The sequence below is a fragment of the Phaenicophaeus curvirostris genome, chromosome 2 (assembly GCF_032191515.1).
Source record: "Phaenicophaeus curvirostris isolate KB17595 chromosome 2, BPBGC_Pcur_1.0, whole genome shotgun sequence".
NCBI classification, from domain to species: Eukaryota; Metazoa; Chordata; class Aves; order Cuculiformes; family Cuculidae; genus Phaenicophaeus; species Phaenicophaeus curvirostris.
Window position 1 is genome coordinate 64,072,181 of NC_091393.1, and position 137,095 is coordinate 64,209,275.

Below are 137,095 nucleotides of genomic sequence, written 5' to 3' on the forward strand. Positions count from 1 at the left end.
ATCACAATCATCTTTTCTGCTGCTCTCTCCAGTTTTCCATAAAGTCTACATCTGCTTTGACCATTGCTGCAGTCCTGCAGGTGAAAGACTGGAACGTGTGTCTGCAAGCACATTTTAAACTCTGTCACTCTCCTTTCTTACAGCTACGAGCCGGAATTGTTTCCTGGCTTAATCTACAGAATGATCAAGCCAAGAATTGTTCTGCTTATTTTTGTTTCAGGAAAAGTGGTTTTAACTGGTAAGTCAAGCCAGTATCTTCTTCCAGTAGTTTAGATCTAGATTATGTTACAGAGAGCACACCGTGATGCCAGAAGTATGTAAGCTGCTAGGTACTTTGCTTTAGAGAAGACAGTACTGAGAAAAAAACCACTTAGTAGAGTCTTCTGTGGATGAGAACATGTGAAGTAAACCATGCATTTGGCTAAATCCATGTAGGCAATGATGGTGAATCCAGCTTAAGCATGCAGGTGCCCAGAAAGCAGTAAGAGTGCAGATAATGTTTCTGGCAAAACCTGCAAGTCTGTTTCTGTGTGTTGTGTGCGTGACAGAGTAAACTGTTCTTTGACAGGTTGGCTGGAGGTTGCTGCCATTCTCCTTTGATACAGCAGCCAAAGAAGGGGAGATACCTCAGCTCTAGGACCTCCTCCACCTCAGACACCCTACCTACACCTTTCCTTTCCCCCTTGTGCCAAGTCTCGCTATGGAGACTTTTTTTTGCCCGCAGGGAAAAGAAGGAGCGTGTCTCTGCAGTATGGCAAGTGGTGGGCTTTGCAGCGGGTTCCGTTGCCAGGCCTTGCTCCCCTGTCATTCATACTGTCAAAAAAAAGCTCCTGCAGTTAGGCCTTTGTGCAGAAACACCCCACAGGTCTGTGCTTTGTAGTTAGGTCTCCTGCAGAAATTATGCATAGAGAAATCCCACTTACAAGTATAGTATATACACAAAGATACTACTGGAAGTTTTATCAGAATAAATGGTAATGTGTGCTCTATAGGAAATGTGTATTTAAAAAAAGATTGTAAAAAATTGGTATTTATGGAAATGCACAGGTTTTATACAGTCACATTCAACTAGATGCTCTAAAAGCTAAAATTAAGTATTTGGCAAAAGGTAAAACATGTTTCTTTTTCTAGGTGCTAAAGTACGAGCAGAAATCTATGAAGCGTTTGAAAACATCTATCCTATTTTAAAGGGATTCAGAAAGACAACGTAACAGTTTCTACATCTCTCAGAAACTGGGGGGAGGGGGGATATTTTAAAAGGTATTGCGTATGGCACAGCAGTAACAAGAGATGGACTTCGGCAAACTGCAACACCAGGACTTGGACAATTTCCCAGTTAGTGCCTACTTCCCTGATGCTCAAGGGGAGCTGTAATATTGGTTATGTCTACTGAGTTACTGTGAGTTGCTTTACTGGGCTGTTCCCAGAGCAGTCCCTCCAAGTTTTATTTATATTCTAGCTTTTAAATAGTTTTAATGCCAGTTCTATTAATAGAAAACGTGTAAGTTGGTTTAAAAGACAAATGCAACTGTGTCACTCAGTGTATAAACCACTTAAATTGGCATGTATATATGTTTTAACTTCCTTCCATAAGACCATGATTTTTATAATTTTCAGAACTAAAGCTTTCAAATTTTTTCAATTTTAGATTTCTTTGGTGCCAGACACATTCCCTCTTTCCAGTATTAAGCAAGACAGAATAAATTTATTAATGAAAATGGCTCATTGTACATATATATAATATATACCTGCCTTCTCTTTCCTCCTTTAGCTCCGTGTGTACAATAAACCCTCTTTATACAAATATGGGAACTGTTTTAATGAATTTTGAAATGACCCAGCTGGTAGAGTGAACTACATTGAAAATTAAAAAAAAAAAAAATTAATCTGGTTTTTTTCATTAGAATAGGCATTACTGTAAGCCACTTATTTTGGGAGAACCCTAACAATGCTCTGGTTTGCTTACCAGAAGTCATATCCTTGGCAATGTCTAGCTTGACTATTTCTAGTATGTTAAAGCAAAAGAGGACTTGTTAAAGAAGTTTGTGTTAGAGTGTGTCTTGCCTTATGTTCAACAGGTGGGATTTATGCAAGTCTTAAACAACTACATTTGACTGAATTGGAACGAGAGTTCCCTGCTTAGCATCTAGAATTTCTTTACATTACTACTTTTGTACTTTACAAACTATTGACAGTCTCACTATATTAGTGTTCCTGTAAAATGTCAAAGCCCTTCCGATGAGAGTCAGTATGTACATAAATCTTCCTTCTGAACTGTGCTTGAAGCTTAATGGGCTGAGAACTAAAAATAAACTTTTTTTTTTCCCATCCAGTTATTTTCCAGTAATCGTAACCTCCTTTCTATGACTTGCACATTCTTTCAAACAGCTTTTATCTAAAACTAACCCAAATGTAACTGTAGCCTCTTTATTTGCTAAGTTGATGTTTTATACCAGACAAAATGAAGTTCGAGCTGGCTTTGGTACTGCTAATCATGGGTGACCTTAATCCTTGGTCTTCTCTACTCGCCTTATAGTGGTGTACACTGGTGTTCCTATAACTGGTTTCATGGATCCTAGCAGAAAGCTGCAGTTCATGAATGTAGCTTTGCCAGGTCAAGTTCAAGATACCCTAAAACTACATTACCCTCAGTGCCGCACCACTCTGCTGTGAGGGACTGACCATTTCTGAGTGCTCTTGAACATAACTGTGTGACTCTCCACACTTCTGGGGGATCCTGAGCCATTACCACCTTTCCTGCAAAACTCTTAACTTTGCAGGAAAGCTTTAAGTAAATGTGGGATGGTTATCAATAAAATCAGTGAAGCTGTGCTGTACTGACTTAAGATGCTGTTTGCTGTTCTGTGACTTTACCAAGGCTTCAAACTACCTTTTTAGAGATAAAGTTCCATGATGACAAGACAGCTTGTATGTAAAGCATTCCCTGCCTGCTCATTAGAGTATTTCCAACAATTTCCTAAATTAATATGCTAAAAAAAGCCAACAGTGAGCCATTTCATAAAATCACCTTCAGAATTGCTGGTAAGCAGCCATGAGGAGTCTGAGCAGGATGAGGGAATAGGTAACTAGGGTAAATCCTGTACTAAGATACAGACACACACACACACAGTGTCTTTTCTGCAAGTGTAGCTACAGCCACAAGCATGGTTAAGCAACTACCACAGTGAATTCAGCATTATGGTTTCACTTTTCTCTTGCCTCAGCTATATGACAGTCATATCAGAAGAATCCCTGCAGACAGCACTTATTTTTAAACTTTACCAGAGATGGCTTAAGGTACAACTCGGCTTGAAAATCTGCTGCTACAGGCAGTAAATAACAAGACAAACATGTTCTTGTACAGCTGGCTTTGTTTGAACTTCTGCATGGGACTGTCTAGAGCAGCAGAGACTACCTCAGTTCTAAGGCAGATAGAACACTTAATATTTGTGCATTTTATCTTAAATAACCCCTCAACAGAATGTGCAGCAACTGCCAAGTTAAGATTCAATGTACCTTTTGAGAAAGAGAAGCAGATTTAAGTTCCACAGTGAAAGACTAAGCAGCTTTATCTTCTGTACACCTGCTAAGCATAAGCACTTAAATGTTTTCATAGTAGTCTGCTTTTCTCTGTGAAATAATAGTAATTTTGAGTAGCACAAAAAAAATCCTGTCAGACAACAATATAGGATTTTGAAGTTCAGTCACCAATGAGATAATACCACCAGTCCAAAAATATTTCATTTTTATTTAAACATTCAGAATTGAGATTTAAAGTTAAATTCACTGAACAAATGCCTCTGACTTCATTACCAGGTTGAAGTAAAAGCTTCTGTGAAGCACAAGAGGCTGTAGTTCTGTCACTGTTACAAGATACCCAGATACTGGTGACTTCAGTTCAATTATCTGTTTGCCAAGTGCAGAGATGCACTGAAACAGCTCAAATATTCTATTTTGACAATTCAGCTTAGTAACTTGATGGAAGTTATAGAGAGCCTGCAGAGAAGTCTTGTTTCCATATGAACTCTTCCAGGTATTCAGTTCCATCACCACAGTTTTCAGCGCAAGTGTACACCACCAGTGTTCCCCAGTCAATGCTCTCTCCAAGGCTGTCAGCCTTTAGGTGGTTGAGGAGCTGCGGCATTATCTTCAAGGAAAAACAAAGGTTCAGAGGCAGGCCACAGCTCTCTACCCTCTCCCTGCATCCCTTCCCCAAGAAAGATCCTGCCTTAATTTGTGTTCTCTTACACCAAAATCCCAATCAAAATTACTAAGTAATACAGCAGCTCGCATAAAATAAATCTGGAATTCCCAACACAGAGTAGTAGATGCACAGGGAATCAAAGGCATGGCCTTACTTAATTTTACCTACATTATTTGACTAAGTGTTGCTTGATTTGTAAGCCTCCTTCTATTTGAAATTACCTTCATAATAATATTTTGCCTTTGCATGACACTTAAGTGTATTTACCATACACGTGCTTCTGGCATTCAAAATTCTACAGCTGAATACTTCCAGCCAGACACATTTAAATTTGCATACTGAAGGCTTTTTTAAAAAACATACAATAGTCCTACTATTTAAGAGATGGTTCCATGTTCACAAGTGCACCATTTTCTGGATGCTGCAAATTAACAGATGGGAACCTACCTTCTGTATGTCAAATTCTTATAGGGAAAAAGCAGTTACAAAAATAAATAAGGGCTCTTCACAATTTAACATAGTTTGTAGCAACTTCAACGGGCTTGCCCTAATTGCAAGCCAACACCTGTAAAATCAGATCCTGGTAAGTCTGAACTACATTACCTATATTAGCTTTAAATTAATTTACATACCTGGAACTCAAAAATCCTTTTGGCACCACATAAACAATTCGGGATATCTTTTTCTTCAGGAGTATTTTCACCTGATACCCAGACTGGGCCTTCTCCTCCTCTGCAGTATCTAATAATCTGAAACAGAGGAAAAGTTATAAGGTCTTAAGACTCTTTTCATCATGCGGGTTGGAACTAGATGATCTTTAAGGTCCCTTCCAACCCAAACTATTCTATGATCTCGGTATAAAATTGGTATTTACTGACATAGACAAAGCTGTTAGATGGTGCAGAAAAAGGTCAGTTCCTTTAAGTAATACCCATGGCAAAGCCTTGTCAGTTGCAAATGCAGTATTCTACAGCCTCTTTGTAGGTTTTCTTAACTGTTTGAATCACGCAAGTATTCATACAGCATTTTTTCAGTGACCTAGGGATAAATTGCAATGATCTCTATGTATTTGTCCAAGTAAGGGACCCAAAAATGCTAGGTCAGGTATTTTATAGTCTTGAGATGGAGGAAGAGCAGACTGATAGTTAGCACATAGAAACATACAGAAAAGTCAGGATGCAAACCAGCTTATTCTGTTTGCAGTGTTGCACCTAAATGCAAACGGACTGTCCTAATGTCCAAGGACGGGGTATTTTCAGGCACGTCCTTTGTTGTTCTGTGACTTCCCAAACACTTACTTAGCAAATCAGGCATTCTCAACAAGAGGACACTTACACAGATCAGTCATTTTGGGGGGTGGTCAGAGAGGGAGGTGATGAAGCTTTCCCAAGCAGAGAAGGGAACAGGCTCAGAGCCTCCTGCTTTCTGGGTGTGCACTTTAAGACTTTAGCTACCAGGTAAAACATGGAAAGAATTTCTTTTTCCTCCAACACTGCCATGGATTTAGGCTTGTGTTTCCTCTGAATTAAACCAGGAACCATGATTTTGTTTGACAATGTGTCTTTTTTTAGGCTCTTCTGTTTCAAATACTTGACATTTGAAAGCCACCACTAAACCTTAAAAAGCCAAACCAACTTCCCCCAAGCAGCTGGTAACTATGACAGAGCTCCTCTGCAGTTTTGGTTGTGCTAAAAAGGAAAGCCAACAGGGCCGGAGTCTGGGGAACAGAGTGATGAGTAACCACCTCCTTCGACTAGAACCACTTCACAGGATAGCAGGTCCTTCCCCCCACCATGCTGGCTTCAGTTCCCTGTGCCTTCTCATCCTAATTTCTATTCGAGATAGAGTAGCAGGTGCTAAACTCTTACTTCATCATGAATCAAGTTCTGCATGTAAGGAAGATGAGGGCATGTTGGTGAAGTTGCGTGGAGGATGAGGAGGCATCCCCATTACCATTTCTAACTGTAGGTACCAAAGGCAGTGAAATGTTTTGCAAGTGCAGCAGGATGCTGTGCCAGAGCCCAGAAGTTCTATGGCTGCCCCATCTTCTGACCTGCTCTGGTTCAGCAGCTACTCGCTCTTTAAACTTTTGGAAGACCTTGTCTTCTTCAGTTTCATGTTTAGCCATTGCTTCCAATGTCTCTTCGTCTAAGGACTGAAATGCTTCACCTAAGCAAGAGAAAAAAACAACCCAAAGATTACAGGCTAATGCAAGACAGACAAAAATTAAAAAACATAACTGCACCTGTAAGTGGAATTCCCAGTGTAAATCCCTCTAAGACTTTTTTTTTTCTTTTAGTGACATATAAAGACTCAAGTTACATGCAGATCTTTTTATTAGTTTTAGCTACATTTAAAACAGACACCAGTACTGGCATACTGGAAAGGGAAGGAATTAAGCTACCAAAGTTTACAGCTCCCAGAGGGCATCGCTGGGGCTGCTGAACCTTCAGAATGGGACATCTGGAAAAGGCCACCCATGCCATGGGCGTGTCAGACTTCAGATTCTAGCACTGAAGAGTATCTGTTACACTTCCATGTTCACACCAACGTGGGGCACTCTGGAGACAGCATTTGACCACAGGAAGGGACAGCTGGGAACCCAGCAGCCTTCCCTTCTAACACCACAATCTCTCCCCCTGGACTGTGCGAGGCTGGTGTGCCAAACTGCAAACAAGCCACAAATCTGGGGTGGAAAGGAGGGGAAGGGGCCTGTACTTGACCTGCTTAATTAAAGGTCAATTAAGATAGCCTCAGGATGGTTTTTTTGCTAGTAATAGACAAGGAAATTTTGTTAACTATTTTCTATACGTTAAGACAAACTGAACCACATCAAGCCGAGACCAACTCAATCTCCTGATTCCAACAGTATCTGGCAGCAAATACTCAAGGCCCCCTTTTTCTCACTGGAGTTGTTCTTTACCTGCAGGAAGCACACAGAGATACAGTGTAACACGTCCCCTTCCACAGCTCATAGGGCTGGGGCTTAGCAAGTCTCTCCCCTGAAAGCAATTTATATTACAGGATGCATACAAAAAACCTCGTATCACAAATGACTGTAGATTTAGCCTCTGGTCACCAGTAAACAGTTAGAAAATCACAGTATTTTGTATTTTAACGACGTAACACAGGCTTCATTAAGAATAAGTACATATAGCACCTTACTACTTACCTGCGCTGTTTGAAACTTTAAGTTCTTGTTCTTTCAGGTCCTTTGATGCATCTACACCTCCTTGTTCGTCATTGGGATCAATGCTGCTGTCAGCAGGAGACTCTGGTTCCTCGGGTTCTATCAAAATTTCATATTCTGGAAAAAGGAATTCGTTATGCTCCGGAATTGCACCTGCTGAGTCATCTACAAAACAGAAAACAGGTATCACTTCACAACGTCATCTAATATGTCACATTCTTCTCCCCCAAAGCCACACAGCGAACCATGTAACAAAAAATACAGCACAAACATTGCACGAACAAGAAGGATTTAGACCACAGCCAGACCTGATTGAAAGATAAGATTTTCTATTAAAGACACTAGAAAACTGCAACAGGTGATGCATTGCCCTGAACCTTTGTAAATCTAGGAGACACAGAAGACGGACTAAATAGTGTCAGCAGCTGCATTTTAAAAATGCAGTTTGACAGCTCTGTACATACCTCATTCTGACCAGGGTATGCACACAAGTCAGGCGTGCATTGGGTGCACACCTGAGGCTATACAAGTTTTTCTTATTTTTCCTTTTCATACTGTAAGAGGGCAGTTTCCCCAAATGCATCAAGTATACCTTCGGTACGATGGTATTAACTATGTGTTTGCATGTTTCAGGCTTCCACTGTTTCAATTAAGCATTTCAAATGTCTGACCCGTAATCTCATTCACACAAATCCACTTCTTATCACAGAATGGTTTGGGCTGGAAGGAACCCTTACAGGTCATCCAGTCCAACTCCCAGGGATGGGGGACTGGACTGAGGACACCTTCAATTCTATCAGGTGGCCCAGAGCCCCATCCAACCTGACCTTGAATGTTTCCAGTGATGGGGCCTCCACTACCTCCCTGGTAAACCTATTCCACTGTTTCACCACCCCCACTGTAAAAAATTTCTTCCTCATATCCAGTCTACGTCTATCCTCCCCTAGTTTAAAACCACTACTAAAACCCATTTGTGTTCTGTTTATTTCCACTTTCTACAATGTTTTGGGGACCAGCGTCCCACAACACACAATGGGAGACAGATCACACACACCAAGTTTTGTTGCCCCATTATTAACGCACTTCGTCTGAAGACTGAAAAAATACTTCAAATACTCTGTGCTTATCCTTTTAACAACAAGCAAACGAACAAACGAGACATTGGGAAAGGGGATGGATTCAGAAAAGGGTCTCTAAAAAAGCACTCTTCTGGCTTATTGACCATCACAGGATATCCCGAGTAGGCATCACCTTGTATGCGCCTTTAAACCTTACGAATAAGCTATCTTAAAACTATCCTGCAGAGGGGAAAAAATGGTCTACATCCTTCCAGCTTTTTATGACAGAAGGCTAATTTGTTAGCTTTTCAGGAGCGACAAAGCCACTGCAGTAAGCATCTAACGGGGAAAAGAGCATCCGAGAGAACGACTGATGTTCCCTTACGAACCGCCGACATCGCCAGCCACCAGCTTCTCCTCTCCCAGCCCCGCAGGCCCACCCGGTGCGATCCCCGCTGCCCACAGCGCCGAACCCACCTGCACCAGGTGCCTGCCCGCAGGCCCGCCGGTGCCCGCCGCCGCGCCAGTCCAGCGCCTGGTGCTCGGGGCCGCAGTAGGCGGCGCGGCGGCAGCGGCCGCAGACGCGGGGCCCCAGGCAGCCGCAGACGCGGCAGAGCGCGGCGCCGCCGCGGAGCCGGGCGGGTGGGGGCGCGGCGAGGCCCGGCGGCGGCTCCTCCGGAGGCGGCTCCGCGGGGTAGGTGCCGTTCCGCCGCGGCAGCTGGTTCCGAAACGCTGCGGGCGAGAGGCGGTGGTCAGCGGCGGCCCCGGCCCGCCTCCCCCACCCCCCCTCCGGCCCCAGCGCCTCACCGCGCAGCGGCCCCCGCGGGCCCGGCAAGCGGTAGCAGGCGGCGCCGCGGCAGGCGAAGACGAAGAGGGTGCGGTGGAAGGCATCGGGGCGGGCGGGCAGCGGCGCGTACAGCTGCAGCAGGAAGGCGAGGGGCTGCCGGCAGCGCTCGCAGCGCAGGGCGGCGGGGTCCGGCAGCCCGGCCTCGCCCAGCCACGCCGGCCGCCCCCCGACCTTGCTGGGGAAGTAGGCGCTGCGCAGCCGCCAGGCCCCCGCGGGCCCCGCCGACTCCGCGAAGCCCAGCTCCACGCCGGACGCCATACTTAGTGCTTCCGCCGGAAGTACCCGCCCCTGCGCCTCACCTCCCCACGCCCCGCCCACCATGGCCACCGCCGGAAGCGCCCGCCCCCACTGGCCAGGGCGGAAGTGGCCGCCCCCAACGGCCGCCTCTGCGCCTCAGGGCGGCAGCGCGGGGAAAGGAGTAACAGACACGTTAAGGACGCTGTTTTAATTCCATTTTTATAGATAACATCCACGGATTAATGAAAACAAAGCCAGTCGCCTTAAAAAGAACCAGGCCCTCGCTGTCAGCATTTCTGGTTGTTGCCCAAGATGCGGTTTGTGCTCTTGGTTCAGAAGGTCCCTACCCTATGCTTTGCCAGCCACCAACGCGCTTCCCCAAGGGTCAACTTGAACAGCAAGTCTTTTCATTCCCTGCTACATCTTCACATCCATGGAATCCTGAAACCAGTCACATTCCTTGTTCCGAGGCTAGAAAAATGTATTCAAGCAGCCATTACTGTGCACGTGTCTTTAAATATTTAGCAACAACCAAAAAAAAAAATATATATACAATGTTTAATCTGTTTTAAAAAACAAAATGCGGTGGGGATACAAATACAGCACTGACTCTGGGTGGCAGCAGTTTCTGAGTGGCAATGGAGAGCTGCCCTGCTGAAGTACACCTCTCCCTCTGTGACTCAGGGCAACCCTGGCTGCTCCTGCCCCTATGGCACCAGCTGCGTGGGGGTCAGTGTCCTCAGCAGGTGCTGACATCCAGGCACAGCATCAGGAACCACTCAGAGTCGTGCAGCCATGGGTTTCTGTACAGGTATCCTGGCATCTAAAAGAAAAAGTAAACACCATCACTGTGCTGTTAACACCACTCCGTGGAACCGCTTTTTGCTTTATTTTCCTTGACTAGGCCACTGGGTTGTACAGTATTTCAGATAAAGAACAGATTCAAACCTGCAGTCAATCACATGGGCAAAAGTATTGTTAAAAAAAAAAAAAGAAACCATTAAGATTTTTATACAGATAAATCTGAAGAACTGTTAGAGAAAAAACACTATGTTTAATGTATGTTCATTCTCCAAATTTATTAGCAACTTGAGAAGCTCTCTTCAAATTAGAGATCACTTAAACACTTACCAAACATGTCCAGGATTTTATTAACAGCCTCTTGATTTACACTGTAACTGAATCCACTGGACCTACAGTTTAAAGAAAAAAAACTTGTTTTTTCAATGCATATTTCTTATTCCAGTAATTTCTATACAAATAATCCAAGTTAAACATTTCCATAATTTCATCGTATTTTTCATCCTACTAGCATGCGTATTGATTTTAAGGGCACAGCAGACTTAAGCAGATCGTGCTCAAGGACAGTAGTTATGGTTTCTTTATCCGTCCTCTTGTTCACAGTCCCCATCTCTCTCTTCCCTTGAGTTTTTATTACAGACAACTGCAGGAAGAGAAAATTTGTCTGTTTTCAGTTATATGATTTTCAATACTATCTTCCTGAAACTGAGTCAAATCTTCAGCTGATGTCAAATTCTGCAGCACTCAATCGATTTATTCCATTTACCTGAAAGGGAAATTTAGCTGTGGACACCGATTTAGCTAAGTAAATAGGCGTCCAGACCTATCTGGCAGGGGGAATAACACAGTATTTTGTGGGCTTTCCAAGAGCACTACAAACCTTAACCAATTCATTTCCTTAACAAAAGACATAAAATAGCTCAGGGTCATCAGTTGCCAACTATGTTCTGTGAACAACATGGGGACTTGTTAAAAATGAGCAGGAATGTTCTATTTGCATATCAAAGCCTTGGGAGAAACTTTTAAAAACCAAATGGTATTGGAACTCAGAAGCAGCCCACTAGTGGATTAATGAATTCTCTTGCTGGGTCCCACAGGAGCATCTGAACCATAAAGGTGTTGCAACCCAAACTGGGTCTCCATTGTAGAATTAGTCTCTTACTGAGCAGGTGCTTCTACAAGGTGTACAGAAAGGAACTACCTGGGTCCTTACCACGACTCAGGTAAAGCCAACCAACCAGCCAACTGGTGCTTGGGCAGCTGGGGTTCTGCCCGCTTCACACTAATAGCTCAGTCATTAAGAATTGCCAGTAAGACCACACACTGACTTCTACACACCAAAAAGCCAACATTAACTTACATTTTCTTCTTCTTCACTGCACCTAGTTGCACAAGAGCTGCTAAGGCATTTTTCTGCATGTCAGAAGACAGCGCTTCATAACACTGCGTACTCCCTACAGAGAAAGCAGAAACACAATTAAAAGTTTTACCGCTGTCCATTAACAGACTACACTCGTAAAATCACATTGAATAACAGCTGTACACACCCTTCTCAAGAAGCTGAAAAACAAAGTTGCGGACTCCAGGTATAAACTGCTTCTCAGTAAAGGCTTCTTTTGTTTCCTTTGAGAGGTATCTGAAAATTAACTAACATATATAAACAAAATTAGCACTTCTTTCCATTTGATTATCAGCTTGTTCTGAATTACAAACAGACATGTCCTTATACGGAAGTAACATTGTTACACCTTGATAAGTGTAGGAGAACTCCTCAAAAGGTATAATTACATAGAGCATCTTAAAATCTTATTACTTTCTAATGGGCATGAGACACCTAATATTAAAATAAGATTCAGTATTGCTGTAATAGTTACCTTAGACATTAATTTAACATTCCTGTTCTCACAATCAACAACAGGATACATTTTTTTAAAGCAAAACCTGTTTTACAGATGGGAAAGACTGGGTGAATCAGTCCAGTTCAGCCCAAGCCATACACCAGATCGTTAACAGATTCCACTAGGCTTGAAACCTCTACAATCCCAGCAATGTTACGCTGACAAACCTGAGATCTTAGCCTTCTGGTTTTGTATACATTGCTTATTACAGAGACATGTGTTAGTCTCATTAAAAGCTTGGATACCCAAAGAATTTGAAGAGATAAGAATGCAATTAACAACTCCCCCAAAAAGCTATCAGTTATGAGACACAAACTCATTTCCACATCTGTCAGGACAGCCCACATAAAATGAATTAAGCAAGAGTTTCTCATAAGGAACAGCAATGAACCTGGTAGCAGCACACTCCCAGTTAAGCCTGTAAACCCACAAGAGACCATCACATTACAGGGTGGTTACTGCTTTAGCCAATTGGAAAAGTCTGAGCCAAAGGCTGAAATCGAGATCCTGGGTGGTAGTTAAGATATTCATTACTGTTATTTCTCAACTCTTGCACTCCCCAGCTATGAAAACATTATTTATACTGCAGAAGTATCCCAGCTCCCCTTATCTAAAACACAGAAGTAAAAAGATAATTTTCTGAAAAGCCACATACCCGATAGCCTTCCACAAAGGGTTTGAACATAGCTGACAGGAAAGATACTATAACACTTCCTTTGTCAGTAGGGTAGACTTCCTGTTGACTTGTTTGAATGGCATCACATTTTGTAAGTAGAAAGCATCCTTCCTCAAAATCCTGGGAGAGGGAAGCATAACTGAAATTTGAACATCTACAGTAAGTGCAGCTACCTTTCGCCACAAAATCAACAACAAAAAATATGAAACAGGACACCACTTCCATTTCTGAACTCAGTTCTCAAGAGACTCAAACCAAAATTTTCCTATATACCAGAAATACCCTTATAAAAAAGCAGTGGGAACATGATCTTAAATACAGCAGTATCTTGATGCACAACAGGCCTAGGAGCAAAGAAAGCATCCGTGGCTGCTATTTTAACAACCACCTGAGTTCCCTCAGGACTTTGTCAGAATACGGTCAGGTTGTCTGGTTTAGGGTTATTTATTTATTTGGTTTTTTAAGTCAAGGTTTGCCTTTATCTCTCATTCACTGTTTACAAAAATTGATAACATAGTTCACTGACATGTCCTCCTACAAAAGAGGCAACACAATGGCCCAGAGTTACAAATTATGGAAATGTCAATGGCAAAACCATTTTACTACCAATTATCTGCAGGAATGGGGGGGAAGACACAGGACACACAGACGCAGAACACAAGGGAATAGGACACAAATGAGATATGAACAACTAGAGGGGTGAGTTGCTAGGAGATCCCTTAATATTATAGCAACTCTTTCATTTGACTAAAGTAAAGTCAATCACAGCCAGCCACCTTACTATTCCATGCTTGGTTTGGGTACTTAAAAAAAAGCTGCAAGAGGCAACAATTGCTAACAATGAAAACTAAACATAACGGAGCCAATTGGTCTTTAAAAAAGGCCTAATTCTCTTCTATATAAAAATCTATGAGACTTTAAAATAGTCATAAGTCTTGAATATTCTTATGAAAATTATATTTTTTTTAATACAGGAAAGATCACAAATATCACCATCAGATATTTGGCCTTAGCATTGATAAAAATCAAACTAAATCAGTTTTAAATCCAAACAGAAACTACACGTGGACTTACCAGTTTATATTACCAGGTATGACGCTGAACCAGTTGTTTTACTAATAAACTCATGCACACCTGCATTTCAAGCTGGCTGGAGTTCAGCCAGCTCCAGCCCAGCAGGATGTGTACAAACTGACACAGCGAGTCCTGCAGAAAGCAAAGTGCTGCCTGCAGTTTTTACAGCTTGCCTGCATCCAGCTGTGTTAGGAGAGCAAGCAGACACACTGAGCCCTGCGATGAGGCAGTATGCAGGAACAATAGTGCCTCTGAGTAATGGTTGTATGGGGTGGGGGTGCAAAACGAAGGGAAGCTCTTTTCAAGCAAATAGGATGCAACTACAGTTTCCGTAAGACTCTTGGGAGGGACACTGTCATGCCATTAGGAAAGTTCTCACTTCAAAAATCTTCACAGGCTGCACCACCTCAATTCTGTGGAAGATTTTGGCTGCAGAAGCTTAAATTAATTTAACCTGATCGCCTTCTATCTAACCTGATCGCCTTCTATTAACCTGATCGCCTTCTATGACAAAGTGACCCGGCTACTGGATGAGGGAAAGGCTGTGGACGTGGTCTTCCTGGACTTCAGCAAAGCCTTTGACACAGTTTCTCACAGCGTTCTGCTTGAGAAACTGTCAGCCTCTGGGCTGGACAGGCGCACACTCTCCTGGGTGGAAAACTGGTTGGATGGCCGGGCCCAGAGTGGTGGTAAATGGTGTGAAATCCAGCTGGAGGCCAGTGACAAGTGGGGTTCCCCAGGGCTCAGTGCTGGGTCCAGCCCTGTTCAATGTCTTCATCAATGACCTGGATGAAGGCATCGAATGCACCCTTAGCAAGTTTGCGGATGACACTAAGCTGGGTGGAAGTGTCGATCTGCTGGAGGGTCGGGAGGCTCTGCAAAGGGATCTGAACAGGCTGGACCGCTGGGCAGAGTCCAATGGCATGAGGTTTAACAAGGCCAAATGCCGGGTCCTGCACTTGGGGCACAACAACCCTGTGCAGTGCTACAGACTGGGAGAAGTCTGTCTAGAAAGCTGCCTGGAGGAGAGGGACCTGGGGGTGTTGGTTGACAGCCGACTGAATATGAGCCAGCAGTGTGCCCAGGTGGCCAAGAAGGCCAATGGCATCTTGGCTTGTATCAGAAACGGCGTGACCAGCAGGTCCAGGGAGGTTATCCTCCCTCTGTACTCGGCACTGGTGAGACCGCTCCTCGAATACTGTGTTCAGTTCTGGGCCCCTCACCACAAGAAGGATGTTGAGGCTCTGGAGAGAGTACAGAGAAGAGCAACAAAGCTGGTGAAAGGGCTGGAGAACAGGCCTTATGAGGAGCGGCTGAGAGAGCTGGGGTTGTTTAGCCTGGAGAAGAGGAGGCTGAGGGGTGACCTCATTGCTCTCTACAACTACCTGAAAGGACGTTGTAGAGAGGAGGGTGCTGGCCTCTTCTCCCAAGTGACAGGGGACAGGACAAGAGGGAATGGCCTCAAGCTCCGCCAGGGGAGGTTTAGGCTAGACGTTAGGAAAAAATTCTTTACAGAAAGGGTCATTGGGCACTGGAACAGGCTGCCCAGGGAGGTGGTTGAGTCACCTTCCCTGGAGGTGTTTAAGGCACGGGTGGACGAGGTGCTGAGGGATATGGTTTAGTGTTTGGTAGGAACGGTTGGACTCGGTGATCCGGTGGGTCTCTTCCAACCTGGTTATTCTGTGATTCTGTGATTCTGTGAAATCAGGCCTTACTATAAGCACTTCCCTCATAGTGCTCATGCACAGCTGCACTCGGAGAAGCATAATCAATCAGAGGACAATAGGTACCCTAAATATAGAATGGCATATTCTATTTGCCAAAGATAACAAAGACATACAATGGTTGACCATTACTTGGGATAACACCTACAGTTTAACCTTCTGAAAGAGCAGCAGTGCCCCACTGCTACACAATCTGCAAGAGCTCTTAGGAAAAATATTCTGGTGCATCCTCAATGTGAATTCCTGGTTTGTTTCTGTGCTGACAGAATATACCCACCCTGTGACAGAATTCAACTAAATCTAAGTTATCACATTTTTCTTCACAGCCTAAGGTCTGTTTCTTAACTACACACAAAGACGACAGTATTTACACTTCATTTGAAAGACTGCTTTACACCTATTTTTATATTCATGCTGGAAGACCAGTAGGCTTTATGCTAAAAAAGCCAAACTTCTGCTACAGTTAATTTTAATAGTTCAGAATTGGGAAATGTCAGGATTTTTAGTTTTTTACTGGAGGGAGATGGAGGGAAAGATTGCATATGCAGCCCTGTGGATTCAAACAATCTTGTGCGACTACTCAAATAACTACTACCACTCTGACCCCATTTGGAATTCTCCCTCACACTACAGATTAAGTTGATATCACTGTATGTGTTTATCACAAAACACTTGTTTGGCAAAGCCCTGAACTTAGATGCTATTTTATAGTTGGCTGTGTTATTGACTGCCAGCATTTTGGTATAAAGGACATTTTTACCTTCAATGAAATGCCAGGAAAGAAGATGAACTCATCAGAAAAAACATCTCTCAAGAAGGTGAAGCAACTATAGACTTCCTCTGAAAAAAACATTGTAAAGTACTGTTGTTTAAACACATAATATAAAACATGTAAGTGAAAAGTCATTTATTCCTTATTTTAGAGGGAGTACCTACTTCGAATAATTTGGACTTCACGTTAAAAGCATGCATACACATACAGCAGAAACCACCACAACAGAACAGCAAGTACAGCACTTGATTCAAGTGTAACCAAAAGGAAAGAGCAGGGGAGTCAGCTTCTCTGAACATGCACTGAATACATCATCAGATGCTGCACAAATCTAACGTATGTATTCTGAAAAGTTTCTTTAATAGCCTAGCACTGGAAAACACTGAAATACTTCAGGAACAGTAGCGGGAAGAGAAGAAACACTGAGAAATGGATGCACCATGTGCAAGTGTGTTCTGCTAAAGGCCAACAAAATAAGACACTTAGGAATTGGGATCATATCATCTTAACCCTGCCCTCTCAGCAGAATATATCTACTTTCAAAAGTATCAAAGGGTAAACAAAAATGGCAAGCAAAGTACCCCTGTCCCATCCCAACATATCCGCCTCGTGCTGTGGGACCTTATCCAGAGTATAATGTTCTCAAGTAGCTCCCACTGGCAACCACAGGAACTTCGTGCTTCTCTCACAGCTGACAACGCAATGGAGAAAGGCAGTGGACTCTCAGAGCTACCCAAACATACCTTTTCTAAAGCTGCGTGTCATCTGCAAGGCAACTGCCACCAGAGATGGACGCACAAACACATTCAGCAGCTGGTTTCTGTAGGTGGCGCACAGGAGGATGGCCAGAGCACGCTTAAAGACGATTTCCCCTACCGCTCCATCTTCCGCTCCTTTGTCATTTAGGACCACGTGGCCATCGATAAGGCGAGCAACGTTGGAATGCAGGGTGAGGCCAGCCATGACTGCTTTTTTGGCACACAAGTTATCTAGCAAAAAACCACAACACTCAGGAGGATGCAAAAGGAAACACAACTCTAGTGAAACAGCCTAAAAGGCACTAGTATTTCATTACGTTTTACCACTGAAGACCAGTTATTACACCAAACATTCAGTTAGAAAGTTGATCTAAAAATAACTCCTACCAGGAACTGGCAAGCCTGGGCATAGTTTGAGATGGAAAGAACAAACGTCAAACATTTCTGTAATTAAAGCACTTTAAATTCTTCCACTTGCTAACAATGACAAATACTTCCTTTGTCTCTGGAAGAAGTAGTCTGAGTCTTCAAATAAAAGAGGCTAGATCTGTTTGATGGATGCACTCATAAATCAGGAAACAGAGACCACATTTTTGCTCAGGTATTTCTGACACCAGAAGTATTGAATCAGATGTACAAGTCACAGTGTTTTTTTTCTCTCAACTCTTACATACATGTATAAGGAAGGCCACATCCCAAATTAAGTTTAAAGAAATCCTAACGGAAGTATCATTACATAATACACCTGCTCAAAGAGAAATCAGACTGTACTTAAACCCAAATCCCTTCCTGTTTTGTAAGACAATCCTTTTAAAATGCCTAAAGCAACAAGTGTGTGGTTTTGTTTTCTCTTTTAAGCAATAAAGTTCTTAGAAGGCAGGCATGGATTTCACAAACCTGTGGGCTGTGGTCAAGCTCTTCTGTCAGTGTGACACACTGCAAACTTTACTCAGATAAAGACCAGTATCTCGAGTCTTAAAAATACACTCACTTTTTTAGAATACCTTACAGTTTAAACATTACCAAAAACATTCCTTGCATCAAATGTGAACTCTGGCAAGCAAGGAAAGAAGCAATAAAAACTTCTTACTGAACACTAAAATACACTTAACATGTTCACAAGCATATCAAATCAATATAGCCCCTGACAGAAAAAAATTAAATAAATTTCATATTCTTTCCCCCTAATATAGATCTTGCATAGCACCTCCTTGAATCTTACTTGCTCCTTCAGCCTATTTTGTTCCACTTCTGCTAAAGCTCCCAAGTTTCTCAATGCAATAAGAAGCAGAAGTCTGAGCAAGTAATTGTGCAGTTCCCATTTCTAATATAAGATTTCAAACAGCCAAAAGCAATGTTCTGCCTGTAACAACAATACAGCATAACAAATGCAGAAACAACTAGCTGTTTGGAGACAGAAGAATGGACAGGCTACACTAGTTGCTGACTTGGTACTGTTGCCAAATTAGTCTTTAAAATATATTTACTCTTTAAAATTATTGAACTCAAAACAACACAACAAACCCTGTTTCTATGCAACTGATGCCCACAGCGGGGCCAGCACACTCCCAAAAGAATCTGTTCAGCTGTTGTCTTCCTCTGTTTCATTGCCATGCTTATTTGCTGTTCTCTGACTACATCACAATTCTACTAAAGCACAAGCTTATTAATTTCTCCAAAGAAAATAAACAAATAAGCAAACTTGAATGCAGTATTTTTCAGTTTACTGTGCAGTAAGATTATCTAAACTATGCTTAAATATCACCAAGAACTTCTTTGGTTTAGCAGTCTGGCAGGAGCAGACCTTGTCTGCATTCACTGCAGGCTTCTGAAAGGAAACGTGGTTTTGTTGCATAAATGGTAGAGTCCTGTTGTAACTGTAGCCTGTTCCTATGTCCTTATTGCAGTACTGAAAACAATTCTTGATTATACATGACTACTAAAGCAAAGATTCATAGTTTAATCTATGTACAGTGAAAGGTAAATACACTTGCATTACACATTATTTTTCTTTGCTAGCTTCAGCATTTATGTCCTGAGGCTCCAAAATTAATTACCAGTGTCACCTTGGCTCACTGAGAGAAGTTTAAAATAATGTGCAGAAAGACTGGAAGGAGAATCAACATTTCAGCAGCTAATATATACATATACATTATATATAAGAGCGTGTGTGTGTGTGTATATAAATATATTAAAAAAAAAACACCAAAGAAGCCTTTGCCCCAAAAGCCATCACTGGTTTTGGGGATAAAGTGAAATTTAAAAATAAATAGCTATATAAAAACCTATAGCTTTGATGTTCTTTCATGCATTTGTTTCTGCCAGTTCTTTGCCAGAGTAACAACTTATAGTATAATCAATATCAAGCAATATACATAGCATTACACCAAGTTACGTGCTGCAGATCAGGTAACTGCCTATGACTTACACAGGGTTCAGAAAGACAGATGCTAAGCAAATCTCAGTACTCCAATACAAGTGCCTTACACTTCCCCCCGCATTCCACATTTCAGGAAATACCAGTAAAGTATCAGTTCTACCTCCACCTAACTGTTTTTCAGAGTAGCGTCTTCTACAGCCTAAGCCAAAACCTGCGACGTTTTAGTCCATTTTTAGTATATTCTAAAATTAATTTAGGTCTCTGAGGAAAACATGCTGTAAAGTTGTCACCATACGCTGCTTCCACAGAAACATAATTTATTCTTTATAAGCAACAAAAGGAATTCTCTGCATACCAGGCCATTCAATGAATCCTCCAAAAGTCTGTGTTAAGCCTTTAAGCCACAGGGTCTTTTCTATTAGAAGTTCAAATTCCATGGCTGGCAAATTCTGGAGCAGGACAGCAGCAACTAGCACCCACGGGCTCAAAACCATGTTTTCTATTTGCAGGAGCTCCATTTTATAAGCTACGTCACTGACAAATTCTTGCATATCCTCAGATGGCTTTTGGGGAAGATGCCTGAAAAGAACAACGCAGTTCAAGGTAAAGAGCTCCAAAACCTGCAATATATATCACACCCTTCCTTATTTCTCCTGTAATGCTCCCAGATCCATAACTACTTTATAGGACCTAACATGTGGAAGGCAATTCTATCTACGGCCTATGTGGAACAGAAGTATAAAGCAAGACATTAGTAGTTTCACGATAGTATTTGAAACACAGAACTCTGTATTGATGCTGTACACTTGCTATCTTCAAAAAAATTCAAAAGCATTATGTTTTATATAACAAAATGCAAGTTACCCAATGCAGTCATAGCTACAGATTCCTGGTACACTACCATACAGCAATTTGGAGTAATAAAGCAAGAAAGGAGCGGAAGGTGGAACTTTTAAGCAGCAAAACCAGCAAATTCTCAGGAAAAAGAGCTTTGCCTGGCTCATATGTCATCATTACCTTTTAAAATGGCATATTCTCAACACAGTACAAAGCTATGTAAGTAACAACCTGTTTCAGAAACACCCAATCACAAGTATAATAACCTTATTGTTCAGACAAAATAGTCTAAGCTAAGTAGGCAGATGGAGGGAAGGTGAGAGAAGTTGAAAACTAAGTACAAGGGAACATCTTAATTACTTTATGGAAGTGAGGACTAAATAAACGCTCCTTCTGCACATAAGCCACAGAAAGATCAGATACCTGGGCACCAAATTGTATGGGCACCGATTGATCCTCCCAGATGCCAAGCTTCTAAGTGATACTGGCTGGCCAATGTAGATGTGTATTGTACCAAAATTGTCACTGAGGATTCTTCTGGCTTTTAACAACCCCTAAGAAAATGGGAAGAGCAAAACCAAATTTTGGTGCTACAGGATGTATATATATCCACCTGTGTTCTGTTTGTAAGGAATTTACATACAGATGTAGACTCTTTGGGCTTTGGGACTCCTAGGAGTTCATATGCATAGAGAGATTCTTCTAATATCCTCTCATAGCTGATGCTGATGGGAACAAGGTAGGTGTCAAAGACTTCACGTTTGAAAAATGGTTCCATCACAATGCTGAGAAGACCTATACATTGGAGAAAGACAGAAGGCAAAAAAAAAAGTTAAACACTTCTCTTTTTCAGGGAGGGAAAAGCAACTGCAATTTAACTTTGAAAAAGCTATCTTTAAATTTTAAAAACTGTTAGTAGGCATGCACTGTGCTTGTTCTCACTTCAAGCAAGCAGAAGCACATGACAATGACCAAGCTTTAAAACAGAAAGTAAATACATTTGGATAGCTATTTGTGCTCTTTTTGGCAGCACTGCTCTGTACTCGCATAGCATTCCTTCTAAAGATTCCCCATTACTTTTACATTTAGCTTATAATATTCCTCTGATGGTCAAGGGATGTCTATTTTCTAGAAAGAAAAGGGTGAAGAGTGATGCAGTTAATTTTGCAACGGGGCCAAGGAAGAGAAAGCAGTACAGTGCAAGAGACATCTACTACCGATCTTTGTATGGTCTTGGCCAACCATGGTGTTTTCTGCTACTCTGACAGACTTCATCAATTTCCCACCACTTTAACACTCCTTCCTGTACGAAGAACTTACAAAGCACATAGATGCTATCGTGAACGCTAATAATCTTAAAAAGTTTTAAGTTTTCAACAAACCTACCAAACTTCGGAGTCAGAGTCTTGGCGGTGCGGCTTCTAGTCCCTTCAAGAAAAAATTCAACTGGGGCATAGCCACTCTTCAAAAGTAAAATAAAAAATAAAGCTGGTCAGAATAAATACTTAAATTTTAAGGTTTTGTTTGTTTTTTAATGGAAGCTATGCATGTCTAACTTCAGTCATCTCTAAGCTTGTATTCACTCATCGTATTTGCCACATCATATAGTTAAATTAATGAAAATATTGCATCTGGCATGAGATATGGCACATGATCCAAGGTGACTAATGTGCAGCAATTTGTTTACCACCTACTGCTGAACTACAATAGCAAGAGAGTGCATGCATGCTCTTCAGCTACAGCAGTTCTGCGGCAAAACATTTAATCAGATCACAGTGAAGATTTTCAATCACATAGCTATAATATTGTACAATCATTGCGACAAAGTATTTCTTAAGCACACATTTTGAGAGTTCAGTAATTTATTTACCCTTAACATTGTTTTTACATATTCAGCAAACACTGCCCAGTAGAGTCTGTTCCCACCGAAGGAACGTCGCATAAAAAAGGCACCTCCCCTTCGTAACAGCTCACCAACTATCTTCATTCCTAGGAAATCTGAAAAATAATCAAACAAGAAACAAAACCACACACACAAAACTTACTGTTATCAGCCAGCAGAATTAGCTACTTTCTCTAGTATAGTGATTCAATTACCAGAGTAAAGAAGATTTCTTTCAGAGAATTCTATTGTTGCAAATACCTTTATTTGCTTTTATGCTGTCTAGCAAGACTTAATGTAGACACATGTGGCACATTACGATATGATTTTGATCTTTGTTTTGTAAGCAGCATTCACTTAGAGCAATTTATTTCCATAATTCAGATGGCCAGATTTCACCCATAATAAAGACTAAGTTTTTGAAGTACATCTTCTCACTTATCTTCAGAAAGATCAGTTACCACTGCATGTATCCTAAAAGACATAAAAATTAACTGACCGGTTTCACCATATTATACCTTTTATGATCCTGACTCAAAACTTTGGGAGAGGTACACCAAACCAGCTAAATTTTTTCTGTTGTTTTCTAGTTTTATGCAATCACACTTAACTTGTCAAAACCAGGAAACACAATGTTAACAGATTTATTGGGGAAGCATTTAAAATGAGTCTATGCAGCAGGTGGCCGTGTGCCACTTCAACCTTCTTGCCACCTCAAACCATGAAATACTTGAGAACAGACATTCACTCTGTAAAATAAATTCACATTTACAGCCGCAGCACTGACAACAACTGCCTTGAAGATAGAATCACAGAATCATTTAGATTGGAAAAGAATTTAAGATCATCGAGTCCAACTGAGCACTGCCAACTCCATCACTAGACCATGTTCCTAAGCACCACATCTACAAGGATGGTAACTCAACTACTTCCCTGGGCAGCCTGTTCCCATGCTAGACAACCTTTTTGGTGAAGAAACTTTTCCTAATATCTAGTCTAAACCTCCCTTGATGCAACTTGAGGCCACTCCCTCTCGTTCAATCGCCTGTCACTTGGGAGAAGAGACCAACACCCACCTCACTACAACCTCCTTTCAGGCAGTTGTAGACAGGGATAAGGTCTCCCCTCAAGCTCCTTTTCTCTAGGCAAAACAACCCCAGTTCCCTCAGCCACTCCTCACAAGACTTGTGCTCCAGACCCTTCAACAGCTTCACTATACTTCCTCACCCACACTCCAGGACCTCAATGTCTTTCTTGTAATGAGGGACTCAAAACTGAACACAGTATTCGAGGTTTGCCTCACCAGCACAGGGGAGCAACTTCCCTGTTCCTGCTAGCCACACTGTTTCTGGTACAAGCCAGGATGTCACTAGCCCTCTCGGCTCCCTGGGCCTACTGACGATTCACATTCAGCCAGCTGTAGACCAGCATCCCCACGTCCTTTTCCACTGGGCAGCTTTCCAGCCACTCACAGTCATCATCTGATATGTCACACACACGCATATATGTGGGGTCGATAGAGATATAGAAGCACACACATATATATTAGAAGAAAAGAGATAAAAAGAAATTGGCTAAAGGATGCTAGGCAGCAATAGCAGCTGTCAGTTTCCTATGTGCAGTGGTCCATCTTTTTCCCTTACTCTCCTACTACCTTCCCTCTTTCACCACAATAGACTCTTTCCCGTCTCTTACTTCCACTCTCCTCCCAGGTACTCAATTCCCTAACCAGGATTCTGGCTGCATGCCCAGCAACTCTCTCTACCACACACTGCTGGTCCACAAACTTGGACCGAAACGTATCCTCTCACCTACCTCAAGCCCACACCACCTCACCAGCTCTATGCCTCTAATACAACTTACTCCCAGGACCTGAGACAGAAGCACACTTCCAACACCAGCCAGATTCTTACTTATGCCCAGTGCATGTACTATGGTGTTACTGACAACAGTTTTTCTCCAGAGGAATGTAAAATAACACACACGTGCAGCAGTATAATCAAGTCGCAAGCCCCTAATTCTGAAGAACTTTAACCCCTAAATACTCTAAGCACTTTAAAAGTGTTAATCACTAAAACAAAATCCCTCTAAGCTAAACTAATGGTATCTTAAGATAATATTTTGAGGTCCAAAATTCAAAAAGGCTCTAATCCAGAAGTCAGCAAAGGTTTACACCAATATCTACGACAGCATGTGAGGAGGTTCTGAACAATACATGACAGGTAAGCAGCTGCGATGCCAAGGTAGCTATAAGACATCAACTTCTGAATTCACCAGAAGCTAGTCTGCATCCCCCAGAGGCAAGATACCACTAACTCAAAGGCCAACAGAATCTCATCTTCCCTAGTTTCACCTGGATTCTGCTCCTTTTCTACTTGTCTTTCTATCCTCTTGACCAGAAAAGTAGTCTACAGTAGAGCAGTAGGCTCCCAGATCTTTGCTAGCTTGTGCACACAGGTTCAGCACTGCACCAGATCAGAGATCTGCCTGCTTAAAAGATCTTGTTGATATACAAGAATTCCAAGATCATGTTTCTCGGTTAAACGCTGCTAGAGTCAGGATTTTCAAACAGGACATAAACTCAGAAGATATTTCTTTTTAAAGTCTTCAAGAATGGTTTCCTGCAAATAAAATTGGCTTCAACTGCTTTTGAATCAAGTACGTCCAAAATCTTGACAATTAGCCCTCTGATGCGAAATTTCGTTTCCCAGTCAGCTCTGCTCTCAGCACTTCACATAAGGGAACTCTGATAACACTTCAAGGGAATCAGTAGCATCAACATCTACCACAAGGTAACTGGTGTTTCATATCTGGCCGTTATGACTGCACTTCAAACTGTATAAAGTATCACAAAAGGTTTTGCGTACACAGTAGCTCTCTGGCAAGTTTTCATCTGTTCCTGAGCAAAAAACCCAAATAATATAGAAGTCTTCTTCACAACACCTATCTTTGCCCAGCCTTGGGTCTGTGGATGGGGTACTTCTGGGCAAACACGCTCTGAGAAAATTCACCTTTGATTGGACTCAGCACTGATGAGAAACTTTCAGGTGCTGCAAACATCTCTTCCAAGGAGGTTTTAACAGGACACATTCGGAACAGACGCTAAACACAACTACTTATAGCAGCAGCTACCAGAACCCTTACTATCGATTGTCTGAATCCTAAAAAGATTGTTGAAATAACATACTTGCCTATTCCTGCAGCAATGACAGGCAAAGCCAAGTCATACGTATATAGCAAATAAGACAGCATCAAGAAGTCTACGTAGCTTCGGTGACTGGGAAGCAGCACAACTGGATGCTCTTGAATGGCATGTTGCAACTAAAAAAAAAATGGCACAAACAATACAATATTGTTTGAATATTTACAGACTTTTTTCTTTTTTATAAATATGGGTCTTCACAGGGCATAAGACAAACAGAACCTAATTTGTTCAAGGGTGTTTTTCCTGCTCACATACTCCACGCTTTTTTAACATGGAGCCATAAGAAATTGTGAGCAACAGTTTCCAGACTAGCAACCTGTGGTTCCACAAGTATCACAAGACTCAAAACCAGGGCCACCTCGTTACATGACAGTCTTAATTCAAATCCCTTTTGATGGACATGGGAAGCCCAACAGGGGTGGGTCAGGGCTGATATCAGTGTCTTCCAGGACAGGTGTCTTCCACTGCATACTCCAGAACAGTGACATCCTGTAATGAAACAGGGGACAGCAACTCTGCAGGGAACCGGGGCAAACTTAAAAGCATCTCCTGCCTCAGAGTTGCACTCACCACTCTTACCTGTACAAAGTTTATCCAAAAAGACAACCCACTCAGCTACATTACATGAGTTTTTCATCTCCAATCCAGCTAAATGCATTACTAAAATTATAAGATAGAAAAACTCTGTCAGTGGCCGATCTATCAGAATCACTGACACATGACTGCAAGTATTCCTTACAATGGAAAGCACTTGGAAAATGTACCAAAAGCTCTGCTGACCGTTTGCCTCTAAAATACTTGCATATCATCTCTCTTTGCCCTCACTTATTAAGAAATAAACACAAGTGGTCTTTTTTTTTTTCCCCCAAGGTTATTTGACATATTTATTACTTGGAGTGAAGATTAGAGTCTTTGTTCAAATGACTGGTATGAAATTATAACCTTTTTTTTTTTCCCCACCAGTACTTACTCTCTGCATTCCTTCTTCATTTACACAAACTCTCTGGAAAAGCCTTTTAAATATTTTGCTCAGAGTAAAAGCAAAAAATCTGACAGTTCCTAATTGCATACTGTGGCCCATCTCATCGAGGATTTCCGTGGCTTCTTCTTGAATTATATCAGGTGATTCTCCCATCTCTTTTGCTAACTAGAGAGAAGCAAAACAAAAGAGCAGTCAGATGTTTTTCCCTTCTCCCTGCCCATGCGCTCCATTCTATGTGCCACAACAATTACAGCAGAACCACTGCAGGAGTCAGCAAGATTTTGTTTCACGTGACTGGCATGCATCTAACCATACAGAATCTGTTCCGTACCAGTCAACAAGAGAAAGCCAAGTTAAAGCTGTTCAAAATCAAGAATGAACTTAAATGTCAACAGTGAGGGAGGGAGAGGGTGTATAACTGTTTCGCTCCGCCAAACGCACCATCTGAATGTTTTAACCTGTAGTATCTTCAGAGATTTAAGTTTGAAGAACATTTCCTTATTACCGGACTGAAGAAGGCTGTATGCAATTTTCTTTGACAAATAAAATTAAACCTGTGTTGGCAGAGATATTGACAATTTAAATCTTTGTAAGTTGCATTTGTGTTAGATTTCGAGACTTGGCTGAAGAACTTCAGTCCCATCATGCTTGAATTTTTTGTAGTGTATTACTTTGGCAATGGCTAGCTGAAATGCATACAAAGCACTGTCTCTACCAGCTTTGCATATCAATGATCTTTTTTTCTGTTGCTATGCACATTCTCTTTTGAAGTTTTCCTAATCCCTTCTATTTGATACTTTGAATTTAGAAATATTTAATTGAAAAGTTAGTCTTTCACTGTTATGGAATGAGGAATGTGCCTTTTACCAAGCATGGAACAGGAAAAAGGAGGAATGGCAGAAGAAAAAACTTCTAAAAAAGCATGGCTCTTAGGAGGCCAGCACTGCTGACCTACTATTTCTATTTTGGGACATATGAGAAAAATCCATCTCCTTCAATCTACCTCCATATAACACTTTACTATTATACCTACGGGTTCATTTGTGTTTTAATAAACGCATTATCTGTCATCCTGCATATTTCCACATGTAGCTATAATTAATTATTTCAACCACTTAAAGAAGCCAAAAACTGCTTCCACTTGAGCCTGAGAAAACCAATCCCCTTTAGGAAGCCAAAAATTATTCTTGTTATTCACTAGGGGAAGAGATACTGCTCTCATTCACCAGTAAAACGTTTATCACACAACTGAACCTAAGCTAAAACAAACAAGCGCACTCAATTTCACACACTGAACATTAGCAACCTCAGCAATTTGTCACGCAAACAAATCCTAGTGTGCCTGTGCGAAGCTGCGCAAACTCTGCCCAGACAGGAGGCACACCAGATGTAGATGGTAGGACATGCTGCCCAAGATAGTCTGTTAGACACTTTCAGTAATCTCTGGTGCAGAGCTGAGAACCAGCTTGCAATGGCAGGACTGCAAACCCTCTTCAATCACTTGACACTAGCCAGGAAAATAGCCATCAAAATAATATCCATCAAAAAAGCAGCACTTCAGAGGAAAGCATCACACAGTTGTCTTTCAGTCAAATCCTCTGCAAAATACTTACTTTCAGTAAATCTTTTAGTGTTTCTAAAGTTGAAAGATTCTTTTTTTTTTCCATTTCATACTACTTAATAGTTCATGCCTGTAATAGGACTATTTCACGGTAGCCACTCACTCAGGACTAACCAAAACATCTTAAATACTTCTATTGGCCTGGAATTATTTTTCACAAATATTGAAAATAGTTACTCTGCTAACTACCACACGCTTTCATTTCAGCCACTTCAACACAATGTAACATATGAGCCAGTCCGATTATAAAATATTTTATTCATTACAAAGTTGTAGCTGCCCTTTATCTTAAAGCAAAATGATAGTAACATCTTAGACAGTGTTTCTAGTTCAAAGAATTCTCTGTGATATTTATTTCTCATTTCAGGGAAAGTAGCATTTATGACCGATTCATAAATACATCGCTAGAATCATAGAATCATAGAATAACCAGGTTGGAAGAGACCCACCGGATCATCGAGTCCAACCATTCCTATCAAACACTAAACCATGCCCCTTAGCACCTCGTCCACCCGTGCCTTAAACACCTCCAGGGAAGGTGACTCAACCACCTCCCTGGGCAGCCTCTTCCAGTGCCCAATGACCCTTTCTGTGAAGAATTTTTTCCTAATGTCCAGCCTAAACCTCCCCTGGTGGAGCTTGAGGCCATTCCCTCTTGTCCTGTCCCCTGTCACTTGGGAGAAGAGGCCAGCACCCTCCTCTCTACAACCTCCTTTCAGGTAGTTGTAGAGAGCAATGAGGTCTCCCCTCAGCCTCCTCTTCTCCAGGCTAGCCTACAAAATTCCTGCAAGACATCCTCAAAGCACAAAAAATTTCTAACAAGGAGAATGCTTATGTCTTTCACAATGCTGCTGTTTGGCAAGGACAATGGAAGAGGGGAAAAAAAAAAAGTCAAATACATGGGACATTGGGTAAGTTAGGTGGTGAAGTGCCATATATGCAAAATAAAAACTACTTCATGAACAAGCTATCCAACAGCTTCAGTAGCACCTCCACGGTATTATCAGCATTTGTTTTTCTTGTGAAAAAACTACAGCTCTCCAGTTACTGATTTATTGGAGCACCTTTCAAATTACAGCTATCACGTTTGACAAGGATTAGCAATAATCTTTTTTTCCCTGCTGTCACATAAAGCTTGGCTATGTTCAATCTACCTCATTTTACAGCTTACTGTCCAGACTCACCTGCTTGATAACATATTGAACTTGCTCAGACTGGAGAACAGCACTTTTAATAGCATTTGGCTTGCAAGGTGAAAGTCCTTTGTAGATTACAGGAGTGTAACATTTCATTGCGTATCTCAAGTCACTGGACAATCGTCTTTCCTCCAAGATATCTTCAAACTCATCTCTTTTCTTTGACGTGAGCTCTTTCTGCTGGGAACATACAAACAAAGAATGAGACACTCTCAGGCTATTCACTGGTCTGCATGGCTACAGCACCAAAATAATGGCATGCAACACTTCTGCAAAATTTGGCTTTTTTTTTTTTTTTTAAGCTTCCTATAGTATCTGCATTCCACATTCTGAGTGCATGAACAAGTGTTACTTGGTTGGAACGATGATGCAAATAGAAAAGACTATGGAAGAAAAACCCAACCCCCAACAAAAAAACTCAACCCTTTCCATCTGCAAGGGCCTCCAAATTGTCCTATGCCATATTACTTAATTCTGCCCAACAGGAAGCTGAAAGAACAACTGGGTGTTGAAAGCAAGACGTGAGGCACTTCAGCCTCTCATGATTAATAGGTATTAACTAAATCACCTTTCATTTCAACTCCTACAGCTGCATGAAGACAATGACACGAATGACATTACAAAAAGACAATTATCAATACAAGAATATAATCCCTGCTACTTTAAATTGCATCTGGGACCTTGCTGATTTGTGCTGACTTTCACCAAGCTTGGACATAAGATACATAAAACGCAGCCAGGTAGGAACAAATCAAAAAAAGCATTATCAGCCACGTGAAGATCAAAATGCAATTTGGCGCACAGGTAGGTAAGAACACAGCACAACCTCTGAGTAATCCACACCAGTGCTAAGCAAGAAAACAAATGTACATCTAGAACTAATTGCAGATCTGTCCCACTGCAGAAATCTCAGTGACCAAACTCTTCCCCTGGAGTCAGTAGGGATCCCCTGTGCTGGAGAGAGATGTCTCTGATTATCTCCTATAACACCACAGTTCACATGAATAACCCCTCAGTCTTTCCAAAACCAAAACTGTGTTCCTCTATACTTCAAAACAGCAGCAATAGCCACCAGTCAAGCAAGGCAATCATAGCGAGCCTCTGTGAAACACAAACATAAAAGCATTGGTTATGATCCAGCATTTATTAGAAGAAGAAGGTAAAATAAAAATGCTTATGTATTCCTTTACAGCACCACTGGAAGGGCAGCACAGGCACCCCTTTCATTCATTCTGCCTCCTCTCCCTTCGCAGAACCAGTCTGATAATTAAGGATAAAATATATTGTTTCAGGGGCTCTTACAGTGACATTTTCTGGTGTTGAGAGGAAAGCCTTGCCACCAAAAACACAGGAGAACACCAGGAACAGATAAGCAAACCCCAGCAGCAATGGCTGGGTTTTCAACCCTGGGAGAGGGAGTCAGGTTTCACTGCCAGCTGACCATAGCCACATCAGCAATGCTACCAGAAACAGCTGACATTTAAAGTAAGTAGATAGCAAACATTTAGTTCGTGTACATTAATCGACACAAGATAATTTGGCAAAACAAAACAAAAAAATCAAAATCGGGAGTATCTCCACTTAAGAACCACAAAACGTCCTCCTCCAAAGCTTCAACTGTACCGAAAGCCAATTTCAGTCTATCAGAGAACATAAATTCTACCAAAATGTTTGACCTTCTCATTCTTCCCCCCTCCCACAGTGCAGTCAAATTTGGATACCTTCTACTACAGTAGTGTTTGGTAGATCATCTATGATCATCTAACTTCTCTCTCCACTACTGCAGTTTAAAGAATTGTTCCACAGTAACTGCACTAAAAGAATCCTATACAAGGTATTAAACCTAGGGGCCATATTAATTTAAAAAAGTCTTCAGGGTTTTGAGGTTTGGTTTTTTTGTCTGTTTAGTATTACAGTTTTCACTCTTCTTCCACAGCTTTCAACTAGTTGGTGCTTTTCAAGAGCCAAGGAAGCTAAGAACTATTAAGAAAACTCGAAATATTTGTGTTAGCCATCTGTTGTCATTGACACCTTATATCAACCCCCTTGATTAAAAATAAAACAGAAGAAAGAAAACCCTTATACCCTGTAACAGCAAAAAAAGATAGCTCAGAATAGCAACATACCAGTTGGCTCTAAGTACACACCTACCTGGATCAGTATGTGACAAGTCACTGCTCAGAAAATCTAAGAAACTTATTACCAAAGTTTAAATCCTGCAATGTGCAATAACACAAAACCGAGACAGTAAAACCTAGCACTCAGCTCGGGTATCACTAGTCCCATCAGCAGTCACTGCACTGCTACGGCCAAGCCCCAAAATGGCTCTGGTCAATGGAGTTTTGCAAAGGCCGCAGCCAATTGAAAAGTCACCTCCCAGCCACGGCTCCTCATTTCACCTTTCCAGATTTCATGTGCCACTGATTTCTCAGATATTCTCACACCCTATCCTGAAGCAGTGCTGAGAGCCAAAACACACACACACACACTTTACCACCCACTAAAGAATAGAAACACTGTTCATACACCTAACAGCCAAGCTATTGTTCCAGCTTCAGTTGCCAACTGGCAGAGAACGCATTTAGAAAATGCAGCAGACAGATATGTGCATGGTTACTACGAATTCTCGGGGAGACCTTAGAATAGACTTCCAGTACTTAAAGGGGGCCTACAGGAAAGCTGGGGAGGGGCTCTTCATCAGGGAGTGCAGTGACAGGATGAGAGGAAATGGGTTTAAACTGAGAAAGGGTAGATTTAGATTAGATACCAGGAAGAAATTTTTTACTGTGAGAGTGGTAAGACACTGGAACAGGTCACCTGGAGGAGCTGTGGATGCCTCATCCCTGGAGGTGTGCAAAACCAGGTTGGATGAGGTTATGAGCAACCCGATCTAGTGAAAGGCGTCCCTGCCCATGGCAAATAATCCATACGACTGGACTATCTTTAAGGTCCCTTCCAACCCAAACCATTGTGTGATTCTATGACATGAAACAGCAGGACCCTGGAACACCTCAGCTTCCATATAACCCCTGAAAGAAATTAAATGGGAGCATTCACAGCACACAGCCAAGAAAACACAGAACTTTGGGAATCTCTGCTGAAACCAGACACTGTTTCCTTCTCTTCCCAGTCCCCTTCAGTAAATCCAAATACAGAGTGGGGTTTAGCACCCCAAACCCCAACCTCCACAGCAGAGGCTGGCATAGGAGCTGTAGGGAAATAATAAGATCAACGAAGTGATTTCCACTACGTAACACAGGAAAAGCTGCTTCAGCTGCTCCATCCCTATCATTCCAACCCTGAATTCACTGCTGGTGGCGGGTTTCTGTCTCACATGACAGCTGCGGGCCCAGATCTCATCCTCCCCGCCAGCCCCAGCCGCGGGGGTGCGGACAGACCCTCTCTAGGGTGCAGCCCCGGCCCCTTCCGACTCCTCCCGTGCCTGGCAGAACGGGAAGCGTCCGGTTCCCGCTCCGCTCTCTCCTGTCCCTGCTGGAACCCTGAAAGGGCCTGTCCCTTTCCCAGGAAGCTCCCTAGGGAGTAGGGAGCCCTGCTTCCCGAACCGGGGGGTTAAGGGGGGAAGGACGGAGTCAGGCAGAGGCTTGCGTCAAGCGCCGTCATTCCGCTCCAGAGCCAACAGCGCGTGGTGAAGAGCGCGGAGTCACAGAACCATAGAATGGTTTGGGTTGGAAGGGACCTTAAAGATCATCCAGTTCCAACACCCTCACGACTGACAGGGACACCTCCCACCAGCCCAGGCTGCCCAAGGCCCCATCCAACCTGGCCTTGAACACCTCCAGGGATGGGGCAGCCACAGCTTCCCTGGGCAACCTGTGCCAGTGCCTCATCGCCCTCATGGTAAAGAAATTCTTAATTATGTCTAGTCTATATATATTTATACCCGTTCCCCTAGTCCTATCAGTATAAGCCTCTGTGAACAGCCCCTCCCCAGCTTTCCTGCAACCCCTTCAGGTGCTGGAAGGCTGCACCAAGGTCTCCCCGGAGCCTTCTCTTCTCCAGGCTGAACAGCCCCATCCCCCTCGACCTGTCCCGGTCCGGGAGGCGCTCCAGCCTTCGGATCTCCTTCGTAGCCCTCCCTCTCCCCGCCGCCTACCGAGTACATGGGTGTCCCTCGCCGCGCCCGCCCAGCCTCCGCCGCCGCCGCCGCCGCCGCCATGGCCCCGCTCCCGGCTCCGCGCCGCCCCCCTCGGCGCCCATGGCCGCGCGCAGCGCAGCCCGGGGTGGGGCGGGGGCGCGGGCGCCGCCGCGAGGTGGGCGGCGCCATCTTTGGGGGGCGGTGACGGGAGCCGCGCGAGGCCCGGCGCACCTTCCGTTCCGCCCGCCGCCATGGGGCCGCGCGAGCCGCGGCGGCGGCTGGAGGCGGTGCTGGGAGCGCTCTACGACCTGGGTGCGCGGGGGGGGCCTTATCGGTGACCTGGGGGCAGGGATTGAGCGTGCCCTGAGTTAGCTCGCGGGTGACGCTGAGCCGGGAGGAAGCGTCGGTCTGCTGGAGGGCAGGGGGGTCCGAACGGGCCGGATCCGTGGGCTGAGGCTGGCGGGATGAGGTATAATAAGGCCGACGGTACCGTACGGCACTACGGGCGTGGGGAAGGGCGGCTGGAAAGCTGCCTGAAGGAGAAGGACCTGGGGGTGTTGGTTGACAGGCGGCTGAACATGAGCCTGCAGTGTGCCCAGGTGGCCAAGAAGGCCAATGGCATCTTGGCTTGTGTCAGAAACGGCGTGACCAGCAGGTCCAGGGAGGTTATTCTCCCTCTGTACTCGGCACTGGTGAGGCCACACCATGAATCCTGTGTTCAGTTCTGGGCCTCTCACCACAAGGACATTGAGGTCCTGGAGCGAGTCCAGAGAAGGGCAACAAAGCTGGTGAAGGGGCTGGAGAACAAGTCTTACAAGGAGCTGCTGAGGGAGCTGGGGTTCTTTAGCCTGGAGAAGAGGAGGCTGGGGGGAGATGTTATCGCTGCCTACAACCACCTGAAAGGAGGTTTTTAGAAAGGTAGGTGTTGCTGTCTTCTCCCAAGTGATAGGATGAGAGGGAATGGCCTCAAGTTGTGCCAAGGGAGGTTCAGATTCGACATTAGGAAAAAATTCTTCAGTGAAAGGGCTGTTGGGTGCTGGTAGAGGCTGCCCTGGAGGGGGTTGAGTTGCCACCCCTGGAGATGTTTAAGACACAGGCAGATGAGGTGCTCAGGGATGTAGTTTAGCAAAGAACAGGTACAGTTGGACCTGATGATCTCCAAGGTCTTTTCCAACCAAGCAATTCTATGATTCCATGGTTCCAGACCACATGTGAGGGGCCCCATGCTCAGAACAGTATGGAGAAGAGCAAGGCGATTGCGGCAGAGGAGGAGGAGGCGACTTTGGGGGCGCAGATTACATATCAGGGAAAAGGGTTGTTGGGCACCGGCAGAGGCTGCCCAGTGAGGAGGTTTTGAGTCCCCATCCCTGGAGGGATTTAAAAGACAGGCAGATTAAGTGCTCAGGGAGATGGTTTAGTGGACAGGTATGGTTGGACTTGATGATTTCAAAGGTCTTTTCCAACCAAGCAATTGTATGATTCTGTGCTTTTGGCCCGCAGGTGAGGAGCCCTGTGCTCGGGACACTGCAGAGAAGAGCAAGGCAGTCGTGGTGGAGGAGGAGGACGAGCCAAACCAGGGGCCACAGCGGGTGGTGGGCAGGCGGCACGCTGCCCGTGACTTCTTCAAGGAGCTGCAAGCCGAGCTGGGCACCCCTGCACCTGCCCCAGCAGCCCCCGCCACCTCACCTGCTGTGGAAGTGGTCGTGTTCCATGGGAGGAAGAGGAAGAGGCAGCCCAGCCCCTCTGCAACGCCTACTGGCTGTGCCCAGGTAGAGATGGGGTGGGCTTCTCCGCCCTGCACCTGCCCTGCACTGCTTGCAACCCTGTTCCATAAAAATAGACTGTAGTGAGTTTTCCTGACCTGCTGCATAACCCAGTTCAAAATAAATTGCTCTTCCAGGAAGGGTGTGGAATAAACACTTCAGCATTCAGGGCTCTGTTAAGAAATACTATTCTATACAGAAATATTTTCTAAGTAGTTTTCACAAGTGGCTGCCTTAATGCATGAGAAACCCACACTTCTCTTATCAAATATCTCACAACTTGCTGATTGTACCACCAAGACAGTGAAACTGGGTAAGAATTCAGGTAAAGATGTATCCCACTCTTAAAAGCAAACAAACAAACAAACAACCCTGTCTTTAGAGAAGTAACTGCTTCTTGTTTGAAATGGAGGTGTTCAAGGCCAGGTTGGATGGGGCCTTGGGCAGCCTGGTCTAGTGGGCATTGTCCCTGCCCATGGCAGGGTGGGTGGAACTGGATGATCTTTAAGGTCCCTTCCAACCCAAACTATTCTATGATTCTGTGATTCTATGAAATACTGCTTTAGAATTTTTTTTGATAACTCGCTCCCCCCTAGCTTTAGTACAGAGTATTTCAAGGAACTTAAACAGAGTTAAATCTGACAAACTGATTTAAAACTTCAATCCATCAATCAGTCAAAGGGAATAATACCTGTGAGTGATGTGAACTGTTTACCTTTCAGAAAAATGGGCTGCCTTGTCACAGGGCACGGTCCTGGGGCACAGCACTGGTACTGGTGAATACAGCTCAGCTCTTCAAAGCTGTCTGGGCTTGTTCAGCCTGGAGAAGACGAGGCGCCTAAAGCAGCCTTCCAATACTTAAAGGGAGCCTACAGGAAAGTTGGGGAGGGGCTCTTTATTAGGGGCTGCAGGGGGTATAGGGCAAAAGGGAAATGGTTTTAACCCAAAATAGGAGAAATTTGGATTAGATATTAGGAAGAAATTTTTTTACTCTCTTGGTGGTGAGGCACTGGAACAAGTTGCCTGGAGAAGTCATGGATGCCCTGTCTCTGGAGATGTTCAAGACCAGGTTGGATGTGGCTATGAGCAGCCTGATCCAGTGGAAGGTGTCTGTGCCCATGGCAAGGGGGTTGGAACTGGATTGTCTTTAAGGTCCCTTCTAACCCAAACCATTCTATGATCCTATGAAAGCACAGAGACGTTTTTTAAAGCTACTCCAGCAACTTTACACTGAGCAGGTACTGGCCCGGGATACCCCTTTCTGGTGGGAGTTAAAAACAACCAATGCCTTCTGCATGTTTGGAGTTTATTTTGCCGTCTCCACAGTCTGCCACCACAAATCATGAGATATCTTCCATAATTCCCACCCTTCCCATGCCTATTTCCTTCGCTCTTGCTAATGCAGCTGCCTTTAAAACCAAGATCCTTCAGCAATGTATATATTCGGCTTGATGGCTTCCAGTCCTGCTGCTGGCAGGGGCAGGCTGAAGCAGGTCTGGCAGCAGGACTTGAAGACTATTATTTTTCTGATTTCAGAAGATCTCTGCATAGATATCCTGTGTTTGAAATAGGTGTATCCAACAAAATAAGTTGATTTGCAGATAAGTCTGTCAGTATGGCAAGAAGTTAATGAAACAGAAAGCAAAGCCGCTTAGCTGCTTCTTTTTGGAAGATTTTGTGTGCTGCTCTGTTTTTGTGAATAGGTGTGAATGTGAGGCGCCCAGGCTTCTTATTCTCCTCTGTTATCACAGCAGCTTTTGGCTGTTCACAAGCAACATGCATCTTGGAGGACTGGTGTTGGATGGTCGATGGGGAAAGGCATGACAGCAATAGATCTCACTCCTGTGGTTTGATTTGCGGGTGCTGGATTCCCTTGTGCTACCAAAAACTGAGCCAGGTTGCTTCAACAGAGAGGTGCGGGTTGGGCAACTAAGAATTAAGCTTGTTCTGTGTGTTGCCACCAGCTGTCGGTACAACCACCAGTATCGGTGTGCTGACTCTAAACCAATATACTCAGAGTTTCGTCTTCTACCCTGCATTAGCAGTTTGGTATGAATTTGGAAATGGAAATACGTGAGACACATATCTTGCATGTGGCGATTTTTCTCTCATAAAATTTAATTTGTATTTGAAGGTATAAAAATTAATTGCAGCTATTAATATCTTAATGAATTATGAAACTCCATGTAAGTGATATCAGATGATCCAGGCAAGAAAATGCAAGACAAAACTATATGCACTGTGCTGCAATGATAGCCTATAAAGTGTGCAAGGCTGTTCCAGTAAGACCCTGTAATATCTATGCATTAAAAATGCCACTGAGACTGTTTCTTTTAACAAATTCAGGTAATATAGCTAGAAAAATATACTGCTAGAAAGCTGTATATTCTTCCCTACAACTCATTTTACATTTCACTCCTTTATAAAATACTATCACAATCAGCATTTAAAGTGGTGCTACTTGTTTTATTAATTTGAAATGTTTTGTTTTGTTTATAGACCAAAATAGTAGATGAAGTGAAAAATGTGAACGAACAAGAATTTAACTTCGAAAAAGTAAGTCAGCAGAACTTGTCTTAATCTCGCTATTTTAGCGTGCAGGTGCATGCATTTATTTCCTTGGGAAAGCTACGGTGGGACCAGTGGGAAATGCTTCCAGTGAAGGTTTTCTCTTGTAGGTGAGGATTTCCTAATGGGTAATTTTGGCTGCATGCCATGCCAGAGGAGGAGTGTACTGGCTGTTGTCAAGTGCGGTGTGTGGAGGGAGGTGTGTTGAAACTCTGGCCTTTTTTCCGATTTTCTGGTGAGAATTTGAGGAGGGTCATTGTATGATGTTACCGGTGTAAAGCCATGTGAGTACCCATAATATATAGCATAGATCTTTTGGCTCCATGGTGGTAATCTTGGATTTCTGGTCTCATGTGGGAGAGGTTAAAAAAAATAAATTCGCATCTATTTCAGAAGCAGCAGATGGCTTTTTTCCACTTGTCTTTTCTCATCTCTTCTTATGTGAGCATAAGTGGCATTGGCCTTCTTAGATACTGATTTGTTTACAGATCTCTGCAAGTTGTTCTATATGCCTGATCTCTGCTGAGGGACGTGATGTGATCCAGTGAAGTCTTTCACTGGAGATTCTGTGTGGAGTTCCATGCTGCTGAGAACAGTGGGGATTTAACCACTGCCTTTAAAAGTATTATAACTTCACCACTGGTTTTGGGAGGGTGTTCTTGTGTAGTGTCAACTATACATACATGTGTAGTTAAACCACTTCACCATCTGTCCATCTATGTTTCTTACTGGTTAAGTGCTCTGCAGCCAAGGAATGAAGATGCTCTGTAAACGCTGGGTGCTGTGGATAGCATGTTTCATTGTTCTTTGTGCAGCACAGCATGATTCATCTTTATACAGAGGAGATTCGTTCCGTGTGTCGCTTTCTGTGAAATGAAGAGAATCAAAAATTGTCCCCATGGCAGTCCACACCATCCAGAGATTAGATGTACAGTGGTTACCTGTTCTGCAGTATAGCGCCAAACTTAATTAGTTTTTTTAGCACCCTGATTTCAAGTATTAGCCAGGTTTATTTGGGAATATGACTTTGCTGTGGTTTGTCAAGTGTTATTTTGCAGCAGTTTGGACAAGTTGCAAAATGCAGGCAATTTTCTGTAATGTTCTAGGCTCGTCTGGAAGTGCACAAGTTTGGAATCACTGGCTACAAGAAGCAGGATCAACGTGAATGGGAACAGGAGCGTGCTATCATGCTGGGAGCCAAAGTAATTGCTGCTTTTGGTTTGTGCTGGGCAATCACCCAGCTGTTACACTGCAAGAAAGCAGTTAGAAACACTGAGGAGGGGTTAGCACTCCTTAAAACACAAGATCCTCTGCCCTGACCCTTTTCCCACTTCATCCTCACTTTTATATTTCCTATTCTGTCTTGTCTATTTTCTGTAGACTTCTGGAAAACTAGTACCATTGTTTTATCAGAGATGTTTTATAGATGAAATATGACTGATTGGGGTGGAAAACAACGTTTACTAGTCTTTAATCAGGCCATTCAAAACTAAATTGTTGGAGGGGTGGGCTTGCTTTTTAAAGCTGCACTCTCCCAGTGAGTTAAAGATGGAGAAAACTTTTCAGTTTTATTTATCATCAGTACTATAGGTCTTTTATGCAGGGAAGGGAGGGTTATGAGTTTTCTTTCTTGCTCCGCGTGTGTGGAAACGTTGTAGGATTGATACAGAACATAAACATCCCTCTTCACTGTCTCCACCAAGAAAGATACCGTCTCTTTGTGTCTACTTTACATCTCTTAAGTCCCTTCCTCTCACCCAAAAGGAAATAAATCATTTCAAATGTTTCACCACCACCACCTGAAAAATATTGTCCCTGCAAGCATGTGAATATTTTTTTAACCTATTTGAAAATTTAATCAGTCATATCTCTCCAAATCTTTATTGCAGCCCCCCAAAAAGGAACATATGAACTACAAGACTTACCAAGAGAAAATGAAAGAGAAAAAAACAGCGAAGAATTATGATAAGGGCAAGGTTTGTTTAAGATTTTCTCTTTATAAAGACAGCATGTAAGAGCTAGCCCAAGAGCCTGACAGACAATGCCTCAGGCATGGTAGGAGTGCCTGAGCTTGACACCCACTGCTCCTTGTGGACTAGGTTCCTGGCTCCACCAGAACTAATTTCGTTGCTAAAAGCTGTTTGGGTGCAGTGTGAAGGGCACAGAGTTAGCCTTATGTTGTGGTGGGTTTCACTGTCTTATCCTTTGAGGCCGATAGACTGGTGACATAAAACCAGCAGGGTTTTTTTTTTCCTTGCCTCATAAAGGAAGGAAAAAAAAAAAAAGACCTCCATTTAAAATTTGCTGCATGTTGTATAACCGCACAGAGCCAGATCTTCACCTGTTCTTTTATCAGCACAATTCCATCTAGGATCTTGATCATTAAAGCAGGGGTGAGGTTTCTGTTGCATCCATCCTCTAGCACAGCCCATCTGGTTCTGGGCCTACTCCCTGCCTTGTCATGGAATCTTCTAATGTAGGTGGAAGCAGGCGGTGGGGTGGGTAATTGCTATATCAGCCTGTTTGCCACCCTCTTTCTCAGAGGACCTACTTCTCCTCCTTTGTTATGTAGCTTAAAGTACATCCAGTGCATGACGAGACATGATTGAACCCTGTTATTTGGCAGGCACACTCAGGCAAGTGGGTGCTTCTGCCTGATGGGAAGTTCATCTTGACCCAAGGACTTGTCACATGCCCAAGAAGCAAGCCTCTCTCCTCATATGGCTGGGTTTGTGCCTTGTCACGTGGCAGGGGCAGCTTGTGGGTCATGAGTGGGCTGTACTTTCTGTATGGTGACAGGAAGGGCTCTGGGTATTCTATAATATGTTGAATCACTTGGCCTATCAGAAGGTCTCCCAGCCTGATTTAAGTGCCTGCTGCCACATGAAGCAAAGGCTACTGTGTGTTTTGTGTGTAGGTGGTTGTTTTGCCAAGATGTTCTATTGCTTTTCCTTTAAAATATGTATCTTTAACAATAGGAACATAAAGGTGATTCTCTTCAGAAGAAGAAGAAAGAACAGAAAGAGAGGTGAGCCATTTTTAATGTGGTTGAAAATTGTTTCTATATAGCCTTCCCAGTGTATTTCCCCTGTGTAACAGCCTTCTACCAGAAGTCGTGCAGATCACAGTGGCAGGAGCTTCTCCAACTGCAGAACTCCTCAGTCACAAAATGGTGATGTTGCTCTGTGTCTAGCGGTTTCAGAGGCTTTAGTTACGCAGCTTAACTGAAAATATGTCAGTTCTGCTCCAACGTGTTAATATTGCAGCTGGAGGTGAGGTGAATGGAAATCTCTCTGTGGACTCAGGACGTGCCACTTGCTCAATTGCCCTGAGAAATGTTTTCTGCAAAACACAAGCTACAGTATCCAGAGGCTTGAAAGGTGAAGTGGCATTCTTAATCATAGTGTAGCAGGTTCACTGAAATGTACTCTTTATCTTCCTTCTATATCCCAGAGTTTTTGTTTCTAAATTTTTAAAAATATAAATAATTCTGTAATGTGCTGCAAATTTTGAATGGCTATGCAGCTAAGAAAAGTTCTAGGGTCATTACCTGCTATGATTTTTATATTCCATAATACTAAACACTGATTGCATAAATAGGTGACATTTTTCACCATACTAAGCATTTTCATGAGTTTCTGTTTTTTCTCTTAATCCTTTTTTATTCTTTTATTCCTCTTCCTGTTTCAGGAGGGCCAAAAGGAAGAAATCTGTGCCTAGCATTTGGCCTGCAGGACAAGTTGGAAAATTCAGAGATGGGACCTTGATTCTGCAAAGCTATGACATCAAGAAAATTAAATCTTCTAAAGTTATCAAATGAACTTATGATATAGACTGAAATGGACAATATGTGTAAGATAGAATTAATGTTGCTATTAACACAGATTTACAGAACCTCTTGTCTTCCCATCATACTATATTAATTTTTTACTTTATCTGTTGTTGCAGGATTTTCTATATTCCATTCTGCCTTGGGAAGAATATGAGAATTTACCATTTTATAAATAAAAATAAGACCTTTTTTATTAAGAATGTTACACAGGCTATCTTCTATCAGTCAATACATGGTAGAGAAAGCATTTCACTTTCTAGAATCAGCTTATTGGCTATAAGTAAAAATTCATTTAATCCATTAGTTAATGGATTAAAACATTGCTCTTTGCTTTCATCTGGAAGGAATATGGAAAAAGCAATACCTCACTTGCTCTGAACTTGAAGTAGGTATTCTCAGACATTTATCAGGAAAACTTCTGTATCTATGACTTGTTAATGGTTAGTGGAACTGCACAACGGTTTTCCTGTCCTTTAAGACCTTCTAATGTTTCAAAATTAACTGCTTTGGAATAAAAATGAGATTTTCTGAAGTTTTGTCCCAGGTAAGAGTTACAGACAGACCCAATGCCACCGAGATTTCCAAATAAGCAGAGTTTCAAATGGTGTTTTGGTGGCTTGGTTATAAACCGTATAAGACTGAGCCAAATGAAGCATGGACACTCAGTAGCTACTGTTTGTTCGTGACAAACTCATGCTTATTTTGATCAGTGTTCCTGCACCTCATACACCTTTTCTAGCAAGTCTTTGCCAAAAGGGAAGTTTTGATTGCTACTTGAATTTCAGCTGTTTAGTGTTTCTGAAGTAACAGTTTTGTCCTCTGTAGCTAAATATTTTTTTTAAGGTTGTGTTTCCATTAGAAATGGCAATGGTTTGTAACCTTTCAAGATGTCCTCTCTGTTCTACCTCAGGCTGAAGAAACTTGAATATTTTAGAGGAAGGCAAAAATAAGGTTAACTGTTAAATGACGGGGAAAAGTTCACACTGTGTTGCTTATACGTATAGTTATCTGGAGCTTGTTTGAACAGCTCTGGCAGGGAAGCAGATGTATACAAGAAGGAAAACAGCCCTTACTGGAGAAACTTCCAGGTGTATTGTTGAAATTCAGCATATCCCTGCAGGCTGGGGAAGTGAAGCATGCTTCCTAGCTGTTGCTTGGGAGCCTGAGTAAGGTGATCTCTAACCCTGAATGAGCAGCAAGGTCTGCATGAGCTTACAGCTAGCAACAAGAACAGCAGCATCAAGGGCTGCCCCTGCCACAGTACAGGAAAGTGTTCTGGGGTAGGGAGAGCCACACCACAGAAAAGGATGCTTTCTGGTGCATTCCCTTCCCCCACACCTTCCATTTTACTTTGGGGTTCTGGAGAAGTGCCCTGCACCACAGAGAAGACTAAGAGGATGAAGAGGGCACAGAGGGAACGAGAGCTGGGTAAAAAGCATAAAGGAGTGTTTCTGGAGCCATGTGGGAGGAGGAGGGGTGCACAGAGTTGATTTGCTAAATACTCTTATCACATTTCATAATTGCATAAATCAATTTCTTCTTATTCAGTATTGGTTGCAGATTCAAACCAGAATTAACAATCCTCCTCTGATTACAGATTTAGAGAAATGTCAAATCATGATTGCATGTGAAGGTGTAATCACTAAGCAGAATTGAGTACAGAACATCAGGACTTGTTGAGGCAACAGATGGGCTTTGGATGTTGTGAGATAATCTGGGGTTTTTAATTCGTGGTTAATCCTTGTGCTTAGTTTTTCATTGCTCACTTATAGATAAAGTTTTGTTCAGCTGGCTTTGGATATAACATGGGGGAGTTTGACTTCAATCAGCTTTGGTAATTTAAAGAGTTCACCACTTTCCACCTCCACAGCTCCCAAAAGCTGTTTAGGAGTGAAACTTGGTCAGAATGGAGTGCCTAATTTTGCAGTCTCAGGTTTGTAAGTTATGTTAAATAAGAGTAGAAAAAAAATCATTTCATAAAATAAAGAGTTGAAACCTGACATGGCAAGCTGACAGTGGGACGTGAAAGCTTGGGGAAGAGGGAAGGGCAAAATAAATAAATAAAATAAAAACTTATTTTCAGTTTGTCACTTATTTAACATTGGTGTGTATGCATTATGAAAGTTTTCTCTTATATGGTAATAGGGGGGTTTTTTATATCTAATCCCCAAGGTGATTTGAACTGGCTGTGCTACGTCCTTGTAGGATACAGATCTTGTATCCTTCAGTCCTGTTCTGTTACTCGATGCATTACCAAAAATGAAAACAAATTACATTTGGCAAACAAAACTGCTGAGAACCTGTTATGCACCTCGTGTTTCTCTGGACTGGCATGTGTTATTAGTTAACAGAGTATGTACGTGTCTGTTCAGGCAGGAAGCTGCTGGAGCAGGTACTGAGAGACGAAAGCCAGTGTTGACTGAGTAACTGATTGATTATGGGTAAGGGAGAGCAGAGACTGTTTTATTTTGCACTCTACCTGCAGTCAAAGAGAAGAATTAGGGATAAAGAAAGAATGCAAGGATTTATCCTTATCTGCTCTCTGTCACAGGAAAAAACATGCAAGTTAGCTTTATTACTGTTTGCCCATATGCTAAAACCATTGTGATTAGCTTTCCTCCCAGTCAAACCCATTTGCCACGAAGGAGTTGATGCTAACTTGTCTCTTGCAGGGGAAAAAAAAAGGCCATGATGGATGGTGTCTCCCCACTTTTGGCTGTATTTCTGGTTATTTTGGCTGGTTTCTGTTTCTTAGCCTGGAGCTGCAGTTGGAGCTGAATAACACATCCCCAGGTAGAATCATACAATAGTTTGGGTTGGAAGGTACCTTAAAAATAATCTAGTTCCAACCCCCATGCGATGGACAGGGACATCCCACTAGATCAGGCTGCCCAAGGCCCCATCCAACCTGGCCTTGAACACCTCCAGGGATGGGGCAGCCACAACGTCCCTGGGAAACCTGTTCCAGTGCCTCCTTATGTCTAGACTAAATCTGCCCCTCTCCAGTTTATACCCCTTGCCCCTCATCCTATCACTACAAGCCTTTGTAAGAAGTCCCTCTCCAGCTTTCTTGTAGCCCCTTCAGATACTGGAAAGCTGCTATAAGGTCTCCTCAGAGTCTTCTCCAGCCTGGTCCTCTATAACCAATGTGACCCAGAGCTAATGGAGTGCTGCCAAGAAAGAAAGGAGTTTTGTGCCACTGAATCCAGGGTATGTCTGAAGTTGAGGCATATGGTTGCTCTGAGGGAGAACTCTTAGCTTTCTCCAGTTACCAAATTACTCTTGACTTCGGCAACAAAGCAGGTATCAATAGTTAGATCTAGTTAGGCATGCATCCTGCACGTATGCTTCATCTACATTATGACATAATATTTTTTAATAACAATTCATAATAATAAACAGGGTCCCGATGCTGGATTTGTTGGCAATGTTTTAAGGATTTATTTAGAAACTGTTAAACAACAGAAACTCATATGCCAAGTTTTCTGAAAGGGTAATAATAATAATAATAATAATAATAATAATAATACACAAAGTTTTAGTCGGACCAAAAGACAAAAGCAGTTTTGTTTCCAATTTAAAAAATACAAACATTTGCTACAAGTATAAAACTATAAAAAGTTTGTATTTTCCTCTTGATCTGGTGACAGACACATACAGCAGAGATGTATGTTTCACCAGCTTCAAATTCATATAAGCTATGGGAAATGATGATAAAGAAAAAGATCTCGTGGTTAGGAAGAAAACGGGAATAACTTCGCATCTTTCGTTTAACCAGAAGTGAACACCATTATCTTATTCCTTTGTACTTTTTTCGTTGCCAACATTTAAATTAGTGTTATTCATGCTTCATATAACAATCAGAAATAACAGCAAATTTACCTCATGCATTTATTTTTAATATTCATCACATAATGTCTTCTTACCATGCTACCTAGAAAGGTTAGTGTTTTTATTGACAACACTTAAAGGAGATGGATGATGAAGGAATGCAATTGGGATCCAGGATTTTTTTCTATCTACTGCTGCACAAGAAAATGTCAGAAATTGTTCAATTAGCATAAAAATAATTTTGTAATTAATTCTGCTTGGATCTGTTTGCAATAACAAATGTAACAAGAAGGGGAAAATGCTGCCGAGTGCCTCTGTCAGTAAAACGCACATCTGCCTCCCGTATTGTGCAAAGATGCAGGAGCCTCGTACATGTAGTCTCTGTGGCTTGCATAGGGGCTTCTGCATATAAGAAGACCTAGTGCGTCTTATTTATGGTGTATTTGTGCTTCAGGCTGTTGCTCCAGCCGGTTGGGTGTGTGTGTGCAGCATTCAGGAGTGCTGGGCAGAGGAATCACCAGAAATGTTGTCAGTAAAAACTAGAAGCAGCTCACTTCAAAAAAAAAACCAAAACCCAAACAAACCAACCTCTCCATCTCTGTCATTGTTTGGTAATTTTCAGTGACAAGCGCCCTTTACATCTGCAGTGTGGCTGATTCATTACCATAACCTGTCGAAGGACTTGAAACTGTAATCTCCCTTACAAAGCTGATTTAGCAAAGATGCTTGGGGTTTTCATATCTTGCCTGGTTCAAAGCCGAGTTCTTGACTTTGCTATTGAAGCAGAATGCTGCAAAGCTGGTAAGGCCTGAGATTAGGTCTAACAACTCTTTCCTCATCTTTCTGTTTGTTATCAGTGCATGTACTAGGTGGCACCAAAAGCTGCTGTTGCCAGGTTGTTGGTACTTTGCAGCCTTTCTCACACAACCAGGTATTCTGAATTACGGGCCAAAAATGTACCACCTCTTGTTGGCAGTTGCAAACATGGTGTTTTTCATATGCTGGTAGTAACAGCTTAGTCTTGATCTCATCTCTTTCTTACCTTAAGAAATATAATAACATAAGAAAAAAAGCTGCATCTCACATTTCTTCTTGCTCTAGAAAAACTCAGAAACTAGAGTATTGGGTGCTCTCTGCCTTCTTTACTAACGACACTTTGGAAGAGAAAAAAACCCACACAGAATGAAAATAAAAGCTTAAACAGTACTATGACAGAACTCTTATCACCAGCCAAGAACAAGCTACAGCAATACAATATAATGGCATCATTTACAACACCATGGAACATTGTGCATATAAGAAATTACATTTAATACTTTTCCTCTTAAATTCTGATATATTGACATTAAGTCTTAGTAAGATCTTCTTGTCAGCTCTTTTTGAGCTGATGAGGGGAAAGAAGGGAGTGGAAATTGTGTAGCACTGCACGCCTTGGGAAGTCTGGCAATGCTCCTGATGGCACGCTTCTGTTTGGTCCCACTAAACAGCGAAATTTGCAGAGGAATAAAGCCAGGAAGAAGGGTCACAAAGGCTGAGGTCGGGGTTCACAGGGATAGATGAAAAATAGTGTCCTTTGTTCCTCTGTGGGGCAGAAAATTTAGCAGCCGTGCAGAGGTTCCAAATTGGTGTATGCACAAGTCAAGCTTGTTTATGTTTATTTGAGGATGGCTTATTTGTTTCTAGAGAGTTTTTTTGTTTCTTTAAACATTAAGTCAATTTACAGCTACCTTATCTGGGTTCAGTGCAAGAGGCTCTGCTTTCTTGCTTATAAGAAGCAGACTGGCCCCTAGGAGCAGAAGAGTCCCATGAAAGGCAGCTTTCTGTAGGTCCAGGTGGCAGAGGAGCTTGGAGTCCCAGAGAGCTGCACAAATACCCCCAAGGAATCAAAAAGAAGCAAGACATACTGAACATGGTCCCCTTGGGTATCTATGCTACCAGCCCCGCTAGGTTCTCCCCGGACACTCACCAACACAGTTTCTGCAAGGATCATAGCACAAAGGGGTGACTCCCTCCTAAAGGAGGGATTTGGAAGAAACAAAAACTGGCATAAGAAGAACATGCAAAATGCTGGATTTATAAGATGGACATCGGGGGAGCTACTTGCAGAGAAGCAAACTACCTCCAGCCTGAGCAAAGAGGGGGAAATGCCCCAGTTCTCCCCACCTGATGCTGTTCTGCAAAGGGAAAATTTTGCTCTGCCTGTGTTTAGATGGACACTGCCATCTGGATGCTCTGCGTACATATTCACGTATGGAGTAATTACTTTCCTAGTGTAATTCTAACTACTTAAGTATTATTTCTGTTAATCAAACTACCAAAATGCATCCAGCTGAAGTCATGAGACTACACTTTATTGGGATAACTGGTTTATTGCTATGGGCCATGCCAAACCCAAGTAATTGGATGTGTACACAACCAACACATAAAACCACTTTATTTTTTGACCTAGGCTAAATTAGTATTGCTAAATAAGTATTACTAATACAGGTTTCCTACTTCTAACTGTATTCCTTTTATTTTATTTGCATTTCTTCTAGGTTAAAAGGAGACTGTAAAGGTAGCTAATCTATATCCTACTTTTACGAGTGTTAGAATGTATAGAGGATAACAAATGAGCTTCTCTACAATTATGAAGCATGTCTCTACCTGCTGTCCATATCTCCATTAGAAATTAGTAACCTGTATCACTGTGTTATCCCTGGGACATAACACAGCAGAAACCAATACCAAAGCAACTAGAAAACCAAAACAGATTACTGCAAACGCTTCTAAAACCCATTCAGAATTAATTTTAAACATCTGGTGATGGTTGAAGATGGGAAAGATGTAAATTCAGTTGAGTTTCCTTCACAGAAGTTTGGAGTAAAGACAAAGGTTCAGTCCCAAAATAAACAATGCCCTTTTGTTTTTAATACAACAAGTGAAAGTGGAGTGCCTTCTGTATTAAAACTATCACGGGATGTTTCCCAATATAAAAAAATATGTGCAACTTATGTACAGTATTCCCATACTCTGCTCTGACTGGCAATACTCAAAGCCAATGCTATGATTACAACTGTTAGATACGTAGAAGAGCACACTCGAGGAAATTCGGGGTCCAGTAGCATTCTAGCTGAGGTAGTTTAAAACAGACCCGCTAATTATAAAATCCTGCACGAGTTCATGTGGTACTAAATGAAAACAAAATTATAACACAGTTGATCTCTCATTTTCTTTAAGAAACCAAGATGAGCATAGCACAGTTATTCCAGTGTCTACAAGTTTACTGATACAATCCGTTCCAGACTTTGAAGAAGTTGCTTTCTCATTTAAAAGCTTACGTTATTTTTTCCCATAATTGGTTTTGTTTCCTACTTCAGTCTTGACATCACTGAAGGTGCACTGCTGTGCTGCAGGAGAGACGGGCTACGGGATGCTTGGTTGGTTACATGTAGCATGATGGCAGACTGCTCTTTGTCTGTGCAATAGCCTGGGACTGGTTTGTTCTGGGCTACCTCCCCCTCCCCACTGTGGCTGGGAGGTGGGATGACCCCAGAGAGGGTCCTAGCTGCTCTCTCCCAGGGGAGCCTTGCCATTGCTCAGCACTACCTGAGTGATTTGCTCCTGCCAGTAGACCAGAAGTGGACCTGCAGCAGGATGCCTTGGAGCTGGCAGGCTGCCCTAATGCGGAGCTGGGCTGTTTGTCCCGTGGCTGTGGTTTAATGCAAGGCAGTAAGATGGATTTTGGCTAGAATATTTGTTCTCAGGTTTAATAATTACATGTCTGATAACAATATGCATGTGCGTATATGTATGCCTGGAGAGGAAAACTTGTAGCAGCAGCAGGATTTAAAAAATGGAAATAGTACGTCGATGGTATTTAAGAGTTTATGCTTTTCTTGTTTGATAGCACCATGCTTACATAGGATTAGACTGACGGAGTCCAAGATGTCATGGGATCTCTCAGTCTGTTGCATCTTGTCCTTATGCATTGCTGCTATACACACACACACTTGCATATGGTAACTGGGTTCAGAGGATAAGCAGCATACACACATACTGATGTGTTTTCTGACAATAGCACACAAGTCACATTGCCACGGTTGTGGGAGAAGTTCCCTATCGGTCAAACTCCAGCTGAACTGCTGCTTGTTTCCATGGGAGATGCCAGACACAGATAAGTCTTGCAAAAGATTTTTGTCCCTGTCTAGAAAAAAATCATAGGGACAGACTTCACATAATGCTATGAATGTCTCTTACTCAAGTGCTTCATTAGGATCCAGACATTGATTAGCTCACACTAATATAATAGAAAATTAAGGCCTCTGATCTCAAAGCTACATTGGAACTACAGCTGCCCAGGGCTCATCAGGATCAAGGCTGGAAAGCAGCATTCTCTACATGGGACACTTCACATGTCCCATATTTAAATAAATCTCTTACCAATTAAATTCAAAGGGATCTCTGCTGTGCCTTTTTTCAAGAGCTGTGCTGATTACCACAATCAGATTTTCCGTATGTGATACTCTCCACAGTCACATACAAAGAACAAACACTAAAATGTATCGAGGATGTTTTTCTCTCTACTTTTCATATCTGAATTCTGCATTTATCATGCTGTTAGCTAAAATAAGCACAATTATTACATGGCAGTGTTTGGAAACCAATCTTATTCTCGATGAAGATGGAAAGTTCTGCCACTGATTTCTAGGGGAACATTATCCCACAGCTTACTGCAGTCCAGAGCCAGAAGGAATAATTAATGGTCATTTGAGGCCCTGAATGTAATGGACAGCCAGGAGTTCTTGGGTACACAGCCTCCACTTCAGCTGTCCAAGCATATGCTTTCTTGACTTAAGGACTTCAAGTGCCAAGGGAATGCAGTTCACCTACTGGTAAACTGCCCCAACACACATTGTCCCTCAGTCTTAGTCTTACCCATTTTTTCTGGCATCCCTAGTATCTTTCAAACACAAATCCAGCCATAAGAGAGAAAATACACTCATTTAACCTTTTGCTTTACAAATATATGTGCATGTGTGTGTGTGCGCGCGCGCACATTTATGTACATATATGTGCAATGTAGTGTAGATATGTTCAGGTACCCATCTGCAGTCGAGGGCCAGTTCAGTGGGTAAGCTTGCTATGGCTGTTAAAAATGGAGTGGGCTAGCTGTAACCAGCAGATAATTTGGTGAGCAACATACCATACGATGCTTTTAAGTCCAGAAAGAGAATGCCTTTTTACTGACTTACTGAAAAGTGCCAAATCACGCGGAGAAAGCTTACAGAATCCAGCACAAGGTTGGGCAGAGGCTTCATTAGTTGTTGGGCAACTTGGGCTGCTTTACACATTGTGGCACTTCCAGTCCTGTTTGCAGGGTCACCTACACAAAAAAGAAAGAACACGTAGATTCAAAACTGGGACACCCTCAACAGAAAGGATTCGTGAAGGCCAAAAGCAAGTAAATGACAGGGGACGGGCTGTGGGACTTCAGGTCCAGGTTTAAGTCATCAAGAACATTAATCAAGATGATATTAAGACCCTGAAATAAAAAATCTCCTTCCCCCTTCTCTCCTGAACACCTTGGGTTCTAGAAGCCAGTTGTCCATATATCTTCCCAAACCCAGACACCATTTGTATGCCACCAAAAGCACTGCTTGCGGGACACAAGGTGGATGGTGTCTTTGTGCGAGTACCTCGGGACAGGGATCACAAGCTGAAGCCCATGTACTAAACACAAGAAAATCCTGTTGCCTTTGCTGTCGTGGCAGGACAGAGCAAAGGACATTTAGTGCTGCTTCTATAACCTGACATCTCTACAAGGACCAGGGTTCCCACACAGACCTACAAGAGCTCCATTCAACAGCAAACACAAACTTAGTCTCAGGGTTTCCCTCTGACCCCTTGTCAACCATGCTCTGTCTTAACTGAGTTGTGGTAAGAAATAGAAGCCAGGTACTTGAAGGATATAAGTAGCTAAAACTGGAGGTAAGTTGTGAGTAAAAATCTTTTGAATATAGCAGTGAGGGGCCTGGAGAAGTGCCTGCGTCCTCCACATTGGTGCATCTGATATAATAAAGCTATGAAACCTTCTTGAAAGATTTGTATGCCACCAGTAATGACTGCTGAGTATTCATGTACTAATAAGGCCATGTGAGGTTTCTGGTGTCAGTTTGGGTGTTTTAAATGTTGAGTGTTCCGCCTTGGCTGCATTGGCCCTGCCTGACCTAAGCTGAACCTCCTTCCGTCTTCAGGCTCCTGGGATGTTTCCTTAGGCATTCCTTTACACTACAACCTGTTTCTAGAAGTATGCAGTGGTCTTGAAGTAGAAGTGCACTCTATTTAAAGAGAGTTCCTCCAAGAGGAGACGCTCTTGAGAATGGGGAGAAACCTCCAAAACTCATAAAAAGAAGGAATGATGTGCTGACTGGGTCTTCTCTGTTGCACTAATTCTCTGACCTATGTTGTCTTTGCTGTCCTTACCACTGTGCTGTTCACATTTCTGTTTCTTGTCAATGTTAATAACCTCCATATGTATGACCTAAGAGGAATGTGGATACTTATGGCTTTTAGTCAAACTGGCAGAGGATGCCTTAGCGGCACTGCTTTCCAGGTAGGAAATTGCAGCAAAATAAGTGTAGGAACTGGTATGTGCAGGTACTTCTACTTATTTTTACAGCATTACTCCTCACAACCGTGAAGTGAGGCAGAAGGTCAAATGCAATTTTCCAAAAAGTGTTAGAAGCCCAGGTGACAGCCTGAGAAGGAAAGAGCCCCAACCCATACCAATTACCTACAGATGACATTATCAGCCCCTGCAGCAGCGGCCGGTAGCATACACTATCCTTTAGATGAGAAGGGAAAGTGGGACTAAAGTGCAGAAGACTTGCCTGGACGTTTCGATTGAGGCTCAGTGCAGGCATGAAGACCCCCTCGATGTTTTCAAACGCTGGAGGCCCTTGCTGCTGCCCGTTTATGTAAAAGGTCAGGTTGTGCTTGTTCAGATCCAGGAGAACACCAATGGTGGCACCTTTAGAAACTCCTCCTTCAGTCCTAAGGTAAAAAAGGATCAAACTGTTGGTGAAGGCAGAGTGCTACACCGCTGCTCTGTCTGGGACAACACAGGCTTACTAAGCAAAGTAAGTGGTACAGTAAAATGATTATCCATGCAATCAGCAATGACTGGTTCACACCTTATGTACCACATTCATGGGAGCTTAATGGGGGAGCCTAAAGATAAATTAAGCCCATCTCTTCTTCATCTGCAATCTAAAAGCCAAAAATGGTGTCCAGAGCTAGCAGGTCCCCTCAGCTGCTGAGAGACAGCAAGGGTGAGCAGGTCAGGTTAGCCCTGTGCATGTGGGACAGGAGTACTGGCGACACAGCTCCTCAGAGCATCCCTGCTGTACTGAACTGATCACAGCAGAGAGTGCAAAAGCAGAAAGCTGGATTCCTAGGCATTCATTTCTAATCATTATGCCTGCTAACAGCTTGAGTCCCGGACTTTCAGTCGGAGTATTCACCTTGGCATCCCCTAAGGAGACCCAGCTTTCCAGAGACCAGGGAGTCAGCACAGATACAACAGATCATTGGTTTGGGGAGGAAGGGAAGGTGGGCTGGTTAGGGATAAGCATAGCTCCCTGACGGACAAGGTGCTCCGCTATAGGACTGGGAGCTATTTCAAGTGTGCAGGCATGGTTATTAATACCAGTGATAATTAGTTGTGTCAGGAGCAGCTGCTGAGAGCTACCGTGGTGTCAGAGCTTGCCAGGATAGAGTCAGCCAGCCATTACACGCTTGAGTGATTTGACATTAATGCACTTTGATTTGGGGGTTAGTAAAATGCAGTATTACTTTAAAGAGCACTAAGCAAAAAAATCTACTAGATATGCAGATTGGCCACAGGCACTGCTACTCTGCTGATATTACAGGGGCTCTGCGATGGATTTACAGCCTGACACAATTTGTTCAGGGTAAATCAGGTTTCAAATAATTTGCAGCAGGAAAGGAAGCAGCTGCCTTCTGTCCTACACACTTCCCTCAGGCACACAACAGCCAGATTGATGTAATTTTAGCATAAAATTTATCACAATAGGTAGGCAAAACATAAAAAAACTGGAGGGGGTGGGGATCAAAGTACGGTTAGGTGCTTAGTAAGAAATTTTCATCTTGTCCACTAGGTGTCATAAACTGTTTTCCTTCTGACTAAATGTGGCACATGGCATTTCCTCTGAAGGTAAAGGGAGTTTTATCTGTGGCATAATAGCATAGAATACAACTCTGACTCGTCCACTTAAAGCTTTTCAAACAATAATAGTGTAGCTGAAAACCACAAATTGGCTCTAAGTTGCATTAGATTTCACACTTTACTGTTCTGTGGTTCCTTTTATTTGATTTCTGGTTCTAGAAGCATTAATAGGTTTCTCTCAGCTCTTCTCCAAAATCAGGAAGTACATTGTTTTCCAACAAAATTTGAGATGCTTACTTATCCTCAGTATGTCAGTATGTAGACTGCTTTTATTAAAAGCATTCAATCATAACACTCATGATGAGATTGTGGAAAGCAGCACTACTATAATCTAGATCTATTTACAAATAGATTATATTTTTTTTCCTCTCTGTTTAAGAACAGCTTTGATTATAGGGCACCACATTTTATATCCTGCAGTGTTTGAAAATAGTTTTTATGACATGCTTTTAAATGACATTGATTCTCTCAGAAATAGAAACAGCAACTTTGCCGTTTTGAGATTATTATGCTCTTTCTTATATGATAAGCTAATTTGCTTCTTGCAGGCTAATTAGCTGTGTGCTGCACAGTGACATTGAGTGACTCCTCTGCAGCCCCTGGGGACAGTCTAGCTGAGGAGGAGATAGATGCTGCCTGCAAATCCAGCTGAGGTGAGTGCAGGACCCAGCCGAGGCCCCTCTAGGAGTCACACAGGTGTAAGAGCAGAGCAGATGGCTGGGAAACCTCTCCCTTCCTTGCTGCGTCAAGTCTTGCGGGACATCAGCAGGTAGATTGCCCCGTTCCTCAGCCGCCACCTCCCCACAGTGAGATCAACCATCTCTGGCAAGACAAAGCCAGGGCAAAGGCAAGCAGGATACACTTTGCCGTGGTGCTACCAAGGAGACTGGACTTTTTGTGAGACTGAACAGCTGTTCTTACTGAGCATCCTATCATTTCCTTGGGAACCATACTTTGAGGAATCCAGTGCTTTATCAACTGCTGTCACAGTCACTTTCTTTAGGAGGAGAGGTGGGAGAGTCAAAGTTTCATGAGAAAACTTACAACAGGTAGTTCCTCACTCTTTTGTACATAATTGGGACAGCATCACAGGACATTTTTTTTCTAATAAAAGCCTTAGTTGCAATAAAAAAAGCCAGCTAGCTCAAGAAACTCAAGTGCACATTGCTCTCTCCTGCTACACCTCTCTGGCAGCATGTAAAAGAGCTGTTGCTTTACTGTAATGCATTTTCTAAACTACTTAATGACAGTTATACCATAAGCCCCTAATAATCTGCAGGCTATGTAAAAGAAAAATACAACTGTTTCTAACAATACTTCTTCGCTATATACTTAGCATTCATTAAATGATAACCCATTTTTGAAGATATGCACCACTCTCATTATTTCAAGTAAACCCCAATCCTGCAGGTTTGGGGGTTTTTTTTCTGGGTGCAACAGTAAGTCCTGAAGTGTAGAAGTTCTGTTCATAAGCCTGAAAGGTCAGAGTACAGATAGGGGAATTTTGCTACCATAAAAAATGCCATTGCTTGTGGCAGTGGAGGCTGTTATTCTGCTTTCAGCAGCATCTTGGACAATGTGCAGAACAGGACTGCATGGACTGGAGAGAGGAATTAAGAACAAAAATAAGTTTGAGTATTATTGAAAAATAAAGCTTATCAATTTCTGAACACTTTAATATATAATTATTTAATATATAATTATTTTAACTGTCAGTTAACAGTATTTAATCATGAGCTTTACAGTAACCTAACAACTTCACTGAGTTTATTGTCAGACAGTAATTTTCAGGCAATTATAACATTTTTGTGTGATGAAAATCTGATGTTGAGATCCTGATCACAGGGAGCTTTAAGACTACAATTCAAATTCTCTAGACTTTGACTTCCCATTGCCCTTTAGTAGAAAACATTACAGTGTGATTTCTGTCTCCTTTATACGTAGTGGCTAGGGTACAGCTACAGCACCAGGTGCTTCTGCTCTTGGGAACTTTGCCAAGGAATGGATGGATCTATTGCAATGAACGCCAGTGCCTCTTAGCAACGGGCATACATCATCTCTGGTGTGAACTGATTATTTCAAGGAACAATGAGGCTGAAAGGTACCTCACAAAGCTATATCCCTGCCCTAAAGTGTTTCCTTAACTGATGTTTTTTCAAACTGTTCTCAAAGGTCCTCTCTGATAGTATGACAGTATTCTGTTCCTGCCTCTTCTTCCAGCATTACAGAAGACATACTAGTTTTTAAGGATGTAGACAGGTCCAATTTTGCATGCTGTGAATGAAAAGGACAGGAAAAGACTCTAAACATGTCAGGTCCCATGAACAGGTCTTTCAAGCTCCACCTCAGCTTACCCTTGAAGCTAGTCATTTATTTATTGCCCTAATTTCTTCTCATGAAGATTAGGAAGAATGAAATGATTACTAAGACACAGCCTCCATCATAATAAAATATGAGAGGCTAAAAGCTGACAATAAATTTCCTTTGAACTGTGACGCCGTGTTCTCATGCCCACGTCTCCTGTGGGGAAAAACAAGTAGGCAACAATAACCTGTTTCCACAAGGCTGTTACAACTAATGAGTTAAAAAACTGACCTACTTGACTGTCACAGTTAAAAATATAATGCCTAGACCTAATTTCATTGAAGCACATGTGATTTCATAACACTACATGCCCTCTGCGATTGTACTTCACTTAAACTGCTATTCCACGGGTCTATCCATGCCTTGGATGTGCCTGCAAAACCTTTGTGCTTTATCTAATAAAAACTAGGAATGCCTTATCAACAGAAAGCACTTTATTCTCCTGTTTAAGCAGGATGACTAGAAATCTGAAGTGTTTTACATTGTGCTTCCCAGAAAAAAAAATTTTGCTTCACTTGTCCGTTGCTTGCCAGGAGGAAGATGTCAAGGACCAAATCCATAAAATAGGTTTCTGGGACAGTAGCACACAGAATGGTTGCCAGCTTTTTCCCAGAAAACATAAGCTGTTTCACAGAACACTACAATTAACACAGCTTAACATTACTTCTGCCCTAAACTGAATCAGAATATTAAAGGGACAGAGAACCTTTTGGTGTATTTATTATACTGATGTTAATTTACTCTATGTTGACTTAGAACATCTTTTAAGGCCTTTTGAGCCAATGAAAATATTCCAGTTGACTTCAGATAGCTTTGGACTCAGCTACAAGGTTCTTCCACCTGTCTGTAATGAACTGCAAAATCAAACTATGTTTCAAACAAAAAAACCCAACACCCCAGCAATTGCAGTATACTTACTTAAAATATAAATATGCTTCAGCGTATAAGTGACTATTAAACAGGAGACATTACAATCCTCTTTAAGATACAGTGAATGTTGGCATAACTTACCTCTTTAATGAGATAACATCAGCATTTGAACATTTTAAAAATCACTGTAAGCCATTATTTTTATCATTTGTTATAACAGAAACAATTATTGAGCTAATGAGTACAGAAGACCTGCTGGGACTGTCAGTAGAAAACTAAACGGAAAGTGATTCCCCCTGCCACAGAACCTGCTGCATAATCTTAGCCAGCCACTTTATTGGTACCTCAATGTCCCATCATGATAGAGTATGTATATAAACACACTATTTTCCAAAATAAGCCAGGGACTTAGGATCCTGAATCATATTCTTCACTGGAGACCTTTTTAAGGGTCTCAGCTCCTGTAGTACGCACCTAATCTTCAGAGAGAACTGACTGTGTCATGGGACACAGAGGGGGAGAGGGAAGCAGTGCAGTCCTGCTCTGGTGATACCTCAGGGGACTTCAAGTGAAGCGGACCATGTCTCCCCTACACAGTCCAGCATCACATCAAGGAAATACAGCCAGCACTAGGCAGAGGAATCTGCCATGAGTGCTGAAGCCATGCAACCATCTTGACTCAACAAAGGATCTACGCTGATACAGTCTCTGTGTGATCCATTCCTGGAAGCAGCTTCAGTTAGAAGATGTCTCCCAACCACTCTGTTGCATAGAGCACACAGAACCTCTGAGTGTCGGGAGAAAGAGAGCTTTGGCAATGATGGCTCAGGGGTGTTCTGAAATCCTTCTTTGTGTAAATTGGTTGTATTGGTAAAGACATTTTTCAAAGCTCGTCAGTACACTGGCTCAGTTGGACGGAAGCCGTGAGTTAGCCCTTACTGCCAAACAGTCCCTTGTGTCCAGATCGCCCTAGGTGTGACCTACAGCATTGCCTATAATCAGCTTTCAGGACTCACAATAAGCACCTGCCTTTTGGACAGCCAATCAGCAATGCTTTGCCTAATTACTGTGCAATTCTGTGGCCAAGATTCTTCCTGAAGAACAGAATCAACCAGCTTTCTTCCTGTGCTCCTCCAGCAATGAGAAAGAAATCTTGCATCCCAGCATGCTGCATTCCTGCCTGCTGATGTTGTGGGTGGGATGTGCAATAATGGGCTTAAATCACAGCAGGGGGAACTTAGGCTAGATCTCAGGAAAAAAACTGGTAACAGTGAAGATAACAAACACCAACACAGACTGCCAAGGTTCAGTTGCTGTCACTAGTGATTTTTAAGAAGGAATAAAATAACTACATTTAGCAGAGACATGGACTAGATGGCTTGCCGATACCTCTTCCTCTCATGCAAAGCAGAAAAATGATCAGTAATGAGAACAGAACGCAGGAGATCCTTACCGATTGGTGTGAGAATTGCAATGCATGAACCAGCTGCGGTTGTTGTCAACGTACATGGCCCACGCCTTGTCATCCTTGCCTAGCATCATGTCCTTGACAACATTAATCCTGGCGATGCCAAAGGCTGGATCTGGATGGTTGTCGTACCGGTCCACATGCAGTTCCCAGTAATGCACACCCTTGGAGAAGGCTGCTGTGCCAAGAACAACCCGGTCATCGTAACTGTTGCACGTAGCAGTCTGGTTGTCATTTGACAGCACTATGTCTTTGTGAGCTGAGGAGGGGTCAAAGGTGAACCACGCCACTGAGGAAGGGAAAAAGGAAAAGCTGGATTATGGCAGAAGAGGCTGCGTTCAGGTGCCATCTGCTTTACTTCAATTAGGACAATGAAATTCTGCCTTCCTAAAGACCCCATTGCACTTTCAGATAATAAAACCAATCTTTCCTCGTTACTGTAGGCAGATTCACAAGACTGCTTTGTGCTGGTACCTTGCTGCTTTACAGCTTAGAAGTGCCTTATATTATCTGTGCTTGTTCCTCTGAACATAAGCTGCTAAGGGCAGTGACTTTCTGTTCTCACACAGTAACAAGAAAGCCATTGAGGAGACAAGGGCTTCTCTATGATAAGGAAATTGATCACATACATAGGTGAATTGGTTCAGAATGACCTTTAATGGAAATGGAGTTCCACTGTGTCCATGCTGGTTAAGACTGATTTCACTACTTTATCAAAGGGGGAAAATAAATATTAAAAAAAAGCAAACAGAAAAAGCTTTTAAAGTATAAATATTTTATACTGGCCTATTTTGGCAACACAGCATAAAAGTGGAAGTGATAATAGCATGCGCTTCCTGATTCATTACAATATCATTAACAAAGATGAACTTCTTGTAATGCCCGTATGGATGTCAAGTCTAATTACAGAGCAACAAGCATGAATTCCCATCTCTGTATTATCAAACCTTGCTGTGAAATCAAAGCAGTAGTGAAGAAAAAGGCAAATTCCAAATATATATGGAGAAGTGGAGATAGAGCGAAACAAAAATATCCCATGTGCTGCATAATTGCTTCTGTATGCTAAATCAAATAAGAATCTTAGTCAGACCCCAGACTTCTACTGCCAAATAAAATTCCATGATTTGAAACCTGAAGTGCTACTGATAATGGAAAATCCCCAAAAGTGCTAGGAGGCCAGCACGGTCCCTGTCCATGCTCAGTTCCTGGCCTCTCTGCTCAGACGATCCAAAACCTTTGTGCCAGTAAGTGCCAAAGATATTAGTAGGTACAAAAGGACGCGAGTGTCCTACCACTGAGACCTGCAGTTTTTCACTTAGAAACTGGCAGAAATCCAACTCACCATCCGATGTCTGTAAAATAACTGTCTTGCTGTAAGGGCCAACTCCTGATGAGTTGAAAGCTTTGACTCTTGCATTATAGGTACTGTTGAAATGAAGGCCATCAATGGTGCAGAGGGTTTCCTTGCCAACATATACTTCCTAAACATTCCAAGAAAAAGAGAGAGAGAGACACATATTTAACTGTTTCTTTGTGCCTTGTCATCACACGGTAAGACTTCTAAATACAAGCCACAAGTGAACAGCTTCTCACTGCTTTCCAGGAGTAGAAGTTATGCTGTTGAAACATGGACAACCACAGCAGTGGGGACATCAAGGATGGTTAACAGTGGAGACGCTAAGGTGAAGATGGAGCTGGAAGGGCACAGCAATTAACAGCAATACAAGAAGATCTTAATTTTTATTCTCTTTTCTTTACCATCTACTCCAAACCAATATTTTGGATAGTAGTCCCAGCATCTGACCCACCGTAACCATTCTTATATTTATGTAGGACCAAAAAAGGGAAATGTGTTGACATTTTAACACATACCTGTGTTAAAATATAATTCTGAAACCTGCAAACACAAAGTCAGAAGGAAACTGATATAGTCACGATTAGGATCACGTGCATCACATGATGGAACAGCAACTAGACAAAAGAGACATCATAAAAGTCTGCAAAGATTTATTAAATAACAAGAATTTGTGTAATGTGAGATATTTCAGGAAACAAAACATCTAGGCAGACTAACGAAGAGGATCAGTCAGATTACAGTTTATGACAAACTGAAAGAAGCCAAGAAACCTCGTGTTTGTTGGAAAACTGAAACAAGCAACAGAAAATGACAGAAAAGGAAGAAAATCCTGTCTTGGCAGCGGGTTGAAAGCCACAATTCCTTTTCACCTGTGATTTCTTCAGTTCTGGGAAATCCATAGATTTATGGTAGCAAAGGCCTTAAAGAGCTTAAGGCTCAACTAAGCAGGCCACTCGAGTCCCAGTTCAGTTAAGACATTTAAGTGTATGCCTATGAGTAGTCCTGTTAATTAAGACTCTCTGATATGAACCTAAAGTTAATTAAGTATGCAATGAATAAAAAAGGGATTACTTAAGTTCACAGCGGGCCATGTGTTTGTCCACTTTGCTACCATGTGGTTGCTACAAGTGAAAAAATCTTTTGGGTCCTGAGTTAGCTGGCGATCTTTCATGGGCAGAAAGAAGAGTTTTAATAAAGTAGCTTAATCTATCTCCATGTTATAGCATATGTTGTCCCTGCAAAAATTTTTATTTGTAGGACAAGTCTCACATTTTCTAATCCATTTCCTATTTTTACCACTGTTCACTGCCTGTGTTAATGCAGATTGATGCTCTCTGCTACAATGGGAGGCAAAACCCATTCTTTAAATCCACCCATCGAATACTGATAAAGTGCAGTCAGTGTCACTGATTTCAGATATATAATCCTTCATGGAAAGGGTCAGCAAACTCTTATTGAAATGGCATTGCTGAGAAGCTTGCTGTTCATCTTTCAATGGGTAAAACTGAGGGTGTTTCTACCACATCAAGAAAAGCGTTCCCCTGAGAAACTGTTACCCTAGATTGCTAAGGACTGAGAAGGTTTTGTATCTTTTTCAATCCAAGATCCTGACATGGCGTTGCTGACAATCCCAAAACTTTTGCCAGTTACAAACCCCCCCATACAAATGGACTTGTATATGCACCAGCCTAAATTTATTCACCAATATTTATTTAGATGTGAATATCACTTGAAAAGGTTTATCCAAGACACTGGAATTCATTACACCTTGTTTCTAACTCTTCATTCATCATGCACAGACAACACCCTTACCTACTGATATTAACTATATCGGCAGCTCCCTGCAGCCATTCACAAAGGTACCTTTTCACACTTTCAGTAGTGGAGACCACTCCACTCTGTCTCTTCAAACACATGGGAAATGACACTTAGACCAAGGAACTGAGGCGATCTTCCAGAAAAACAGTGCTCTCTTCAAAATGCCCTGCTAATATTGCTGTTTCTTCTAATAAAGGGAATTCAAATCAGGTGCCTTCGCCAGCTATGGGTGTAGCGGTTTGGTACAGGGAGACAATTCCTTAGGTGGAACCTTGCCAGGCCATTTTCAGCTTGAGAAACTTTTAGGTTTCCTATGGGAAGCCGTTTTGCAGCTCCCAAAGAAATGCCACCACATATTTTTGGCAGAATTTCCCATTTGTGAAGAGAGCAGCTGTATTCCCCAATGGTCTCCAGAAGCTTTCAAGGCACTAGCCCTTAGGCAATGAGCTGGGCCAGCCTGGTCCTGGAGCAACAGAAGCATGAAGCCTGTCTCAGGAGGAAGAGTCACAGCTTCCAGCAGGATATGGCTGGCAGAAAGCTGATTGTATTATTTCTGTAGTTTATTGGGATGTGGCGGGAGGCAATGGGAACCTAGAAGTACCCTGCACCTGCTGGCAGGAGGAAGCAGTTGTGGCATCACCCTGAAGGTCTGGAAGAACAGTACCTGGGATGCCTTCCTGTATGTACCAACCCTTTCACAGCGTGTCTGCGGAAAGCTTCCACACACCTGGTCTCATCTACTCACAGAGAAAAGACCTAGAAATCCTGAATTTTTATGTGGGATCCCATTTGTATTCAAAAAAACCAGGAAAAATCGTGTTGCATCTCTGGACCAAGACTCTCAGCTACTGAACAGGGTGCTACGGACAGATGAGAGTGGGGGCTTCAAAGAATTGTCTGGTTTGTGAAATAAACCACTTGCAGCTCCTGTAGGCTAGTATGGGATTTTCTGCTGCGGTATGCTCCAGGAGGACAACACAGTACATGTGGCAGTGACTTGAAATTCCACCTTTCACCTCAGCAAGGCTCTCTTGGCCTGAGTCCCAAGAATAACCTCAACCAAACTTCCTGCCCAAGCTGGGGGTCCTTCTATTAAACAGTATGTGCACCTGGGGCTTTCCCCATCTACATGATGACAGCAGGGATATTTCGACAACCCGTATGTTCCCCCGCCCCACCCTCAGAGAGACACAAATTCATATCCTGAGGAAACTCATATACAAAGAAACACAAATAAATGCTGAATGAAATTCTCACTCGGAATTGGCCACCATCTCCATCATCAAGTTCCAAGATATAACCCTCCACCGGGTTGTGGCTCAAAGGTGGCATCCTCCAGGCCAATGTCACACTGTTGTTCCTGGTGCAACACTTCTCCAGCTGCAGTAATGGGACGGGTGGCACTGTAACAGGAACTGGGTACAGATTAGTGTAACTCTGCCCTACCCCGTCAGTCTGTGCCACGGGCAGCGTGACAACTGCTCACCTCCCTCCCCTTGCAGGGGAGCCAATATTCGTTAGGAAGTGGGTCCATTCCCTTCCTTGAAATAAAAGGAAGTAACAGCGATATAACAAAATGTCATTACTCAGTAAGACAAATCATTTGACTGAAACAGGTAAACAGAAACATATCTGGACATGTTTCTGGTGCCTTCCCTACTCATGTCTGTTCTCCTTCCCAGGGGTCACTGGCTGGAAGAGTTTTTTCTCATGGTAGAGCGCATTGACACCACTGTCCCCAAAAGGAGAGAGGGAGCAGTAGTGGCAGGAGGTGTCTTGAGCCACAGGTGGCATGGGAGATGCAGGGCTGCCAGGAAGACCAGGTCATGAACAAAGAATTGTTAACCAGCAAAGCAGCCATTTCTCCCAGCACAGTGGTGAGATAGAGCCTGAACTCCACTGACAGCAGCAAAATAATTCTTTGCAATATTTTTTTTTAATAAATCTAACCTGACTCCCTTCCATTTTTCTTTTGCAAAACCACCTTGGATATGTTATCCTTATGGTAGCTGTACTTAAAAGAAACTCTTGAAGAAAAATGTTCCATTTGCAAATTTTATCTCAATCCATTGGCTCAGGTAGCAAAAGGAACTTCTGCACTACAGGAGAGAGCCTGTGTCTCTCTCTTCTCAGAAATTATGAGTGCAAAGTTATCTACCAACATGCCTTTTAAGTGATTTGCCCAGCAGAAACATCAAGAGGCTGTTGACCAGACCAGCATCTCAAAAATAAAAGTAAACAGAGTAAAACATTTAGCCATGCCTTTGTGGGAAAGAGGACTTCACCACACCTTCTCTGCTAAATGCAACTACATTCTCACCATTCATGCTTTGCTGGAAATTATAAAGTGAAAATTCAGTCTTCTGGAGAGATCTGACATGTATCTTACACACCATTGAAACTGCACAGGTTAAATGGGATATAAGTGATGCACAGACCTTGCTTGGTCTTCTGCCTAAGGCTGCATTTGACTGTTCAGGATCATTTCTGCAGAGCTCAACTGAGTTTTGCAAGCAGCTGAGTGCTCTGAACATTCATTGACTTAGCTCTTAACATTGTCAGTTTGCTCTTCTTTTATCTAGTCTAGATGCACTTTGTGCATCTAGTCTTTTTCCTCCCTCTGTCTGCCTGAGAGCTAAGCCCTTGAGCTTTTCCTTTTGTCTTATTTTACCTCTCCAGATAAAAAAAGGACTGTTCAAGTTTCGTGTAACAAGCAGTCTGTGGGAAAATGGATGCTACCATGTGATAGGGCTAAGGCTTCACCCCCCATTGGGGAAGTGACACAAAAGTCAACATCACATTTGTGATAAACAGTGCAGAAGCTATCGTGGCTTTCCGCAGGCATTACCCATCACCACAGCGAATGCAGATGGTTGGTAGCCCAGAAGAATGACCGTGGTGTGAAACAAAGGAGCTTTATAAATTAGCTCTTGAAGGTTACTCTGTGACAAGAAAAAAAAAAAAAAGCCTTGTTCCTCTTCCTTGATATTTAAGGATGATTCAGAGGGTGTCATGAATAAAAATCTACTTGTTTTTTCACATGGCAAGTCCAGCATTTTCTCTAAGGAGACACTGTGTCTGGAGAAGTAACAGAAATGTGACATTACAAGAGTTAAAAACCCGAAAACAAGAAATTCGGAGGTAATGGGATTTGCTAAGTGAACTATTTCAAGTTTGGGGTTTTGTTTGTGTTTGTTAGTCTGCATTTCTAATGATGATGAGCTCGGGAGAAGATAGGGCTGTATCAGCTATCTACACTCCTGTCTCTTTAGCTAACCGGTTAACCCTCTCAGGAAGCACTTGCTGAATCCTTCCCACTTCTGAGACTCCTTTTAGCAAAACCAGATGAAAACCTAATTCCTGAACTTTATAATGTGCAAAATAGACAGCAGCCCTTCAATTCTGAATAAACCCCTAAACTCTTCACCTCCCTGCAAAAATCTTCTAGGAACACTGATGGGAGGATTTCAGGGACTGTTCAGGTAATGCGTAACACTGAAAAAAAAAAAAAAGCAGAATTTTTGGGGCACGCAAGTGTTTTACAAGTCTCTCTCAATTACAGAAATAAGAATGCCATCTAGGATTAGAATATGCATTCATATGGTAAAATGCTGTTGTTCCCATTTCCCAGCAGCAGTGTGAATTTTGGCCCTGCATGTCAGAGTCACACACAGTGAAGCGCCTGGGCTTCTTTACCATGTCACTGGACATATAAATTTTTGTGAGTAATCCTTATCAGCCTCCTACTGCCTTCAGGCCAGCGTGTGCCCTGAACTGCACGACCTGCAGAAGCTGAAGGAAGGGTTAGATGCTCCCACCAAGAAGCTGTGCAGCTTTGCTGGGTGACACTCACTGTGCATGCCCTCCTGCCTCCTTCCCTGGACACGGATAGGCAGAGATTTGCCTTGACCTCAGATTCCCTCTAGGAGGAGAAAAGGTGAACATTTGTTGTGAAAGTCATAGGAGAATGCAAAGCAAGTTGAATAATCAGGATGCCAGTGCATACTTCATCGTGAAGAGCAATGGGACAGGATTAAGAAAAGAAAAATATAGGCTAACTGTCAGAAAAAAAAGAAGGTTCAGATGTTAAATTACAGTGCTGTTCCAATTCTCATTCAACTTAAAGTCCTCTAGAGAGTTTTTGAAGGAAAAGTTTAAAAATATAAAGGGAGAAGTGACACTGCATTGGCACAGCAAGACCTATTAATGAGTCTGAGTGATGTCTGGCTATTTGAAAAGTGCTTTATGTGGGTCACACTTAGCTAAAAAATGTGATACTGATGTCTCATGTCAACTCAGGAGTTTCATAACCACATTGCTTAGCGCATCTCACAGCTGATCTCCTCTCAGGGTAGAGGAGGGCTGCTCTAAGATGCTGTCTGTTATTTTTCCCCTTGAAAAGCAAGTTGTGCAACAGTGCTCTCCACTTTCCCAGACTGATTTTTAAAGGACTAACTGCAATAAATGAATAGGACTTTCAGAAACATGAAAACCTCAACCTCCTCCAGCACTGCAGTATGGCCCTCTAATAGCCTTAGTCACTGCTGTAATAAGTGCCCTACAGTGTTATCGAAAAAGAAGAAAAGACCACTGGCAAATACCAGGTCCATGATGCAGAGCTACAGAACCAGGGATAAAGCCTATGATGAAACAGTTACTATTTCATTATCAGGGCTGTACAGCTCATGGCTGGAGAAGCGGAAAGATTTGTAGCAGGAGACGTGTCTGGGGAATCTTCCTGGCCTGGTTTGCAGAAGGGGGAAGGAGTCACTCCTGACAAGGAGAAGGGCATAGTAGTGAGTATTCAGAGGTGGTACAGAAAAGTAGAAAGTAGCTATGTTTTACCCCTTCTATACCTAGTCTCCATTTTACAGCAAACCAAGATTTCATGACAGTTCTAGCTGCTTAAAACAACTCTGGAACACACTTTTGCCTGTGCCCAGAGCTTGAACTGAGGAAATCTGATGAACACATTGAGCCAGTCATCAAAGAGGACAGGAATTTTATGCTGAGGAACTTGGAAAAAGTAATAGAGAAAAGAAAACATGGACAGAGGAATGGGATCTGGGAAAGCTCAAAATGCCACCAATTACTAGAGCTGCCTGTGTGCTCAGTAGGTCAGCTAGCCTGGGGAGCGTGGGACTCCTGCCAAAGGACTATCAGTGAGAACCTCTGGTCAACATGACCGCTTAAGCATTACTTCTGCACCCATGACATTTCTGCATATTTAATTTGTTACTAAATCGCTTTTTCTTTCTGTAAAAAAGAAAAATACACCCCTTGATCTTTATTTATTAAGATTAGCTTTAGATATGGGCTTATACAGAGTTCACCGGTGAGGTACATGAACAAGTCATCAAGGCAAATGTAATGTGATTTGTTCTTATTTTCATTCTTCTTTGTCTAACACAGTGAATCAATGTTTACTTACAAGCATGCTTTCACTCTAAATGACCCTTGAAAGCTCACTGAAGTTGAATGAGGCCAGAGTTTGAAAATAAAATAGAAATCCAGTCATGCACTAAGCATTGATAACAATAGCACAGATCTTACATTGCAAAGCTTTTGGAACAAAACAGCTGATAACTGCAAAAGCCACACTGGCCCTATTCTCCTACATTTCCCCAAAACTCTCTTTACAGACCTTCTCTGATGCCTCTAATGCATCCGCTCTGGTTAGATCAACCAGTATAGTGTTTTAATTCCAGTCTCCTCAACACTAACAGCTGGCAAAGACTGATGACTTCCTGGTGTGCTGGGATAGGTAGGATTGGAGAAAAAGAACCAGATGCGAAGAGACATGTAGATTTCGATTGAGTTGCTTACTTTCTATACCTGTATTTCTAGACGTAAGACCACAGTGTCTCAGAAGACAATGTACAGCTGTTTGAGGTCATGAAGGTAAATTTCAGAAAGAAAATGCTAAAGTGTCACACTGAGCAGTTCAAATGCAAAAAGATGTGCAGTCATCAACTGAAAAATATAAATATGCCTGTATATATAAACAAACCTCAATACCTATGAATACTATCTTGGGACCAGTTGGTGGTTTATGCTGCTTGGGCACACAGATGTGTGAGGAGAAATAATGTATTCCCTTATGAAGGAATGGTGGCCAGGATAAATGGTATTTTAACCATTCCTTGCATGATGCATACATTGTTATGCTAGTTATTCTAACCAACCTGATAAGATATGCAGCAGGTATTCCCTGGTCAAGGTCATGATAGCTCAAGGAAAAGCCCTTCCTGAGGTCTAACTGTTAAGATGCACCTGGAGAGCAAAGCTCAAGGGTGTTGGTAAGCTCTGTGGAAGCTTGGGCAGAAACAGTCCTGTCCTCTTCTGTGCTCCTCAGACCATGTCTAGCTGAGTACCAGAGCTTCACTGCGGTTATATGACAAATGAGGGCATCAGCAGACAGCACTATCTGTCATGAAGCTCCAGTGAATCTGCCTCAAAGTTGCTAAGTCTTCAAGCTTAAAGCCAGATGAATGTCCAGAAGCCAAATACTTAAGCTGCTCTGACCTCGAGTGACCTGTGGTTAATTAGCACTATCTAAATAGATAGTTTCACTAAATTCTCAATATGTTTGGGAAGAAGAGTGGAGGAAGATTACTATTAAATATATTTAACAAGAAGTATGGCCAGCATTAAATACAGACTGATTTAAGCAGACAAGTGCAGGCAGCATTCAGACTTTTACCAGTGATATTCTTTCTGTCTTGACACCGCTTTCCTGGCCAATAACATTTTAAATGAGCAGTTCACAGGTATTTTTTGTGTTACTTTAATGCAACCCATTTCTGCTAAGATGTAAAAACATCCTTGGTAAGCCTCTAACTTTTAATCCTTGCTTCTCTGCATATTTATCGCCTTAAATTACTTCATCTTGGGTCTCTTAGGCTCAGAATTAGTCCCAGAGAGGACAGATAAACCAAACAGAAATCTTTCTGCTTGCTTGAAGTCATAAAAAAGCACATCCGGCATCATGACACGATTATCCTTAACTCATTCACTGACCTCTGGCAGCCTCTACTCTGCAACCCACATGTATAATTAAGGCTTGAATCACCACTGAGGGAAGCTAATGGCATCATTCCCAGGGACAACAATGGCCTTCAAATCTAGCTGGTCTACAGATCTATCTAATTCTGATGCAGTTCTCATTTTGCCCCATACAAAACAAACTCACTACAAGCACATGATGTTAGTTGGGTTTCTTTTTTGCCAATGGCATCCACTGTTCATCAATTTCTGCTTTTAAATACTTTTTTTTAACCTCCTGTCACTTTAGTGTGTCTCTTGGGATCATTCAGATACCTGGCATCAAGGAAGGGTACAGCCATGGAGCTACTTTACCCTTGTGAATCTCTGCTTCATGATTTTTTTTTTTTAACCCGGGCACTGTTCGCAGCACAGTCCAGATACAAGTCAAAGGTGGCTTTTTTTTCCCCCTATCAAGCATGTGTGTGTGTATGTGTTTAATTACTACTTCAGCTGTTCCTGACAAGATAGGTATAATTGGTATTTTGCATTAACGATGTTAAACAGAGGAAAGCTGAAAAATGGCATAAAGTTTCATGCAGCTACTGTCTTTTTAATCTTCAAAGCTGACAGACAGCCTTAATCTCAAGAATTTATCATTTCAAATCTTTAACTGAACCCGATATCACTGTCTGAGCTTGTTCAGGTCACTGCATGTGAGGTGAGCACACCTTTCCAGGAAAAACACAGTAATCTGAATGTACTTAAAAACCTTTTAAAACTATCCAGCAATTTCAATTCATTCCTCTCTCCTCCCTCTATGTCTCCCTTCTTCCCACCACTGTTTCAACACATGCATGAAAAAACAGAAAAAAAAAAGAAAATCATAAAAGCTCACCCCTACATTTCATCTGAATAAAATCCAGCTGGTGAATTGACTGCAGTAAAGGTTCACTATCCAGAGTCAAGTCAAACTCAGCAGACACTTTGGGCTCCAAGGCTCCTTTGACCCACTGTTCCTGAGATACCTGAACACGCTTGATTAAAGCATCCGAAATCTGAAAGAGAGTATCAGGCTTATAATGAAATGGCAGGTACACACATCAAAAGTGAGAATGTCTGTGAGGTAAATACAGCAAAATGAAACCAGGAATATGACAGCTGAGACAGGATCTGGTCATTTTGGGGTGAGTTCCATTTCTGATGCATCCTGTCGTCTTGTCTTTTCAAAACAAAACTCAGGGTAGGAAAATAAAAATTGCAGTTATAAAGCCTGTTAAGATTATGTTACGAATTATGCCTCTGAATACCACATATACTTCTGCCTTCTGTTCTCTGATATGCACAGTAAGTTTTGCTCTCCTGTTTAAACAGCAGTTGCACAAAGACAGGCTTAAATGTTGCAGGGTCTTCAGCAGAGGTGATTCAGTGAATGCAAGCTGAAAGGAATTAAAAAATCACATGGGAAAGAAGGTACATATTTCTTACAGTGAGGGTGATAAGTTGTCAGATAGAAGTCAGAAAAATATGATGGATTTTCTATTATTACATCAAAACTGAATTGCAGTTCTACAGCTTTGTTCTAGCTCAACTCACAGACAATTAAGCCAAAAGCCAGACTAAGATGACTGCAATGGACTCATCTGGAAGTGAAATCCCATCTCTGCAGAAATCAATGACAACTGTCCTTGAGCTCAGTAAAGTTGACATTTGGATGTCTGGAATCTTTCCCAGTAAGCTTCCTGTAAATCACAGGGAGCAGAATTTTCTTCTGGATAAGTTAGGGAGTTTTTTTTCTTGCAGGAGTTCGGATACGTTTCCTCATTACTCTTACTAGATGACACTCCTGTATTGACTCTCTTGCATCAACAGCTCGTAATCAGTCTGTGCAGTAAGTGGAGAAGCATCTTATAGCCTTCCTACAACCTTGGAGTTGCTTCCTGGGATGCTGGATCCCTTGGCTGTGTTTCAATGTCCAGGCTGCAGAAGTGGCTGCCCTAAGTCATGCAGTGTCCCAGTGTTTGCTGGTTGCCTTGAAAGCGTCATTAGATAAACCAGGAAAAGATAAAAATAAAAGCCTTATTTTTCTTTTTAATAAAAGGTGACTGCAAAGAAAGAAGCCACAAAAGTAACAGGAAAAGTAACCTGAAATGTAAACAAAGCATGTATCTAGCTCGCACGCAGATAAGACCTAAAGGTTTCATTTGTCCTGCAGTATCCAACAGACAGCCTGATAAAACCTGTGTAGTCTTGAGATTAATAAACACCACACATTCCTCACTCTTGCTTGATACCAGACCTGAGAGTAACAATCAATTTGGAGTTCTAATAAGTTTAAGTTGGCTAATTCTCATCCTGGTGTTCAGGAATGCCATGACAGCCCCATGACGTTCATGCATTCGTGTGTGCAGCCTGCCTTGTTCAGCTGACAGCCAGGTACTGATCATTTTGTTTGATTTGCCTTTCTTCTTAGGCAATTCATAAGGCAACAGTACAAATAGGGTAAAATAAAATAATTAATAAAAACAATAGAATTAATTGGACAATAAAACTGATGTGTTTTATCTCATCAACAAACGCTTTCACTATGTGCCCCTAAGAAACAATACCCTGCAAATTAAGGCAATTTTTGGCTAGGCTGTATTTTGCAAAGAGGAGATAGCTGGATCCTTCAGCTACAAGACAGGTCTTGTAGCCTTGCGACGTGCAACAACCCCAGTAAAGCAAAGCCACATGCAGTCCCTTAGGTTGGATTTCCTCGTGGGGGAGAAGATGAGAGAACTCTTTCACATGGGAAAGAGTAATGCAAAGGAGAGAAGCAAAAAGGGGAGAGGCACTACTCTGCTTAAACACAGATCTTTCCAAATTGACCAGAGAACTCTGTGAGGCCCTGTGTTGGGTTTCTCAGATAAGAATAAAATAATATTCTGCAGAAAGTTATCATTAACTGCATAGAATCTCTCTTTCATCCCAGAAGGAAAGGCTGGCAAGGGGAAGGCATCAGCAGTCAAGGAAGTGGAGTGACTGCTACCTCCACATCTCAGTCAGAGAGCAGCTGTTCAAAGCCATCCCTCTGCTGGCACATTGATGTAGTCACCAGACTATCTGAGCTTTTAGACAGCACTAATGGTAGTTAAGGTGTACCTGCCTTGGAGGGGGGAGTGGCTAGTGAGCACAGGTGTACATTTTTAGATTTAACTTTAATGTCTTTACTTTTTTTTCCCCCAGAACATTGGAAAGAAAGATACCTGTAAAAACCCAGAGGGATCATTTTCTTTGATAACTTCTAGGCAGTACTCCATAAGCCCCGTTGACTGGCGTAGCTTCAGTGTACAGTGATTTATCTGGTCCCAAACAACCTGGAAAACAAGTATCAGTATAGTTATGATGACTGCCTCAGCTTACAGCGACTTGTGTAAGATTATTTCAGAAGAGACGATGAATGCAAGAGTGTGTTAAAGCTATGCTTAATTTAGCTGCCATATGGCCATTGCCATATCTCCATCAGCTACACTCACTTGCTCTGTATTGTAAATATCGATAATTAGCTTGGCAAAATGTTGTGCACAGGGAATCTCAATTTTCAGAGCAGATTAACTGCTCAAAGATCAGACTTGCTCAAGGCAGAAAGAGCACAGAACATGTTTCTGCATTTGCAGTATTCACATTCAAAATCACGCTTTCACAAAAATTTGAGCTTTCAAAAAATACTTCGCTTAAAAGGGAAATATTATAGAGGATAATTGCAGGAGTGTTTTCTTGGAGCTTATACTCTACCATTCTCTTCATAATTAGCCATTGATTCTGATCTGCTTAAGAATGCATTGCTGGGATTAAGAAATAAAAAAGCCGTATCTCATTTTTCTGGATTTTGGACTTGATTCTGCTACTACATGACTGTAGACTAGGCCCCACAGCCCTGTTCTTGGTGGCACAACTCCTGAGGTACAACAGCCTAACATTAATAAACCGCAGGATTAGCTGTGTTGTTACTATTTATGTACTAAATGCTGGTTCTTGTTAAGCAAAGGCGGGTTAAATGCTGATCTCAGGTTGATTTTATTCATTGTTTGCTATGTTGGATTATTCACTGCAATTTTTCATTCTGTCTTAGATCCTATGAATGTTACTGGCACCATAATACCTCAAAATCGCATACACATTTCAGCATTTCAAGAAATGCGCCCATTTAAACATTTCTTGACTGCCACTCGTTCAACCATTTATAGCTATCTTCTCCCACCTCACCTTGCTGCATTGCTTTAATATCTTTTGAGTAAGCGCATGGATTCTTAGAGGTGGCTTGCCTGAATTTCAGAGTTTTGAAAAGACACGAAAATGCCAACATTTTACTTGAGCAAAAGGACTTTCTTGCATTTGGAAGAATCTAACCACACAGGTTTCACTGACAAGCACCTCTCAAAAGATAGCCCCAGACCACCAGATAAATAAAGGCTGATGACCTGCTTCAACGAACTGCTGAAGTATATGCCTCATTTTAAACGTATAAGCACAGATCCACCAAACTGCCGAACTGGAACCTGCTGAAGGACTTCAAGATTTGGTCATTTGAAGTTTTCATGGTGTAAAGAACTGGGGACTTAACAAAGTGCACTATAATGCCAGGTATCAGCAGCTGTGCTCAGCTGATGAAAGTTGTGCTCCACTCACCTTCAGCTTGTGCTCACGTTCTTTGGTCACCTTTGTGAGCAGTTTTGCCTTTTGTCGCGTTAACGCATCAACCAAGGCATCACACTGAGCGACAAGACAGGCTTCATAATCCAACCCATTCTCCTAGAAGAGGATGAGAGTCATACTCATAAAAGAAACCATATTTTACACCTTAAGCTATTGTTCATTCTTACTTGAGTTTCCACTCAGAAAAGATTTCCTTTCAAGACTGGCATTTCCGTTGCCTTTCTGTACCAGTAATAGCTGCATGTTATAAAATGAAAAAGCAAGATGCTACACCACAAAACAGGCTTATTTAAAACCCTAATTTACTGGCATCTTCTGGACAACAGATGTAGTACAACATAATGTAAAAGCTAAATCTAACACACACAGTGCATACATATACATAAGAAAGTTCTGTTTCGTTCTGTTTTAATTATTCCACTGTAGCAACTATGAAATCACTGGCTCCACATCATGGCAATTAGAAGAGAATTATGGACCAGAATCTGCTCTGCAGGCTTATTGAAAGGAGATTAATCAGATAGAAATCACTGAGATTTCGTATATTATTTAGACTTACATAAACTCCTGTCCTATCAACAGGGAACAAACCCTGCTATCACAGAATCTCACAGCAGCTGTAGAAATTGGAGTAGATACTACAAGGTCCTGAGCTGCCCCTCCTCCTGGGGATGGCTTTTGCTGGGCATGGAACTGATGTTGTAGTACCCATTCAAAGGGAGGCTCTCCCTTGCTTCCCCAGCTCGTCAGAGTAGAAGTAGAAAGCTTTCAAGCCCCTTTTTTCCTTTAGGTGTTCAGCTTTTCTATCAGCTTTCCTCCATATACCCCAAGTTATAAAAAAACCAAACAAATAAACAAAACCCAAGGAGCATTAAATGTGAAAAGATTTTAAACATGTGCTGAAGGAGAAGCATCTCCATGGAAAGCTGTCACACACCCCTAACACATTACTGTCTCATTTTCTGAATTTTCTCATTTCTCTTCTTTTCTGTTCATTGCATTGTCTTCATTCTTTTGAGAGTAAAATTTTCAGCAACTTTCCCTCGCTGTGATGCATGCATCCCATTCTCCATCTGAGGGATGCAGAGCCACTCTTCCCTGCGAAGCTCCAGACATAGTCCTAGACCTGCCAGCAAGATGGGTGGGTGGAGAGACACCAGACGGCTCAGTTATTGTTCACAGGTTTGTCTTAGGCTCTTCCCGTCTGCCTCTCTCCCCCTTCAGCTTATGTCACACCCGACTTCCCCATAAACCCATTTCCATTCAGCTACTCTTGATGTGCTGGTTTGTGTACAAAGCCTGAACCAGTCAATGGCTGTAGCGCATCATTTCTTTCCTTGTTTTCTGTTCACACATCAAATGGGGTTTGGTGCTGTGCCTCTTTCAAGTGACAAAGGATGAAATTGTTACAGCAGAAAGGAAAATGTGAAAATTAGATAATGACAGCAACAACCAAGAGCAAGGAAGCAATAGGGCCAATGAGGAACAGGCAGCTTCTGAAAAGAAGAGACCAAAAGATTTAAAAGTGACCTCAGAAAGGAGAAGGGAAGGAAAAAAAGAGGAGGAAACGAGGTTTGAAAAGCAGGGAAAAGAAAAATAGATTACGAATTTGCCCCAGGCAAGAAAAAAGCACAGCTCCTGGTAGTTCTGGCAAACTCAGAGAGGAAATAAAGAGTGCAGATGGCTGTCCGGTCTGCTGTGCATTGGGAGCGGATAATGTACATATTGCTCACTCCTTTTTGTTTACATCTTAACGATGTTTTTGCTGAGGGGTAAAGGTCTGTATGGGTGTGTGGCAATCATCATAAGACTTCTATTAGAAATAACCTGCTTTGAGATGGTTCTTGGTATAAATCTACACACTAAGGCTACATCTATCTCTTCTGCCTGTAACAGTCCAATAACCTTTTTTTTTTTTTTGTTCAGATGCAAAAGACACAAATCAGCTCACGACACATCTAAACTCTTTCCACTAAAATAGCATGCTTGTATCAAACCTGCCTACCACAAGCATACCCTGGTATCTGCCATCATCAAATCCTGCTCAGGCATCATCTGGGAAGACTGCAATTTGTCATGAGACAAAACCATGCCAGAAAGCTCATTAAAGATAAAACCCTGTGGGTGATCACCCTTTAACACTCAGAGTTATGCCCTTGCCTTGTTTTACTTATGAATACATACGTAGCGGATTAGTCTTGCCGTTTTGGTTTGCTGAAATTTGATGTCCTCACTCAGACTTGTGTTGGAGACTGGCTGAATATGTGAGGCTTAGACGCAGCTTTGTGCCCGGACATGCCTAAATGGTAGAGGATGATTGCTGGACACAATTTCTTCTTCTGAGTTCTCTGCTACCATTTTAAGCAATGAGCAACATCAAAGAAATGGCCTGGCCTTTTGATCTAATTGTAGCAGTTCCCCTATGCAGAGCAATTTGGCAGTGATTTTATTGAAACACATTAAAACATTTTACAGCGTAGTCATAAATGGTTCTAATATTCCACCTTTAGGTTTCAGGAGGGAAAAATACATTTTTAATGGAAATACATGACTCAAGAAAAGACTGTTGATATGCTAGTGTTATGGAAGAGCTTCCTAAAATAGTTTTTCCTACTCGCAGGAAGAAGTGCCCTCTAGAGGTGCCTCTCATTCTCCTAGGACAACGAAAGAAGCCCTAATGACTAGGTTAGATGAGCTACTTAATTTTTAGATAAAGTCAGCTGAGAGAAACTTTACTCTGTGATGAAAACGTGGCATGTGACAGGTGCCAGCTGTGGGCTCCACATTGGTTTCTTTCAGTTAGATGTGTTTGTTTTATACCAGTTCCCAAGTTTTGGGTTCTTCCCTCTCCCAGGTGGTTGAAGAAGACTGTGAGGGTGGGTAGCTACACTGTCCTGTGAAAATCTGAAAGCTTGGGCAGCATTTGTAGCAGGAATTCATCATCTAGAGTATTAAGTGGAGTATTAAGTATTAATACTTTAATTATTAAATTCTAAACTAAATACAGATTTTTTAATTTCTGCTTTGGTTCTCTTTTAGTTATAGACACAAGGCTTGCTTGTCACTCAGACGAGCAAGTAGAAGAGTGAGCATGTCACGGAGCACTGGACATACATCCAACAGAAAACCCACGGCTGCAGAGTATTGCTGCTTTGGATAACAAGGGTCCCCTCCTGGGCAGTGTGATGCTCAAACTACAGCAGCAGATTTCCAGCCACACTCTGCAAGGTGAGAAGGACCCTGAAGATCATCTGACCTCCAGCAGTGATGAGTCTAAATTTGGTTGAAAATGGGACTTGTTTAATTTTGGTTTTGTGCCCTCAATTACTACACTCACCCTGAGCCCTTTTCTGACTATTAAAAGCTGAGCAATAATAGGCATGAAAATATCTTCTGCTTCAATAAATGACATTTTGCAGCATCTGTTTCTTCTTTGTTTTGACTTCCTACAAATACTCTAATAAACAGGTTGACTGGATTTTGTCCAGAAATGAGCACATTTTTAGAAAATACAAGATGAAAAACAAGTAGTAAATTCTGAATGTGTTAAAATAAGAACTTATCCTAAATGCCCAAATGAAGCAATTGCAGTCAGGAAGAAGCCCAGAAGCATGACCAATGGATTCAGTCAGACACTAATCAACACAGCTCAGATGTCCGGTATTGAGTATCAGTTTCTTGCAATAAACAGCAAACAATCTAGAAGCTAAAAGGGGCTTGCAGGCATTATTTGATGAATAATTTTGCCTAGCAAATCCATTTAAGAAAGGTTAGATGCTTCCAGGAAAGATGATAATGGCACAGGAGAAAAAGTAATCAAATAAATTATTCACTCAGTTCTATTGATTACTGTATTATCAAAACAGCTAATATTCTACAGTTACCTGGATCTGCTGCAATAAATTTTTCAGCTGAACCAGAAATTCTTTAGCTTCCTTTGCTTTATCTGAAACTCCATTTAAAGCCTGAGACAGCTGTGCCTGCAAGAAAAAAAAGGGGAAAATAGAAAAAAATTAGAGATAAAATGCAAATGTGCTTCTTACTAATCCTTGGTTTTGAGGATTAATAATGTGCTAAAAGGCTTACTTACAGTCACATGTATTCTTACACGCACAAAGTGTTTGTGCTAGAAAAAGGATTGTTAAGATTTTAATTGTAATAAGATTTGATAGAGGTGAAATATGCATGTGGGAGCAGTCAAGTATTGTGTCTGCACATTCCACTTTATTGCAGTGACTTGGTAAGTCAAAACATCTTTTTATTAGACAGCTACCCACATATGTAAGGAAATAATAGTCTTACACTTACACAGGAGCATCTGTTGTGCTGAAAAATCCCCAAGTGCTTTCGCAAAGAGCACTTTTTTCACTGAAGTCTGACTTTTTTACAAATGTGGCTGACTCTACCAAAGCTGAGATACACAAGGCCTTCAAACACAAATCTGCATTTTCAGACTTTACAGTAATATCCCTTTGGGGCTCCAGCTTCCCATGCTCCACTCAACAAAAGGGTGAATATTTCTGGAAAAGTTGGGGGAAAAAAAAAACCCTTCCTCTAACTTTTGACTTGTGAGAAATAAGGACTGTATCTATTTTAAGTCCACACTGAAGACCCAACATTCTCTTTGCTCAGCTGGTACCTGAGACCTCTAGAATGAGCAAACTGCTTCTTGATGGACTTCCAAGACAGGAAGGAGATGGTGGTTCTGTCTGCAGGCAGACCCAGAATTGTTGTGATCTGACAGGAGCAGCATTGGTGTAACTTCCCTGGAAGCCCTGCTGCTATTACAGAAACCGTATTGCTCCACTTGTCAGCCCATGACAAGCTCAGATCCAGCTCTACTTCTCTGTGTAGACATAACACAGAGTGGCCAGACAGGTCCCATCATGATGGTCCTGCAGGTTAAACACTTTTTGTGGGTCTACCCCTTAGGTAGACTTGGCAACCACCAGATTGCCAATGCCCAGTTAATTATCCTTGCCAAATGGATGTGACAGTTGACATGACAAAATGGAAAATGAAGTATCTTTGCTTATGTTGGGCTTTCAGAAGGCTAATTCCTCTTCTTGATTCCTTAGGACCAGAGTGTGCCTTGAGACAGAACCTTGTAGATTGGAAGGCACAAAGGTTATGAGCCTCTAGGAGGAGAAATAATTGAAATTCAGTAAGTCACCACTTGTTCTCTGCTTCCCTTTTGCTCCTGGAGGGAAGAAAATCACTCCATGCCTGAAAAGCTCACTTCTTCAGGCTGCCAAAGTTTTGAGCTTACCTCCTGCCTGAATATCTCCTACTCATCCTCCCTTTGTGCTCACTCATCCGCACAGGACAATGAAGAGCAGTCCCTGGCAACTCCTTCTGGGCATTTCACAACCTAGCTCCAAGGCAGGCAGCCTTACACAGCCAGAGGCACATGCCTAAACCCACATGGCTCTGTGGGAAGTGAGTATAAACCCTGACTGGAAGCTGGGACTGAATTATACACAAAGCAGCCATCCTAGAGTTTTTTTCCTCGTACTCACACAATTTTTTTTCCTTTTAGTCTAGCTGTGGGTATTACATCAGTGCTAAATTTGAAAATAAGATATGCTTTACTACAACTCAATTGTAGAAAATATAATGGGAAAACACATTACTTGCTGGTTTCTCAATATTTGAAAATTTAATATTCTTTTATACAAACTCCTGTCACTTCACAAAAATTTAAAGTGATGATATTCAATATTAACAGTACCTGAGGTCACAGAACTAAACTCTAAGTCCTTGGAAGGGTCCCCATCTTCTGCCAGATCAGATAACCAGGTTTCCAGATCAGCTCTCCATGGGCTGATCACAGTTGCCAGAGTTTAAAGCCTATCCTTTTTGATTGCATTTAGTGCTCTATCTACAAGGCACATTTGACCCTTTGGTTAATCAATCTGATGCAGGACAACGTGGAAGCAGCATATGACCAAGTGGCTGGGGACAAAGCGAGAAAGAAATAGGTGGCAAAAGCATGGTACACTCTGCCTTTGACTGGCCCAACAATTTGCCCCAGGGAGGCAAGGGCTCCGCTCTTTCAAATCAAATCCAATGGTTAGTCCCAACAAAAGTAAAAATTCCACTTTACTGATACCTGTCCTAGCCCCTAAATCATCTCAAAGTGCATTTCACTAGATAAGAAAAGCCAAAAGCTATACACGGGCATCACAGTAGCCATAGAAAACTTAATCACTGCAGTGGAATCGTAACTGGCATATGTACGATGGCAATTAGCACAGTCACGCCTGGCTCCCAGCACAATCCCATTGCAAAGAGCTGCAATAGGAATTCAGCGATGTCATTGTTCAAAGGGCTCATAAGCAAATTGCTGTGTTCATTAAAACCTGTGGTTGCATTAAGACAACTGCAGCATGAAGCCAAAGAGAACAGATCTCCATTTGTGAAACCCACTTAGAGAGAATAGTCTTGTTTTTCCAAGCATTTGTAAAAGATACCTTCCAAAGCAGTGGAATTCAGCCATGTATTTCCTATTAAAATCAAATGGAGCTATATGACTAAGCCCTCAGTAAACCAACCAAGCCATAAAAAATGCCTTGCACACTCAGAACAATATTTCCTGATGCAGAAATATTTACTGGAAGCCAAACTGAAATGTGACAAACTCCGTTGACTGTGACAATTAGTAACTCCTGACAAATGGTATTCTACCTGCTGTTATCCTTACTTCAATACCTGGTCTTGCAACCAAAAATGTGGATGCTGGAGATGGATACCAAGTTTCTACTTCTATCAGCTACAAGAACAGAGAAATAATGAGGGTGAGTAATTAAACACAGATGAGTATGGAAGACTGATGCTTCCTTTGATTTCAGAAAATGAACCAGATAATGCCAACATCTTTATTCAACCGAACAGTTCATGCTCATTTAATTTGTTTTCCCTCTATCTCTCTTTAGCAGCAGATTAACTATTGATTAGATAAGCTTACACTGGTGCTGAATTGTGAAACAGCCCTCGTTTTTGGGAACACAAGCCTCTAGGCTGCCAAATAAAAGCAGGCGTTCAGGCTCTGATACTTGCCTTCAACCACCTGCCTGCTCACCTGTCACAGACCTACACAACTGTCCCTTTTTATCAGCATTTTGAGTTGTTTGTATACATATATATACAATATAATTCAGAATGGGCATAGCTGAAATGCATTTGCCATCACTCCTCATAGTAGGTCAAAAAGCTTATTAACTTGTATCTGTCAGCAGATTTCAGTGTTGATTTTCTTGTTATGAAGACCTGAAAGGACTTAACTTTGGCAGTAGACGTACACAGTTTTACTTCATAAACTATTGGTCTAGATGCACAATTCATGCAAGTGAATATAGTAAAGTCCAGTCAGCGGATTTACACTGTTTTATGCCATTGGGCCCCTGGTTTTATTGCACACAATTTTTAATTGCACAGGTTGCATGCAGCCGTGTACAGGGGAAACCTGCACCACTAACAGCAGCCAACCAGTCTTGTAGAGCTTTCACACCAGCAGTACAGCTGAGGGTAAACACATGTTTCATTGCACATTCTGAAGCACTGTACGGACAAGGTTATACACTCTATTTGCCACTAAATCACTACATATGGCCCAGGCAAAGGAGTAGTCAAGCAGGTTGAACAGATGGTTGTTATAGAAGTGGAAGGGTAATGGATTCTGAAGCTGAAGGCAGGCAGAACCTCTGGAAAATCACCTTCAGAGGCAAGTACAAAAACTAGTTCAAGTTTGCTGGTGCAGGATGAAACTGCAAAAGGTGGGGAAACAGCTCTGGCAGCCTTTCCTAGGTGAAGAATATCAGCCTCTGGCTTTAGAAGGAGATAAGCCGGTACTTATCAGCTGATGGTAAACAACTGTCAGTCCACAAATTTACGGGGCTAAGAATGCTTACAGGCATCCCTTCCACCAGCCATGCCTGGAGCATCTGGAAAGAACACATGCAACTTGAATTATGTTTGGCATCCCACTCAATGTAAGTAATTTATGGTTTAGCCAAAGCAACTACAGGTAATAAACTTGTAGATATTGCTGTATCTGCAAACTATCTCTAAGCAGAAGTACCTAATTCCAAAACAATTTATCTGAATGAATGTGAGCTGATGATTTATGCTGCCTGGCTTAATGGTTCCATTATATGTATTTTCTGCAAAACACATTGTTCTGGGAAAAATAGTACTCACAAGAGCACAATTTTAGAGCCCACAAATTAGTTGATTTTGAATATTTTTTTCACATTGATTGAATCTGTAAATCAGAAGAAAAACACATTCTGTGATACCTCACTCCTAGAAAAAAAAATGATGTAAAAACACAAACCACCAGGGTTTTCTTCTTTCTTTTGACAATATTTGACAGTAGGCAAAAAAAAATATGACTGACTGCACATCTTGATTATACCAGAGTTTATCACATTGTTCAAAATGCATTAAACAGTTTTAAATCAAGGAGGACCATAAGACAGCTGGCCTCTCACACTCCAAAGCACTGACCACACTTGCACAGTGAACTCAGTCCCTGATCATTAAAATAAAATTCCACTCAGAAGTGGATCCTGCCATTAGCACAAGTAGCAATAGCTGCAAATTTGTAATCTGCTCCTTCTGAGCCAAGAAAACATTTCCTTTGCACAAATGCCTGCCACATAAGGAGGAGATGGCTGAGCCCTTGGCAGCAAGTATTCAGACTGAAACATGTATTGACATTTGTCTTCCTCAGATGGACAAACTATGTAGAACACCCCAAAGGGTATCTTTTTTGAGTGTTAAAATTGAAAGTGATTTTTTTTTTGCCTTGCCAAATGTCTAAGTGTAGCTTGTGCTGACCCACAGCATGGACAGAGAGACCAGACTTGGCTTTGTCCTCTCCTGCAGTGTCTGAAAGGATCTCTTTGTAGCAGAGAGTGAGAAGCAGGGAATCCTGCAGAGCTGGCCAAGTTCTCTTTGCACAGCTATGGGGAAAGGCCTTTCCCCTCAGTACTTCAGGAGCAGCCCTGAAGGACTGCTCTCAGAGCTCAGGTATGTAAGTCCCTTCAGTACATTGATGTGTTTTAACTAATAATTTTCCCAGGGTTCACTGTTCCTGGCAAGAATAAGCTAACTTCATACACTTTCCCAACTTCTAAAGTCATGTCCTGCTCTTTATTCAGATGGTTGCAAAGTCTTATTTTAACAATAAGAGTACTAGAACTCAACAAACCACCTGTGCTGCAAAGCAGTTGGCTCTGGTCATCCCATGGGGGCTCCAGAAAGGGCTAAGGACTATCACTTGCCGGGAAGCAGGAATCAGACTGCGACGTCATGTGAATCAGAAAAAGCTTTACTTGTCCCCAGACCCTATCCATCCTACAACTCCTTACTCATCTTTGTGTCATGGAGTTCCCTCCAGTCATTCCTCCTGGTCTCTTTGGGATCTGAGTGGGAGGGGAGAACTCTTTGAGACCCAGGAGAAAACACAATGTCCCATGATGGTCCTGAACATGCTCCCCAGTGTAAAACATTCAGGTGGCTCCGAGCCACTCTCCCTCATGAACACATGGTGGGAAACAGCCATAACAGTTCCCACTGAATCCCAGGTGAAAGGGAGACAGTGAAAGGAAGGGATGACCATCCTGACTCCTTACAGGCAGCTGCTGCCACTCGCAAGAGGATAGGATGGCCAAAGACCACATGGAAGGCAAGCAAGTTAGTGAGGTAGACTCAGCAATTACAGAATCATAGAATCATGGAATGGTTTGTGCTGGAAAGGGCCTTAAAGATCATCCAGTTCCAACCCCGCTGCCATGGGCAGCGACACCTCCCACCAGCCCAGGCTGCCCAAGGTCCCATCCAGGGATGGGGCAGCCACAGCTTCCCTGGGCAACCTGTGCCAGTGCCTGACTGGGCTCATCATGAAGAATTTCTTCCTAATGTCTAGTCTAAATCTCCCCCTCTCCAATTCAAAGCCAGGTGTCTGCATGACACTTGTTTGAGCCTGAGATTTGCTGGCTGAGATAGGTGAGGCCAGCATGGGACAGAGTCTGGGTTTTCTAACCCTGAGCAGAGGCTGCAAGGTTGCTGAGCAGTCAGGAAGTACTAGAGACCCAAGAGCACCTTGCCAAGGGAGAAAAAGTCTGGGAGGATGATGAACATCAAGTGGCTTCAAGTCCCACAAACTCCAGCCTGAGGTCAGTGTGTTGGGATGAACGAATCCCAGTGCCAAGCATTGCCCCAGTCCCGAGCATCACCTGAGCATCAAGCACCACCTGACCACCAAGCATTGACTAAGCGCAGAGCATTGCCTGAGCGTTGATCATCACCTGAGCGCTGAGCATCATCCCAGCACTGAGCATCACTTGAGCATCAAACATCATCTGAGCACCAAGCATTGCCCCAGCACCAAGCATCGCCCCAGTGCCAAGCATTGCCCCAGCCTCAAGCATCGCTTGAGTGCCAAACATCACCAGAGTGCCAAGAATTGCCCCAGTGCCAAGCATCGCCACAATGCCAAGCATCGCTCCAGTGCAGAGCATTGCCTGAGCGTTGATCACCACCTGAGCACTGAGCATCACCCCAATGCTGAGCATCACCTGAGTGCCTAGCATCACCCTGGTGCACCAAGCATTGCCCAAGTGCCAAGCATTGCCCCAGCACAGAGCATAACCTGAGTGCAGAGCATCAACTGAGCACTGAGCATCACCTGAGCGCCGAGCATCACCTGAGCACCGAGCATCGCCCCAGCACCGAGCATCGCCCCAGCGCTGAACAGCACCTGAGTATCAAGCATCATCTGAGTGCTGAGCATTGCCCCAGCACCAAGCATCGCCCCAGTGCCAAGCATTGCCTCAGCCTCAAGCATCGCCTGAGCACCAGGCATCACCGGAGCACCAAGCATCGCCCCAGTGCCAAGCATTGCCCCAGTGCAGAGCATTGCCTGAGTGTTGATCACCACCTGAGCACTGAGCATCACCCCGGTGCCGAGCATCACCCTGGTGCACCAAGCATTGCCCAAGCGCCAAGCATTGCCCCAGCACAGAGCATCACCTGAGTGCTGAGCATCACCTGAGCGCTGAGCATTGCCCCAGTGGCGAGCATCACCCCAGCGCTGAACAGCACCTGAGTATCAAGCATCATCTGAGTGCCAAGCATTGCCTCAGCCTCAAGCATCGCCTGAGCACCAGGCGTCACCGGAGCACCAAGCATCGCCCCAGTGCTAAGCATTGCCCCAGTGCAGAGCATTGCCTGAGTGTTGATCGTCACCTGGGCACTGAGCATCACCCCAGCGCTAAGCATCACCCCGGTGCCGAGCATCACCCCGGTGCCGAGCAACACCTGAGCACCGACCAACACCTGAGCACCGAGCATCACCTGAGCGCCGGGCATCACCTGAGCGCCGGGCATCACGCCGGTGCCGAGCATCACCTGAGCACCGAGCATCACCTGAGCGCCGGGCATCGTCCGAGCGCGGGGACTCACCTTGTGCTGCTTCCAGACGGCGCCCAGCGCCTTGATGTCGTGCTGGCCGTGCCTGCCCTCCTCCAGGCAGCGGGCGCAGACGGGCCCGCGGCAGGTCCCGCAGTACATGCTGTAGCATTCCGGGTCGTGCTCGGCGCAGGCGGGGGCCCTGCGGCCGCCGGCCGCCGCCGTCCCTTCGTGTTCGGGGGGCGCCCCGGGCGGCGGCAGCAGGCGGTGCTTGGCGAAGGGCCCGCGGGCCGGGTGGCAGCGGCGCTGGCAGGAGGCGCAGTACAGCACCTGGCACTGCTCGCACAGCGCGGCCGCCGGCTCGGGGGGGCTGCGGTCGCACAGCTGGCACTTGGCGGCGGCGGCGGCCGCGCGGCCCTGCCGGTAGCGCTGCACGATGGTCTCCAGCAGCCGGTTGCGGGGGAAGCCGCGGAGCCCGCGCTGGTCCAGGGAGGCGCTCCGGTGGCACTGCGGGCAGGTGAGCGAGGAGCCGGCGGGGCCCCGCGGAGCCGCTCCCGGGGGCGCCAGCGGCAGCACCCGCACGCCGTTCGGGGACTTGAGGCTGGGCGCGTAGGAGCCGTAGCCGCTGTCGGTCTCGCTGTGCAGGCTCAGCTTGTCCGCGTGGTCCCCGCCGCCGCCTCCCCCCGCCGCGCACTCGGGAGGCTGGAGGCCGGGCGGGAGGTGCCGCTCGCCGTCGGGGGTCTGCACGGCGATGGTGCGGGCGCAGGGCAGGCAGACGTTGTGCGAGCAGGGCAGGATGATGGGCTCGCGGAACAGCGACCCGCACACCGGGCACTTCAGCTCCTCTTCCATGGCGGCGGCGACTCCGCGCGCGGGGCGCCCGGCGGGGTCAGGCGGGGCCGCCCGCGGCGCGACCCCTTCCCCGCGCGGCGCCCGCCGTTCAGCACCCCGCGGGCGGACAGCTCCGCGGCGCGGCGGGGCCGCCCCGGGGACCCGGGAGGGGCGGGGGCGGGAGGAGCCCTTCCCAGCGAATGGGCGAGCGGCCCGGCCTACGGCGGCGAGCGGCGAGAGAGCGTCGTGAAGGGGGCTCCGTACGGCGGCGTCCTCGGCTGTTCGAGCAGAGCCATTGTTTGGGGAGCGGATCGAAGGCAGGCGCGGTTTCCCTATCCCTAGTAGCCCTCTCTCCCCTCCCAGAGGAAAGGAGAAAGGAGGACGCTTGCCAGCAAACTAATTCCTTCATGTGAATCTCACGGTGCTGGAGCGTAGAAGCAGATTGGACGTCAGGAAAAATATCTTCACCGAAAGGGTTGTCGGGCACTGGCAGATGCTGCCCAGGGAGGGGGTTGAGTCACCATCCCTGGAGGTGTTCAAAAAATGCATAGGCAAAGCGCTTAGGGATATCATAGAATCATAGAATAACCAGGTTGGAAGAGACCCACCGGATCATCGAGTCCAACCGTTCCTATCAAACACTAAACCATGCCCCTCAGCACCTCGTCCACCCGTGCCTTAAACACCTCCAGGGAAGGCGATTCAACCACCTCCCTGGGCAGCCTGTTCCAGTGCCCAATGACCCTTTCTGTGAAGAATTTTTTCCTAATGTCCAGCCTAAACCTCCCCTGGCGGAGCTTGAGGCCATTCCCTCTTGTCCTGTCCCCTGTCACTTGGGAGAAGAGGCCAGCATCCTCCTCTCTACAACCTCCTTTCAGGTAGTTATAGAGAGCAATGAGGTCTCCCCTCAGCCACCTCTTCTCCAGGCTAAACAACCCCAGCTCTCTCAGCTGCTGCATATGAAATCCATATGATTTAGTAGTGAACAGGTATGCTAGGGTTTGGTGATCTCAAAGGTCCCTTCCAACCTAGTGATTCCGTGGTTCTATGATTATATACGATCACGGAATCATAGAATGGTTTGGTTTGGAAGGAACCTTTACAGGTCATCTGGTCTGGACCCCCTGCAGTGAGCAGGGACATCGTCAGCTAGATCAGGTTGCTCCGGGCCCCAGTGGCATAACCGAGATGCACAAAATGTCAGGCACTGTTAGAGGGAAGAATGAAAAAAGAGTTAAAAGACAGAAGCCAGGACCCCGTTTACAAATGCTGGTGCTGGAAGGGAGGGAAGTGTAGCGAGCAGGGAGACGTGCCGCATCGCTAGAGCTTGTAGCCATGTAAGCCCAACACAAATTCACTGTGAAGATAAATCAGGGATGACAGCTCGGAGTTTATGAACTGAAAATAACCATCCTTAGAAGAAAGAAACCAGCAGTGGGAAATCCCCCATCTGTTTTGTTTACTCTACACATGCTTAGTGTGGATGTAGCAGTGGCTTATTTTGATAGTGAAGAGATATATAAGAGTGATTTCACTGGCTTTTTTTCCTCATTCATCTGTCTTGTTTAAAAGCCACTTCTGTATTATGACTTCAGTTCCATAAGCAGATCCAAATTTTTGTTTGCTTTAAAATGCGAGCTGGTTGTTTCAGCTGTTTAACAAACGTAGGACTAACTGGTGTCAACTGGAAAAATGAAGAGAGAGAATATATTACATGCATCCCTTCTCATAATAATGTTTCCTAATGCATGATGAACATTTTGTGACACTGGATAGGAAAGGATTTTCTAGTTTCAGGTTTTGCTTTTGCCACATTATTAAAACTTTTGATGCATGGAAGAGAAGAAATGGGAACAGAGAATAGAAATATATTAAAGCTTCCATTTTTTTCAGTCTTCCCTCTCTGCAGTTTTCCTTCTTGTATCTTGCCTAGCCACTGTCATGACAAGCTGAGGGGGGTGAAGGTACCAAGGGATTTAAAGCTTTGTAGGTCCCCAGTTCAAGGTGGAAAGGGGCAGATTTGTCTCTTGGCACATAAAAGAAATAGCCCTGACCCACATAAACCTGCCTGTCTTCTGGCTTGGTACCTTTTTCTTTCCTTTGACCTCTATGCCAAAATCGACAGTTTATAGACTGACTGTGTGTTTGGGCTACCTCCAGTCAGAAACCTCAGCAGTGCAAGAAATGTTCTGAAACACCATTGATTTCACAGCTACCTTATGCTACTACATGGCAAGAAAAAGCTGTGGGTGAAATGCTGTTATCTTTGTAGTCTCTGTTCTCTCTTCTGCCGTCTGTCAGCAGTGGGAGTGGATGAATGCTAAACATTTCTTGTAGACTTAGAGGTGAATCCAAGTCACAAATTTCAAGGCTGTGTTGGAAGCTATAATCCTGAGGGTAATTAGGGAGGCATAGTAGCTTTTCCCTGAACTTGTGCCTTCTCTTTTACCCATCTTGTGCATAAGGTGCCAGTGATCATAACGTGTGTAATGGTAGCATCAGGCCTGAGACATCTGAGCAAAAATAGATGCATCAGCCAGGAAGCAATACAGATGCAAAGGTATGAAGACGAAGCCTGACCAGCTCCATTTGACAGCTGATTCTTAGCCAGGGTTTACAACTTCCAGAATTCTAATACACTGCATTTCACATTTTCATTTTGAACGCTACTTAGAGTTTATGTAATATCCTAGAATTGTTTGTGTTTAATTACAGAGGGAAGTGTCAAGAAAGAAACCATATCTGAAGGACAACCACACTCTTTCAAACTGAACTTTACTTCTCTCCACAAACTTGATCTGCCCTGAGAGCATATTTCCATAACAGATGACATTTTAAATGGAGATGTGTTCTTCTCTGTTGTGTGGTGTGACTTTTACTTCATTTAGGATCTTTTGTTGTCTACTTTATAAGTTCATCTCAAATGTTTATACCCAGGAGAGACATGGCTTTGAGAGCAAGGAAAGCTAGGTGGTCTAGTTCACCCATTTACCTATCCTTCTGATCCCACTACAGCTCTTGTTTCCAAGGAATTGTAGAGTTTGAATGCAGAAACCTTCCTCCCTATGGCACCAGCGACTGCAAGTGGAACTAGCACCTAGAGTAGTAATACTCAATGTTCCGATGGGTTTAGGTTGCACAGCACAGATTTTCCCCTTTACGACAAATGTTTATCTGGATAACTGTAAGTGCACTATTGATGAGAGAGATGAACAGATGAAACACTGCTGTCATCCTTACTGCTCCAGAGGGCAGAAAGGAAACTAATTAAGTACTGAAAAATGCGACTGAGCTCAAGTGATCCCTGTAAAGCCCCCAGATGGACTTTGGACACCCTTACTCTTGCTAAAGGACAGATCATACTGAGTCAATCCCACTAATTTTAATAGAGTTATTCATAAAGCACTGTTCGGTCTAAGCCTGATAGAATTGGGCCTTTACTGTGTTTTGTAATCAAGCCATTTTTATAATGGAGATGAACCCTATGATTTCTCATCTTTATGTTCAAATGAGCCTTTAATCTGTTAGAGCTCTAACAGTATATGGATAACCTAGAAACCCTATTCTGGCAGTCCTGACTTTGATCTTTATTTTAATACTTCAGTATCACTAGTATCATCCCCTTAAACTATTTACCCTCTGTAAGAACTTATTAGCATCTTTTATATCCCCCTAACAGGAAAAAATGTTAATGAGTTTTATTTATAAATTTATATAAAATAAGATAAGGCAGATTGCAGTACAACCCCTCAGTAAGGAGAGAGATTTGATTCATCTTTTTGCCTCTCTTGTTTTATTGCTTCTTCCTTCTCCTTCTGTTTGTTGTTCTTTTTGTTGTTGTTGTTTTCCCATTCCTTTTCATGTATCGTTTTATATTTTATAGTGACCTCACATATTAGACACTTTCCAATTAAATTTCTCAGGTTTTTTTCCGGCACTAGCTGTCCACCAAGGTTACTTCACTTTCTTCAGTTTTCTTCTTTTACCACTGCTGTTTCCCCATGGGGAACATTTTGATTTCAGTATTCCAGCATCACGCCCACAAACGGGCATCACTGCAAGCACAGATCCTTTTGTTTGAAGGTCAACAGAAAAAAACAGATCTTATCTCCACAAGTGCTTATTCCATTGCCAAAAAAAGAGGACAGAGAGAGAGTTCATGAGAGCAGAGAAGCACCTGGGCTAATGCCAGCAGCTTGTGTGGCAGTTTAAGGTGAAGAGTCTTGCTGCCTAGCTATAAATGCACATGTCACAGTTTAGCCCTTGGCCAGTAGCTGAGCAGTATACAGCAACTCTATCACCCCACTCACCCAGTGGGATGCAGCAAGACTCAGAAAAGGAAAGGAAAACTCATGGGTTGAAATAAAGAACAGTTTTAATAAAACAATAAAAAAGAAAGAAAAATGATGCTGCTACCACTTCTAATGTAATTAAATATACGAAACGCTACTCAGCCTATTCCACAGTGAATATTTTTTTAAATGGTTGGACTCGATGATCCGATGGGTCTTTTCCAACCTGGTGATTCTATGATTCTATGATTGTGGCGCCCACCAGTTCCAGCAAACACAAAGGTCACAGCAGATGCAGAGATCTCCGGACCTGGAACAAAATGCAGAGCGCTGAAAGCAGGACATAGAGAGCAGGGGGGCTGAGAGAAAGGGACCACTCAGAGCAGGCAGAAGAGATTGCTGCCTTTGGAAAAATTCTCACTTCATACTGAGTGTGATGTTTATGGTGTCAAATACTTTCTTTGGCCAGTTTGGGTCAGCTGTCCTGACTGTGTCCCCTCCCAGCTTCTTGTGCACACCTGCACCTGCAAAACACAGGAAGCTGAAAAGATCCTTGATCTCTTCGCAACAGCTATAAACATTGATATTTTTCAGCATTATTCTCATACTAAAATCTAGAGAAACAGCAGCTGCTGGGAAGAAAATTAATTCTGTCCCAGCCAGACATAAACATTACCTAACAACAACATGTGTTATCAGCATTGCTCTCAAACTAAATCCAAAATGCAGCAGCTACTTGGTAGAAAGTTAACTCTACCCTGGTCAAAACCAGGACAGCATGGTTTTGGATGCCCTCAGCAACCACCGTGGACAATGCATCTACAGCTGCTGGTCATCTCTGACTTTTAAGCTGGAGTACTAACCAGTAGCTATGTGTTTTGATACATACCTCCCACTTACACCTTGGCATTGCTCTTATGCAAAAGAAACAACACACCACAGTGTAATCTCACCTCTTCATCATGTTCTTTACCCAGAATCTTCTTCCCAGCTTTATCAGCTCGATCTGTGTTGCATATCCTGTTTGAGGGGTGATGTGGCAAAGATGTATGAGAGGGTTGGCTTCCACTGTGGCTTAGAGGAAAAGCTCCTTGTCTGTGGGGCAGGGCAGCTTTGGAAGTGGAAGCTATGAGATATCTTTTTCCCATCTTTCCTTGCTTTTGTAGATTTGCATTAGGTACATTATGTAGATGTAACAGTTTTGAAATCTGTTTGGTTCTGGGATTTCTTTTGAGCATGCATTCAAGTAGCTATTATGTTATTTAGGCTTTTCAAATGTTTGCACATTGATCTCTTCATGAAAGGAACTCAGGCAGAGCTTGGCAGGAGCCCAGAAGAGTATCCCAGAAGCACGGCTGCTGATAAAAAGCTTATCTGTTGACTAGCAGAAGACCGTATCTGTAATAGAAATGCAGCTACATATTGAATTTTCTCCATCAGAGGAGTAAATCCACCATAAAAATATAATTTACAACTGAGGACAATTCTAAACAATGGGATTTTAGTCAGACTGTCTGCTGAGTATGTGCTTGTTACAATGGTTAAACAGCAAAAAATAATGCTTCACCCTAAACATTGCTTGATGAATACTCGTACTTCTAAATCTACTCCAGCAATCTAAGAATGAAATTTGATTCAGAGGAAAATACTGCTTTAAACATACATGCCAACAGAAGTGGTAGGTTGACACTGAAGAGGTTGGTTTCAATAATTCTTAACATATTTGAACTGAAAAGAAAACACAAAGAAAACACAAAAGGCACTAACCTACAATCAGGGCTCTTGAAAAACAGGATCTCATATTTCTGTGATGTCTACAAATACCTCAGACGGCAAGTCTCTGGAATTACTCTAGAGACATCTTGCCTTTTCTGCTGTGCGAGGAGCCCTCTCTTTGTTGCTGTTCCGGCAGTGGAGTGATATCTTTTCTTCGCTGCTACAGTTCAACTTGCAGGCAGCGTTGTCAGAAGAGTGCTTGTTCTTTTGAAAGGTGAAAAGACTGGACCTTGAGCAGCTGCATGTAAAGTAGAGCAGGAAATTGTGCCTTGCTTTGAACACATTTCAGAACACCATTGACACCTGGATCATGGTCAACATCTTCACAATATGATTATTGTAGAGAGCTCTTGTTGCATTTGCTGCCTTTTTTTTAAAGTAAGTGTGTGAACTTCTCACACACCTGACTTGGTTTCAATAGGTATCATGGCACAGATCAGGTTATGGCTCCTTATTTTGTTCCCCATGCCCTCTTGAAGAGAGGATTGTAGGAAGCTGTCCTGAGCACAGACTTGCAGTTTGTCTTAACCCTCTCTTCCCATCCTGCCTCAGTTCCCTGCTCATGCCTATAAGGGAAAGAAGCTTATCTGGCTTTTTAAGACACTAGCCAAGGATTATATAAAATCCAAACTTGTCCCAGGGTTCCCGTTGCAGTAAGATTGGAAGGAGGTAGGAAAAAGTACTGGCATCCTAAAGACTGAGGGCAGAGAGGGAATAGAGGAGAGGGACAAACAACCCTGACAATCAGAGAAAGAGCAAGTTATCTTAACACTGAGGTGCTATCATTTCCTAAGATCACAAGGCTGGCTGAAAGAAGGGCTAGGTACTTGTATATACAATTGTAAAGTGGAGGTAAATTGCCACCATGTGGCAACCTCTCCACATGTAAAGAAAGTACTTTACATAAAGGAGGTAGTGAATTTTTGTTCCTGAAAGGGCAGGGAATATTCTGTGAAGTGGACTAAGGAGCTGATCCATTTGTGACTCAGTGAGAAAGGGTTTTTATCTAGACAGGAGGCCCTAGTAGCTTTTCTACAGCTTTGCTATACAGAAGAAAAGATAAAAAGTGTTGTCATTGCTAAGCAAAAGACAGCTGGTGAGGAAATTTCCCTGACTCATAAAGGTTCTATAAATACCCTGAGAGATGGGCTTTGCTATTCTATTCTCTAGGTGGCCCAAGATCAGATCCTCCCACAGGGTCTCCAGAAACCGTGCCCTGAATGCATACTCAAAAGACTAAGACACCTGTGAAACCTGCCTTGACTGTAGCTACTGGGACAAAATTTACATGGAGTTATAGAGGGTATGACCAAAGCCTCCTCTATTTATTGCAGTGTCATCCAGGAGCATTGAAAATCAGTGGGAAGTTTGAAAGCTGCATGGAGAAAAAAGGAGTAGAAGCCAAGAAAACACTGAGGAGAAATGTAGGAGATGATAATTGTGAGTAAGACCCAGATGGATGGGCTGCAGAAATGAGGGCTGCTATGGGCTTCCATCTCTCTTTTCAGCTTCATTTCTGTTAAGTAAACAAGAACTCCTACGTTGCTACACACCAGAGAATCAAGGAGACTTGTGCACTGCCAGTTCGCAATTAGGTGGGCACTGTAACCCGGCATAAAATCGCTGTCACCACTGTAAAGGGAGGTCCTTTCTGTCACCATGCCTCGATGCCCATTCTTATCACCTCTTCTGTGCTCATGGTAGCTTTAACACAGACACAAGAATTGATCCAGCCCCAATGTTTCTTTTTCAGCGTTGACATTTCCATTCAGAGATGCTCATGCCTGCACAAGGATAGGGGTGGGAAGGAGTGGGCCCTTGCAGCACCACTAAGAATTTGTACCAAATGCTAAAAGCAATGTCCATGGCCTGAGACATCAGCACCAATCAACTGGGGAGGCAAGTTCATAAGATGCTAGGCTTTATATACTTTTCCCATCAATACAACACCACTCTCTTCAGCAGCCCATTGAGCCGCCCAGTAAGAGGGAGGAAACAGATATCAGCCAAATCAATCACACCTGCACCATCAATATTTATTATTGCTTTGTTTAGCATTACATTTTCTGATTTGAAAAACAACTTATTTGTGCCTTTATTCTCTCTTTCCTTTTGCTACATTTTCCTTTCATCTATGATAGTATCTTTTAATACAATTAAATAGGCACAGAGATGTTGCTTCCCTCCCCTTATGCTGCTTTCCCTTGTTACTCTTCATAGAATCATAGAATCACCAGGTTGGAAGAGACCAGCTGGATCATCGAGTCCAACCATTCCTATCAAACACTAAACCATGCCCCTCAGTGCCTCGTCCACCCATGCCTTAAACACCTCCAGGAAGGTGAATCAACCACCTCCCTGGGCAGCCTGTTCCAGTGCCCAATGACCCTTTCTGTGAAAATTTTTTTCCTAATGATCAGCCTAAACTTCCCCTGGTGGAGCTTGAGGCCATTCCCTCTTGTCCTGTCCCCTGTCACTTGGGACACTCTGTCCTTGTTGCAGATAAAGACCCTCCCCTCCTGACAGGTATTGCAGCCTTTCTGCCCTTCTCCTATCACTCATCACACTGACAGACACCTCCTTCTAATATGCTGCTTTTTCCCCACCCCACACCAAGCCCAGCTCCAGCTGTGCTTTGTCTCCTCCATGGACAAGAGGGAAACAATCTGGAGAACACGATTCCTACACAGAGAGGTGTGGGTAATCCCATCAATCCTCTGTACTGGCTATGGTAAGAAACCATCACTGAAGATAAGGAAGATTTGCCTGCTTGTCCCTCAGGCACTAAAGGATTGCCCTTTTCCTACCTTCACTGCAGAGGAAGGAGCAGCCAGCAATGGGGTACAACGCTGACCATGAGGTTTTCTTTTTCACTTTGCTGTGATACCAGAGGTGTAGGGTCATCCCTGGGCAAAACCCCTCGCATAAAGAGACCTTATGCGTCAGTTGCATTTTCTAATGCTAGCCCCTGAACTCTATAACAGAGACGTTTGCATGAAGAAAGCAGCATCACTGGAATCCTGTGTACCCCTAGCAATCTAGGTGATTGAGGCACATAGGAAGTGTCACCATTTAGCGAACTGCAAAGTACTAAACCAGAAGAAATGCAAGGCCCTTCTGATCCAGAGTCAGAAGGTACAAACACGACTACAAATCCTATAGAGCACACCAGACAGTCTGGCCCATCAGATTCGAGTTCTTAATCTACGTTCACCTCGCACCATTGTAACCACTGTTTTCAATAGCTTGAGCTGCTTTTTTCACCATTGCGTGTACATAACAAAGTATGCACAGAATCAAGTATATACAGTGGCTAGTTGCTCGTTATGCTTCTGCTACCATCCTGCAGGAATGGCTAATCCACATTCAGGACTCCTATTCACTCCTTTAGCTTCATCATTTCCCAGTACGCAGCGCTTTGGAAACTAGAATTCCATAAATTCCACTTTGCAAAAAAAAACCCCAACCATTACCAATCTGATTTCAATTTTCTTCTTATACTTGCTTTGATATACACAAAGATGAATGAAATGGTATTATTTGTCAAATACCCAAACTACTGCATGCATATTTAAGATCAAATCTGTCAGCACATTACCCCAGCTGCAGAAAGATTAGTCAGAATCTCCCCCCTCAACTTTTCCCTGCTAAGTCTCTTGCTGTGCTCTTGCCTCTGAGTTGATTCCACTTTTAATTTTATGTTTCCATCAATAGCAGAGAAGTAAAACAGCTGAAGGGGACAGATAAGGGACTTAGCCCACTGCAAGCACCATCCAACTCCAAATTGGATTGACTGGCTGAGTGCCCCCAAGTCCTCCATGGATATGCAATTTAATAGAAAGAAAAACCTCCACACACAAAAGAAAAATACGCAGAAAATAATAAGGCCAGTTTATGAAACATAAAAGTTTCAGCAATGTGTATATGATTATAGCCTTAATTCAAAAGAAATGTAGCATACATGCTCTTATGTTACCCAAGGAAAAAAGAACTCCAGCTGATTGTTTAATTTGTCCTTTTACTAAATCATTTTTTAGCAAGCCATTACCCAAGGAAGAACATAAAAAAAGGCCATATCACATCAGCCTGGTGATGAACCTTCTCCACTTTGTCTTTGACCACAACCAAGAATGGATACTGAGGGAACACTACAAAATAGGTGTGCAACAAAACACATGGGGAAAAGTGCTAAGGAGAATCTGAAGAAGAGGCAAAATAGGTTAAGGCAGGTGGAGGAACTAAAATAATTCCCTTAGTTCTGTAGACAGCTGTATATGCAACGTATCAGAGCACACAAGGCTTTATTCCCATGGATGAGCGCACATGGATTTCTATGAAGGCAGCTCCAAGCAGAAGTGATGCTCACAGGAAACAGCACTCATGTTTCTGCAAAAGTGCTCCCTTGCCTGATGACAGTGAATGGAGATCAGCTCCCCTGCCTGCAGAGGCAGAGCAGTGGGGATTTGGCCAACCATTCTTTTTTATTTTCTCTTTAACTTGAGATATTGCCCCCAAGATTCAACCAGTTTTAACCGCAAGGAGAAATTGTATATCTTCAATGTGTTGGCACCTTCTGTAATTGTTCAGTTAATGGGAAGTTTAAGATTATAACAGTCCTACCAAACTCCTTTATCCCAAAGCAGACAGGTCTCTGCCCTTGTAGTATGCTGTGCTGTCCTCATCTCTCACTAGCCTTCTTTTAAATTATTCTGCTTGGCCTCACAACTTGCCTCTCCTTGATCTCCTAATAGGATGGTGACCCTCTGATCCCTTTCCAGGAGCTCTGCCTGCAACCTAACCTTTCCAGACTGCCAAACTTTCATTTGCTCCTCATTTCCCTCCTGCTGTGCCACCAGTGTCACCAGACCCTTTCTGCATCCAGATCTTTCCATTTGCTTTCATTATTTTTCTGCTGGGAAAATGCAGTTCGTCCTATTCACTGCTAGACCACCACTGTAGCACCTGTGTAACAAAAAAATCAGTGAAGCATTACAACATTTGCAGCGGCTCATTTAGCAGCACACAAATGTTTTGCACAGGGTGAATGTGGTGATTTCTATTTGCTCCTAATAATTGGAGTGTCTCCAATTTGAACACTGCTGGGTTGTTTGGTGGGGTTGGTTCTAATTTAGTGAAACTGAGTCTCCATTTGCGATCTGTGCACAGCACGGGTCTGCAGGCAAGAGGTGGATGGTGGGATTTATTTCACCCTTAGAGTGTGGCTCATCCTGCTGTGGAACTGGCACCTCCGGCCACAGGGACCAGCTGCCCACCACCCTGGCTGTGCTGCTCCAGGCAGCTGGTGAGGTTAGACCTTACACCCACCCATCAGGTGAGTCAAGCTCGATGAGGGAAATGCTGTCTCAGGGTCTTTGTCTGCTAAAAGCAGACAGCAGCACTCCCAGCTAGGGGCTGGAGAGGCACTGCAGGCACAAACTCTGAATCCCAGAAGAGATGGTGGCATCAGTCTTCTGGCAAAACACCAGTCTGTACAACAGGTCCCCACTCTGCTCACTGTCCTGCCTGCTTCTAGGCATCAGATTATTTAGAACAGAATACCTCATGGAAGATCTCTGGCCTTACTGACAGCTGTGTCTGTTTATACCATGACTGTTGTAAGCAATGCTAGCTCTGACATTCAGACTTAATTGACCTGCATCCCTCAAGGATACAGAACGAAGAAAAGCTGTGCTATAAATACACTGAAATAGGCCATGCATCCCTGTCAAGAAAGCCCTTCATCTCTCCTGTCACTGTCTTGCCTGGGGGTTCAGTGAGACTGTAGGTTCCCTGTGATGCCTGTCCCAGGCACGCGTCCAGGCGCAGCGGCATGGCTGCGCAGCCTTCCTCCAGCCCACAGAGCTGGTCCAGCCACGGGCGAATTGATGGCACCGGTCCCCTCTATTAACTCTTATGAGTGGAAGGACATTCCTCTGGTCTTCCTTATCTTCTCAGAAACTGTCACTAATCCCAGATGGCTCACTTTGTGGCTTGCTGGGTAGGTCAAAGAGCCATTTTTTCAGCAGAAGCCATAATTACCAGTGTTTCAATATAAGGGGCAATTGCCACTGACAAACATCCCCTGCTCAGGTAAAGAGATCATAGAATCATAGAATTACCAGGTTGGAAAAGACCCACCGGATCATCGAGTCCAACCATTCCTATCCATCATTAAACCATGCCCCTTAGCACCTCATCCACCCGTGCCTTAAACACCTCCAGGGAAGGTGACTCAACCACCTCCCTGGGCAGCCTCTTCCAGTGCCCAGTGACCCTTTCTGTGAAAAACTTTTTCCTAATGTCCAGCCTGAACCTCCCCTGGTGGGGCTTGAGGCCATTCCCCCTTGTCCTGTCCCCTGTCACTTGGGAGAAGAGGCCAGCACCTTCCTCTCCACAACCTCCTTTCAGGTAGTTGTAGAGAGCAATGAGGTCTCCCCTCAGCCTCCTCTTCTAAGCTAACACTTGGGTGATATACAGGCTAGTCGGTACTATTACCCACATGTAGTGATGTCATCAGTGAAGTCATTATTTGAGACAAAAGGGGTCTCAAAATAGTACTAGATTCTTTTCATGCATGTAAGCCTGTTCTGTGTGAGTATATATACCTAAGACATACCTATTGATCATCTCTGAGTAATTTCAGACTGCTTTTCTGTAGCTCCCTTACAACCCAGAGTAGATGGGTGGGAATTAGGGGCGAATGAGATCTACAGGAATTCTGTAAGAAGCTGCTGAGGTGACCCCAGAGGCCAGGAAGGCACTCGCCTTCCACTTGCTTCTTACTCTTTCAGTGTTTAAAATTTCTAATATTTTTACCGAGCCATTTGTCAGACTGTTACTAATAATTACGATAATCACAAGAACAGTGTAAGTATTAAAGTGTGGGTTTGTGATGTTCTAAGACACTTGAATGGTATTATATCATGAGAAATTGAAACTATTTTTCCTGTGCATTTTTTTTTACATCTCCAAGAAGTAAGGATAGTATGCCTTGAATCTGTTCTATAAAAAAGTAGTTGCCTTCATTTTCCAGTAATATAAATATAGCACGACAAACTATATACATATACATATACATATACATATACATATACATATACATATACATATACATATACCCTCAGCCTTCACAGCTGTTAATAAATATGAATTTACATTTAGTCAGTAACTGCTGTTCAAGGTTTCTTTCTAGGTGCTCAGGGATGAGTTAAACATAACTTTGATTACAGGGTGATGCATTCCTCATATGAAAAGCTAGCAAAAGGAGCTCGTTTGATAGCAGAAGAGGCAGCCAGCAGTGATTAAAACAAGCAAATGTCCTGGGGAAGCGTTTGAAGCAAACTGCAGGCCCTGATCAAAGCACAGGTAACGTAAGCAACACAAGGGTAGTAGGAAGAACTTGTCTTTTATTAGACCAGCACACACTATTGGAGAAAATGGGCAACTTCTGATACAAAGACCTTTCTTCAGGTCTGTCATTCGGTCTAATAAAAAGTGTTGTGTATGTCGCTTCTCTTATGTTCACAGACCACTGCTGAGCTAATACTCCTGCTGCTACAGCAGAGGTAAGTCTTGCTGATAGACATGACTGATGCCACACCGTCTAAAAGTTTCGGGGAATAATCCAGATCTTAATTATTCTAGAACAGAAAGGCAGTTCCCAAGGAAAATTTATTTGAATTATTGAAAGACAGCTCTGTTAGAGGAAGAAGAAAAAAGCAATTGAAAGGCGTGTTTGTCAAAGCCCAACATTTCTATTATAGCAGTGGCAAGAAACTGTTTTCCAACATGGTGAAGGTTACTGTAGAGAGAAGCTGCCCAAAGTCCCTGTCTCTCACAATCACTCTCTGGCTTTGTGAAACTTTATTCCGCTAACTTCAGGTATTTATTTGTTTCTTAATCTGTAACTATGCACCCCTCTGCCCTACCTGACTGGTTGCCTACCAAACAGACAAAAAAAAAAAAAAGCCCTCCTGCCAAATTCTCCCAAGAGCTGCAAGATTGACAAGAAGCACAGAGGAGAGCTGAGAAGACCCCTCTCCATCTCATATTTGCAAGGGCTTCAATGCTTCTCAGTAATTCTTCATCTCCCAGCAGCAGCTTCCTCCACCCTGAGGACTTGTGACCTTCATGAGGAAGGAGGCTGAGCTGATGATAAGAGCCTGAGCCACATGTGGAATGGCAGAGAGAAAACAGTGGCACAGGAAGGGAGAAGGGAAAGGTGTTTAACTGGAGTGAGAATTTCTGCAAAGGCAGCATTTGACATAGAGATGGGCAATAACTTGAAGAAGAACGAACCTCAATTTTATGTTTGGGCTATATAAGGACATGAAACAGATTTTGGGGTTGGAATTGTTTGGTCCTGAACGTCACTAGGGTGCTCTGGAGAACTGTGGGATGGGACTGAACTGGTAGGAGGCAGGTAAAAGTCCGGGAAGGGGAGTGTGGCTCCTTTGCGAGAAGCTTATTTGAAACTGCCCACCCCTCGCGGGGGTTGATGCAAGGTTGCTGCAGGGGAAAGAGCAAGACAAGGATGAGAAGGACAAAATGTTAAGCCAAGCCTTTCATTTTTTTTTATGCCAAGTGAATCCTTTTTGTGAAGCATTTTGATTGAAGGTAATGCTGACACATGCTCCAGTTGTAAATCTGCCAGTTTGCTTCCAAACTGTCTGTGATCAGGGGAACATTTTCACCAGTCTGCTATGCTGCCAAACAGGCAGGCAAGCAGGAGAGAGACAGGGTGGCTGACTAGTTTCCAAATGTCAAGGTTTGCCTTTAACTCTCCCCCTCTCTCCCTTAGTTTTATAGAGGCAGGCTGCCCATTTGTGAAGGCAGCGCCTTGAGCAAGAGGACTGTTAGTGCTCTCTGGACACTGGCTACCAATGCTGCACACAGCTCCTGAAGACTTAGCACACAGGAATCCCTAAGGAATGCATCTTTATCTGTTTCTTTGGGGGCTGTTTTTTTCTCAGTCTGTGTAACATTGTGTGAGAAGCTGCTGCAAAGTCCTGAGCAAATGTCACCTGCACCTTCCTTGTTAATGAAGAGCTGAGCTCTTGTTACAGATCCTGTCTTTGTACCAGTTTATTCCTCTTACAGACACGGTACATTGTGCACAAGACTCTTCAGAGAGCACATATATAGTTTAACAATAACACATGGCCAGATGTATTTCCTCTCAGAGGCAGAAGATGTGAGAGTATTTCCCTAAATAAAAACATCCCCCATCTATTCAATCCTTCCATATTTCTGCAGACGAAGACCTGAGGAAAGAGAAGAAATTGTCATCTTTCCCTGAAACCTGCTCCACAGTCTTTGCCTGACTAGGACACAGCACAGCGGAGGTCTGCACTGGAAATGTTGCATAGCCATGGCACATTAGACCTAGGCACATGGCTTGTAAGCCCCCTACAGCTCTTAATGAAACAATTGACTCTGTAGCAGTCAAAAATCAAATCTTGAGAAATATTCAGAAGTAAAAAATAAACCCCTCCAGCTACTGAGAGCCAGGGTATCAGAAATGTCCATCAGTTATTGCCCATCAGATTGCTCACATTGCAAATAATCAGATGGTTTTGACAGTTGTATTCTGCTGTGGCTGTAACCTCTGTGCAAAGTGGAGTAACCCCATCTTTAAGTAACATATATATGGGTAACAATGAGAAAGCTACACATAAAGGTGCAAATAGAGAAATATGAATGGAGAAATAAGAGCAACTGGAGCATCCTCTTCCCTGCATGCATCTAAGTATAGTTATTCTTGGTTTCCTCTCTCTGTCTTTTGGCTTCTCCCTTATGTCTTGCTGACTGTTTTAGTAACTGTTTTAAGGGTGCTATTTTCTTGGCACTCTTTCCAGAAAACTTTTCTTTTCCCTTGTCACATCTCTTGCTTTCTCTTTGTTTGTTTGTTTGTTTGTTTGTTTGTTTGTTTGTTTGTTTCTTTCTTTCTTTCTTTCTTTCTTTCTTTCTTTCTTTCTTTCTTTCTTTCTTTCTTTCTTTTTCTTTTTCTTTTTCTTTTTCTTTTTCTTTTTCTTTTTCTTTCTTCTTATCTCATTGGTTGCACACCTCACCCTGCTGCTGTGCCAACATCCCCCAAACATGCATTTCAAATTTGCTTATTCCTCCCTGTATCTTTGCTCCAGCCAAAGCCCCTGTGATCTTTGAACTCTGTTCTTTCTTCCCTGTGAAGGTCTTAACCTCACAAGAGGCTCTTCTCTCTTTGTCTTTTTCTTATTTCACTGCTTCTTTTTCAATGTCATTATCTCTCTTTTCCACCACTAACACAACCACCTCTAAGCTGCCCCTATGATTCTCGTCTTCCTGCCTCTCCTGAGACTCTCCTCATTGAATTCCCATAAGGATCCCTGCAAAGATCACAAGAGCTGTAGAACCCCCTGCCAAAGTGATGAAATATGCATTGGCTCTACCTGTGCTGATACCTGATACCCTTTTGAGCCTCCCATGTCAATCATGAACTCTGCTGTTCACACAACATCCTGCAAAGACGATAAAGTAAGCATGGACTCCTGCAGAGAAAATAAAAGCCAGAAGGGCTCCCTTGATGCTTCATATTACACCGAAGCTTCAAAAAGCTACAGATAAATATATTCAATGTTTTCAAAACAAGGAAGCACAACAAAATGTTGCAGAATTACTCATTTAGAGGAATTTCAGAAATGTGAAGGAAATAAACAGCACTGGGTTAAGAGGCAAGGGTGACACAGAGCAGTGGCATAAAACTTGAAAAACTTAATAGAAAAAAAAGGAGATAGGGAGGAATTAGAGCCTAGAAACTCAAAGTTAAGTTAACCCAACTGTTGCATATATAAGCAATCAGGACTAAGTAACATTTAAAAGGTTTAAATCTATCTCAGCACCCTGGTGTCCCAGGCTCCCTAACAGTTAATATTTGTCCATAGACTACAAAGTATCTGATATTCTAAACTTTCTGTAGCTTTATTAGTCCTTTGGCCCATATTGCCGTCATCCTAAACTAGGTCTAGCATAATTTAAATTGCAGAAGACACACATAAGGGAATATCCTTGCACACAGGGCTGTAGTCTTTTTGAAAATCATAAAAGCTTAAAGTAGTTAGCAATTTCCCAACCACTGGCATCAATAAATTATATACGGAAAGTGGGCTGGAAAGGAACAGAATCTTCGGGTGAAGTACAAAAAGAAAAATAGAGCAGTCAATGCTGCTGTCTTACCAGAGCAAGGACAGGAGAACAGTCTGTGGTCTTCTCATAGCCATTTGGACAGTTTCTTAGGTACATCCATGGCTCACTCTAGGGCAAGGATGCTATACAGACTTTAGCTCTCTCTCCTTTCAGCACGAGGCAGACTGAACAAGCAGCACTTCCAGCTAGATCATGGATGGGTCCATCCCTCACTGACTAGCTGACCCATAAGTCTAAAACTCATGACACCACCACTGACATTCATGTATGCAATTCATTTTACATTAACAAATTCTGCAGGTGAAGTTTTTGCTCAAAACCAATGGAGTCTGTCTTAAAATGTAGCTTGTTTTCTCTAAAGGTCCATTGCAACACTGGGCTTTAGCTTGATTTTTCCACTCTTTTTATATAACCATTTGCTTCTACACCGGAGAACAAGTGATGCCAGCTAAACACAAATGTATGCCAGTATGAATTTAATTACTTCAGTGGAGTTGAATTACGTGATGTGTTTAGCTTGCTTGGTAGTGTTCCTTTCCTTCTATTTGATAAATTAACAGTTGTGATCATGGATTTTTAATAAACTGCCAAGGTCTAATTTCTTTTTATGGTTGTGGGGTTCTTACCTGATAAGCATAAAACAAGACTTACTAATACCACTGTTTATAGTAATCTTTTAACCTACTTTGTTCTTGTTTATCTTTCACTTGAGGGTTGGTGTTTTTTTTCCCCAAATACTATTAGAAATGTGTGATGATTGAGAAAAATTACCATATGAGCAATGTTTAAAAGTATGTAGTTGTACAGCTCTGTAAATTGGGAGGAGAGGAAGAGCCAGGGGGGTATAATCCCTTGCTCAGGCTAGGCTGCTTCTGTCATTTGAGAGGACAAAAATTCAGACAGTAGGGCATTGCAAGGCTGCACTTCCACTGCCATCTGAAAAGTGCCCAAGGGAAGCTGTGCTTTGCTAGCTCAAGCTATTTTCCTACCCATCTGCTCAAGTTATTTAGAGAAGTGCATTATGTAACCTAACTGCTCTGCTGTAGTCCTGCTGTGTTGAGGTTCAAATGGATATGGCAATGCACTTCGCAATTCTAGGAGAAGTTTTGAGGAAAAGGAGTGATTATATCAAACCAGGCTTTTCAGTCTGCAATAGTAAAGGTATTGCTATATAGCTATAAAAAAGCCTCAAATGTAACAACCACCACCACCAACAAAAAAGAAAATATTTGAGGAAAGATGAAAATTAAAACATAGGAAGGCTGAAGTACACTCAATTGCATCAGCAAGAAGAAGTAATACTGTGAAAACCAAACAGGACAAGACTAGAGACACATTACCTGCACAGCTTGGGTGTTTGGCAGCAAACCAGTGATGTTATCGTACACCAACAATCCAGAGCATGGTTACCTGCAGTCCTTCTGATTGTCTCATATCACTGCCAGTATGGCAAATAGCACTTGTAAATCATCCATGTTAAGTACTTGTCCTCAGCTAAAAAAACATGCTATTTGAGAAATGTGATAAAAGATTAATATTTAGTTTAATGAAATCCTTCTTCAAATTCCCTACATTTTCTGTGATAAAATTATCTGATAGTATCCTGTATACCGGCTATTATTACAAATGACACTGTCATTCTTAGAATCATACAATCATAGAATAACCAGGTCAGAAGAGACCCACCGGATCATCGAGTCCAACCATTCCTATCAAACACTAAACCATGCCCCTCAGTACCTCGTCCACCCGTGCCTTAAACACCTCCAGGGAAGGTGACTCAAACACCTCCCTGGGCAGCCTGTGCCAGTGCCCAGTGACCCTTTCTGTGAAAAACTTTTTCTAAATGTCCAGCCTAAACCTCCCCTGATGGAGCTTGAGGCCATTCCCTCTTGTCCTGTCCCCTGTCACTTGGGAGAAGAGGCCATCACCCTCCTCTCCACAACCTCCTTTCAGGTAGGTATAGAGAGCAATGAGGTCTCCCCTCAGCCTCCTCTTCTCCAGGCTAAACAACCTCAGCTCTCTCAGCCATTCCTCATAAGGCCTGTTCTCCAGCCCCTTCACCAGCTTCATTGCTCTTCTCTGGACTCGCTCCAGAGCCTCAACATCCTTCTTGTGGTGAGGGGCCCAGAACTGAACATAGTATTTGAGGAGCGGTCTCACCAGTGCTGAGTACAGAGGGAGAATAACCTCCCTGGACCTCCTGGTCACACCATTTCTGACACAAGCCAAGATGCCATTGGCCTTCTTGGCCACCTAGGCACACTGCTGGCTCATATTCAGTCGGCTGTCAACCAACAGCCCCAGGTCCCTCTCCTCCAGGCAGCTTTCTAGACAGACTTCTCCTAGTCTGTAGCACTGCACAGGGTTGTTGTGCCCCAAGTGCAGGACCCGGCATTTGGCCTTGTTAAACCTTATGCCATTGGACTCAGCCCAGCCGTCCAGCCTGTCCAGATCCCTTTGCAGAGCCTCCCTACCCTCCAGCAGATCGACACTTCCACCCAGCTTAGTGTCGTCCGCAAACTTGCTAAGGGTGCACTCGATGCCTTCATCCAGGTCATTGATAAAGACATTGAACAGGGCTGGACCCAGCACTGAGCCCTGGGGAACCCCACTTGTCACTGGCCTCCAGCTGGATTTCACACCATTTACCACCACTCTCTGGGCCCGGCCATCCAACCAGTTTTCCACCCAGGAGAGTGTGCGCCTGTCCAGGCCAGAGGCTGACAGTTTCTCAAGCAGAATGCTGTGAGAAACTGTGTCAAAGGCTTTACTGAAGTCCAGGAAGACCACATCCACAGCCCTTCCCTCATCCAGCAGCCAAGTCACTTTATCATAGAAGGCGATCAGGTTAGTTTGGCAAGAACCTGTGTTGACTGGACCTGATCACCCAGTTTTCTTGCATGTGCTTCATGATAGCACTCAAGATCACCTGTTCCATGACTTTCCCTGGCACTGAGGTCAGGCTGACAGGCCTGTAGTTCCCTGGATCCTCCCTGAGACCCTTCTTGTAGATGGGCACAACATCAGCCAGCCTCCAGTCCAGTGGGACTTCCCCAGTCTTCCAGGACTGTTGGAAGATGATGGAAAGGGGATTGGCCAGCATATCCGCCAGCTCGTTCAATATCCTAGGGTGAATCCTGTCCGGCCCCATAGACTTGTGGGTGTCTAGTTGGGCAAGCAAGGCTCTGACCACCTCCTCTTGGATCATGGGAGCCTCATTTTGCTCCTCTAACTCCTGGGTTTGTATACAGAGGAAACAACTTCCTTTACAATTAAAGACTGAGGCAAAGAAGGCATTAAGTACCTCAGCCTTTTCCTCATCCCCTGTCACTGTTGTTCCTTCTGCATCCAATAGGGACTGTGTGGTCTCCCTAGTCCTCCTTTTGTTGTTTATATATTTATAGAAAGAATTTTTGTTATCTTTCACAGACTTTGCCAATCTGATTTCTAGTTGAGCCTTAGCCCTTCTGATTTTTTCTCTGCACAATTTCACTTCCCTCCTGTAGTCGACCCAAGAGGCCTGTCCCTTCTTCCAAAGCTCATAAACATTTCTCTTCTTCCTGATGTCTCTCAAGATATCTCTGTTCAACCAAGCTGTTTTTTTCCCCTGCTGGCTTTTTTTCCAGAACATGGGGATGGCTTTCTCCTGAGCTGCTAGGATTTCCTTTTTGAAGAGCTCCCAGCCCTCATGGGCTCCCTTGCCCTTAAGTACTGTCTCCCATGAGACTTTGCCAACCAGCCTTCTGAAGAGTTCAAAGTTCTCTGGAAATTTAGTGCTATTGACCTGCTAACCACCCTCTTCACTTCACCTAGAACAGAAAACCCTATCATCTCATGATCACTTTGTCCTAGGTATCCTCCTACTGCCACATCCCCCACAAGGCCTTCTCTGTTCACAAACAGCAGGTCCAGGAGGGCACCCTCCCTTGTTGGTTCATTCACCAGCTGTGCAAGGAAGTTGTCTTCCACACACTCCAGGAACCTCCTAGACTGCTTCCTTTCTTCTCTATTGTACTTCCAGCAGATATCAGGAAGATTGAAGTCTCCCGCAAGAACAAGAGGCATCGATCTAGAGATTAACCCCAGTTGTTTATAGAAGAGCTCATCAGCTGCTTCTCCTTGGCTGGGTGGACTGTAACAGACTTCCATCACAAAATCTACCTTCTTTTGGGCTCCTCTGATTTTAACCCACAGGCACTCAATCTCTTCATCGCCACACTCCATCTCAACGGAGTCCAAGTCCTCCCTTACAAAGAGGGCTACCCCGCCTCCTCTCCTACCCTTCCTGTCCCGCCTGAAGAGTTTGTACCCCACCATAGCTGCACTCCAGTCATATGAGTCATCCCACCACGTTTCCGTGATGGCAACGACATCATAGGCTCCTTGCCCTACGACAGCTTCCAACTCTTCCTTCTTATTCCCCATGCTGCGTGCATTGGTGTAAATGCACTTCAGCTGAGCTGCCGAGCCTTCAGCCCTCTTAGAGGGAACAGAGTTCGTTCCCAGTTGCCTGTTAACTAGAGTAGCTAGCACCAGAGTGCCCGTATCTTCCTTACAACCCCCAGGTGTAATCGCCTCCACTTTCTGTGTGGTGATGTTCTTGATCCTTGATACTCTGTTGTGAGAACTTACCTGAAGTATTGCGTCCAGTTCTGGAATCCTCAGCATAAGAAGGATATGGAGCTGTTGCAATGGGTCCAGAGGAGGGCTACAAAGATGACCAGAGGGCTGGAGCACCTCCCATATAAGGACAGGCTGAGAGAGTTGGGGTTGTTCAGCCTGGAGAAGAGAAGGCTCCGAGGAGATTTATAGCGACCTTTCAGTACCTGAAAGGGGCTACAGGAAAGCTGGGGAAGGACTGCTTACAAAGGCTTGTAGAGATAGGACTAGAGGCGATGGGTATAAACTGGAGAGCGGCAGATTTAGACTAGACATAAGGAGGAATTTCTTCATGATGAGAGTGGTGAGGCACTGGAACAGGTTTCCCAGGGAAGCTGTGGATGCTCCATCCCTGGAAGTGTTCAAGTCAGGTTGGATGGGGCCTTGGGCAGCCTGGTCTAGTGGGAGATGTCCCTGCCCATGGCAGGAAGGTTGGAACTAGATGATCTTTATGGTCCCTTCCAACCCATACTATTCAATGGTTCTATGATTATGTGAATATTACGCACCTCTCAGCTCTATTTGGTCAATCAGTGTTACTTTAAGGACCCGGCTTCCCTAGGCAAAAGGGTGTCAACAAGTTTTTTCTTGGGATCTTTTCTGAAATGTTCAACATTCAGATACCACATACATCCAGTTACTTTTTAAAAACAAGGAGAAATGGTTGGTCACAATGTTGGGTGTGACCAACCGTTTCCATCTCAATCTACCTTTGTTTCTTCTGAAGCACCAAATGCCATCACTGCACTGATCCAGCAGGGCTATATGAACCTTTCTCAGGCTGCTATGTCACAGGTTTGCCCTAGTCCCCAGAAGCCCATTTTCCCTTGGAACTTGCTGAGTCCAGGAAGGTGTGGATTTCGAGGATGAAATGCTAAAGAGGCCATACTACCCTTAACAATGCAGTTGCATCTGCTGCTGGCTTCAAAAATCCCCCCAATGCATTGGTTTGGATCTACATTGTGCGGTGTTTATACAATATGAACAGCTCTAAGAGTCATCACTACTGCTGCTGGGATGGATTTGACAACCAGGCTGCCGCTTCCAATAAAAACTGACATAAGCTTGTCTTTGAGGTTGAGTATCACTTACTCAATGAGCAGGACGTCCACAGGCCTTCAATACACAGTTTGTTTCAGACCTAGGATCAGACACAATGCCCTCTACAGCTGACATCAGTGGACAGACTGTTATTGACTTCTATGAGATTTGGATTGTGCTTTCTTTAGGCTTGTCTTAGGGATGCCAGAGGCATCCAGAACATATTAGGAAGTATTTTCCTACAAAAACCTTGGAAGCTATCTTAAATTGCATACTTCTTGCAGTTTTAACTAGCTAGGGCTTTGCTGATAGTTCATTAAATGAAGTAAGAATTAATAGTAATTCATTTAGGCTGGATATTAGGAAAATATTTGTCACAGAAAGGGTCATTGGGCACTGGAACAGGCTACCCAGGGAGGTGGTTGAGTCACCTTCCCTGGAGGTGTTTAAGGCACGGGTGGACAAGGCGCTAAGGGGCATGGTTTAGTGTTTGATAGGAATGGTTGGACTCGATGATCCGGTGGGTCTCTTCCAACCTGGTTGTTCTATGATTCTATGATTCTATGATTTTCAGAATCAGGTCTATAACAGAGACAGCAAAGTATTTAAGTTCTGAACTGATTAACAAATAATGGTATTTTAAGTTATTACTTGTTTAGTTTCCAGTCTGTGACAGTTCACCAAAGTGACAGAAAATTATCATCTTCTCTCTGTCTGCCTCAGAACAAAGAATGACTTGGCAAGAATGAAGCTGGTAAATATAAACGGCTTCATCAAAAGAGTAACTGCCACAAAATGCAAGTAATCCACTTTCAGAGCACTGACAGAATCATGTTGATTCTATTCTAAAAATTTCACAATTTTTGAAACATAAAAGACTTGGTTGTCGTTACTTTTTGCTTACAGTAGAAAACTGATAAGAATTGTGAGATATCTTAAAGTTATTTCGGGTCACTGATATTCCAAAAGTTCTGAAAACTCATAATTAATTTAAAAGCAATCATACTGCAAAAAGTGACCATGTAAAAATGCTAAGTTGAACTCAACGCATGTGTACCTTGTACTCCTAATCTTATTTCTCACACTGTAGGGGCTTTGTGGCCTTGTATAATTATACATCAGGAAAAAAATAATTTGTACAATGTCACATTATCAAAGATTCATTTTCACAATAAACATTGGACTTGTTAATAGTCGTAATTCTGATGGTTCCTGTTCAGGCATTTTCTGTAGGCTTCCATCTTCCTGAGCCTATTTAGCAAAGACAGACGAAAAATACTCTTGCATATGCCCAGACAGAATGACTCCCATTTTTCCAGACCTGCCCAAAATACTTCAGAAATCCTTGTTCTTTTCTTCTAACTCATTTGTATACCTGTTTGTTCCTGTCAGCGACTGATTATGGCTGCAGTGATCAGCTTGATCTCATCTAATTTCCAGCACAGATGTTTGGTTTTTGCAGCTTCCCCTCTTTGCAGATAGTTGTTATCGCATTTCCCCCTGCAGGAGTTTTAGTCTTTTGTTTTGCTTTGCTTTAGTTTTTTTGTTTCGTTTTGGTTTTTTGTTTCCTTTCACAGCCTTAACAGATATCGCAGCTTGCTTTTTTTGGTTTAGGTTCTGCATGTGCAATCCTCCAGACAGCACCAAGTTGTAAAATGGCAAAGAAATGACTGAACTATGAGGTTCAACAAGGCCAAGTGCGAGGTCCTACACCTGGGTCAGGGCAATCCCCGATTTCAGTACATGATGGGGGATGACGTGATTGAGAGCTGCCCTGCAGAGCAGGACCTGGGGGTGCTGGTCGATGAGAAGCTCAATATGAGCCAGCAAAGTGTGCTCGTAGCCCAGAAGGCCAACCGTATCCTGGGCTGCATCAAAAACAGTGTGGCCAGCAGGTTGATTGAGGTGATTCTGCCCCTCTGTTCCTCTCTTGTGAGACCTCATCTGGAGTACTGTGTCAAGTTCTGGAATCTTCAGTATAAGAAGGATATGGAACTGTTGGAATGGGTTCATAGGAGGGCTACAAAGATGACCAAAGGGCTGGAGCACCTTCCATATGAGGACAGGCTGAGAGAGTTGGGGTTGTTCAGACTGGAGAAGAGAAGGCTCTAAGGAGACCTTATAGTGACCTTCCAGCACCTGAAAGGGGCCTACAAGAAAGCTAGTGAGGGACTATTCATAAAGTCTTGTGGTGATTGTATGAGGGGGAACGGCTGTAAACTGGAGAGGGGCAGATATAAGGAAGGCTTGATATAAGGAAGAATTTCTTCACCATGGGAGTGGTGAGACACAGGAACAGGTTGCCCAGGGAAGCTGTGGATACACCATCCCTGGAGGTGTTCAAGGCCAGGTTGGATGAGGCCTTGGGCAGCCTGGGCTGGTGGGAGGTGTCCCTGCCCATGGCAAGGGGGTTGGAACTGCATGATCTTTAATGTCCCTTCCAGCCCAAACTATTCTATGATTCTATGATTCCATGAAAAGCTGGAGGGACTTCAGGAAGGGAAGATGGACTAAGCCCCAGTGCTTTGGATGTATTTTTCTCAGTCTAGGTGTCCATCTGGGACAATGATGTCTGGCTACAATAAACTCAGAAAGGTGATCGTGTTGTGAAGTGCACAAGAGCTCAGCACATGACGAGAGGGAGCATTCTCCTTCTTGGCAAGCACTTGGGTAGGTGTTAGAGAAGCAACCACACAGTTTGCAGGGCTGGCCGGAGAGGGGCATTTTTAAAACAGAAGGAGGGAAAAGAGGAAGAGTGGATTGGTTTTGAAGTCTGAACTGCTTCGAGAGTATTTCTCTGACAGGTTCACGTAAGGTAAAAATCTGATAGCCTAAGTACTTAAACCAAGAGGTTTTTCAAGCATTATGTTTGCTGCATGGAATATATTTTATTTTAAAATACTGACAGTATTTTAAAGTTGTTCCTTTGCCTACAACATTATAAAAATGTATTGCACATACTAAATAAGGCTCAGCCTTATTGCTGTTTGGGTGCCACATGCTTAAATGCTGTAAGAAGCAGTGATGACAGTTCAGCTAGTAGAACATCTGCCTCGGAGTCAGTAATTACCAGGTGCCCCTGCACTGAATTTAGGGGTCACTGGGCTGCTGAATGTGCTGTTCTTGTGTGAAATATGAAACAAAAAATCTAATCACTTGTTGGCCATTAAATAACTGATGACAGCTTTCATCAGAGACTCACAATAGCTTTGCTCCTCTAACTGTGCCAGGTAATTACATTCTCTCTACCTAAATGAACTTTCAATTACAGAGAGTACTTTTCTCCTTTAAGCTGTTTAGAAATAATGTTATGCACCGTTACATTATTGCCCTTGTCCCATTTCAGAGGCAGCTCAATTTCAGCACTAGACAAAGAGATCCAGGTCCCTACAAGGATGCTCCATGCAAGCTTCAGCCCAGCCTTCATTCAGCTTCTGGATGCTGTTCTGGATTATTCAGCAATTCAATTCAGGCACAAACCTACTTGCATTTGTGGGAAAGGAAGGTGAGTTTTCAAGAATGCAGGTACATCTGAATTATGCTCCCCTCCCCAGCAAACATTATAGCCATTTGCAGCTGAAGAGAAGAGTTTATCTCGTGGGCAGTGTAATCTACATCTGTCCTATGGAGGTATGGCATCTTACAGATTTTCACATTCAGCTTGGAAAAAAAATCTCATGTATACATTTACTGAGGGAGAACACAGAATAATGAAGCAAGAAATATGATCTCTTTATTGACGTCAGCTGAACATAATAGTATGTAGAAACATCCATGTTTGCTTACAACTGGCCATTTTGCAGTGAAATAAAGATTCTTTAAAAAAAAGATTAACCACTACTCCTCACTCAAAAATGCTTCAAAGATATCAAATTGCTAGATAATCTGCAATACGCTGTGAGCACAAATCCTCCTTACTTCTGCACACCCGCAGCCATCCCTGTTCAGCAGCGCTTTCTTTTTGCTGTGCAGTTTTGCCTGCAGATTTAGAACTCCCATCACTTTTACCTCAAATGACCTCAGCCCAGCTTAGATGGCATCCTCCAGATTTGACCCCAATGCAGATCTCACAAAAGGAAAGGGTCTGCTCAGTGTCACTAGGATAATAAGACAAATACCCTTAAAGCCTGTAGCACTGATCCCCTGGCTATCTGCTTTCAGTAATCAGATTCTGGAAAGCTGTTACAGTAAGTGAAGTTGGCACTGTTAAGAGTAAGAAACGCGGTGTTGTGAGGCTAACAAACTGAACTAATGGCAGAGCAGTGGTAACAAACGTTCCCTCAAGCCATCTTTTTGAAGAGGCAAATGCTTATCAGAGCTATATAGAACTCATAGGAAAGGGGGGAGGGATATCAAAAGGGACTTTGAAGTCCTTCTTCTCTTTTGTATTTTTGACATAGGAAGAGAAGACAAAGGGAAGATAAGAGCTGTGGGCATGAGGCTGGTTTATTACATAATTATCTTACAAAACTCTGTTGAGTTCTTTCACGGCTATGAATTTTGACATAATACTGAAATTATTAATTTCTACAGCCTATCATTGCTTTTCACTTCATTTTGGTGGATTTGCTTTTCAGCAGCTCATATGAAATACTAAAAGAGCTTGCTTTTTTAATTACAAAAGAAATCCTGATGACAAGAACGCATTGCAAGAATATAAGTTTGGTGTGGTCTAAATGCCAACTCTTTTTTCTGCTATAGTTCACCTAATAGGGCAGAATCTATGAGACTAGAGAGACAGAGAAAAAAAGACTGATACTGCTACATCTAATTCAATACAGTGAGGGGACAGAGTGAGGACATCATGTTCCAGAGCACTGAGTGATGCACTGTGGAGAAGATTTATAGTTTGATCTAAGGCCAAACAGAGATGTGGACAAGTCAGATTTTGGCATCATCAGGAAAATAAATGGTTTGTTACCTTAACAGTAAGTCCCATCAACTTTACTATTAGATCAAATCCTTATTTCTCCTAAGCATGATCCTTTCTGTAATCCTGGACCAGAATTTCTGACGTGAAAGTAGAGAGTTTGATTCTCCTCACCCCCACTCCCTCTTCACAATGAAAACGAGCAGCACTTGACTGCTGACTGCAATGTAAAAAAAAAAAAAATAGTGAGAGGAATTAGGCCCATCACCACTGCAGAGATCTAACTGCCTATTTGCTACATGCGTATGCTCTTCAGATTTCCATACTGCTTCTCACCTCTGCTTTATGTGGAGCATAAATTAGTTCAAAAATCCATATCACCTTCATTGTAAGGAAGTAGAGCTCTGCTTTGAGTAGCTGCCACTCGCAAACAAAAAGGGGGAAAAACATGCACATTATTGCTGGCTGGAAGATGCCTTCAGTGGTCAAACTGTTATTCACATATACTTACAGATCTCCAGAGACCAGTCCCTTTGTGTAACCTCTGCTTCCTGCTTCCTTCTGAATATATCGCTTTTGCTCTGCTCGGTTCTAAATGCCTTTCTGCCATACCTCCCCCCAATGCCCTAGACATATTCCTTCTCTCCTGTTGTCAAAATTTTGGGGGCTTTTCTTCTCCATGAAAAAGGAGGAATTAGCAGTCTGACTTCACTGCAGAGGGCTAAAGAGCAGCATTTGATACCAAAAAGAAGCTGAAAAAGGCAGCAAAAATACTGCACGTGTGGCAGCTGAAACAAGATGGACAAAAGCAAAAGGCAGGGATAGGAATTAAGGCATCAGAGACCATAACTAAATGGCACTGCTTTGGAACAGGGTTCATGAAAGAATAAGGACAGGAATCGATGAAAAACCAGCAACAAGGGCAAGAGAAACAGTCATGAAGAGCAAAGGCATGCACAAGTCTTTAGAACCACAAGAATATATCTCATTAAGAACCTTAAACTTAAGCCTGAGTTTCCAAATCTTCATATTCCTGTGTTTCTAGCAGTTAGTTCTGAACCTCACAGAGAAAGGCTGAGGTGTCCTTCTTGGGTACCTATGTGGTAGCAGACTCATAAAAAAGATAACAAACTCTTATTGCTCCTGTTTACTCAGGTAGCTTAAATAGGAGAGATCTCTGCTTTGGATCTAAGGATAGCACTTTCCTAGGAACCTACCTGGCAAACACCGTGATATTCTGTGTGTTAGAATATACTTGGGCTTTCACCTTTTAGGCATAGATATGGAAATATATCTGGAGAAAAGAAGTATAAAAATTAGGACTCAACCATATTTATTTAAAATCACTTCTCTGATGAAAAATTATGCCAAAGAATTGAATGACCTTTAGCTGAAAATCTAATTTCTGTTTGGATATGTCACTACATGGAGTCATATATTGGGTGCCAGTTATGCCCAGCATCATCTAAATTATCCTTTGCCAAAGGACCATATCTCATGTAATTCCCAGGACATCAAAGAACAATGTGATCTCTGTTTCTCCACATCAGTGATGAAAATTGTAGGCTTCAAGAGAAACAGAGCATGTTCAGGCACTCTGACTACAAGAGCAAATAGAAGACTAAAGTATGGTGTCACAGGTCCTGTCAGGAGCGTGTTCCAGCGCAGGTTTCCATGGGGGCACAGTCTCCTTCAGGCATCCACCTGCTCAGGTTCCATGGGCTGCAGGGGGACAACCTGCCTCATCGTGCTTTTGGCCATGGGCTGCAGAGGAATCCCTGCTCCAGTGCCTGGAGCACCTCTTCCCTCTCCTTCTTCACTGACCTTGGTGTCTGCAGAGTTGTTTCTCTCATGTATTCTCTCTCCTCCCTCTCTCTGGAGTTGCTCTTGCACAGTTTGGTTTTTTTCCCCCTCATTCTTAATTATGTTATCCCAGAGGTGTTACCACTGTCGCTGATGGGCTTGGCCTTTGCCAGCAGTGGGTTCGTCTCGGAGCCACGCTGGCATTGGCTGTGTTGGACATACGGGAACCTTCTAGCAGTTTCTCATGGAAACCATCCCTGAAGCCCCCGCTACCAAAACCTTGCCACGCAAACCCAATAGAGAGACATCTCTCAAACACAACAAGGACTTTAAAAGGCCAGTGGCAGTGACAAATGAGTTCTGGTATATCTTGTTTGGCAAGTTTTAAGATATCCCTGCCACACAGTGGACAAAACATGACATTGGCCACATCACTGCAAAATGTGGAGTCTTGCTTTAAAATTCTAATGAAGGCAGCTTTAAGCAAAGGTGCTGCTCTGCACAGCGTAGCTTGAAGCAGAGGCACACGTCCTTCTGTCAGTTCTGTGGGGCAGAAAATCATCCCTAGGAACCACAAACCAGGCACTTAACATTAGCAGATGTTTTCCACCATGACCTACCTTCAGCTCCCCATGTCCTGATTCCAGTGTGGATAATAAAACCACCTTCTACCACAAGGCTGTCATAGAGAAGAATTCATTAACATTTGTAGATAAGTAACTTATCAGAGGGGAAAGCATCATAAAAAAGGCTGTAGGAAACAGTCTTAACATATCAATTCAAAATACACTATAATGTACACAGATCATCATATTGGAAAGAGGGATGTTAGTAAGCGACGTACAGATGATACGCAGGCATTTCATATCCTAGTGACAAATGAGGAAAGGAAAAAAACATCACATTTCACACATGAATATCTAAATAAAAAATATACCATAGTGCATTTGCATAACAAAACCGGTATGGACACCTCTCTTCTGGCAATATCCAACTCTTTATGACATAAACTACATGTATTTTTAACAGGGGTTTTTTGGGGTAACGTCCTTAACAAAGGACAGTTTAGACAAGTAACACATTTCTGTAGTTCAATTCTAGGAACTGAGAGGTTTATACAGCTAACAAAAGCTTACTCCGTAACCAAAAGACATAACTGCAAAAGACTCCAGCTTCCATTATCACTGCATTATAACTAGGTCAGACTAAATAAAGCAGAAGATTCAGATTTTAAAGGACAGTTATAAATTTAATATGAATGAAGGCTAGATAAGGTTGCCAACTGAGGGAAGTGTCATTGAGAATCCGAAAATTATTTGTTTTATTTTCAGATGACAAAGTTGAGCAGTAAGCCAGCATAAAGGTTTTTTTTCAATAGTGAAGATAGGGCAACAAGGTTCCTAAAGGACCCAAATACAAATAAAATGCACTTAAAATCTAATGAGATCAGGCAAGCTGAAAGAAATAATTAAGACAAGCTGGTTTAGATAAAATAAGAATATTCACAAGCTTTTTCAAATACCTGTTACCCAGGGGGAGGAAATAGGGGGTGGAAAAAGAACAAATAACTGTGCTCACTAATATGCAGGAAGATAGTACAGTGCCTACATCCTCAGCAAACCAAACCAATATTTTTGTTGTCAGGCTCTCTTGACCTAGAAGGACAAGGGATTTATTGATGTTTGTAATGTACAATAGGGATGGCTTAACGTCTCTTTAGTTTCATAAAAGCTATTAGCTCTATTTTTCACAATCAACCTGGGCAGAAGTGATACCATGACAAACATGGGAAAAAAAAAATCTTCTTGACTCCAATGCACAAAGCATTAAATAGCACAATCAGGTCATAAGAAAAATCAATCCCTAAATGGTTTGTAAACACAAATAAAGATTGGCAAAAGCTCCCTCCAGTGTAAGCAGTTTTAAAACAATTGTCACAAAGTCTGATGACATTTAAACCATGAAAAACCCATGTGAGTCTGGAAACAAAACTGAAAATAATACAGAGGCTTAACTCAAAATCCCTATAGCTGGCTGTTTCTTCAAGAGAAAATGACACAAACAAAGCAGGGTTGTATTAACAGGACTGCACCTTTGAACAATCTGGCTTTGCAATGGCAGCGTGTTCCAATTTTTACCCTGCTCCAGTTTGGATTTTTCAGTCTCGAGCTCTGAGCTGCTGTAGTAATATGGAAAAAGGCTCAGGATTTTTCTGTCAAACTTGGTGAGCAATAGAAGCCATAAAAGTTAAGGCAGGGTGTATACATAGTACAAGGAAGCGTCTGCTGTATTTAAAGTCAAGAAGCTTTTTACTGTTTAATGTTTAACTTATCTCCGTTTTCAAAAATCCACTTGCCTTGACATCTGGTGAGCCCTGAAGATGTGAGGTCAGGTTAATGATCCCAAAGTGGTGTTATTTATTCAAGAAACTCTAGAGATACAAACAGGCCAAGGGGTAGAAAATAAAAGGTGGAGAAAGATCACTCAAGAGATTGGACACTAAGGCCTGTGTTCACATGATACTAGAATCGTAGGCATTGTCAGTTTCAGGGATCCCCTTGCCACATCACCCCTGCCCAAAGAACACCTGTCCTCCTGCAGCACGGCACCCTTCCCACAGAAGCATGTCTGTATTTCTGTAAACTAGAGCAATAACCTGGAATAAAACCAGACAGCTCACTCTCAGATGGGGAGATCTGATTCACAGAGCAGATACACTGAAGTTTCATAGAACCATGGAATGGTTTGGGTCGGAGGAGACCTTAAAGATCATTTAGTTACGACCCCATAGGCAGGGACACCTTCTGCTACATCAGGTTGCTCAGCCTGGCCTTGAACACCTCCAGGGATGGGGCATCCACAACTTCCCTGGGTAATCTGTTCCAGTGCAGTGTTTACAGTTTCTCACAGTAAAAAATACCTTCCTAATATCTAATAAAAATCTCCCCTCTTTCACCTTAAAACCATTACCCCTTAGCTTATGACTGCACTCCCTGATAAAGAGTACCTCCCCAGCTTTCCTGCAGCCCCCTTTAAGTACTGGAAGGCAGCTAGAAGGCCTCCCCAGAGCCTTCTCTCCTCTAGGCTGAACAACCCAAACTCTCAGCCTGTCCTCATATGGGAGGTGCTCAGCTCTCTGATCTTCTTCACATCCTTCCTCTGGAGCCCTTCCAAGAGATCCATGTGATAAGGATTCTAGAACCGAATGTAGTACTCCAGGGTGAGGTCTCATGAGAGCAGAGTAGAGGGGCAGAATCGCGTCCCTTGATCTGCTGGTCACACTTCTCCGGATGCAGCCCAGGATCTGGTTGGCTTTCTGAGCCGCAAGCACTCAATCTGGCTCACAGAATCATAGCATAGTTTAGGTTGGAAGGGACCTTAAAGATCATGCAGTTCCAACTCCCCTGCCATGGGCAGGAACATCCCACCAGCCCAGGCTGCCCAAGGCCCCATCCAACCTGGCCTTGAACACCCCCAGGGATGGTGCATCCACAGCTTCCCTGGGAAACCTGTGCCAGTGCCTCACCACTCTCATAGTGAAGAAATTCTTCCTTATGTCTAGTCTAAATCTGCCCATCTCCAGCTTATACCCATCGCCCCATGTCTTATCACTACAAGCCTCTGTGAAGGGTCCCTCCCCAGCTTTCCTGCAGCCCCTTCAGGTACTGGAAGGTGACTACAAGGTCTCCCCGGAGCCTTCTCTTCTCCAGGCTGAACAACCCCAACTCTCTCAGCCTGTCCTCATATGGGAGGTGCTCCAGCCCTCGGATCATCTTTGTAGCCCTCCTCTGGACCCACTGCAACAGCTCCATATCCTTCTTATGCTGAGGATTCCAGAACTGGGCACAGCACTCCAGATGGGGTCTCACAGGAGAGGAACAAAAGGGCAGAACCACCTCCCTCGACCTGCTGGCCACACTCTTCACCTTGAGCTTCTCATCCAGCAGCACCCAACGTCCTTTTCCTCGGAGCTGCTTTCAACGCCCCCCTCCCCATGCTGCTTGGGAACCACCCTCTCCAGGAGTAGGACCTGGCCCCCCACCCCAACCCCCCGGCCCGGGTCCCGCCCCCGCCCCGCCCGCCCGGGCTCCCCCTCTTCCCTCCCTCCCTGTCTCCGTCCCTCCTTCCCCCCGGGCCGGAGCCGCCGCCGCTGCAGCATGAGCGGAGCGGGGCCGCCGGGCCCCGGGGCGGGCTCGGGGCTGCCGCCGCTGCCCAAGAGCCTGAGCGGGCTGCTCAACTCCTCCTCGTCCGGCGGCGGCGGCGGCGGCGGCCCCGGCGGGCGCTGGCGGGACCTGGAGCGCCTCTACGCGCAGAAATCCCGCATCCAGGACGAGCTGAGCGGCGGCGGCCGGGGCTCGCCGCGACCGCCCAAGCCTCCCAACCTGGACGCGGCGCTGGCGCTGCTCCGCAAGGAGATGGTGAGCGGCGAGGAGCGGCGCTAAGGGCCCGGGCCCGGCCGCTGTGCATCCCCTCGCTACCCTCTCCCTTCCCTCCTCCATCCCTCCCTGCGCCCCTTCCTCCATGCCTCCCTCTCTTTCCCTCTCCCTTCTCTCCATTCCTTCCCTCTATTCCCCTCCTCCATTCCCCCCATTCCCTCCCCTCTCCATCCCATCCCTCTCCCCCTCCTCTCTCCATCCCATCTCCCTCCCCCACTCCATGCCATCCCTCTCCCCCTCCTTTCCCCCTCCACCCCATCCCATCCCTCTCCCCCTCCACCCCATCCCTCTCCCCCTCCCTCTCCATCCCTCTCCCCCTCCCTCTCCATCCCTCTCCCCCTCCCTCCCCTCCCTTGCATCCCGTCCCTCTCCCCCTCCCTCCCTCCCCTCCATCCCATCCTTCTCCCCCTCCCTTGCATCCCCTCCCTCTCCCCCTCCATCCCCTCCCTCTCCCCCTCCATCCCATCCCTCTCCCTTCCTTTTCATCCCATCCCTCTCCCTTCCTTTTCATCCCATCCCTCTCCCTTCCTTTTCATCCCATCCCTCTCCCTTCCTTTTCATCCCATCCCTCTCCTCCTCCCTTCCTTTTCATCCCTCCCCTCTCTCCCCTCCTTTCCTTCCGCTGGTCACAGGTGTGTCCCCAGTTCCCCCCCAGTCACGGTGCTGCTGTGGGTGCAGGTGCTGTGGAACACACCAGTAGTGGCATCGCGGGAGAATTGGGACCCCCGGCTCCCTCCTCCGGCATGGGTAATGGTGGGGCTCCTCCGTGTGCAGGCTGAGAGACACTTAAGGAGTGCCTGGTTCTGTGGCATCCATTGGAACCTGACACCCATTTTAAAAAGGCTGTGGGTTAAAAAAAAAACAACCCTAAGTGTCAGCCCTGATTCATTCAGTCCAAGTGAAGTGCGATTAGACATCCTTTTCTTCAGCACTTTGTTTTGACACTGTAGCACAGCTTTGTGAAATTCCTCCAGGCGACCTGGCACACCTTCTGGTTGAACACCAGCCTGGGTGTTAGTGCTGTGTCGGTGCCAGCTGCAGTTGTAATGACTAATAACAACTCAAACATAGTGCGCTTCGTGTTCTGAAACACAAAATACCTGATAGTGCTGAAAATCTGCCCATTTTAAGGCCTTTTTCTTATGGTAAAAAGGTGTTTGAGCAGAAGAAGCCGTGTTGAAAGACCTTTCTGTGGATTCTGGAGACAGCGTAGTGTGCTGAAATATTAGTCAGCCATGAGTGCTTAAGCAAGTAGTTCAGATAGAGTTTGAGATGTTCTTAAAACTGCATTATGAGTTGCCAGTTTGTATTGAAGCGCAGGAAGTGCAAGCGGGTATTGGCCATGGGGGGCTTTTTTCTACTGTGCTCTAAGGAGAAACAAGGATATGAACTCAGTGGTCTTAATCCTTTCCAAAACAGCAAGGGTAACTCGTTCTAAAAGTCTAATCTGTTTTTTCGTGATGGAAAATCAAATGAGATGCTTGTTAAAAGTACTTCAACAAATAGACTTCCCCTTTGATACTCTGTTATCCTTGATCATAATTTGATAAAACACTTCTGAAGAAAAAAATGCTTTACATCAAAACACATCAAAGACTTTGAAGCAAAAGTCTCATCAGCTCCAGGTGTGCTTTTTTGTGGCCTGTACAAATTAGAGAAACTCTTGCGTACCAATAGGCAGCCTTTCATCAAGCAGATAATAGCACTTTATTATTTATATTGAACTTTTTCTTACAGCAGTTAAAGATAGCATTTGTGTTGAGTAACAAGCTCGCTTTACATTTTGATAGTGAATGAGGAAGAAATGCATAATTGCATCTTTCCCTTCATGATCAAGCAAGGTACTATGCATATAAGTTTTTAAAGATGAGAAAGTGATGGAGTTAGATGCCTTGCAGGGGGAGGGAGTTAAGGAGAGGTTGTGTTAGAACTCTGATCCTGAGGAGCAGAGTCAATGGCTTGGGACTGTGCATATAGGTTATCTTTTAGGTCAAATGCAGACTGGCTGTGATTTAAAACTGCTTGTGCTAGTAGCTTGGACGTTTCTTCAGGCTTTTTCTACCTTGGAGATCATACTTGAAAGCTGTGAAGACCTAGAGGCTGCATTTTACTCAGTAGACTTCTTGTTTGATTGTTTGACAGTAGTGGCAGCTACAGAAAAATAAGATTAAATTAACTATTTGGTGCTAAGACCTGCTGAATTGATTCTGCTGAGCAATTTCTATCTTGGAGATTGTACTTGGCATGGAAGTGGTCTTCACAGAAAACCCTGAAGTGCTTCATGGAGCTCGAATGGGAGAGCTGATGGTGAAAATGCTCCTGCTTTCTTTGGGAGACAAAGAACTGGTCGTCTGTCTCCAGGCTGAGTTTTATGGATAAACTCACTCCTCATTGAATCATCCTCTTAGAATCATAGAATAACCAGGTTGGAAGAGACCCACCGGATCATCGAGTCCAACCATTCCTATCAAACACTAAACCATGCCCCTTAGCACCTCGTCCACCCGTGCCTTAAACACCTCCAGGGAAGGTGACTCAACCACCTCCCTGGGCAGCCTCTGCCAGTGCTCAATGACCCTTTCTGTGTAAAATTTTTTCCTAATGTCCAGCCTAAATCTCCCCTGGTGGAGCTTGAGGCCATTGCCTCTTGTCTTGTCCCTTGTCACTTGGGAGAAGAGGCCATCACCCTCCTCTCCACAACCTCCTTTCAGGTATTTATAGAGAGCAATGAGGTCTCCCCTCAGCCTCCTCTTCTCCAGGCTAAACAACCCCAGCTCTCTCAGCCGTTCCTCATAAGGCCTGTTCTCCAGCCCCTTCACCAGCTTCATTGCTCTTCTCTGGACTCGCTCCAGAGCCTCAACATCCTTCTTGTGGTGAGGGGCCCAGAACTGAACATAGTATTTGAGGAGCGGTCTCACCAGTGCCGAGTACAGAGGGAGAATAACCTCCCTGGACCTGCTGGTCACGCCGTTTCTGATACAAGCCAAGATGCCATTGGCCTTCTTGGCCACCTGGGCACACTGCTGGCTCATGTCCAGTCACTGTCAACCAACACCCCCAGGTCCCTCTCCTCCAGGCAGCTTTCTAGACAGACTTCTCCTAGTCTGTAGCACTGCACAGGGTTGTTGTGCCCCAAGTGCAGGACCCGGCACTTGGCCTTGTTAAACCTCATGCCATTGGACTCTTTGAACAGTTCTTCACCCAGTCGTGTTCTTTGTATGTTTAGCTGTGATGCAAGTTGGCCTAGTGGGTCTCATGCTCCTGTGTCATAGCATTAAGTCCAGCTTTGCAGCATCCTTTCTTACCTGAGGTGAGCAATTTGTGTAGGTGGGGCAAGCCAAAATTCATCAACCGACACCTCCAAAGGCTGATGTTCAAGCTTTGTTCTTGTGCAGGTAAACAGTCATTAGCTTAACAAGTCTGAAGAAATTACTTCAGCAGGGCTAGATGGAGGAGTTGGGATATGGTACAAATACCTCTGTTTTATCTTCCCTCCCACAGTCTTGTTTGGTTAGTTGAGTTTTGTTCTACAAATGTGCGGAAGGAGATTTGTGCAAGTGCTTGTTTCCTCTTTTGGAATAGAGAACAAGGAAGAGTAGCATATGCTTCCTGTGGAACGCCTGCTTAAACATTCAGGGGAGAGAAAGTTGTTGTTTGTTGCAGAGGAAAATGGAATTGGCTAAGAAAACCAGCAGAGATCCGAGGTAGTGGGAAGGCTTGTCTGTAACTTCCTGGCAGCTAGCACAGTGTTCCATGTTGTGTTCCATGTCTTGTCCTGAAGTCCTCATGTTCAGTCTGTATGAGACGTCATGTCTCGGCTTCATGACCTTACCAAGTAGTATGTGTTGGTTCTGAAAGGCGTCAGATCCTAGTTTTCTGAGTTGGAATAACATTGTGGTGTATGATACTTGTTTGGTTTGGGGTTTTTTTCGCTTACTCCTTCCATCTGTGGAAAAAGGAGCTGGTAGGATAGTTCAGCAATGCCAAAGGAAGATCTTCATGTTAGCTTCTTGTGTTTTTCTTGGTTGCTGAGTGTATCTGTGCTTCGAATTTAGACATGTAAGGAGAGATTTTTGAGTTAAGAGTTCTCATTCTGGGTAAAATGTAGCCTGATGTTCAGGCTGCAAGGTAAAGGCTACTAACAATTTTTTTTTTCTTTTTCCTCTAAATACGAGTTGTAGCAAAAACTTACTTGATGAAACTGAGGCTCACTAGGAGCAGCCTGCTAGCTTAACACTTAGTTGAAAATATCGGCAGAAATGGCTGCTTCTTGAAAATTTTAAATTGGGTAGTGATTTTAATTTACTGCAAGGCAAAACCTCAGTTTAATTAATCTGCCTTGGATAGGTGACAATATCAAATGAACTCTCAATTTTGTTGCCAGAGAGGGAAACTGCTTTGAGCTAAATGCCTAGCTTCATTTTGCTTGGTGGTGCAATGTACAAAGTAGCCTTTCTTTTAACATTGCTCCAAATCTGTAATTAGCTCTGGAACTAATATTCTAGAAGTCTGAGGATCGCAATATTAGGTGCTTAAGTATAGACTTGATTTATAATTGAGTACCACTGGAAAATAATCAGATTCCTAGGCTACAATGTATGCCCTTATCTCACTTCTGCTTTCATTTTGCTGCCTTGAAGTGCTGTGCTTTATTGCGCTAGACATTCCTAACCTTGTTGGATGCTTACGTGTGTCAATAGAGAAAAGAAAATTATGGTAGAAGACACTTAGCTGGGAAGGAGAAAAGCAGCCAGACCGCCATTTGCAACATTTTAAACAAAAACAGAGAGCCTGTGATGCTGTGTGAAAAAGATACACTCAGTGATACTTCAAAGTATGATTCTTGCATAATGAGGAATATAGTTTATGGATTTTTCTGTAATGTTTTGGATCAGAGCGCACTGCTTATTGGAAGTTAAGCAGGGCCTTGTGATACGACAAAATCTTGGAGAACACTTTGGTTGTGTTCTGCTATATCACATTGCTTTGTTCTTGTTCTTTTGTCCAGTTTATCCCAAGGGGAGCCTGTCACCTTAGAAAGTGAATTATACTTCCATATTTCATAACTCCTCAAGACAGAAAGAAACTTGATCCTCTTGTTCAGCAGCAAAAGATACACAGAGTTATACTACCAGTAAAATCACAGTTGTAATACAATTTGTTTGTTTGTTTGTTTGATTCTTCCCCCCCTCAGGTAGGCCTTCGGCAGCTAGATATGTCATTGCTGTGTCAGCTGTACTCCCTGTATGAATCGATTCAAGAATATAAAGGTGCCTGCCAAGCTGACTCTAATGCAGACTGCACATATGCTCTGGAAAATGGTTTTTTTGATGAGGAGGAGGAATACTTCTAAAATCAGGAAGATTCGACTCCAGACTGACCGAGGTTCTTTTGTCCTTCTCTCCCTGTAACACACCTCAGCAAGAACGACTGGAATCTGCTTGGATACCTCTTCCTGAGGAGGAACACCCAGCTACCCCGAGTTGTGTTAAATTCATTTATTTTAACAGGCTGTCAGTACAAGTTACTTGTGCAAATACCACTTGAGGAAAGTGCTGTACTCTAACTTTTTGAAGAGTCCTCAGACATGCTTGACAAGAGTTTTCAATTTAATTTGCAAGTTGGGTGTTTTCAACTTACAAGCATTGCTAGCTTATAACTGGAATTCTAATCATAGAAGACAGCAGTGACTTCCTGAGTTGTAATAACTTTGTAAGGGGGGAGGGAAGCCTCTGCTATAGGTGATTTTTTTGGTTTTTTTTGGTCAGTAGTACTGATATATGAATTTTGAACAGGCATCTAGATGCACGCACATCCTCAGCTCTTCTAAGCTAGTTCTGCTCTTATCAGCTGCATCCAGTTTTGTACTGGATGGATTGTTTACACTGTTTAAATTTTTGTTCTTCTTGAGCTAATTTTGACTTTTCCTTATTCCTAGTTTACAAGCTGTACATGTGAATGTTATCAGCAGGTTTTTTTCTGTTGATCTAATTCACTTCTTGGTACTGCCACTTGGCATTAACTTTTATACTATTGTCTGGATTTCTCACGTCAACATAGCTCTTTGACCTGCTAAACTCTGTTCTGAAGTGATTTGCTTAGCTTTTACTGTACTACATAGTAAAAGCAGAGATTCAAACACAGGCTGTCTGCCACTGTGTGGCTTGGAATACCGTGAACTCTTGTGCAAGTGTTCTTGATCATATGAAGAATAAGGAAACCTCTCATATGACACAATGGGACAAACTGCAATATTTTATACTGGGTGAACTTTGTTTCTGTAAGGTAGACTACAGCTCTTTTTAAAAATGCAAAATAAGTATTTTGAGCACATACTTTGCATATGTTAAAACTTTTTATACTAACTTGTTCTTTGAAGTATAACTTATTTTTGTTTTCAGAACTTACTAAAGCACTCGGTTAAGTTTTTTATTATTTCATAGTGTGTACATATAATGCTTAATCAGCTTGGAGAATGAGTTGCCAACTATCTCAGTCTTCACCCTTCTCAATTTTAAGTAAGCTCAGCTTCCAACATGATTTTCATATCTCCACTTTAATTCTAAAGATCGCTGTAAAGCACAGTGCCTGAATCTTGACACAAGCTAATAATTAAGGGCTTAAATCTCAAAGGGTTTTTGCATGGTTCATGTCTGGCATGCGTAGAGTTTACAGAAAGAATTGGAAATCACATTCTGGGGTAGCTCCTCTCTTGGTTTTTAGCAAAGGTTAGGATGTTGCAGTGATAAAAGCCAAGAGACATCCGGGGTGAAGTTTTTGTGCATTCCCTCTAAAACTGACTCATCTTGTGGAATTAAAAGGCCACAAGAGTGAAGACTGTGCTGTAATTGTGTATGTGCATAAGTTCTCAATCTAGTCAGTGGCAGTAGTTGGATTTCCTTTAGTGTTAATTCTGGTCTAATTACTTCATTCACCCGAAACTAAAATGAATGATAAGGCAAACACAGATAACCTGAATGGCTACGTTTATATTTTAAGTTGTGTGCGTATGTTTGTATGTGTATGAGTATATATACATGCATATGTACATACAACTCTATGCTTTGACTTAAGAATGTATCAACATTGAATATAATTTGCTGTGCTTTTGGTATTTAGATGAGGCTTTTTCTAGTCTGTTGAATTACTGCTATTTTCTTGCTCTTCCCCCAAAAATAAAAAGCATGGTGTTTTAGCATAACTTTTTAATGTCATATGTGTTTTCATTTACCGTTTCAGTGAATCCAAACCCTTCTCCCTTCCCAGCCTCCCGATAAAAAAACAGATCTATTCATCTCTTTTCCATTACAGTGGAAAAGGTTCTACCTGCGTGTATTTGGAATGGGAATTTCCTGCTTCTCTACCTTAATTGGATTTTACTTGGTTTTGAATTCAACAGAGAAAATCCTGTAATAGAATTAAAGATTCTGTTTTACAAATCCTTACATTGTGCCACTTGTTAATAGCCCCACTGGTGAGAATGGACTTGAGCAAAAGTCACAGTACTTTCTCTTAAAATTTAAAAAGCGAAATTACTTCAGTTTTAATTTTAATGCAGCATACTTGATGGGGAATGGGGAATGTGGAATGTTTAGCTGGTATTCAGTGTACCAAGAAAAGCATGAAAGTCTTGAGGCATCACTCCACAGCATCGTCTGCTCTGGAAAAAGGACGGATTACCAGGACTTGATAAGTTTTCAGCGCCTTGTCTCTTAAATAACACCTTCTTGCATGGAGCAGGAGTTGAATTCTATATTCCTAGGACAAATTCAAAAGCTGGGAAGGCTGGCCAGCTAGACAAAGCCCTTAAAAATGGTAAACCTAAGTCCATAAGGGGTTGTTCCAGAGCCAGATTTCTGTCCCTGCCGTTTCAGTTATGAGCTGTATCTCTTCACTGCATTACAACAGCATGGCGTAGGGAAATTGCCGTGAAAGAGAGGTGCTTGGTGGGAAAGTATAGCTTAAATACTAACTAATGGTTACATGCAGCTTCAAGTCAGAGTTTGGTTGCATGCATGACAGAACAAGTTGTTACTACAAAAGTTTGCTATCCTTGGTCCAAACCACACACCAACTCTCCCTTTCCTTTTCTCCATAACCTCAGTTTAAATTGCGTGTAACCTTTTATGGGTATAATGAAAGAAACTTGAAAACTTCCCTGCCCAGTGAACACCACACAATCCTGTCCCTTGCAGCTTAGCCAGTACTGAGCGGGTGCTGGAAAAGACAAGTTTACAATAAAACAGGGTCAGTCAGGCTCCTCTTGCTCAGAGATGGAAAACTGAGTACAGCAGTTCAGAAGGCAATCTACCATGGGTGACCCTTCACTGACCTTACTCCAAGGGACCTACCAATGTGGTAAAGCTGTTAGAAATAAGGAACCATTAAGTCTGTGCTAGCCATATTTCTTTTTGTAAACAACTTAACACTCATTTTGTTGCTATGACAACTACAGAGCCATGCAGTCAAAATTGCATTACAGTCTAAGTCCCTTGGAAATGTTCTTAGTCTGCAAAAAAGAGAAGAGTCTGGAAGAAGTGCTCTGCTCCAGAGAAAGTGAGTGTCATACAAAATGTGTGGCAGCTATAACAGATTAGCATTTAGGTTCATCTGCATCTGGTAGTGAATTCACTGTCATCCATTTTGATTTGACTGGGGATGGACTTCAAAGCGGGAATTTTTTTCCTGAAATCAGAACTGCTGCTTGGTCTCTATTTCCAAGACTGTGGAAGAGCTGCATGGTATCTATACTAAGGTACAAGGGGTATTCAAATACATGCTACAAATGTTTTCAAAGGTACTACTTTGTAATGCAGTGAAACACAGTAGGTGATCATTTGAATAACTTGTAAAAAAAAAAATAAGTCTTGCTTCAAAGGAAGAGTTTTCCAGTAGAGGTGGGACAAAATTATACTCTGTTTATGGGTGGTCCAGACTTGGATGCTCACTGAAGCTGAGTTTTTAATACAAGATTTTGTGTAGTTGTGTGAAATTGGAAGAGTAGGAGAAGGATTGTGCAAGAAATATTATAATATTTGTAATTAATTCCTAAGTGTAGGTGAAAAAGTAAATTTGCATACTTTCTAAAATAAGTTTATTCTTTAAAATTATGTTCACATTTTCTTGTAAATAATACCATTTGCAAAATTTTAAATGCAATGAGGACAGTAGCATAGCCCCCAGGATCTTTATTAAAAAGTTGATCCACTTAGTACTTTATAAACCTGAGGTTTTGCCTCATATTTAGTCTACTTCCTAAGGAAACACAGCTTATGCAAGGACTCCATCCATGCATTTTCTGTCAGTCTGTTTGCTACAAACCACATCTGGCAGGATACAAAGTGGAAAGTTGCTTAGTTTTTACAAGCCTTGCAAAAATTAGCAGCTGGAGGAGGAGAGAGACAGCTGTTTCCACAGACAGGATCACTGCTGAAACTCATCCTTCGATTCCCATTTGGCCACTCAGCAGCCAGAAAGCAAAGAAAGCAAAAGCCGGGTGATCAACCAGCTTCTGGCAGCTCTGCAGCAGCCGGGGCATGCGCTGGATCTTCCAGAGTGCTGGGTGCCAGTGGGTGGTGTGGGAAGGAGCTGAGAACCTTCCACATGTCTTCTAGCAAGTGCGGGTGAAAACCAGGGTTACAGCAAGAGGCCCAGGGAAGACCCCAGAAGTTGCCTTCGGGACTAAAGGGGATGCTGGAAGGGATGAGTGTTGAATGTGGCGAGGAATATCACCAATGCTGGAGCCTGGAGCTTTGTGCATTTTGGAAGGAGACGCTGAGGTCTTGGGACACAACTTTAAGACCCTGTGTTTCATTAGTTCTGCTGCTGACAGGTTGGGGGATTTTCCGTGTCCTTTTTCAACCTGTTTTAGAATCTGAGTACATGCTATTTGTCGTGTATTTTTAATGTTGCAGTTGTGCTAAAAAAAACCCGTGTTTTATTTGCCTTGCTGCCTAACTAAAGCCATTCATTTTGCTTGAGGAATTAGATTGCTCTGAGGACACAGTGAACTAATTCCCCTGCTCAGAAATTCAGCTGACCACTGGGCAGGAATGTGAAACAGGAAGATTAGTCAGGTACATGCCAAAGGGAACCCTATCAACAGGTCTTTTCTTCTCCAATGTGCAGCCTTCTGTCCTTTAGCCACTTCGAAAAAATTTACCCCTGTTTTTGTGGTGCCTGCCTGTGGAGGATACATTACCACAGCAGTTTGAGTTCCTTTTCATATACTACATGAATTTTCTCAGAAAACAGCTCCATAGAAGTACATTTTTTCCATCCATTGTTATCTTTGTTTTATTTGAAGCTACTAAATTTAACTCTAGACAACTCCGCATGACCTTAGGAAATAACTCACTTGTTTCCTTAGCAAACTAGTCCTGTCTTATTTGCAAAGTCATCTAATATTGCTTTTAACATTTTCTGGCACTCTCAAAGCTCCCTAAAGTACATACTAGAGCTTCCTAAGTGGCTGTTCTATGATTCTGACGACTCCAACTCCACAATTAGCTTTGCAAACATTCAGGGTCTGCTGCGAGGACTGGCTTCTGCTGTGGCTTAAAGAACCTGGGGTATCTGCGTGGTTGCAGTCTGCGCACAGTGACAAACTCTTCCCAGCTGAGATTGCCTGGAAGAGTGGAGGTGGTCCCACAGAACCCAGATGTGTTGGATCAAACTTTACAGGAAACTCGATGTGTGCTGGACTTGTGCCTGCAGCTCGTGGGGCAGTTACGCCTTGTAAGGAAGCAGTAGGATTAGCAAGGAGTTCTCACTCCAGATGACCAGCAGTGAGTTTGGCTATTTGTTTTTAAATGACAGAGGAACTTCGGAGGGGAGGAATACTCACTGCAGAAGTCTGTTTCTCTTACTTTCTTTGGCTCCCTTTCATCCTCTCTATTCAGGAAAATTTTTTAGACGAACGTGGAAACAACCAGCCTGGAGTAATGAAGCCAACATCTGATTTCAGAGGAATGTGCTTTTAGCAGTAGAATTTTCATTTTTCAGATAAGGCTGGTATGCAATTTAGGGAGACAAACCTATTTGCTGTTGAAGCCTATACAGGCTTGTGACTATTTCAACCCTTTGCTCAACTTTTGCCATGGGTTTTAAATGCATTAACTCTAAGACATTATTGAGATACTGTCTTCAAGAGAACATAATCTTTGAGAATTCCTCAGCTTAAAATGAGAGAAGAAATCCCATGCAAATAGTGGATTATTAGAATTCAAAAAAATGTGACTGAAACAGACTGTTGAGAATTGTTAGTGAATAGAGTTCAACCATGTGTCAAACCACTGCCTTAAATTCATGTTAGCAGAAGTAGTTCAATTGCTAACTACTGTCCTTCAGAAATCACAAACATTTCTTCCATGGGTCAGAAATGTCCCTATGATTATCTAGCTAGACACATGAGTAAGAGTTACAGAGCTCTTTCTGGCTCAGGATACCAGCCACTGTCACAAATAATGAAGCTGCCTGTCGAAACCATACCAGCTCTTGCTTAAACTCTTCTGACTCGTCAAACAGCAGAACCTTTTAAATCATTTACAAACAGGCAACATAGTAAGGTTGTTCCTTCAGTTATAAAACTATCTGGACAATATGAACAGCACATTTGGTTATTTTTTTCTCTCAACTCAGCCCTTTACAGTGTCTTTGGTCTAACTGAATCTGGAATTTAACAAAAAACTGTAGCACTGATTGTGTGTATTGGGAGGCCTCAAAGCTTACAGTTCTGCTAGGATTGCTTCAGATATTGCAAAGTTCAAGCAGGGCATGCAGTGGAGAATTAGGAAGGAGCGATACAAAGTTATGAGCAGGTAAACTACAAGCTCAAATAGGACCGCATTTCTAACTTGTTCCATTACTATTAAATAACACCATAGGCTGTTTGTAGCATGCAATGGTTTTTTTTTGTTGTTGTTGTTATATTACGTGAAAAGTTAAACTACTTAAATATTTAAATAGTTGCTTGGCATAGGGGAGGGGCATTTTATCAGAATTAGCTGAAACAAAGAATACATCAAATTAGGGTGAAAATAAATTTCTCACAGCACTAGAATATCGAAGTCCTGCCACCATTTGTTTTTTATCCTTTTTGTTGTCTGAACACAGGATTTCTATATTCTGAGAGTCTTTATTACTTTTTCTTCTATTATTGTACAAATCACACAGAATCTTGTCCTTTGTCTTTGAATTACCCTTGTTCTTCCTGCTTATACTTAATCGTGTAGCTCAAATTGGAGAAGCTTTTTCTTGAATGCATTGCATCATACAATATAACCTGTAGAGAGAAATGGAATATGTAGCACCTTTGTGCTATATCATTTATACCTCTTTTCATGTGCATTTTAAGACGATGAAAGACATTTATGAACAAAGCTTTGGTGTATTTTGGGGACAGTCATTGTGCTTCCATAAATGATTAATATTTAATGATAAACAAGAGAGGCAGAAATTTGTGGCAATCTCTGTGGGGAAAAAGGAATTGTGTTTTATGCATTTCTTTTTATCTTATGTCCTTTACCATAGGATTTGCTTGAGGTCTGAGTTTTCATATGTAAATAAATGTCTTGTTGCCAGTGCTTTATGTGATTACACAATAGGACATTTTTCCGCTGTGCCACATCACTAGTCAGTCATTCAACAAGTCCTTTCTATTTCTGTTGCAAATACAGGACTGTTCTAGGCTTTCAGTGTCACCTCTCCCAGAGAACAAAACTCTTCTCTATGCCTTTAAATGCAGGTGTGTACAGACAGAATACATCAATCCGTATTGGAGAAGCCAAGCATATCTCACTATTATCACAGACATTAAATTGTAAGAGCATCTGCTTAAAAGTGTGCTGACTATGGCAATTTACACTGCAATTTCTTTTGCAAATTAGAAGGGAGTTCGTACAGATGCATTTATTCTCCAGGAACAGAGATCTCAATTCCCCATGCCTGTCCTTTCACTCCATTCTGAATTAAACACTTTACTTTGTAGGCAGTGATTGTATTTTTGTTTCAACTCAATGGTGTGTAACCCAATGTATAAGTCCTTACAAGAAACTTGTAGTAGATTTGAAGAGGAACAGGCCACCTTATTTATGTAAAAGTCCTAAATGTTTTGCAGTCCTACAGCCAAGGAACCCACTCGATGGATTTTCATGTTCCTGGCTTAGCAAGCCTGTTACAGAAGGCAGCAGAGAATTTGAAGCATGCATCCTGGAGAGGACGTGAACTTACTGAAAGATAAAGCCATCATCTTCAGAAGGGATTCCTCGAGTAAAATCATCTATTTTCACAAAATCATACTGCTTGAATAAATAGTCATAGTCGAAAAGCTGAAAAGCAACTGGGCATCAAACTGCTGCTGTACACAGAGCTGACAGGTCCCCTCGTTTAGGAAAGGCAGCTTAGCTTTGGTCTCTCAGAGCCAGGATCTCTGTCTGCCAGTGAAAACATCTGTCAAGAGTGCCCGTCCAGCCTCACGGCTGGAGGAAGAACTAAGTGACCTCTGAGTTCACTTCTAGCCCCATCTGATTCTGTGAAAACAAAACTGTTCTCATCAGCAGAGGCAGCTGCCAGCTCAGGACAAAGAGCTGAGCCTTCAGGAGCAGCTGCTGTAGGGAGTTCAGAGGAGCCAGCACTTTTTGGTATAACGGCATGAAATTACAGACGCCTTCTCCCCCCACTGCCATTATAGCAAGGAAGGATCTGCACACAAGGGCTTCCTGTTCTGCCATCCTCTATCAGGACGTATTGTAGAGGATTAAAAACACCTCTCTGAACTCTCTATCAAAGAGCTCCTGCAGCTGAATTAGATTAGCATCACCATGGTGTCTTTTTTTAAAATGAAAGCAGATGAGAAACAATGAGGGAAGGGAGACACGATCTGCACATGTTTCTGATGCTGTTTTATCAGGGACATGATTTATTTTTTTTTTAAACTGATACAATCTGTCCTGTTGCACAATAGTCAGACTAAGGTGCCTTTATCCCAGTCAGCCTTTTCTTTCAGTGTAGGACCTTCATATGGTCACAAGCTGCATGATTTCATACATAGATAAGGCAGTAAACGCAGAAGCTGCAAGTCTAGGACTCACCTTCCCTCTCTCTCCATATACACACACACATCATTCGGAGAAATTGCACAATTCTATTGACCAAGGAAGGTTTTTTTGGGAAAAACCCACTTAAAATGAAAGAAATGTAAAATAAAGTTTGAAAATATGGAAGTTTTGATACAAACTAAGTCTTGTCACATGGTTATGTAAATAAATGTATATTTATAAGTGAATCTTTGTGCTCATCCACAGCAAAGTTAACTTGCTTTTCCAAAGGAAATGTTTTGAATAATCTGTCCACCCTTGCTGAAAAAAAAACTCTTCACTAATCAGCACTGTCTCATTTTGACTTTGCTCTCTCCCAGGACAGAACAAGTAAGAAAGACGGACTGTGTTTTCCTTGCTGCCATTTCCACACTACTGGTGTAGGAGAAATGTCCTCATAGGGAAACAGAGTTCTGTTGTTGAAATAATCAATAGGGACCATGCACAGAGTGATACATTCAATTTTGTTGCCTACCCTGTAAAGTCCAAGCCATTCTTCCTGGTGCTGGTATGTGGTATTATATTACACAGTGGATGCTCCCACTGGAGAATGTTTCCTTCCTAGTTATTATTATACTTTTGTTGGCTTTTTGATTTATGGTGATCAAAAGAATGCTGTAGTCCTACCGAGAGAAAGAGATGCTATCACTGCTGTAGCCAAGACATGATACATCAGTGGCTTTGAAGATCAGAGCCAAAGCTTTATACTGGAAGTGAAGTGAGAGACTAAAGGGATCAAAGTTTAGGAATGATGCATGTGCAACAGCGTCACATGGGCTACAGCATGTATGGCAGGGAATCACTATAAACAGGTGCTTACAGAGCAAATAAGCAGTGCTGAGAACAGAATGCAAGATGAGTAGAAGCACTTCTGTGTTGCTGAGATTTTGTTTTGCTTAAATTTTACAATGTTACTGGATTCATTCACTGCAAAAATACCAATGGTTTGTAATTTTTTTAAAAAATAATTTTTACTGAAGACTCACCTGTGCTTTCTACCCAAAGCCTCAAAACTGTGAAATAAAATACAGTAATTCTCCTTTCAGAAGCTGAAAGTAAGATCAGTTCACATGCTAGGTCCCTGCCTTCTAAGTTTTTTTAACAAATTTCAGGTTTATTTTGGCACACAACAACTGCAGTAACTTAAAATTCACAATGAGGAATTCATGATATGCTGTACATATCTCTAAAAGTCTTCAGATATGTAAGTTATAGAACTGTATGCTAGCAAGGGTCAGAACTAAAGCTTCACTTAACATCATAAAGAAGACTTCTTTAAACATGTCACCTCCAATATTCATATTCTCTGGCTCCTGGCATTTGTTTCAGTATGTGATATTCATGGTGTTGACTGACTCCAAACAACCTGCAGCTAAGAGGACTTAATGCTTTTCATCTTTTTAAGCAGACATGAACAAATTAATCCTCCCTCAATTCCTGTGATGGTGGAAGTATTTTTTAAAATGGAAGTTCCATTTTATGGAACCATGTATATGACTTGTTCAAGGTCACAGCAGTAGTCGATCTTACAGCCAGGATTAGGATTCAGGCTGTAATTCAGGCCCCCACTCCTCTACTCACACGGCTATGGCAGCACTTTTGTGCAGCTTACAGACAACAGTTCTTTTGCCTAAAAATGTACTTAGAATTACACTTAGACATTATAAAAAATTATGGGGGTCATCTGGATTTATCTCTTCAGCAGCCAGCACATGTACACATTGTGAGTTCACACTGTTATATTGCTATCCAAAGGAATTAAAACCACATTTTTACCCAGGGAAAAAAAACCAAACAAACCCAAACGATATCTATTATCCTAACGAATAGCAATTAAAACATCACTGGCAGTATTTCTTAGCTGCTTTGTGGACACATCATTTGTTTACACAGGGCTCAAAAGAGCTTTACAAATTTAGGACAGCAGATCATGTTTAGGAAAAAAGATTTTACAAAGCTCCTCGTGTTCAGATCTTCTTTCTAGCCACTTCAGTAATATGCTAAGTGTTACTAGAAAGACTAAAGTCAGAAAAGAACTATAAGATGCAGAAGAGAAAACACAAATCTTATGTACACCTTCCTGTAAATTCTAATTGCAGCAACCTGGGTTTCAAATGAATTCAGCAACAAAATTCCTATTGATTTTTAGCATTTTTAGCATGTCTTTTGTGATGTGTATTTTCTCTGATCTCAGTGGAGCTACTTGGAGTAGTCCCAGCCTGCAGGACTGTGTATGTTTTAAACAAACAGATGCTTTGCTAAAATAACTTGCATTTTGTAGCTTTCCTGGTGCATATATTGAATACACCTTCACACCAAATCACCAAAACTTTTGTGACCTTTTTTTTCATCACTAACTTCACTCTACTACTTATCCAAACTGAAAATTAGTTTTAACTTGAAAAACTTGAATTTGTGATTTTAGAAAACAAAAGCTAATCAACAAGTATGTTCTTGTAGTACTTTTCCATTTCCTTCCAGTTTTGGAAATGACAGTCCTTTACTTCTCGACTGCAGATGGCACTGTGGTGCTTAACTGCCCAGCTGGGGGAAGAGCTGATGGATTGCAAAATCATGCCAACTCCGGAAAAACAATGGCTTTCTTGTTTTCTGAGAAATCAGCTGCTAATAGTTTTCCAGTGCAGATGTCCTATTTTACTTCCAGTTCAGTGAAGACTGGGCTAACAAATGGCAGCTTATATGCCTCAAATACAACTTGTTACGGAAGAACAGGCTCGCTTGTCAGTACTCGCATGAGGTCACAAGGTTAGTAGCCCTGGCCTCCCCCAGCAAAATCTAGTGCAATAAACACTACTGCAGAATGAAGGGAGATGCTGTGCTGTTGCACAGCTCTTTCTATTCACAGTGATTAATTCTGTCTCTGTACAATTGGTAATTCTGCTCATGAAAGTGTATTTTCAAGGATGGAGCGCAAACCACTGGAATAATAAGGTTACCAGTAACTTTTCTAGGGAAACCCATACAATTTACTCTTTGGGAGACATTCTTTGCCATTTCATAATACCATTATTACAAAAATGTCTATAATAAATACTACTCTTTCTTCATCATCCTTTGAAAATTTAGGAGTAGGTTGTTCATATATTTGCTTAGTCATACACTCATCTGTACTGCATGTTTTCTTACATATTATTTTTTTTGAGATTCTATCCTCTTAGTTTTTATAGACTTTTCAACTCTTTAATTTTGTAAAGTCCACCCGACACCTACATTCCTTTAGCCCTTTCTAGCTTACACACTAAATCTCCAATTATGTATAGAGCAATTTCTAAACACTTGTTACCTGACCTATAGACCCAGGAAAGTTCCCAGCTCTCAATGTGCAATCTCTAACTAAAATGTTGCTCAACCCAAGTTTGAATAACATCACTGGTTCTTTCCGTGCGTTTCACGTAACAAAATTCTGGAATTTGCTTCATAGGCCCACGAATTTCCCATAGGCCACGATAA

The 137,095-nt window shown here is 42.9% G+C and overlaps 6 protein-coding genes and 1 long non-coding RNA gene across 10 annotated transcripts in view; 4 read left to right on the forward strand and 3 right to left on the reverse strand.

Moving 5' to 3' along the window:
* The window catches only part of TBP (TATA-box binding protein), a 9,112-nt gene extending 6,784 nt beyond the window's left edge, over positions 1 to 2,328 (forward strand). The window contains exons 6-7 of the mRNA XM_069852315.1: positions 144 to 238; positions 1,132 to 2,328. Of these exons, the coding sequence (XP_069708416.1) occupies positions 144 to 238; positions 1,132 to 1,211 (175 nt within the window). The 3' untranslated portion in view covers positions 1,212 to 2,328. The remainder of the gene's footprint in view (positions 1 to 143; positions 239 to 1,131) is intronic.
* A 1,400-nt stretch (positions 2,329 to 3,728) lies between these two features.
* PDCD2 (programmed cell death 2) lies at positions 3,729 to 9,582 on the reverse strand. Its single transcript, XM_069852273.1, has 6 exons — positions 9,260 to 9,582; positions 8,930 to 9,184; positions 7,377 to 7,559; positions 6,258 to 6,373; positions 4,837 to 4,953; positions 3,729 to 4,147 (listed from the first exon to the last, which is right to left on the reverse strand). Exons 1-6 carry the CDS (start codon positions 9,555 to 9,557, stop codon positions 3,986 to 3,988), a joined length of 1,131 nt encoding a protein of 376 aa, XP_069708374.1. The 5' UTR covers positions 9,558 to 9,582; the 3' UTR covers positions 3,729 to 3,985.
* A 155-nt stretch (positions 9,583 to 9,737) lies between these two features.
* On the reverse strand, positions 9,738 to 33,527 carry GNPAT (glyceronephosphate O-acyltransferase). 2 transcript variants are annotated; one of them, XM_069852299.1, is made up of 16 exons: positions 33,457 to 33,527; positions 29,331 to 29,522; positions 26,514 to 26,690; positions 25,530 to 25,659; positions 22,327 to 22,454; positions 21,843 to 21,918; positions 21,100 to 21,251; positions 20,880 to 21,010; positions 19,975 to 20,198; positions 17,225 to 17,470; positions 16,470 to 16,549; positions 12,891 to 13,031; positions 11,885 to 11,984; positions 11,698 to 11,791; positions 10,668 to 10,729; positions 9,738 to 10,359 (listed from the first exon to the last, which is right to left on the reverse strand). In XM_069852299.1, the coding sequence occupies exons 1-16, from the start codon at positions 33,517 to 33,519 to the stop codon at positions 10,316 to 10,318; spliced, it is 2,040 nt and encodes a 679-aa protein (XP_069708400.1). In that variant the 5' UTR covers positions 33,520 to 33,527; the 3' UTR covers positions 9,738 to 10,315. The 2 variants fall into 2 exon arrangements, with proteins under 2 accessions (XP_069708400.1, XP_069708401.1); XM_069852300.1 differs by having other exon boundaries at positions 29,331 to 29,519; positions 33,457 to 33,494.
* A 114-nt stretch (positions 33,528 to 33,641) lies between these two features.
* FSAF1 (40S small subunit processome assembly factor 1) lies at positions 33,642 to 43,691 on the forward strand. Its single transcript, XM_069852274.1, has 7 exons — positions 33,642 to 33,750; positions 34,939 to 35,207; positions 37,701 to 37,757; positions 38,876 to 38,971; positions 39,659 to 39,745; positions 40,748 to 40,797; positions 41,460 to 43,691. Exons 1-7 carry the CDS (start codon positions 33,690 to 33,692, stop codon positions 41,587 to 41,589), a joined length of 750 nt encoding a protein of 249 aa, XP_069708375.1. The 5' UTR covers positions 33,642 to 33,689; the 3' UTR covers positions 41,590 to 43,691.
* Positions 43,692 to 49,556: 5,865 nt separating this feature from the next.
* On the reverse strand, positions 49,557 to 85,527 carry TRIM67 (tripartite motif containing 67). 3 transcript variants are annotated; one of them, XM_069852322.1, is made up of 10 exons: positions 84,691 to 85,527; positions 77,106 to 77,201; positions 73,195 to 73,317; positions 71,772 to 71,882; positions 69,422 to 69,581; positions 62,797 to 62,954; positions 59,707 to 59,845; positions 58,350 to 58,653; positions 52,305 to 52,467; positions 49,557 to 50,797 (listed from the first exon to the last, which is right to left on the reverse strand). In XM_069852322.1, exons 1-10 carry the CDS (start codon positions 85,486 to 85,488, stop codon positions 50,732 to 50,734), a joined length of 2,118 nt encoding a protein of 705 aa, XP_069708423.1. In that variant the 5' UTR covers positions 85,489 to 85,527; the 3' UTR covers positions 49,557 to 50,731. The 3 variants fall into 3 exon arrangements, with proteins under 3 accessions (XP_069708423.1, XP_069708426.1, XP_069708424.1); XM_069852325.1 differs by having other exon boundaries at positions 62,797 to 62,942; positions 69,428 to 69,581; positions 84,691 to 85,491; XM_069852323.1 differs by having other exon boundaries at positions 62,797 to 62,942; positions 84,691 to 85,491.
* Positions 85,021 to 100,575, forward strand: LOC138718105 (uncharacterized). The gene is made up of 3 exons (XR_011337010.1): positions 85,021 to 85,153; positions 99,063 to 99,100; positions 100,336 to 100,575. It is a non-coding gene; the product is annotated as an uncharacterized lncRNA (long non-coding RNA).
* Positions 100,576 to 119,236: 18,661 nt separating this feature from the next.
* Positions 119,237 to 126,733, forward strand: FAM89A (family with sequence similarity 89 member A). The gene is made up of 2 exons (XM_069852321.1): positions 119,237 to 119,510; positions 124,723 to 126,733. Exons 1-2 carry the CDS (start codon positions 119,250 to 119,252, stop codon positions 124,879 to 124,881), a joined length of 420 nt encoding a protein of 139 aa, XP_069708422.1. The 5' UTR covers positions 119,237 to 119,249; the 3' UTR covers positions 124,882 to 126,733.
* Positions 126,734 to 137,095: the final 10,362 nt, after the last annotated feature.

Bases quoted from the DNA above. Each gene is read 5' to 3' on its own strand.
- GNPAT (XM_069852299.1), bottom strand. From the start codon at position 33,519: ATGGCGGCGGCGGCGGCGGCGGCGGAGGCTGGGCGGGCGCGGCGAGGG. The intron at 21,252-21,842 runs GTAGGTTTGTTG...TCCAATGTATAG, and splicing joins GACTCTGACTCCGAAGTTTG to GTCTTCTCAGCATTGTGATG. The intron at 20,199-20,879 runs GTATCTGATCTT...TGTTCTTTTCAG, and splicing joins CCATACAATTTGGTGCCCAG to GCATCTTCCCCAAAAGCCAT.
- FSAF1 (XM_069852274.1), top strand. From the start codon at position 33,690: ATGGGGCCGCGCGAGCCGCGGCGGCGGCTGGAGGCGGTGCTGGGAGCG. The intron at 33,751-34,938 runs GTGCGCGGGGGG...TTTGGCCCGCAG, and splicing joins GGGAGCGCTCTACGACCTGG to GTGAGGAGCCCTGTGCTCGG. The intron at 35,208-37,700 runs GTAGAGATGGGG...TTTTGTTTATAG, and splicing joins CGCCTACTGGCTGTGCCCAG to ACCAAAATAGTAGATGAAGT.
- PDCD2 (XM_069852273.1), bottom strand. From the start codon at position 9,557: ATGGCGTCCGGCGTGGAGCTGGGCTTCGCGGAGTCGGCGGGGCCCGCG. The intron at 9,185-9,259 runs GTGAGGCGCTGG...TCTCGCCCGCAG, and splicing joins CCCGCGGGGGCCGCTGCGCG to CGTTTCGGAACCAGCTGCCG. The intron at 7,560-8,929 runs GTGGGTTCGGCG...TCTGTTTTGTAG, and splicing joins CGGGCAGGCACCTGGTGCAG to ATGACTCAGCAGGTGCAATT.
- TRIM67 (XM_069852322.1), bottom strand. From the start codon at position 85,488: ATGGAAGAGGAGCTGAAGTGCCCGGTGTGCGGGTCGCTGTTCCGCGAG. The intron at 77,202-84,690 runs GTGAGTCCCCGC...TTTTTCTTGCAG, and splicing joins CCGTCTGGAAGCAGCACAAG to GCACAGCTGTCTCAGGCTTT. The intron at 52,468-58,349 runs GTAAGGATCTCC...TTTTTACCTTAG, and splicing joins TGCAATTCTCACACCAATCG to GACTGAAGGAGGAGTTTCTA.
- FAM89A (XM_069852321.1), top strand. From the start codon at position 119,250: ATGAGCGGAGCGGGGCCGCCGGGCCCCGGGGCGGGCTCGGGGCTGCCG. The intron at 119,511-124,722 runs GTGAGCGGCGAG...TCCCCCCCTCAG, and splicing joins CGCTGCTCCGCAAGGAGATG to GTAGGCCTTCGGCAGCTAGA.